The sequence below is a fragment of the Ranitomeya variabilis genome, chromosome 6, assembly GCF_051348905.1.
Source record: "Ranitomeya variabilis isolate aRanVar5 chromosome 6, aRanVar5.hap1, whole genome shotgun sequence".
NCBI lineage: Eukaryota > Metazoa > Chordata > Amphibia > Anura > Dendrobatidae > Ranitomeya > Ranitomeya variabilis.
The window spans coordinates 261,638,396-261,782,574 of NC_135237.1; positions in this window are offsets into that span (position 1 = coordinate 261,638,396).

Sequence of the window (144,179 nt, forward strand, 5' to 3'; positions counted from 1 at the left end):
CTGAACTCTAACCTGAACTCCATTCAGATGAACCATGCGCTGAATGACAGCACGGCAAACACTGGCTCTGACCGCCAATCAGAGCATTGCGGCTCTCGTGCAGTCAGATGACAGAGTAAGTGAGCAGCTGTGACTGGAGGTAAAAAATTTACAGTACCTCCCATCACAGGCGTAGGATGATGGGAGTATGAATCAGCCTGCACCTGCACTGTAAATAAATACATAAAAAAGCTTGCATGGGTTATTATTATTATTATTATTTATTGTTATAGCGCCATTTATTCCATGGCGCTTTACATGTAAGGAGGGGTATACAGGTCCTTCTCAAAAAATTAGCATATAGTGTTAAATTTCATTATTTACCATAATGTAATGATTACAATTAAACTTTCATATATTATAGATTCATTATCCACCAACTGAAATTTGTCAGGTCTTTTATTGTTTTAATACTGATGATTTTGGCCTACAACTCCTGATAACCCAAAAAACCTGTCTCAATAAATTAGCATATTTCACCCGTCCAATCAAATAAAAGTGTTTTTTAATAACAAACAAAAAAACCATCAAATAATAATGTTCAGTTATGCACTCAATACTTTGTCGGGAATCCTTTGGCAGAAATGACTGCTTCAATGTGGCATGGCATTAAGGCAATCAGCCTGTGACACTGCTGAGATGTTATGGAGGCCCAGGATGCTTCAATAGCGGCCTTAAGCTCATCCAGAGTGTTGGGTCTTGCGTCTCTCAACTTTCTCTTCACAATATCCCACAGATTCTCTATGGGGTTCAGGTCAGGAGAGTTGGCAGGCCAATTGAGCACAGTAATACCATGGTCAGTAAACCATTTACCAGTGGTTTTGGCACTGTGAGCAGGTGCCAGGTCGTGCTGAAAAATGAAATCTTCATCTCCATAAAGCATTTCAGCTGATGGAAGCATGAAGTGCTCCAAAATCTCCTGATAGCTAGCTGCATTGACCCTGCCCTTGATGAAACACAGTGGACCAACACCAGCAGCTGACATGGCACCCCACACCATCACTGACTGTGGGTACTTGACACTGGACTTCAGGCATTTTGGCATTTCCTTCTCCCCAGTCTTCCTCCAGACTCTGGCACCTTGATTTCCGAATGACATGCAAAATTTGCTTTCATCAGAAAAAAGTACTTGGGACCACTTAGCAACAGTCCAGTGTGCTTCTCTGTAGCCCAGGTCAGGCGCTTCTGCCGCTGTTTATGGTTCAAAAGTGGCTTTACCTGGGGAATGCGGCACCTGTAGCCCATTTCCTGCACACGCCTGTGCACGGTGGCTCTGGATGTTTCCACACCAGACTCAGTCCACTGCTTCCTCAGGTTCCCCAAGGTCTGGAATCGGACCTTCTCCACAATCTTCCTCAGGGTCCGGTCACCTCTTCTCGTTGTACAGCGTTTTCTGCCACATTTTTTCCTTTCAACAGACTTACCATTGAGGTGCCTTGATACAGCACTCTGGGAACAGCCTATTTGTTGAGAAATTTCTTTCTGGGTCTTACCCTCTTGCTTGAGGGTGTCAATGATGGCCTTCTTGACATCTGTCAGGTCGCTAGTCTTACCCATGATGGGGGTTTTGAGTAATGAACCAGGCAGGGAGTTTTTAAAAGCCTCAGGTATCTTTTGCATGTGTTTAGAGTTAATTAGTTGATTCAGAAGATTAGGGTAATAGGTCATTTAGAGAACCTTTTCTTGATATGCTAATTTATTGAGACAGGTTTTTTGGGTTATCAGGAGTTGTATGCCAAAATCATCAGTATTAAAACAATAAAAGACCTGACAAATTTCAGTTGGTGGATAATGAATCTATAATATATGAAAGTTTAATTGTAATCATTACATTATGGTAAATAATGAAATTTAACACTATATGCTAATTTTTTGAGAAGGACCTGTACATAATAAAAACAGGTACAATAATCTTAAACAATACAAGTCATAACTATATCATAATAGAGGGTTCCCTCTGTTTTTAATAACCAGCATTGCGAACCTGAGAGCTGCAGGGTGAAACCCAGCTTCAATGGAATGGGCAAAGGATGAGTATAACTTTTTTTTAATTTTTAAATAAAAAAATAAAATGATGTGTATTCTTATTCCAAATAAAGGACTTAATTCTGGCTGTGTTTATTAACAATATGACTATGGGGTTAGTAATGGCGGTGTCTTACCTACAGATGTCTCCTGTTTTGAATGATTCCCAAGCTATGTACCTGGCTTTCTGCCTCTTACAATGGCTTGTGAAAGTGTTCACCCCCTTGGCATATTTTGTGTTTTCTACCTCACAACTGGGCATTTCATTGTTTTTCTAAGTGTTTGCATAAGTTCATGTAAAAAAACATGCTTACAACATTGAACATTTGTTTCTTCTTTTTATACAACAAATAAGACAAAATAACTGAAAACTTTAGTGTGCATAATAGGGCTGAGCGAAACGGGTCGGCCATTTTCAGAAGTCGACGACTTTTGGCAAAGTCGGGTTTCATGAAACCCGACCCGACCCCAGTGTGGGGTCGGCCATGAGGTCGGCGATCTTCTGAATCTGGTATCGGAATTCCGATACCGAGTTCCGATATGTTTGCGATATCGGGAATTGGTATCGGAATCCATATTTAAGTGTAAAATAAAGAATCAAAATAAAAAATAAGAATGAGCGCATGAATGACCTGCAGTGACGTCGCGGCTTGTGATTGGTCGCGTGAGTGGTCACATGGGCGGTCACGCGACCAATCACAAGCCGCGACGTCATCTAAGGTCCTTCACGCGCTCATTCTTAGGAAGGAAGGAAGGCTGCCGGTTAGTACCAGGGCGCGTCCGAGGGTGAGTATATCAATATTTTTTATTTTGATTCTTTATTTTACACATTAATATGGATCCCAGGGCCTGAAGGAGAGTTTCCTCTCCTTCAGACCCTGGGAACCATAGTATCCCATTGCACTGCATTGGGTTTCGTGTTTCGGCCGACCCCGACTTTTTTATAGGATCGGCCGACTTCACTCGACCCGACTTTTGAGAAAATTGGGTTTCGTGAAACCCGGCCCGATCCTATAAAAATAAAAGTCGCTCATCCCTAGTGCATAACTCTTCATCCTCCCAAATTCAGTACTATGCAGAGCCTCCTTTTGCAGCAATTACAGCTGCAAGTCGCTTTGGAAAAATTTCTATTAGTTGTTTCTTTCTTGCCACTGGGATTTTTTAGGTTAATCGAGTTAGATGGTTTTCTCTGAACAGCAATCTTCAAGTCTGAACACAGAATCTCAAATGGATTAAAGTCTGAGCTTTGACTAGGCCGCTCCAAAACATTTACACATTTCTCCTCAAACAACTTTAGTTTTGCTTTAACAGTATTCTTTGGTGATTGTCTTGTCAGAATGTGAACCTCCATTTCAGTCTAAAATCACTGACAGACTGAAACAGGATTTGATCAAGAATATCCCTGTATTTTGCACAATGCATCTTCCCCTCAACTCAGACTATTTTCACTGTCTTTGCAGCAGATAAGCATCCCCACAACATGATGCTGCCACTACAATGTTTCACTGTGAGGATAGTGTTCTTGGGGTGATGAACTGTGTTGGTTTGTTTCCAGACATAACGTTTATCTTAGTGGATAAAAAGTTACATTTTGGTCTCATCTGACCACATCAAAGCATTTTCAAGTTGTCCTTTCCTCAGTTCGAAGTTTAGTTAAGAACTGACAGCTAACAGAAACCGTGGAGGTCTAGATAAAGTCTGGGAGAACAAGAAAACTTGCTGCTTGCAGGATTGCTAGAGAGGCAAATCAGAACCCCCACTTGACTGTAAAAGACCATCAGAAAGATTTAGCAGACTCTGGAGTTGAGGTACATTGTTCTACTGTTCAAAGACACTTGCACAAATATGGCCTTCATGAAAGTGTCATCAGAAGAAAAGGTCTCCTGCAGCTTCACCATAAAATTCAGCATCAGAAGTATGCAAAAGAACATCTAAATAAGCCTATTGCATTTTGGAAACATGGACTGTGGACCAATTAGTTTTGGCCATAATGATCAAAGGTATGTGTAAAGAAAAAAGGGCAGAGAATTTCAGGAAAAAAATATCTCACCAAAAGTGATGAGCGAGCAAAGAATGCTTGGATATTCATTACTCGAGTTGAGCGAATCACAATGCCCAGGTGCTTGACCCGAGTAACAAGTATTATGGAAGCTAATGGGAAACTCAAGCATTTTTCCGGTGGCCCCACCGAAGGTCTAGAGGGAGTCTAAAAATTGCTGAAAATGATGTAAACAACACTAAAATGGCATGGGAACAGCATGAGGAAAACCCCTGGAAACATCTCTGAATCCCAGGTCAGTGCTGAGAACAATGTTGTCAGAGTAAAACGGCACTTTTACGGACTAACAATAAAACATGCAAAACTGAAGATAAAATGGATTTGAATGGAAAAGATGTTAAGAAACATTCCTTCCAGGACAATGACTTTTTATATAAGGCAAAATAAGTAAGAGAAAAAATGCTCCTCCACACCTTGGGCTATGTTCACAAGCAATGTTTTTTCTGCATTTTTGCACATTTGCATTGTGTTCAATTGTGAAAAAACATTCAACAGGAAATTTAATTTTATAATTTTAATACATTTTCTGTCTATGTGAGGTATGAGACATGATCAGACACATTGTGGACAGATGAGACCAATGTTGAGTTTTTTGATGAAGCACATAATTCTACTGTCTAATGTAAATGGAATGATGCCTACAAATAAAAGAACACAGTAGTTACAATCAAATGGTAAAGGGCGGTGGTTTAAAGATATTTTGTGGATCATTTACTTCCTTTGCCCTGGGTGCTTTGACTGTGTGCAAGGCATTATAAATTGTGAGAATTCCCAAAGGATTTTTGGTTGCAATATAGTGCCTGGGGTCAGAAAGCAGGGTTTGCATTGCAATAGTTCATGGTTCTTCCAACAGGACAATGACCCCAAACATATTTCAAGAAGCACCCAGAAATAAATGGAAACAAAGCACTAGAGAGTTCATAAGTGGTAATTCCAGCATCAGTAGTGTACAGTCTGCCACTACTACCTCTTGCATAAAGATGCTAGAGAGAAACTGTGAATGGAGACATTAAATCATTTAATTTTGCCCGCTTTGATGAATTTTTGAGTACCAATCACTGAAAAAACATGAATCGGTCAATAAGTGCATGGAAAAAAGCAACAGCAAAGCTTAGAAATTATAAGGTAATAATCATTGACTAGATGCTTGTCATACGCTATACCTGCTGCAACATCTAACTGTAGATGAATTGTAGTTAAGAGAGGTATTATTGTAGAATATATAAGAGATTTGAACCAATCCTGAAAATATTTTTTATTATATGTGGCAGCAACAAAGTCTGGAGGAGCCCAAGTAACACTGGCAGCTTTGATGAATTTTAGAGTACAGATTACTGTAAAAAACATGAATCGGTAAATGAGTGCATGGAAAAAAGCAACAGCAAAGTTTAGAATTTATAAGGCAATAATCCCTGACAAGATGTCTGTCATACTTAATACCTACTGCACCATAGATAAATTGTAGATATGAGAGGAATTATTGTAGAACAAAAAATGGATTTGAACCGGCCCTGAAAAGATTTTTTCTGAAACGTGACAGACACAAAGTCTGGAGGAACACAAGTAAGACTGGCAGTTTTGATTAATTTCATTGTACAGATCTATCTTCCCAGTGGATGGACATGAAACTAAGAGATTGAACAGGATTCTACAGGTGAAAATTTGGCTATGTCAATGGTGCTGTCAGCTACGTTTTGGGTCTCTTGACCATGGACTGAATTACTTGTATGATGGACACCTTGCAAAAGATGGGTTGCATCTTGTGAAAACAGGAAAACACATATTTGGTAGACACCCTGCTACACTCAATAGGAGAGCTTTAACCGAGAGCAATATGGGATGGGAAATATAAGGCTAGGGAAAAGTATGCAGTTAATGAATTGTTAGAGCTGATGGAAAGCACCAAATAAAATAAAGGGAGATATGAGGTGTGTTCGCAGCCCGGGGTCCACCGTGCAGAGATGGAACCTGCTGCTAAGTAATGGCAGAACAAGATGGCGGATGAACGCTTGCTCACACATATGTTAGACTTCACCCAGTATGAATGGAAGTGAACTCTGTTGCTTCACAGAGTTGCAAAAGGAACATTTTGCCCTGTTAGCAGTCACAGGGTGCAGCTGGTAGATGCTAGTGGAATCCCTATGATTCACCCCCACTACACTGGTGATTAGACTCGCTCTGACCCTCGGTGGCTTTTGAGCCCATGCCTGAGGACGCCCTGAGTCAGATGCTGAGTCCAAATGGGAACTCCCACTGTACACTGACTGGTGGTATAAACACGTCTGTGCAGCTTAGATATGGCACTGATGGTTTGCTCCACTCCCCCTAATACCCAAACAACAACCAGAGGGATGGAGATCATTAAGTAACTTTCACCAGTCTCAAACACACAGCACTCACACACCTAGTCAGGTTTATACTGGCGCATGGCTGAGCGGTCATGCAAACCTTTTATAGCTGTAGCCTTCCGGGCCCGCTGTAGCCTTCCGGGACCTTCCTGGTGGTCCAATCGTAGCTGCTACAGGACCCGAGCATGTGACCTCTGACCTCCAATGAGAGATCATCCCACAGGCATGCTCAGTAGATGAAAAGCAGGACTTAGTCCCTGGAACGTCTGCTCGCCGCTGATCAATGCTGGTTACAAAGGCTGAATCTGGGATTGCAGCTGTAACCAGACGCACAGTATCAGCTTGAGCCAGATGCTGGGACCGATGCCTCTGCTGAGCAGACTCCACTGCGGCCGGAGAAAAATGAGAGACCGCAGATGACATGGTTTGAGATTCCCCTTGTGCAGTGGCGGGAACTCGACACCTAACATGAATTCTTTTGAATTCTTTCCTTACTATCAGAAGTGGAAATAAAGAACAAAGACAACAAATTCAGAATGAAAAGAGAAGAACAAGAGAAACCAACTTCAAACTAAAATGTTACAGAAACAAAAATGTGCAGCAACCATAACCTACAGAAATAAGGTAAAACATAAAGTTTATTTGAAATAAGTGTTAAAAAAGTCACATCACAATACAAAAGAGGTATTTTATATCACCAAACACTATGAATAAATACATGTGTAATAGGTGACATTTAGTAGATGGCTACAATTTTCATCTACCAAAGCATACAGATATTGCAATTCACAGCAAAAATTAAAAAAGTGAAAAAAGGACATCAAGGACAGTAGCCAAAATAATGCCCATGTAGATAGAGACTACAAGCTACTTAGGTTTTGTGAATTAACAGTAAAGGACAAGCAGTGAAGAAGTACAAGTGGCATCCCCAGAAAAGATATTATAAATAAACTAAGGTAACTAATAGATTCAATTTAATAACATAATCTTCTACTTACACATTGTGTATGGAGATGGAATGCCCCACATTGCCCCGACACACGTTTCCCTTTCACTTTCTCAAGGGAATGTGCTTGAAGATGGAAATAAAGAACAAAGACAACAAATTCTGAATGAAAATAGAAGAGTTTATTGGAATTGGAGCTGCAGCACTGAAACTTGGTGGAATGATGCACATTATTTAAATACAAACCTTGAGAACTACAACTTATTTATAAGAAGCAAGACTGGACCAGGTGTTCCATTGCATGTTAGGAAAGCGTATATCTCCACAGAGATCCAAGCTCCATAGAATGGTAAATCTGTAGAAACTGTTTGGGTAAGAATAAGGAAAGAAGAAAAGAAAGGACATTATTGTAGGTGTTTACTATAAGCCACCTAGACAAACTGAAGATGTGAATGAACTCTTTTTACATCAGATATTTTTTGTTCTCTAAAATGTACAACATAGTGATCATGGGAGATTTTCACTATCCAGATATTTGATGGTAATCTCTCTCAAGCAAAAGTAATTGTCCAGAAAATCCTTATTTTCTCTGGCTGACTATGTTGAATTTCAAAAAGTAGAAGAGAGAACAAGAAAAACTGTCATGTTGGTCCTAATTCTTAGCAACAGGGAGGAAATGGATGAGGAAGCAAAGGTAGCTGAGAATTTAGGAGGCAGCTATCATGCTATCTTCGGATTTCGGAATACAAGAGGAGGAAGCCCTGCAATGACTCAAATTTTAAATTTGTACTTCAGAAACACAGATTTCAATGGACTCAGAGAGAGTGTAGGAGAGGTTCAATGGTTGGATATTCTAAAGAACAGAAATGTCGAAAGAGGAAGGGAGATTTTGCTAAATGAAATTCTCACTGCACAATCAGTAACAATCCTGAAAAGAAGGAATAATTGGAAGTATTTAGTGAGACCAGGATGGATGAACACAAAACTTAAACACTTGCTAAAAAGAAAACAAAAAATGCATATTAAATGGTAAGATGGAACATATCTAAAGAAGAATTTAGTGTTGTTGGCAGGAAATACATGGCAAATGTTAGAAAAGCTAAAGCCAGTAATGAATTGAGTCTTGCAATTGAAACCAAAAGCAATAAAAAAAAGCATTTGCAGGTATGAAAAAAGCAAAAGAAGAGTTAATGATGCTATAGGATTTTTACAGGATGAAAAGGTTGAAGTGGTCAAAAATAATGTTGAGAAACTTCTAAATCCCTATTTTGCATCTGCATTCTCTATAATATCAAGTGTAACTTCAACTTATAGCCAATGCTATCGAAGGAATAAAATAATCCACACTATCTATAAACAGAAAGATGGTAATGAAAAACTTAGCTAATTTAAATTAATTTCCATCTCCTGGTTCATAAAAATTACATTTTAGGCTGCTGAAAGAGATAGCAGAATAAAATGCAGAACCACTAGCCAGAATCCTTGAAAATTTCTGTAGCACAGAAGTCCCAGAAGATTGGAGAAGGGTAAAAGTTGTCCCAACCTTCAAAAAAGGAAAGAAGATGAAGCCAAAAAAATCACAGGACAGTGAGCCATGCTTCTATACCAGGAAAGATCTTTGAACAAATTATTAAACAGGATGCATATAAGTAATTGGATAAGAACACAGTAATTAACCAGAGCCAACATGGGCTTGTAGCAAATAAGTCATGCCAGACTAATCTAATTTCCTTTTATGATGGAATCACTGCTTGGGTGGAACAGGGAAATGCAGTAGATGTAGCATATCTCGACTTCAGCAAAGCATTTGATAAAGTATCTCGTACTATACATACTGAAAAAATGACCATGTATGGGATTGACAAAGCTACGGTTAGATGGATTCATAACTGGCTGGGTGATTGTACTAAAAAATGGTAATAAATGATTGCACATCCAATTGGAAGAGTGTTTCACATGGGGTACCACAAGGCTCTGACCTGGCCCCAGTGTTGTTCCACATTTTTATAAATGATCTAGATAAGGGAACTGAAGGTAAACAAATCAAATTGGCAGATGATGCAAAGCTAGGAGGGATAACTAAAGGCTGAGTCACACATAACGATATCACGCTTTTGGTGACGTAAGCAACGATCCCGCTAACGATCTCCTTATGTGTGACAGCGACCAACGATCAGGCCCCTGCTGGGAGATCGTTGGTCGATGGGAATGATCAGGACCTTTTTTTAGTCGCTGATCACCCACTGTCATCGCTGGATCGGTGTGTGTGACGCCGATCCAGCGATGTGTTCACTTGTAACCAGGGTAAATATCGGGTTACTAAGTGCAGGGCCGCGCTTAGTAACCCGATATTTACCCTGGTTACCATTGTAAAAGTAAAAAAAAAAACAGTACATACTCACATTCTGATGTCTGTCATGTCCCCCGGCGTCCACAGGGTTGACTGTGTCAGCGCCGGCCGTAAAGCAGAGCATAGCGGTGACGTCACCGCTGTGCTCTGCTTTATGGCCGGTGCTGACACATTCAGTGCAGGGAAGCACTCGGCAGCAGCACGTGCATTACCAGCGCTCCTGCCGAAAGCAGTTTTAACCCTGTGGATGCCGGGGGACGTGACAGACATCAGAATGTGAGTATGTACTGTTTTTTTTAACTTTTACAATGGTAACCAAGGTAAATATCGGGTTACTAAGCGCGGCCCTGCACTTAGTAACCCGATGTTTACCCTGGTTACCCGGGTGCTGCAGGGGGACTTTGGCATCGTTGAAGACAGTTTCAACGATGCCGAAGTCGTTCCCCTGATCGTTGGTCGCTGGAGAGAGCTGTCTGTGTGACAGCTCCCTAACACTAGAGAAGACAGAGAAAGGATTGTGAAGAATCTAGATAAGCTTGAACAATGGGCAGTGACTTTTAGAATGATATTTAACCGGGAGAAATGGAGAATTCCACAATGAGGTAAGAAAAACTAAAATTGCATCTACAGAATGGGAGGAGTAGAATTAGGCAACAACATGTGTGGAAAAAAAGACTTGGGTGTACTAATAGATCACAGACTGCACATGAGTCAACAGTGTGATGCAGCAGCAAAAAAGGCAAGCACCATTCTGGGATGTATTAAGAGAAGCATGTGGTCTAGATCACATAAAGTAATTATCCCCCTCTACTCAGACCTCTTCTGGAATACTGTGTGCAAATCTGGGAATCACATTTTAAATTACACATTGAAAACCTGAAGCAAGTTCTGAGAAGAGCTACCAAGATTGTGAATGGACTGCAAACAATGTCCTATGAGGAAGGGTTAAAGAATCTGGGAATGTTTAGCTTGCAAAAATGAAGCCTAGGAGGAGACTTAATAGCTGTCTACAATTATCAGAAGGGTTGTCACTGTGTAATGGGATCATCTTTATTCTCATTTGCACATGGAAACGCGAGAAGCAATAAGATGAAACTGACCATGTATGGGATTGACAAGGCTATGGTTAGCTGGATTCATAACTGGCTCAGTGATTGTACTAAAAAAATGGTAATAAATGATGGCACATCCAATTGGAAGTGTTTCACATGGGGTACCACAAGGCTCTGACCTGGCCCCAGTGTTGTTCCACATTTTTATAAATGATCTAGATAAGGGAACTGAAGGTAAACAAAATCAAATTGGCAGACGATGCAAAGCTAGGAGGGATAACTAAAGGTACCGTTACACTAAACGACTTACCAATAGGGTTGAGCGACTTTTATTTTTATAGGATCGGGTCGGGTTTCACGAAACCCGACTTTCTCAAAAGTCGGGTCGAGTAAAATCGGCCAATCCTATAAAAAAGTCGGGGTCGGGGTCGGCCGAAACACGAAACCCAATGCAGTGCAATGGGATACTATGGTTCCCAGGGTCTGAAGGAGAGGAAACTCTCCTTCAGGCCCTGGGAACCATATTAATGTGTAAAATAAAGAATTAAAATAAAAAATATTGATATACTCACCTCTCCGACGCAGCCTGGACCTTACCGCTGGTAACCGGCAGCCTTCTTTGCTTAAAATGAGCGCGTTCAGGGCCTTCCATGACGTCGCGGCTTCTGATTGGTTGCGGCCGCCCATGTGACTGCCACGCGACCAATCACAAGCCGTGACGTAATTCTCAGGTCCTAAATTCCTAATTCTAGGAATTTAGGACCTGAGAATTACGTCACGGCTTGTGATTGGTCGCGTGGCGGTCACATGGGCAGCCGCGACCAATCACAAGCCGTGACGTCATCTAAGGCCCTGAACGCGCTCATTCTTAGGAAGGAAGGCTGCCAGAAAGAAGCCGAGGGTGAGTATATTCCTATTAGGTATATACTCACCCTCGGACGCGCCCTGCTTCTTTCCGGCAGCCTTCCTTCTTAAGAATGAGCGCGTTCAGGGCCTTAGATGACGTCATGGCTTGAGATTGGTCGCGGCCGCCCATGTGACCGCCACGCGACCAATCACAAGCCGTGACGTAATTCTCAGGTCCTAAATTCCTAGAATTAGGAATTTAGGACCTGAGAATTACGTCACGGCTTGTGATTGGTCGCGTGGCGGTCACATGGGCGGCCGCGACCAATCAGAAGCCGTGACGTCATGGAAGGCCCTGAACGCGCTCATTTTAAGCAAAGAAGGCTGCCGGTTACCAGCGGCGATGTCCAGGGGCCTCCGGAGAGGTGAGTATATCAATATTTTTTATTTTAATTCTTTATTTTACACTTAAATGTGGATTCCGATACCGATTTCCGATATCGCAAACATATCGGAACTCGTTATCGGAATTCCGATACCAGATTCAGAAGATCGCCGACCTCATGGCCGACCCCACACAGGGGTCGGGTTTCATGAAACCCGACTTTGCAAAAAGTTGGCGACTTCTGAAAATGGCCGACCCGTTTTGCTCAACCCTACTTACCAACGATCACGACCAGCGGTACGACCTGGCCGTGATCGTTGGTAAGTCGTTGTGTGGTCGCTGGGGAGCTGTCACACAGACAGCTCTCTCCAGTGACCAACAATCAGGGGAACGACTTTGGCATCGTTGAAACTGTCTTCAACGATGCCGAAGTCCCCCTGCAGCACCCGGGTAACCAGGGTAAACATTGGGTTACTAAGTGCAGGGCCGCGCTTAGTAACCCGATATTTACCCTGGTTACCATTGTAAAAGTAAAAAAAAAAAAACCACTACATACTCACATTCCGATGTCTGTCACGTCCCCCGCCGTCAGCTTCCCGCACTGACTGTCATTGCCGGCCTTAAAGCAGAGCACAGCGGTGACGTCACCACTGTGCTCTTCTTTACGGCCAGCACTGACAGTCAGTGCGGGAAGCTGACGGCGGGGGACGTGACAGACATCGGAATGTGAGTATGTAGTGGGTTTTTTTTTTAACTCTTACAATGGTAACCAGGGTAAATATTGGGTTACTAAGTGCGGCCCTGCACTTAGTAACCCAATGTTTACCCTGGTTACAAGTGAACACATCGCTGGATCGGCGTCACACACGCCGATCCAGCGATGACAGCAGGTGATCAGCAACTAAATAAAGGTCCTGATCATTCCCTACGACCAACGATCTCCCAGCAGGGGCCTGATCGTTGGTCGCTGTCACACATAACGAGATCGTTAGCGGGATCGTTGCTACGTTACAAAAAAGCGTGACGTTGCAACTATGTTGTTAATGAAATCGTTATGTGTGAAGGTACTTTAACACTAGAGAAGACAGAGAAAGGATTGTAAAGAATCTAGATAAGCTTGAACAATGGGCAGTGACTTTTAGAATGGTGTTTAATCGGGAGAAATGGAGAATTCCACAATGAGGTAAGAAAAACTAAAATTGCATCTACAGAATGGGAGGAATAGAATTAGGCAACAGCATGTGTGGAAAAAAAGACTTGGGTGTACTAATAGATCACAGACTGCACATGAGTCAACAGTGTGATGCAGCAGCAAAAAAAAGGCAAGCATCGTTCTGGGATGTATTAAGAGAAGCATGTGGTCTAGATCACATGAAGTAATTATCCCCCTCTACTAAGACCTCTTCTGGAATACTGTGTGCAAATCTGGGAATCACATTTTAAATTACACATTGAAAACCTGAAGCAAGTTCTGAGAAGAGCTACCAAGATTGTGAATGGACTGCAAACAATGTCCTATGAGGAAGGGTTAAAGAATCTAGGAATGTTTAGCTTGCAAAAATGAAGCCTAGGAGGAGACTTAATAGCTGTCTACAATTATCAGAAGGGTTGTCACTGTGTAATGGGATCATCTTTATTCTCATTTGCACATGGAAACTCGAGAAGCAATAAGATGAAACTGAAAAAGGGAAGATACAGATTAGATATGAGAAAAACCTTTTTGAAGTGAGGTTGATCAATGGGTGGAACAGGCTGCTACGAGAGGAGGTGAGTTCTCATTAAATGGAAGTCTCCAACATCGGCAGGACAGGCATCTCTCTGAGATGTTTTAGTGAATCCTGCATTGAGCAGGGGGTTGGAAATGATGACCATGGAGGTTTCTTTCACCCCTTTCATCTAACATTTTATGATTCTATGATCATTAGCAGGACTGCAATTCTGAAATCAGTTTCGTCCACAGTGATGATATTCGACTCCTTTCTCTTCTTGGATCATAATAATAATAATAATATTAATAATAATAAAAATAATTTTATTTCTAAAGCGCCAACATATTCTGCAGCACCTTAGATTTTTAGAGGGGACTTGTGCTGACAAAAGACATTACAACATAACAATAATCACATAAATCAACAGATACCAAGAGGAATGAGGGCCCTGCTCGCAAGCTTATAATCTATGAGAAAATAGGTGAGACGTGAAAGGTGGATGGTAACAATTGCTTTCATTGTTCTGACCAGCCACAGTGTAAGAAATTGGGTGTTTGTGTAATGCTGCATGAATCGATAATCAACCAGAATATGCAAAAGTACAGATACAGAGGGCTATTAAATGCATAAAGCATGTGAGAACATGATACGAGGAACCTGGTTATGGTAAAAATTTTGACTGGGCAACACAGGGATAGTTAGATTAATGTGTTGAGGAGGTAGGCCAGTCTGAAGAAATGTGTTCTTAGAGCACGCTTAAAACTGTGGGTATTGAGGATTAATCAAATTATCCTGGGTAGTGAATTTCAAAAAATTGGCGCAGCACATGAGAAGTCTTGGAGACGGGATTAAAAGCTTCTAATTATTGAGGATGTTAACCTCAGATCATTAGCAGAACGGAGGGCACGGGTAGGGTGGTAGACTGAGATGAGGGAGGAGATGTAGCTTGGTGCTGAACTATGGAGTGCTTTGTGGATGAGGGTAATAGTTTGGTACTGGATTCTGGAGTGGATGGGTAACCAGTGTAATGACTGGCACAAAGTAGAGGCATCGGTGTAATGGTCAGTGAGGAATATGATCCTGGCTGCAGCATTCAAACAGATTGAAGTGGGGAGAGTTTGGTAAGAGGGAGACCGATTAGTAGAGAGTTACAATAGTCCAGATGAGAATAAAGAAGAGCAACAGCAAGAGTTTTTGCAGAGTTGAAAGTAAAATAAGGTCGAATTCTAGAAATGTTTTTGAGGTGCAGATAACAAGATAGAGCCAGTGATCGAATGAGGGGGGTGAATGAAAGCTCTGAATCAAGTATAACCTCAAGACAGCGACATGTTTCTGGGAAGTAATGGTGGAGCCACACACAGAAATGGCAATGTCAGGCATAAATAGGCTAGTAGAGGGAGAAAACACAATGAGTTCTGTTTTTTACAGGTTCAGTTTCAGATAGAGGGAGGACATGATGTTGGAGACAGCAGTAAGGCAATCACTGGTGTTTTGTAATAATGCAAGCGTGATGTCAGGAGTAGTGTTGAGCATTCCGATACCGCAAGTATCGGGTATTGGCCGATACTTGCGGTATCTGAATTCTGATACCGAGTTCCGATACTTTTGTGATATCGGAAATCGGAATCGGATCCATATTCATGTAAAAAATAAAGAATTAAAATAAAAAAATATGGATATACTCACCTCTCCGGCGGCCCCTGGACCTTACCGCTGTAACCGGCAGCCTCCGTTCCTAAGAATGAGCGCGTGAAGGGCCTGCGATGATGTCGCGGCCTGTGATTGGTCACGTGAGCGGTCACATGAGCGGCACGCGACCAATCACAAGCCGCGACGTCATTGAAGGTCTTAAACTGCTCATTCTTTGGAATGGAGGCTGCCAGTTACAATCGTTAAGGTCCAGGGGCCCCCGGACGGGTGAGTATATCCATATTTTTTATTTTAATTCTTTATTTTTTACATGAATATGGATCCCAGGGCCTGAAGGAGAGTTTCCTCTCCTTCAGACCCTGGTAACCATCCAGGATACCTTCCGATACTTGAGTCCCATTGACTTGTATTGGTATCGGGTATCGGTATCGGCGATATCCGATATTTTTCGGGTATCGGCCGATACTATCCGATACCAATACTTTCAAGTATCGGAAGGTATCGCTCAACACTAGTCAGGAGTAGAGGTGTTTAATTTTGTGTCATCAGCATAGAGATGGTACTGAAAAACAAATATACTGATTTTCCAATAGGGGCTGTATACATGGAGAAGAGGAGGTGGCCTAGGACTGATCCTTGATCATCTTAAAGCACAAGAAGGCTCATTTGATGGCTCTGGTGGTGCTGTGGATTTGATAGTGGCAGCAAAGACCTCTTCTGTTTCCTCCAGGTCCACAACCTAAAAAAGGGACAATTTTTTCAAGACTATATAAAAAGCCTGTTGTAATTATATTATTATTATGTGAACAGCAAACCTATTGCAAATTCCAAAAAAGGGGTGATTTTTTTCACAGCTAGTGGAGAAGCCATTATTTCTTTGCTTTCAAAAGTTCTGCGCATATCTGTTTTTGCACTCTAATTAAATGGGGAAATTTTATATGCCTTTTGAAAAAGCTTATGCTTTTTCATTTAGCAAAGAATAGAACTCTTCTTCCTCTTGCACTGCCTACATATAAACACCAGCAAGACAGTCAACTGCCCACAAAAAGGGAGAATGTTTGGACTATTTCTATGATATAAGTTGTCTAAAAAGTCACTGAAATGTGTTGTTAAATTGGCTGTTTGTTACTACTCATTCTTCATTTTCCACTGCTCAGATGGGTTAAGGTCCCTTGGACATTGGTAAGGCTGTATTTGTATTAAAGGTCTCAAAATTGATTCAATACAGTCCTAAAAGACCTATGAGTAGTGTTGAGCGATACTGTCCGATACTTGAAAGTATCGGTATCGGATAGTATTGGCCGATACCCGAAAAGTATCGGATATATCGTCGATACCGATACCCGATACCAATACAAGTCAATGGGACACCAAGTATCGGAAGGTATCCTGTATGGTTCCCAGGGTCTGAAGGAGAGGAAACTCTCCTTCAGGCCCTGGGATCCATATTAATGTGTAAAATAAAGAATAAAAAAAATATATATTGATATACTCACCTCTCCGACGCAGCCTGGACCTTACCGATGTAACCGGCAGCTTCCGTTCCTAAGAATGAGCGCTTGAAAGACCTTAGATGACGTCACGGCTTGAGATTGGTTGCGTGGCGGTCACGTGACCACTCACGCGACCAATCACAGGCCGCGACGTCATTTAAGGTCTTTCAAGCGCTCATTCTTAGGAACGGAATCTGCCGGTTACATCGGTAAGGTCCAGGCTGCGTCGGAGAGGTGAGTATATCAATATTTATTATTTTTATTCTTTATTTTACACATTAATATTGATCCCGATACCGATTCCCGATATCACAAAAGTATCGGATCTCGGTATCAGAATTCCGATACAGCAAATATCGGCCGATACCCGATACTTGCAGTATCGGAATGCTCAACACTACCTATGAGTGTTTTACACATCTTTGTGATTCACAGCAAATGAATTCACTGCAAATGGAATTTTCAGGGAAAATTTGGCAAAGCCAACAACTTCAAATTTTTTAGGGTGTAAGATTGCCATTGTACTGCATAATATTATAAGGCTTGAGACATTGCATCTTGTTTTCATGTCTGTTTTTAACAGTTAAACTGCTGAAGGCATAAATTAAAGTACTGTAATAAATGAGCTAGGAATTTGAAAACAAATGTAATTTCTTATTAGATATGTACAATTGTTTTATGTTTAAAAAACACAAGGTCCAACTATGTTATAATTATAAATTATGTAATATTTGCCCTTTGTCTATCTGTATTTGTGGTTTGAAAACCTGAAATAGCACCAGGAATATTGAAACCTACTCCCTGACCTCTCCATATGTCCCTGTACTATTCTTGGATCACAGGAAACACGATAAACCCCTCTTAGAAAAAGCTGTTTTAAATCAACTATATAAAGAAGAGATCCATATACTTAAATTATATGTCAACTGAATGAACTTGGCAATACATTCTACAAGGAAATACAATTTAAAGTAAATTCAAAAGAGTAGAGAATAGTGATGAGCGAACATGCTTGGATAGCATCTTATCTGAGCATGCTCAGGTGTTATCTAAGCATCTGGGCTAGCTCATATATTATGTTCGGGTCTCTGCGGCTGCATGGTTTGTGGCTTTTAGACAGCCTGAACACATGTGGGGATTGTGTAACAAACATGTGTTGAGGCTATGTAACAGCTGCAAATCATGCAGCCGCAGAGACTCCAACATAATATACGAACACCCTGGATAACACCCTAGTGTGCTCGGATAAGACGTTCGCTCATGACTAGTGGAGAACAATGTACATATTGTATAAACATTATCTCCTGCATTAATGAGAAAGGTAAAATAAAAAAAATATTCATCATTTTTACAGCAATCAATCAGATCAGATTACTTCTTTTGTTTTAAAACTTGCACAAGGCTAGCTCCAATTACTGCTGGGTGACAATATAAATACCACTGTCAATTAATGACACTGGTATTTAAAGGATATTTGTTACTTTCAGAAACACAGTTTGCCTTGATGTATAGTGGTAATCTGCAGGAAAATAGTATTTGAATAGTGTAATTACTGCTTGGCTTATTGGATCAGTGGCTACAAGGAGAAAACATGTTTTCTTCTCCCTGCTGCTGTTTTTTTTAGTTATTGAGGAGGTACACTTAGCTGTTATTGTCATTGGTCACTGCAAAATGAGAACACAGTAATTGTGGCCTTACATTTGATTAGCAGCCAGCTCTGCAGTGTGTGTGTACAGTGTGCAATTAAAGTACAGGCAGTGATTACAGCATGCTAATTGTGTACTAAGTGATGACTGTATTTAGCTACAGATTACCTGCAGGTGACAATTTGCCTTTTAGAGCATTGATTGTTGGTGCATGCATGTATACATGCACCAGCTCCCATCACCCTCACCAGTGTATGCACTACATCCCAGAATGCTGTTACTAATGCAGTTGGGGGAATGCTGAAAACCTTATGTTGTTACCATCTTTTTCCTCCTGTGAAGCCCAGCTACAGCTTCATGCTTCATAAAAGAATATTAATTTATAATATGCAAATTGCCTCTTCTGAGAAAAAGAGAACTTAAACTCTATAGCGCCACCTGTTGGAAGTAGCGATCCTACAAGTCACAATCAACCCTTTAAGAGTCGTGCAATATGACTTAGGATAAAAGCCAAATCAGTATCTCAATTCGCAGACACGGTGCTTTGGGCTGTTGGCCCTCGTCAGTGCGAAGCATGAGAACTGATTTGGCTTGGTGAGAGGCTCTGGATTGGGGTCTAAGGGGTATCGTTTCTCCTTATGGAGAGTGACATACCATCTCTGGCTTGTCAAGGTAAGAAAGCTTACTCGCCGTGCAATGCTCCTCTGGGAAATATAATATGCAAATTGCCTCTTCTGAGAAAAAGAGGACTTAACTCTATAGCGCCACCTGTTGGAAGTAGCGATCCTACAAGTCACAATCAATACTTTCCAGCTAGTTTTGTCACCTTTACATGGTGTTGAGTGCTAAGAGTCTCTTAATAAATGAAAGTTACCGGTAGGTTTACCTGATGTATCCTTGAAATCCTAAAAGGCTTACTTCGACCTGAGGATGAAGTCTGCAAAGGTGTTTGGCTAGCTCACACATGAAATTCTGGCTTGACTGGGTGTTACTTTATCCATTAGAGATGATAACAGTTTCCAAGATTTAAATTCAGCAAATGTCGCAGATTTTATTGGGTAATTGGATTACTAGCAAAGCTATTCAATGGAAATAGAATGTTTGTTATTATGTTATGGCACCTCTCCAGATAGAATAAAAAATGTAGGATAAAAAATTAAAATTGTAGCCACTTCATTGCTCATCTGTCCCACCTCCACTGCAGCACTCCTCTTCTTTAACCCATTTCGAGTATCCTTTCTAATCATTTCAATCCAGGCTTTTGACTCAACTAGGCCTGTAACATCACTGCATACTTTGCTGTAACTCAGATAACAAGTATCGGATTTCTGTGATGTAATTGTTTGTGCCTTTACAGCATGGTGTGCAATGACATTAGTGGCCTAGTATAGCCGGAAGCCAGGGTTTAAGAAGATGTGCCAGACAGGAAAAGGGTCAAGGAAAAGGCACAGAAGACCAGCATAAGGGTACCGTCACACAGTGCAATTTTGATCGCTACGACAGCACGATTCGTGACGTCGCAGCGTCGTATGATTATCGCTCCAGCGTCGTAGACTGCGGTCACACTGTGCAATCACGGCGCTGGAGCGATGCCGAAGTCCCCGGGTAACCAGGGTAAACATCGGGTTACTAAGCGCAGAGCCGCGCTTAGTAACCCGATGTTTACCCTGGTTACCAGCGTAAACGTAAAAAAAACAAACAGTACATACTCACATTCCGGTGTCTGTCCCCCGGCGTTCTGCTTCTCTCCACTGTGTAAGCACCATAGCCGGAAAGCAGAGCGGTGACGTCACCGCGTCACCGCTGTGCTCGCTTTCCGGCCGGCAGGCGCTCACAGTGCAGAGAAGCTGAGACGCCGGAGGACAGACACCGGAATGTGAGTATGTACTGTTTGTTTTTTTTTTACGTTTACGCTGGTAACCAGGGTAAACATCGGGTTACTAAGCGCGGCCCTGCGCTTAGTTACCCGATGTTTACCCTGGTTACAAGCGAACACATTGCTGGATCGGTGTCACACACAACGATCCAGCGATGTCAGCGGGTGATCAAGCGACGAAAGAAAGTTCCAAACGATCTGCTACGACGTACGATTCTCAGCAGGGTCCCTGATCGCTGCTGCGTGTCAGACACTGCGATATCGTAACGATATCGCTAGAACGTCACGAATCATACCGTCGTAGCGATGAAAATGGCACTGTGTGACGGTACCATTAGGGAAGCGGCAGGACAGGTAAGCAATAAGTTATGTTTTTTTTTTAACCATTGGTTGGCTGACTTGGAGACCGTAGCTAGACAGCAATTTGCTGTATTTACAAAAAGAAAAATATAAAAATAATCCATATTCTGCTGAATATGATTCTCTGTAAAATTCAAGAAAATGTAATTCTATACAACTGGTACCAGAGTAACCTCTTAATTTTCCTTTGGTGTTCTGAACTGGGAACTCAGAAGAAACCATCTTTGAGATAAGTTTATCTAACTTGCAATTTCTAAGGGTAACCATGCAAATAACCTCCTTAGAGAAGAAGAGGACAGGAATTTTAGTGCCACTTATTGTAAGTAACAATCCTAAAAGTCAATATTAACCAATAAAAACCATTTAAAAGGGACTTGGTAACCATGGTATAGAACAGTTGAAAGATCCAAATCTAGTGTATGCCTCGAAGAGTGTCAAAGTAATAAATGAAGTATTCCAGTAACCATGATCTGATTTGGCTTATTATCACTATTCAGTAATTAATAATTTACAGGGTAAAGGAAACATAAATAGAGGTTATAGACAGCTTGCTGTTCTCAAGTCACATGTATTAGCACTGGCTCATTCATATGTTCTAGGGCCATTTAAGAGTAAAAATATCAAAAGAGTGTTTGTAGCAGAGTATTTTTTCCCTTGTATTTATGAAGCTGTCTGTGAGGACACATGACAAAAAACAAAAAAGGTGAACCCTCTGGACCGTGACGATGAACCCCTCATGGACGAGCTGACCAGATGGACCGCCCCCTATACAGGGAGTGTTAGGGGCAAGCCCGAGAGGGATTATCGCCACGGAAGCTGGAGGATCAAGACGGAAAATGACGAACTGGCGATGACGGCAGGAATACAGGATAGATGGGAACAGAAGAGACTAAGAACGGAAGGATATGATGGAGATAGAGGCCTGGCAGGAACAACACGGAGACACTGAGACTGATGGGAGCAAGGCAGAGGCACAGGAGCATAGAGGAGAACCGCAGAGAAACAGGAACTGATGGTAACAAGGCAGGTACACAGGAAACAGTCACGGCACTGTAAAGAATAGCAGAGACCCACGGTCAGAGGACAAGGAACGCACAGAGACCACGGGCGGCCAGAAGCACTTGAAAACCCAAATGATCATCAGGCACAGAGGGGCAGGCGGAAGCAGTTACATACCAGCGCGGCACAGCACTTCCGGGTGAAGGTCCTCCAAGATGATAGAGAGGATGGGAAGAAGCGCAGACAAGAAGATTAGAAGTGCGCACGCACAGTGCTGAACCTGGCATGCGCACACGCCCGACGACCAGCAGAGGGCGGAAGCGTGCGCTGAGAAGAAGACACTGCAGGAGGAGAGACACGCTGGGACGCCGAGAACAGGTAAGTATGACAGGGCGCATAAGTCAAGAACTTATGCAAATCTTTTCCAAAGTGCGGAATCCAAACTCCCTAATGATATCCATGTTAAATCAGTGAGGTTTGCTTGTCGCTTTTGTGAATTGTCGTGCCTGATCAGAGTACTTACTAAGTTTGTAAAGCGTCGTTATCAGTACATCTTGGTTGTTCTATACTGTCACACCAGTATAGAAAGAGAAAGGCTTGCACTTTAGAGGGCAAATGGGTCATAAAGGTAATATATTGTCTGATAAGACAATTCAGTCTGGTTATAAATCACTCTTCATTAATTGGATGGCACAAAATAAAGGAAAGAATTCCAGATCAAATAATTCTTGGCCTTGCTGAAACCTTAGTTTGCTTGCAATTTGTGTGCAGCCAGAATTGTCAATTCTTTACAAACTGTTTTGTTTGTAAGATAGACTGGGATGTCTTACTGTGTAATATGACTGTCACGATCCATGTTTGGATCTGTGGCAAATCTAGACTCTTAAATTAAAACTTTTTTTCCTTTCAGGCTATCGGGGGTTAATGCAGTTTTTCCCCGGCGGCCGCTGATGTAATTACATTGCTGCTGAGTTGGCTGATGCAGGTGGTGACCACTCCCACCATCCTTCAAAAGGTCACCTGATGCATCAGCTGACTGTTGGTTATACAGGCCCTTTTGGAGACCAACCTAGCTGGAGTCAGGAGCTTGCTGAGTGCTGTCGTTCTTCAGCTGAATACTAACATCTGGTGCCTTACTCTTATGGTGCATTGCAGCAGAGAAAGCTAAGTATGGAGTTTATTGCTGCTTTGTCCCTTTGTTGTCTGTAACTTCCCCTGTGTTGTACTAGTGCAGCAGTGGGACCAGTGCACTCAGCTGCCAGTTCCCTACTTAGGGATAAGAGCAGGGCAATAGAGAGACTAGGTATCCTGCTTGGCGACAGGGTGAAAGAACCCATATAGGGACACTAGTGAGAGCAGGGCACATCCTCAAGTGAGTGCATGAGGTGTCCATTCCCCATTCAATACCGACAGGGCCCACCATTGTGAAAGTGTCCCCAATGTACCCTTGTGTGTTTCACAGTTTTGTGACCGTCCCATCGTCGGTTCGGGTTACGCTAGGACAGTCACTTTGTGACAATGACTTGCCTATACAATGATTGGAGGACTTCCCTATAAAGGCAGGCAGTTGAATATCTTTTTATTTTTGATTTTACATTTATATTTTTGCTTGTATTGTGTAGTTGTCATTATTAAAAGCTGGGAAGGAGAAGAGCATTGGATATTTGAAGCATGTATCTAATCAGTAAGCTAAATTCTGACACTATGTGCTGTAATGTTATAGTGTTGTAATGTAAGGAGCAAAAAAGCAAATAATCACTGGTTCAAAAACCTTATTTATTTTCCAATTATAAAAAAAATCTAAAATTTAACCCTTTCACCATCAAGCCTATTTTCACCTTCATAACATGGCTAAATTTTACTATTCTGACCACTGTCGTTTTAAGTGGTAATTACTCTGGAACTCAATGGATCCCACTGATTCTGAGATTTTTTTTGTGACATATTTTGGGTTTGCATTTTAGTGGTAACATTTATTTGACATTACTTGTGTTTAATTGTGAAAAAAAGGAAATTTGGTGAAAATTTAGAAAATTTTGCAATTTTCAAACTTTGAATTTGTTGAACTTTGTATGACACAGAAATAAGTTAATAAACAATATTTCACACATATCTACTTTACATCAGCACAATTTTTGAAACTTTTTTTGTTAGCAAGTTAGACACGTTAGAAGTTGACAAGTAATTTTGCGTTTTACAACAAAATTTACAAAACCATTTTTTTAGGGACCACATCACATTTGAAATGACTTTGAAAGGTCTATCTAACAGAAAATACCCAAAAGTAACACCATTCTAAAAAGTGTACCCCTCAAGTTTCTCAAAACCACATTCAAGAAGTGTATTCATCCTTCAGGTGCTTCACAGTAACTGAAGCAATGTGGAAGGAAAAAATTAACATTTAACTTTTTTTAACAAAAAAAAAGAAAAAAATGTACCCAACAATTTCTTTATTTTCACAAGAATAACAGGAGAAAATGGAAACCAGTTTGTTTTGCAATTTATCCTGAGCATGCTGATACCCCATATGGCGGGCAAAACTGTATAGATGCATGACACAGCTCGGTAGGGAAGGAGTGTCATTTGACTTTTTGAATGCAAAATTTGCTGAAATCTTTTGTGGAAAGGACAATTCTTTTGCATTTGGATGTCCCTAAACAGTGGAAACCCCTCACACAATCCATTTTAGAAACTAGACCGCTCAAGAGGCTTATCTAGATGTGTGGTGAGTACCTTGAACCCTCAAGTGCTTCACAGAAATTTATGGTGATAAGCCATGAAAATTAAAAATTCAAAATTTTCACACAAAAATACTATTTTAGTCCCAATTTTTTTTATTTTCACAAGGGTTATTTTCAACACATTTTCCTTTCATAAATGCAATAAAATGTATTAAAATTTAACACACACCCCAAACCCTAAATCAATAAGACATCAGCTTGGCATGCAAAAGCAAGCTGGAATGTTTGAATTTATTTTGTGCTTTAACTGAAAATCTTGAAATTAAAGAAATTAAGTTGCCTGTTATGATCCTTAGTGGTTGAGGATCACAAATTACTCCAGCTAAGTAACAAACGTAGGACAAGCTCTAGGGAGGTGGCAAACTGGACTGACCGCAAATCTGAACCTATCCAAACACACTAGAATAGCCGGTGAACGTGCCTAAAAAATCCTAGACGTCTCGAGCCAGCCTGAGGAACTAACTACCCCTAGAGAGAAAGAAAGACCTCTCTTGCCTCCAGAGAAATAATCCCCAAAGATATAGAAGCCCCCAACAGATAATAACGGTGAGGTAAGAGGAAGGCACATACACAGGGGTGAAAGCAGATTCAGCAAATGAGGCCCACTGTTGTGAACTGTGTTTCTGGGCTCCCTCTGGTGGTCACTAACAGTATTGTGTTAGGCATGTCTTGTTGCAGGCCTGAGCTCCAGCTATGTCGTTAAGCAGCGGGTGTTCCCTATTTAAGTCTCTTCTGGACTCAGTCTCTTGCCTGGCATCGTTGTATCCAGACCTATATGGTCTCCTCCGGATTCCTTTCAGTCTGTCTAATGCAAGAAAAGCTAAGTCCGTTTTGTATAATTTGGATCGTTTGCATTTTTCAGTGTTTTAGTCCAGCTTGCTTAATATTAGATTTTCTGGCTCGCTGGAAGCTCTAGGGGGCTGATATTCTCCCTCCGCACCATCAGTCGGTGTGGGGGTTCTTGAATGTTCAGCGTGGATGTTTTTGTAGGGTTTTCTGCTGACCGCATAGTCCACTATCTATTTTCTGCCTATCTAGACTAGTGGGCCTCACTTTGCTGAATCTAGTTCATCTCTACGTTTGTGTTTTCCTCTTGCCTCACCGTTATTATTTGTTGGGGGCTTTCTATATCTTTGGGGTTCAATTTCTCTGGAGGCAAGTGAGGTCTTATTTTCCCTCTAGGGGTAGTCAGTTCTCCGGCTGGCTCGAAACGTCTAGAACCAATGTAGGCACGTTCACCGGCTGCTTCTAGTTGTGTGTGTTAGGATCAGGTATGCGGTTAGCCCAGTTTCCACCTCCCTAGAGCAGTATTTATGTTTTTGCTATCTTGCCGGAATATCAGAGATCCTCTACCACTGGGATCATAACAGCCCACTAATACTAGATAGCAGAAAATAGAAAAGGGAATCTATGCGGTCAGTAAAAAACCCTTACAAAATATCCACACTGAGATTTCAAGAACCCCCACACCAACTCATGGTGTGGGGGGAGAAACTCAGTCCCCTAGAGCAACCAGCAAGCGAGGAAATCACATTTTAGCGAGCTGGACTAAAAACATAATGAACACTGATAATCAAAAAATGATCAAACAAAAACTTAGCTTGTCTTGGAGAGACTGGGAGCAAGGTAGACACAAGGCATCTGAAGAGCACTGAATACATTGATAGCAGGCAAGGAACTGAGTATCCAGGTGAGCTAAATAAGAAACCAACCAAGGATAATGAACCAGCTGATGCTGCAACCTGCAGAAAGACAACACTACACAGTACCGCTTGTGACCACTAGAGGGAGCCCAAAAATAGAGTTCACAACAGTACCCCCCCCTTGAGGAGGGGTCACTGAACCCTCATCAAGACCCCCAGGGCGATCAGGATGAGCCGCGTGGAAGGCACGAACCAAATCGGCCGCATGAACATCAGAGGCGACAACCCAGGAATTATCCTCCTGACCATAGCCCTTCCACTTAACCAAATACTGAATCCTCCGTCTAGAGATACGAGAATCCAAAATCTTCTCCACGAACTCCAATTCGCCCTCGACCAGCACCGGAGCAGGAGGCTCAACAGAAGGAACCACAGGTACCACATACCTCCGCAACAAAGACCTATGGAACACATTATGAATGGCAAACGATGTTGGGAGATCCAAACGAAAAGACACCGGGTTAAGGATTTCCAAGATCTTATAAGGACCGGTGAAGTGAGGCTTGAATTTAGGAGAGGAGACCTTCATAGGAACATACCGAGAAGACAGCCACACCAAATCCCCAACACGAAGTCGGGGACCCACACCGCGGCGGTGGTTGGCAAAGCGCTGAGCCTTCTCCTGTGACAACCTCAAATTGTCCACCACATGGTTCCAAATCTGCTGCAACCTATCCACCACAGAATCCACCCCAGGACAGTCAGAAGACTCAACCTGACCCGAGGAAAAACGAGGATGGAAACCAGAATTGCAGAAAAAAGGTGAAACCAAAGTAGCAGAACTAGCCCGATTATTAAGGGCAAACTCGGCCAAAGGCAAAAAAGTCACCCAATCATCCTGATCAGCAGAAACAAAACATCTCAAATAAGTTTCCAAGGTCTGATTAGTTCGCTAGGTTTGGCCATTAGTCTGAGGATGGAAGGCCGACGAAAAAGACAAATTAATGCCCATCTTAGCACAAAAAGTCTGCCAAAACCTGGACACAAACTGGGATCCTCTATCAGACACAATATTTTCAGGAATGCCGTGCAAGCGAACCACATTCTGAAAAAATAGAGGAACCAAATCGGAGGAAGAAGGCAACTTAGGCAAGGGCACCAAATGGACCATCTTGGAAAAACGATCACACACCACCCAGATGACAGACATTTTCTGAGATACTGGAAGATCCGAAATAAAATCCATGGAAATGTGCGTCCAAGGCCTTTTCGGAACAGGCAAAGGCAAAAGCAAACCGCTGGCACGAGAACAGCAAGGCTTAGCCCGAGCACAAATCCCACAAGACTGCACAAAGGAACGCACATCCCGCAACAAGGAAGGCCACCAGAAGGACCTAGCCACCAAATCTCTGGTACCAAAAATCCCAGGATGACCCGCCAACACCGAAGAATGAACCTCGGAAATAACTCTGCTGGTCCATCTATCCGGGACAAACAGTCTCTCTGGTGGACAACGGTCAGGTCTATCCACCTGAAATTTCTGCAGTACTCGTCGCAAATCTGGGGAAATGGCAGACAAAATCACTCCTTCTCTGAGAATACCAGCCGGCTCAGAAACTCCCGGAGAGTCAGGCACAAAACTCCTAGAAAGTGCATCAGCTTTCACGTTCTTCGGACCAGGCAGGTATGAGACCACGAAGTTGAAACGGGAGAAAAACAACGACCAACGAGCCTCTCTAGGATTCATGCGCTTGGCAGATTCAAGGTAAATCAGATTTTTGTGATCAGTCAAGACCACCACACGATGCTTAGCTCCTTCGAGCCAATGTCGCCACTCCTCAAATGCCCACTTCATAGCCAACAACTCCTGATTACCAACATCATAATTCCGCTCGGCAGGCGAAAACTTTCTTGAAAAGAAAGCACATGGCTTCATCACAGAGCCATCAGAGCTTCTCTGCGACAAGACAGCCCCTGCTCCAATCTCAGAAGCATCAACCTCGACCTGGAAGGGAAGAGAGACATCTGGCTGACATAAGACTGGAGCTGAAGAAAACCGGTGCTTCAGCTCCCGAAAGGCCTCCACGGCCGCAGGAGACCAATTAGTCACATCAGAACCCTTCTTGGTCAACTCCGTCAAAGGTTTAACCACGCTAGAAAAATTAGCGATGAAACGACGGTAAAAATTAGCAAAACCCAAGAACTTCTGAAGACTCTTAACAGACATGGGCTGAGTCCAGTCATGAATAGCCTGGACCTTGATTGGGTCCATCTCCACAGTAGAAGGAGAAAAAATAAAACCCAAAAAGGAGACCTTCTGTACTCCGAAGAGGCATTTTGAGCCCTTCACAAATAAAGCATTAGCATGCAGGACCTGAAACACCATCCTGACCTGCTTCACATGGGACTCCCAATCATCAGAAAAGACCAAGATGTCATCCAAATAAACAATCATAAATTTATCCAGATATTCTCGGAAGATGTCATGCATGAAGGACTGAAACACAGAAGGAGCATTAGAGAGTCCAAAAGGCATCACCAAGTACTCAAAATGGCCTTCGGGCGTATTAAATGCTGTTTTCCATTCATCTCCCTGCTTAATGCGCACAAGGTTATACGCACCACGGAGATCTATCTTGGTGAACCAACTGGCACCCTTAATCCGAGCAAACAAATCAGACAATAGTGGCAAAGGATACTGAAATTTGACTGTAATTTTACTCAGAAGACGATAATCTATACAAGGTCTCAAAGAACCGTCTTTCTTGGCCACAAAAAAAAATCCTGCACCAAGAGGGGAAGAGGATGGGCGAATATGTCCCTTCTCCAAAGACTCCTTTATATAACTCCGCATCGCGGCATGCTCTGGTATAGACAAATTAAAAAGTCGTCCCTTAGGGAATTTACTACCAGGAATTAAATTTATTGCACAGTCACAATCCCTATGAGGGGGCAGAGCACTGGACCTGGGCTCATCAAATACATCCTGGTAGTCAGACAAAAACTCAGGGACCTCAGAAGGAGTGGAAGAAGCAATAGACACCAACGGAGTATCGCCATGAATTCCCTGACAACCCCAACTTGACACAGACATAGCTTTCCAATCTAAAACTGGATTAAGAGCTTGCAGCCATGGCAGACCCAAAACGACAACATCATGCAAATTATGCAGAACGAGAAAGCAAATCACCTCCTGATGTACGGGAGTCATGCACATGGTCATTTGCGTCCAATACTGAGGCTTATTCTCAGCCAATGGCGTAGCATCAATTCCCCTCAGAGGAATAGGAAATTCCAAAGGCTCCAGGACAAAACCACAGCGCCTGGCAAACGACAAATCCATCAGATTCAGGGCAGCACCCGAATCCACAAAAGCCATAACCGGGTAGGACGACAAAGAACAAATCAAAGTAACAGACAAAATAAATTTAGGCTGTATAGTACCAATGGTGACAGGTTTAGCGATTTTTTTTAAGCGTTTAGAGCATGCTGAGATAACATGAGTAGAATCACCACAGTAAAAGCACAACCCATTTTGACGTCTATGACTTTGTCGCTCAATTCTGGTCAGAGTTCGGTCACATTGCATAGACTCAGGTCTCTGTCCAGAAAATACCGCCAAAGGATGAGCAGATTTGCGCTCCCGCAAACGCCGATCAACCTGAATGGCTAAAGCCATAGAATCACTCAGACTTGTAGGGGTGGGAAACCCCACCATAACATTCTTAACGGCCTCAGAAAGACCTTCTCTGAAATTTGCAGCCAGGGCACACTCATTCCATTGAGTAAGCACCGACCATTTCCGAAATTTTTGACAATATACCTCTGCTTCATCCTGACCTTGAGAGATAGCCAGCAACGCTTTTTATGCCTGATTCTCAAGATTAGGCTCCCCATAAAGCAGTCCAAGAGCCAGAAAAAATGCATCTACATTAAGCAATGCAGGATCTCCTGGCGCCAGAGAGAAAGCCCAATCTTGAGGGTTGCCACGCAACAAGGAGATAACAATTTTAACTTGCTGAGCAGAATCACCAGAGGAATGAGGTCTCAGAGATAGAAATAACTTACAATTATTCTTAAAATTTTGAAACCTAGATCTATCTCCAGAAAACAACTCAGGAATGGGTATCTTTGGTTCTGACATAGGACTACGAATAACAAAATCCTGAATACTTTGCACCCGTGCAGTAAGATGATCCACACTAGAAGTTAGAGTCTGAACATTCATGTCTGAAGCTGAGCTCAAAACCACCCAGAGTTCAAGGGGATGAAAGAAGCTAAACAGGCTGCAGCAAAGGAAAAGCGGGAGGAAGGGAAAAAAAAAAAATGTACTCAGGTCTTCTTTTTATCCCACTTCTGCGATGCATTAAACACTTTTTGGCCTGCTATACTGTTATGATCCTTAGTGGTTGAGGATCACAAATTACTCCAGCTAAGTAACAAACGTAGGACAAGCTCTAGGGAGGTGGCAAACTGGACTGACCGCAAATCTGAACCTATCCAAACACACTAGAAGTAGCCGGTGAACGTGCCTAAAAAATCCTAGACGTCTCGAGCCAGCCTGAGGAACTAACTACCCCTAGAGAGAAAGAAAGACCTCTCTTGCCTCCAGAGAAATAATCCCCAAAGATATAGAAGCCCCCAACAGATAATAACGGTGAGGTAAGAGGAAGGCACATACACAGGGGTGAAAGCAGATTCAGCAAATGAGGCCCACTAATACTAGATAGCAGAAAATAGAAAAGGGAATCTATGCGGTCAGTAAAAAACCCTTACAAAATATCCACACTGAGATTTCAAGAACCCCCACACCAACTCACGGTGTGGGGGGAGAAACTCAGTCCCCTAGAGCAACCAGCAAGCGAGGAAATCACATTTTAGCGAGCTGGACTAAAAACATAATGAACACTGATAATCAAAAAATGATCAAACAAAAACTTAGCTTGTCTTGGAGAGACTGGGAGCAAGGTAGACACAAGGCATCTGAAGAGCACTGAATACATTGATAGCAGGCAAGGAACTGAGTATCCAGGTGAGCTAAATAAGAAACCAACCAAGGATAATGAACCAGCTGATGCTGCAACCTGCAGAAAGACAACACTACACAGTACCGCTTGTGACCACTAGAGGGAGCCCAAAAATAGAGTTCACAACAGTTGCCCAGTAGTAGAACAATCCCTTCTTAATATGAATGTTTACTCCGTTAAAATAAAAACATCTATTCTCACCTCTGGTGCCAACACTTGCATTCTTGAGGCTCACTTCAAGTTGTTATGTCACATGAAACCAAAATCCATTCAGTGCTGGCATCACTGTCCCGCCTATTGTTGTATAATTAATCAACAGGAAGTGAGAGCTGCTGCTGGCTGCTCATTTTCTCTTGACTACTTATACCTCTGAAGGTGGGGACAGTGACATCAGCGCTGTTTGGGCACAGGGCTCATGTGACATAATAACCACATGTGATCCCTTGCAATGCGAGAGCCGACTGTGATGTGGCTGCAGTGCAGTTAGCACAACCTTCACCAGGGGGTGCTGGTGAGGGAAGAGAGGTTGCACTCTAACAGCGTAGCAACACTGAGCAGCCGCACAGGTGTCACAGGTAACGAAAGAGTGGTCAGACAAGCAGAGTCAGAAACAGTCAGGAGCAGAGGTACCAGAGGTTACAGCATGAACGAAGTCAGAGACAAGCCTGAAGTCAGAGCCAAATGGGAGAGTGGTATCCAAAACATGAGACACAAGATGAAGTCGGGGTACAAGCCAGAAGTCCATGCCAGTTGGGTAACCAGGTATCAGAGATGGAAAGCAAGAGGCAGGATTAAGAGGTCAGGCCGAGTCATACACTGTAAGGAAAACCACCAGATGAACACTACGTCAGGGATAGGGAACTGGTCTCACTCAAATACGAGAAGTCACAGGCAGAAAGATCACCAGAGTATACAGGTCAGCTGCTCTAGCCTGGAAGCGTGAACTATCATTGACACTGTCCAGCAGACTGCAGAGGACTGAAAAAGCACAGCCAGCTCCAAAATGAGGCAGAGGGTGTTAACCCCCGCATGACCAGTCCAGAGAGGGAATAACAGAAAACAAGCTCCAGACTGGATCATGACAGTACCCCTCTCTCAATGGGGGGCCACAGGACCCCCAGGCTTCCCTGGACAGCGAGCATGAAAGGCCTGCACCAAGCGATCCACAAGACTGAACGCGCCGGCACCCATGACCGGACCTCAGGACCGTAACCTTTCCAATGGACCAAGTACTAAAGTGAACAGTGGAACATACGAGAATCCACCACCCGTTCCACCTCATACTCGGTCTGGCCATCCACCACAACAGGCGGCCGGTGCAAGGGAGAGTCACCTGAGGAAGGCAACGACGGCTTCAGAAGCGCCTTATGGAACATATTGGGGATCCGCAATGATGGAGGCAAGCGCAGGCGAAAGGCCACAGGATTAACCACCTCTAAAATTTCATAAAGGCCAGTAAACTTGGGACCCAACTTAGCAGAGGGAATCCTCAATCTTATATTCTTGGAGGATAACCATACCTTATCCCACACCTGGTAAGCCGGTCCAACGAAACATTGTTTATCCACAAAAAATTTATATTTGCTCTGAGGCCAATGTTTCTCTGAACCTCCCTCCAGACCTCTCCCAGTCGCATGAAAGCTGAATCAGCCCTTGGACACCCAAATCCATCTGAGAAAACTCACCAAAGTGGGGGTGAAACCCATAGTTGTAGAAGAACGGGAAAGTACCAGTGGACTGATTGACACGATTATTGAAAGTAAATTCTGCCATGGATACCGAAGAGCACCAATCATCCTGTCTAGATGTGGCAAGACAACATAATATCTGCTCCAAAGACTGATTGGTCCTTTCAGTCTGACCGTTGGTCTCAGAATGGTAAGCCGATGAAAAGGTCAGACTGATACCCAGCCTTTTACAAAAAACCTTCCAGAATTTTGCCACAAATTGCACCCTTCTGTCAGACACCACACTGACAGGCACACCATGCAATCGGACCACATGCTCAACGAATAGTTTAGATAGAGTCTCAGCATTAGGGAGGCCTGACAATGGTACAAAATGTGCCAGTTTACTGAACCTATAAACAACTAGATTGCAGGCTTGCGAGCAGGGCCCTCACTCCTCTTGGTGTCTATTTGAATTGTGATTTCTGTTATGCTGTAATGTCTATTGTCTGTACAAGTCCCCTCTATAATTTGTAAAGTGCTGCGGAATATGTTGGCGCTATATAAAATTATTATTATTATTATTATTATTATTATTATTAGAGGGAGGAAGATCGGTGATAAAATCCATGACAGATGAGTCCACAATCTATCTGGAATTGGCAGTGGCACAATTCCCAAGCCGGACGGTTAAGGGTTTTTTTTGCATGGGCTCAAGTTTCACAGGAGGACACAAACCCAGTAACGTCAGAAGCCAAAGAGGGCCACGAAAACAGCCTAGAGATGGCTTTACGTGTGGCTGAAATTCCGGGAAGTCCACCCAGAGCTGACTCAAGGAACTCCCGAAGCACCCTTAATCGGCACAAAAATCTTTATCAGGTGTGGATGAAGGAGCAAGAGAATGGGCCTCACAAATCTCTCGTTCCAATGCCGAGGACACCTCAGCCACCACCACTCTGAGCTAAAGAATGGAGGTACAATTTCCAGGAGGTGATATTGGATCTAGGCTACGAGATGAAGCATCAGCCTTAACATTCTTGGAACCTGATCTGAAAGTAATAGAAAACTGAAATCTGGAAAAAACGTGACCACCTTGCCTGTCTCGGAGTTAAACGTTTTTTTGGACACGATGTAGGAATGGTTCTTGTGATCCGTAATGACAGTGATACGATGGACAGCCCCCTCCAAAAAATGCCTCCATTCTTCGAACGCTAATTTAATTTCCAACAGTTCCCGGGTACCCACATCATAATTCATCTCAGCCAAGGAAATTTTTTTTGAAAAGGTACAGGGTCTTAAGTTAGTCTATGTGGTGGGCCCCTGAGACAACACATCCCCCACTCCCACCTCCGAGATGTCCTCCTCTACAATAAATGGTTTAGACAAATCAGGTTGAACTAATACAGAGGCAGTAATGAAACAGTTCTTCAAGGAAGAAAACGCCACCACAGCTGGAGCTTATCTGGTCTTAAGATCAGCCCCCTTATGAGTTAAATCCATGAGGGGATGACCACCTGAGAAAAACCCTTATTGAATTTTCTATAATGATTAGCGAAACCCAAAAAACGCTGAAGACCCTTGTGGTCTCTGGGTTGCACCCAATCCACAATAGCTTGTACCTTCCTAGGGTTCATGCGAAACCACTTAGCAGACAAAATGACCCCAAGAAAGGACAATTCTTGAGTAAAAAATGCACACTTCTCTGGTTTAGTAAATAGTGAGTTCTCCTTTAGCCTCTGAAGAACAGCCCAAAGGTCGCCCATGTCACTCTGTTTGTTAGAAGAATATATGAGGATGTCATTCAAATAAACTATCATAAATTGCCCAATAAAATCTGAGAAAACATGATTCATGAAATTCTGGAACACTGCTGGCGCGTTATTCAGGCCAAAGGGCATAACCAAATTTTCAAACAAACCCTCAGAGGTGAGAAATTCAGTTTTCCACTCATCCCTCTCACACATACAGATGAGATTGTTTGCTCCCCTGAGGTCCAACTTAGAGAACCACCTGGCCCCCGACAATTGAATGTACAAATCGGGTATGTGGGAGGGGATAAGTGTTTCTTATAGTGATTTTATTCAGCTCTCAAAAATCGAGGCATGGGCGTAAACCACCATCCTTTTTCTTCACAAAAAAGCCAAAGCCACAGGAGAGACAGATGGCTGAATGTGCCCTTTTACGGAGGCTATCAGAGATATACTCCTTCATAGCGGCCAGCTCAGGGACGGAAATGTACAAATGGGCTTTGGGCACTTTGGCCCTGGGAGCAAGATCAACAGCACAATTGAATGGGCGGTGTGGTGGTAGAACCTCAGCCTCCTTTTCGGATAACACATCCTCAAAGTCCTTCAGGTACTCCGGAATACCCTCCAGACTGACGGAAGACACAAGTACAGTAGTGAGGCAATTCTTACTACAATTAGGACCCCATTTACCAATGTCCCGAGATTCCCAGTTTATCACAGGATTATGTAATTGTAGCCAGGGGAACCCCAACACCAGTCCCGCAGGCAGATTGTCCATAACAAAACATAAAATATGTTCCTGGTGTAGGGAACTCACTTTAAGAAGAAACTCCTCAGAAACACATTTGATTACATTCTTAGCCAGTGGCGTTTTGTCAATGGCAACAACATGAATAGGATTTTCCAGCCAAACTGTCCCTAACTTACACTTGGACACCAAGTCAAAGTCAGTAAAGTTCAAGGACGACCTGCAATCCACGAAGGCAGAAGTAGGCATGGAGCCACTTACACAACAAAGTTCCACTTCCAACAACATTTTTGATAATGCAGAAAAAGGTACCTGAGAGTCTGGGAGACTTCCATGACAATCACCCAGACTCAGCAACATGGTAGTCCATGAACAGAAGGAGCAGTCCTTTTTGCAATGTCTGGGATCTCCGCAGAAAAAACACAGCTTTCCTACACATCTCGGTCTCCTCTCCTTCTCCTCAAAGTTGGCGGCCTCCACCTCCATAGGTTCAGATGGAGGCAAAATAACAAAACCAGCAGGGAGCAATGGAACCTCACGCTGTGTAACACCTCTCTCCTGCAGCCTCTGATCCATATGAATAGTCTGAGTCATAGCTTCCTCCAATGAGCTGGGAGGTGGATGGAGAGCCAGAGTATCCTTCTGGTAATCCAACAGTCCACTTATGAACTGACATCTCAGCATGGAGTCATCCTAGGATGCCTCAGTGGACCATCGACGGAACTCAGAGCTGTACCACTCGGCTGAGTGCTTTCCCTGAATCAGACCCATAATAGTGTCCTCTGTCAACACAGTCTGGTTTGTCATAGATAAGTCCTAGGGCCTCAAAGAACCTATCTACCTACGTCCATTCAGGAGCTGTAGGGGGCAGATTGGGGACCCTCCCTAAGAAAGGAGATAATATTCCCTACCCACTGAGTCTCATTTCCAGATGATCGAGGTCTAAGAGAAAACAATAATTTACAATTCTCCCTGAACGTACAAAATGTATCTTTTTCACCAGAAAAGGTGTCAGGAAGCCTAACTGAGAGTTCAGGAGAGTGCAAAACAACATCTACTGAATCACCAGGTCGACTAAAAGCATGAGAGGTGGTTCCCTGCACGGTCTTAACAGTCTCCGTCAGCTTTTTTCTTAAGTGAATATGAGATGTGGCAAGTGTCCGATGTTCCACTGAAAAATCCAGCATCAACTGTGTCAAACTGGACACTTGATCTGCCAAGTTACCAAGCGGATCCATGACCAGAGGAAAAAAATGCAAAATCCCCTTTTAAATGTGTGGTCAGTGATAATGTGTTGCTGCTGCAGTGCAGTTAGCGCAACCTCCACCAGGGGGTGCTGGTGAGGGAAGAGAGGTTGCACTCTAACAGCGTAGCAACACTGAGCAGCTGCACAGGTGTCACAGGTAACGAAAGAGTGGTCAGACGAGTAGAGCCAGAAAATCTCAGGAGCAGAGGTATTAGAGGTCACAGCATGCACAAAGTCAGAGACAAGCCAGAAGTCAGAGCCAAACGGGAGAGCGGTATCCAAAACGTGAGATGTAAGGCGAAGTCGGGGTAGAAACCAAAAGTCAAAGCCAGTTGGGGAACGAGGTATCAGAGACGTAAAGCAAGAGGCAGGGTTCAGAGGTCAGGCCGAGTCATACACTGTAAGGAAAACCACCAGACGAACACTACGTCAGGGATAGGGAATGGGTCTTATACAAATATAAGAGGCAGAAGGATCACAAGGGTATACGGGTCATCTGCTCTAGCCTGGAAGCATGAACTATCACTGATGCTGGCCAGCAGACTGCAGAGGACTCAAAAAGGCCCAGCCAGCTCAAAAACGAGGCAGACTAGTCCAGAGAGGGAATAACAGAAAACAAACTCCGGACTGGATCATGACACTGACACTGCTGGAATGACATTGGCAACGGAGGTGAGTATAGATATTTTTATATGGGGGCAAACATCCAGATTGACCCAGTAGTTGACAATCATTTCAATTTTTTTTTCTATTTCATCCCATTTCAATTTTTTTCATTTTTAGTGCATTATATGTAAAATGTAATGTTGTCATGTAAAATTTCAACTCATCCATCAAAAAAATCAAGGCTTTATATGATTTTGTTGAAGGAAAAATAAAACAAAGTTTTTGCTCTTGGAAGAAGGGGAGGCAAAAATGGAAGCACAAAAATGAACATTGTCAATGTTGAGGTTAAACTGTATATAAAGAAAAAGGTGAAGAAAATAAATATTCACACAATCCAGGATGTAACTGCTGCAAAAGGTAGTTTTACTAAATACAGTTTTTACACACTTCACTACATGGTCCATCAGAATATACTGTACGTGTATAGAAGTCTATTCTGTTAAGGCAAAAACATCTAAAGAAGATTGCAATACCTTTCAAATATGTCTTTAACAAGTTATGATTTTAGTAGTTTAGGATTAATTTGGATTCTAAAAAAATAATTAAAGGGAACCTTTTAGGTCTCCCGTGCACTCTAATCCATCAGCATTCTGCTATTTGTGATTAAACTCCCTCCCTAACGAGCTCTGTATAACCTAATTCACTTAAATAAATGCTTTGGAAAAGAATTTATAACCTTCACTTTCCCTATGCTAATGAGGGCTTTGACTAGTCGATGGAGTATTAGTTGCTCCAGACTAGTCAGTCCTCTTTCCATGTTATCACACTCCTGTGGGTGTGATAACATAATTTTCCCAAACTGTGTCATTGCCACCCATGTAAATCTGCGCAGGCGTGCCGCTCATTCCAGCAGCGTCACTGCATTTCTGAAGCCAGGTGTAAACTGACCGGCTTCAGAGGCGCGCACTGCACATGACTAAAAGCCATCTTCTGAACTTCCAGACATGAGCAGTGCACGCCTCTGAAGCCAGAAAGTGTACACCTGACTTCAGAGATGCAGTGAAGCTGTCAGAATAAACAGCGTGCCTGCGCAGATTTGCATGATTAGCGATGACGCCTCATGTTCAAATTATGTTATCACACCCACAGAGGCGTGGAAAGAGTGCTGACTAGCCAGGGAAAACTAACGGCCCATCAACTAGTCAAACCCCTATTTAGCATAGGGAAAGCGGAGGTTATAAATGCTTTTATAAAGCATTTATTTAACTGAATTATGTTATACAGGGATAGTTAGGGAGGAATTTTAATCACAAATAGCGGAATGCTGATAGATTGGAGGACAAGGCTGACCTGACAGATTCCCTTTAAATTGTATGATTCTGAAATCTTAGCTATAAGGAGTTACAATATGCATCTCCTTGAAGGCCGTATGCAGGGCCATATTTAGAGTTTCTGCTGCCCTAGGCACTTTTAGTGCTGCCTCCCCCTTTGGTGAGTATGACACTATCGGCAGTAACTTTGGCAAGAATCGCTGATGTGAAAGTAGCCTTTTGCAGCAGATCGGGCAGTTTTTCTGCATCTGCCGCGTAACAGATCACTTACAGCAACACTGCATTCGGCCTCATTCATTCCCTATGGGATTTGCGGCACTTGCCGTGATCTGGCAAATGCGATATCATACCCCCCAACATTTGATGAATGGAAGGAGGTATAAAATTTGCGGCGCATGTAGTGCGCCGTGGCAAATTTTAGGCCACGCCTCTGACCACACCCATTTCACAACTAGTCACACCCATATCCACGTCCCAACCACAGCTGTTTAGCACTGCTGATCATGCTGTTTCATATACAATAATTATAAACAAAAAAAAATATGGCCACACAGTGCTCCATACAGTATAATGGCCCCACATGATGCTCCATACTGTATAATGGCCCACATGATGCTCCATACCGTATAATGGCCACACATGATGCTCCATACTGTATAATGACCCCCCTCCTGTATGCATGGCTCATATCCCCCCTCCTGTATGCATGGCTCATATTCCTCCCCGTGTATGCGTGGCTCATATTCCCCCCTCTGTATGCATGGCTCATATCCCCCCCTGTATGCATGGCTCATATCCCCCCCGTATGCATGGCCCATATTCCCCCCCTGTATGCATGGCTCATATCCCCCTCTGTATGCATGGCTCAAATTCCCCCCTGTATGCATGGCTCATATTCCTCCCCGTGTATGCGTGGCTCATATTCCCCCCTCTGTATGCATGGCTCATATCCCCCCCTGTATGCATGGCTCATATCCCCCCCGTATGCATGGCCCATATTCCCCCCCTGTATGCATGGCTCATATCCCCCTCTGTATGCATGGCTCAAATTCCCCCCTGTATGCATGGCTCATATTCCCCCCTATATGCATGGCTCATATTCCCCCCTGTATCCATGGCTCATATTCCCCCCTCTGTATGCATGGCTCATATTCCCCCTTTATGCATGGCTCATATTTCCCCCCTGTATGCATGGCTCATACTCCCCCCCTGTATGCATGGCTCATATTCCCCCCTGTATGCATGGCTCATATTCCCCCTCCTGTATGCATGGCTCATATTCCCCCTCCTGTATGCATGGTCCATTTCCCCCCCTGTATGCATGGCTCATATTCCCCCCTGTATGCACGGCTCATATTCCCCCCTGTTTGCATGGCTCATATTCCCCCTGTATGCATGGCTCATATTCCCCCCTGTATGCATAGCTCATATTCCCCCCTCTGTATGCATGGCTCATATTCCCCCTGTATGCATGGCTCATATTCACAACTAGTCACACCCATATCCACGTCCCAACCACAGCTGTTTAGCACTGCTGATCATGCTGTTACATATACAATAATTATAAACAAAAAAAAATATGGCCACACAGTGCTCCATACAGTATAATGGCCCCACATGATGCTCCATACTGTATAATGGCCCACATGATGCTCCATACCGTATAATGGCCACACATGATGCTCCATACTGTATAATGGCCACACATGATGCTACATACTGTATAACAGCCACACATGATGCTCAATACTGTATAATAGCCACACAGTTCTCCATACTGTATAATGATCCCACATGATGCTCCATACTGTAAAATGGCCACACATGATGCTCCATACTGTATAATGACCCCCCTCCTGTATGCATGGCTCATATCCCCCCTCCTGTATGCATGGCTCATATTCCTCCCCGTGTATGCGTGGCTCATATTCCCCCCTCTGTATGCATGGCTCATATCCCCCCCTGTATGCATGGCTCATATCCCCCCCGTATGCATGGCCCATATTCCCCCCCTGTATGCATGGCTCATATCCCCCTCTGTATGCATGGCTCAAATTCCCCCCTGTATGCATGGCTCATATTCCCCCCCTATATGCATGGCTCATATTCCCCCCTGTATGCATGGCTCATATTCCCCCCTCTGTATGCATGGCTCATATTCCTCCTTTATGCATGGCTCATATTTCCCCCCTGTATGCATGGCTCATACTCCCCCTCCTGTATGCATGGCTCATATTCCCCCTCCTGTATGCATGGTCCATTTCCCCCCCTGTATGCATGGCTCATATTCCCCCCTGTATGCACGGCTCATATCCCCCCCTGTTTGCATGGCTCATATTCCCCCTGTATGCATGGCTCATATTCCCCCCTGTATGCATAGCTCATATTCCCCCCTCTGTATGCATGGCTCATATTCCCCCTGTATGCATGGCTCATATTCCCCCCTGTATGCATGGCTCATATTCCCCCCTGTATGCATGGCTCATATTCCCCCCTGTATGCATGGCTCATCTCTCAACCTACCCCCCAACCCCCCTCTCCCGCTCCCATCTTGCATGGTGCCACTTACCGTCCTCCTTCATCCGCCCCATCCCTCATACTCACCTTTCTTTCCCACACCGCGTGGCCGCGTCGACATCCCTCTGGTTCTGTCCCGACTCCCGTCGCAGCACCTTCTTCCTGCTTGAGCAATCATGTGATGCCGCTCATTAAGGTCATGTATATGCACATATTCATGACCTTAATGAGCGATACCACGTGACCGCTCACTCAGGATGAGCTGCAGACACTGAGACCAGGCATCGCTGGAGCAGGGTGAGTATTACATCTTCAAGGAGGGTGGCCGAGGGGGCTGGGGGGCGGTCGATCAGGAGGTGACTCACGACTTAAATAAAAAAAAAAACCTTGCTCAGGTGCCACCCCCGCATTGTCCCACCCTAGGCACGTGCCCTCAAGTGCCTAGTGGCAAATACGGCCCTGGCCGTATGACAGGGTCATTTAAAACAGAGTAATACTATAGCTATGTGGCAGTGTGGCTTACCTTGCTGTGGCTCTAACGGCAATTTATTACTGCTCACAAGGTAGTATAAGGACAATGGCTGCATGATATTTATATGGACTGGTGGTGAATTTCTTGTCCATTATATGGTTCTTAGCTCTAGTGAGAAATACCAAAAAAGTATACTGTATATGAAAAATATAAGCATTTTACCTTAGATTATTGTTTCTTATTAGAAATGCTAGAAGTAATAGAGATGACCAAATGTTTAAAAATCCACTTCTAATGTCCTGAAAAATGTTAACACATAATTCCATAGCATGATATAACAATATTATTGTGAAGCTTGATTGCACTTTGTATATTGTACAACAGAGGGCAATAATGGTTCAAATACTTTACTTCTTAGATGTCCATTTAAACTGCACATTCAACCGGCATTGTTAGCAGTAATCATTTGGGACATAGTGGGAGGTAGTATTGTTGACAAAATAAATGTTTTAAACTATAGAAATAAATATATTTTGCTTATGGCATAAGTAGTTTATGTAGTAGTAGTTTAGTAGGCTAAAAAGGATCTAATATTTTAGGCCGGTTTCACACGTCAGTGGCTCCGGTACGTGAGGTGAGAGTTTCCTCACGTACCGGAGACACTGACACACGTAGACCCATTAAAATCAATGCATCTGTGCAGATGTCATTGATTTTTTGCGGACCGTGTCTACGTGTGCCAAACATGGAGACATGTCAGTGTTCGTGGGAGCGCACGTATTACACGGACCCATTAAAGTCAATGGGTCCGTGTAAAACACGGACCACACACGGACCTTCTCCATGTGCAGTCCGTGTGGCGTGCAGGAGACAGCGCTACAGTAAGCGCTGTCCCCCCCACATGGTGCTGAAGCCGCCATTCATATCTTCTCTGCAGCAGCGTTTGCTGCATAGAAGATATGAATAATAGTGTTTAAAAGAAAGATCTATCTGTCCGCCACCCTCCCACCCCCTGTGCGCCCCCCCGCTGTTCTGAAAATACTCACCCGCCTTCCTTGCAGTGTTCTGTGCTGGCCGCCCCTTCTACTGTATGCGGTCACGTGGGGCCACCGATTAGAGTCATGAATAGGTGGCTCCACCTCCCATAGGGGTGGAGCCGCCTATTCATGACTGTAAATGAGCGGCCCCACGTGACCGCATACAATAGAAGGCACGGTCAGACCAGGAAGCATCTACAGCCAACGAGGGAAGCGGGTGAGTATTTTCAGAACAGCGGGGGGGCGCACAGGTGGTGGGGGGGCGGCGGACACATAGATCTTTCTTTTAAACACTATTATTCATATCTTCTATGCAGCAAATGCTGCTGCACAGAAGATATGAATCGCGGCTTCAGCATGATGCAGTGTACCACACGCGTGGGTACCACACGCTCCGTGTGGTACCCACTCGGCACACGGGCAGCACACATGTGCCGCACGTATGGCCTACGTGAGCTCACGGGCACACGGACACGGATAACTCCGGTACCGATTTTTTCCGGTACCGGAATTATCTGGACGTGTGGGACAGCCCTTATGGCTGTAAAATCCTCTGTTAGAAAGAAAATAATTGATGAGCGGCTCACTTAAACACTTCCTTTCTGGTCAGGTAGAGCACAGGAGAAGCTCTTTGCCTGATCATGGAAAGAGCATGCATTTGTTCTACTACATTCGCAGCCCTATATACTCATGACCACCCCTGATCTGTAGGAACAGTGTATGGCAGGAAGATGAAACTGGAATCAACGACTGTACTGTCTACCAGTTCTTGCCAGAGAGTAAAGTGTGATTACTGAAAACCAGGCTATAGGACAGGCTTAGAAAGCTGTGAAGAAGAATTGGGAGCTCAAGACTCTTGTAAGAGAAGGTGCAGAGGGCTGCATCTTCTCCATTGGAGAAAAGCGATTTGATTATGTTAATCACACTTGTGGAGAATTATAAAAAAAAATTCTCCATCTTCTCCATTCCATCTCTCCGTGAAAAACGTTGTTCGAGTACAGTCTGATGTTTTCCAAGGACCCATGACGTGAATGGGCGAGTGGCATCTGAGGAAAATTGTGCATGCTACTATTTTTTTTTTAAGCTGCACTGCCTCGTTCAATAACATTGGACCAAGCTCAATCTGATGTTTTGACAGATCGCCCTCAGTCCAAAACTGCGGTCTTCTGCACAAGCCCAATTGATGAGGATTCCAGACATGTGAATGAATGTCCATCCTGGGAAAATCTGTTTAATAACAGTAACAGAAATTGTAATTCTGTATATTTCTGCAAAGGAACATTGGAAAAATGCAATGAGTTAATAACTTCAAAATCCCTATATGGTTACCCTGTGCTTTTATTTAGTATAGTATAATAATATAATAATAATAAAAATACGTGCTGTGTTCACTTGACCTAAATTACATGAAATGTTTGCATTAACACTTGTACGCACATTGAAATTCTACTCGCCATAGACATTGTAATGGTGTACTGCTGATGTACATTGTCTAAGCATTGAAGTATTGTAGTTTAACTAAACTAGGAGGCCACACATACAATGTAAATGACTTGTAACTAATAGAGCTTAGGTGAAAGGGGTCTTCCTTACTGTGCCTCCAAATGCCTCTCTCAACTTATATAAAGAAAAAGAACATTTGTATCTCAAATGGTGAATTTGAATTACTACACTACATCCATCCATCTATCCATCTATCTATCTATCTATCTATCTATCTATCTATCTATCTATCTATCTATGGCACTCCTGGAGTCCAGTCGCCACACAGGTACTGCACCTCATCCAGAGGTGTGGTATCCCACTCTCAGGTAAGGAAGGGGCACTACCCAGGATTCCAACACTCACATCCAACACACACCAGTTCATTTGGGGCACGTGGGTGTACCCTTAGGGAGGAAGACCTCATCTCAGACTGGATAGGAATGGGTGGTGGGAGTGGGTAGGTAGAAAAAAGGGGGAGGAGCTTAGACGGCGGGAAGAACAGTGCAGAGAGGAGTCTATGAGAAGAAGTGGAGCTGAGCAGTCGTGAGGGTCTGCAGCTCCTGACAGCCTGAAGAGAGAAGTGTGAGGGAGAGACAGAGAGAAGCTCCCAGGAGGACAGAAGGGGTCCTAGGGGCACGGGAAGTGCAGAAGCCACCCGTAAGACCCGCATCCACACTGACCAGTGCCAGGTGGAGGGACCAGGCCACAGTCAGGGGACCGGCCCCAACTTAGTGAAAAGCTTCAAGTTCAGCTAACAAACCGGAGGCTGTAAGGTCTGTAGGAGTCATAGCCACATCCGCCCCTAACTTGCCAAAAAGGCAGCCAGATAGAATCCAGGGGACTCAGAGGATGTCGCCCGACCAGGTTCGTGGCTGCTGGCTTAAGAAACTGTGGGTGAGATGCTGGGCAGGAGAAGTGGAAGCCAGTGTAGTGAGACAGCCAGAGAAAGGCATAAGAATGGAGCCCTGGAAAGGTGCACCCCAATTTACCTGGGAAGTTGCTAGACCACTGACCCGGGGAACACAGCATCCGGCTGGTGTTTGTGGACTGGAAACTGTAAGTAAAAGTGGAAACTGCACCTTGCTGTGTAATTGCTGCGTCAACTGCCCGGCATAACCACCACCGTCATCTTATCATTTAACACTACATCTGCCCTGGGGTTAGCTCTACCCATGGGGAGCTGCATCAACTCTGCTGCATCACATCTGTCCCAGAGGATCTGAATTGCAGCATCAGCCACCATCTCATTTCCGAATACCACAGGTGGCGTCACAAACATTTCCCCTTTTCCTCTATAAACTTTTATTTTCCCCTTTTGTTCACAGAGTCTTTTATTGTATGCCCAGGGCCATGGACCAGGTCACTGCTGCCATGACCTTCCCCTTTAAGAACTGTGTCAGACCCGGTACTGAGTGCCCCACAGCCCTAGCAGGAGCTACATATCTATCTAGCTATCCCTTATCTATCTATCTATCTATCTATCTATCTATCTATCTATCTATCTATCTATCTATCTTAATATCCCATATCTATCTATCTATCTATCTATCCCATATATATCTATCTGTCTATTTTTTTATCCCATATATATCTATCTATTATCTATCTATCTATCTATCTATCTATCTATCTATCTATCTATCTATCTATCTATCTATTTATCTATTTATCTTCTAGCTCTTATCTATCTATCTATCTATCTATCTATCTATCTATCTATCTATCTATCCGTCTATCTATCTACCCACCCCATATCTATCTAACATAGTTGTTAAGGTTGAAGGAAGACTTTAAGTCCATCTAGTTCAACCTATAGCCTAAAATAACATGCCCTAACATGTTGATCCAGAGGAAGGCAGAAAAACACCATGTGGCAAAGAGTAAGCTCCACATTGGGGAAAACAAATTCCTTCCCGACTCCACATACGGCAATCAGACTAGTTCCCTGGATCAACACCCTATCAAGGAATCTAGTACATATAACCTGTAACATTGTACTTTTCAAGAAAGGCATCCAGTCCCCTCTTAAATTTAAGTAAAGAATCACTCATTACAACATCATACGGCAGAGAGTTCCATAGTCTCACTGCTCTTACAGTAAAGAATCTGCGTCTGTTATTATGCTTAAACCTTCTTTCCTCCAGACGTAGAGGATGCCCCCTTGTCCCTGTCTCAGGTCTATGATTAAAAAGATCATCAGAAAGGTCTTTGTACTTTCCCTTCATATATTTATACATTAAAATAAGATCACCCCTTAGCCTTTGTTTTTCCAAACTAAATAGCCCCAAGTGTAATAACCTATCTTGGTATTGCAGACCCCCCAGTCCTCTAATAACCTTGGTCGCTCTTCTCTGCACCCGCTCTAGTTCAGCTATGTCTTTCTTATACACCGGAGACCAGAACTGTACACAGTATTCTAAGTGTGGTCGAACTAGTGACTTCTATGGAGGTAAAATTATGTTCTCATCATGAGCATCTATGCCTCTTTTAATGCATCCCATTATTTTATTTGCCTTTGTAGCAGCTGCCTGACACTGGCCACTAAATGTGAGTTTGTCATCCACCCGTACACCCAGGTCTTTTTCATTGACGGTTTTGTCCAGAGTTTTAGAATTAAGCACATAGTTATACATCTTATTACTTATACCCAAGTGCATGACCTTACATTTATCCCCATTAAAGCTCATTTGCCGTTTGTCACCCCAAGCTTCTAGTTTACATAAATCATCCTGTAATTAGTGTTGAGCGATACCTTCCGATATCGGAAAGTATCGGTATCGGAAAGTATCGGCCGATACCGTCAAAGTATCGGATCTAATCCGATACCGATACCCGATCCCAATGCAAGTCAATGGGACGAAAATATCGGAATTAAAATAAACCCTTTCTTTCCTTGTAGGTTAATTCTACATGAAGGAAAACAACTAAGAATAATGTAGGATGTATTGGGGGACGTGGCGGAGACATTAAAGGCACAGAGGTTTAGCCCAATCTAATAGAATAGCAGGATTTTGTTTTGTTTTTTATGACGTTCGGCGTTAGAAAGATTTTGACTATGTTAATTTTTTTTTATTTTGTCAGATATTGATGTTTCACTACTTCCACGCCCTTCACCTTCTTTTTTACTTCTCCCACACTTTTTTCTTCATTATCCTCATCATCAGCTTCTTTGACATCAACTTCTTCACCTTATTCATCTTCTTCTTCATCTTCTACCTATTATTTTTTTGGTTACATTGTTCATATTCTTTTTATTTTACTATTATCTTCATCATATTCTACTTCTTCATCATATTCTTATTTGTGACAGGCATTCCCGTAGTTGTTATCTATAAAAGTTTGAAGATTACACCTTCCGTTCTGCCTGTCACAAAACAGTTACATTTGTCCGCGTTCAGTTTGGCCTGCAGCATCAGGCTTTATCCAGGGGCACCACGAGGAGGAACGGACTCACCCCCATACACTGCTTAGTCTTCTTCTGCTTATAATTTAGATAATATATTTTGCTCTAATATTTAGTCTTATGCTTAATGTTCTTCTGCTCTTTGTTCTGCAGCCTCTTGTTCTTCTGCTTCTCGGTCTTCCAGGTCGTCGTCGTCTCCAGGGTCGTCGTCTCCGGGGTTGTCGTCATCGGGGTGGTCTTCAGGGTCGTCGTCTCCGGGGTCGTCGTCATCGGGGTGGTCTTCAGGGTCATCGTCTCCAGGGTCGTCGTCATCACGGTGGTTGTCGTCTCTGGTGTCGTCGTCATCTTAGGGGTGGTCTTCTGGGTCATCGTGTTTAGTCTCTTGAACTTGGAAATGTAGCAGAAGGTACAAGAAGGCTGAGAAAATGCCGAGAACCAGCTGATGGAACTGGAACTCGGATGGCTACCCGAAGGTCCAAGAGCCAATGGAACTACCGAGGACCAGCTGACGTTACTGGAACCCGGTTACTAAGCAGGAGGTACCCGTGCCTGAAAGCACTACCAAGGACCACCTGACGTTGGTGGAACTCGGATACCCAGAGGGAGGCACCTAAGCCAAAGGCTCTGCCCGGAACCAGCTGACGGTACTGGAACCAGGATGGGGAGCAGAAGGTACAAGAGCAAAAGACACTGCCGAGAACCAGCTGACGGTGCTGGAACCCGGATGGGTAGCCGAAGGTCCAAGAGCCAATGGAACTACCGAGGACCAGCTGACGTTACTGGAACCCGGTTACTAAGCAGGAGGTACCCGTGCCTGAAAGCACTACCAAGGACCACCTGACGTTGGTGGAACTTGGATACCCAGAGGGAGGCACCTAAGCCAAAGGCTCTGCCCGGAACCAGCTGACGGTACTGGAACCAGGATGGGGAGCAGAAGGTACAAGAGCAAAAGACACTGCCGAGAACCAGCTGACGGTACTGGAACCCGGATGGGTAGCCGAAGGTCCAAGAGCCAATGGAACGACCGAGGACCAGCTGACGTTACTGGAACCCAGTTACTAAGCAGGAGGTACCCGTGCCTGAAAGCACTACAAAGGACCACCTGACGTTGGTGGAACTCGGATACCCAGAGGGAGGCACCTAAGCCAAAGGCTCTGCCCGGAACCAGCTGACGGTGCTGGAACCAGGATGGGGACCTATTCAAGCTTGTCTTCCTAGAGCCCCAAATAGCAGTGTTGGAGCAAAGGGTCAGCAGGAGGAGGAGAGGGAGCAGAGTGTAGGCCGAAGCCTGCACTGGCGGCAGCTTTGGGTCTGTTGTGTCTGCGTGGCAGTTGCAGGACACGTTGCTGGCTGCACAGCAGGGGAACAGCTGGCGGTGCTGAACCCCACTGACACATTGGCTGGTGTTTTTCTCTGTGCAGCTAGCAGTACCGGGCCCAAACTGGCGGTGTTAGAGCCCAGGGTCAGCAGGAGGAGGAGAGGGAGCAGAGTGTAGGCCGAAGCCTGCACTGGCGGCAGCTTTGGGTCTATTGTGTCTGCGTGGCAGTTGCAGGACACGTTGCCGGCTGCAAAGCAGGGGAACAGCTGGCGGTGCTGAACCCCACTGACACATTGGCTGGTGTTTTTCTCTGTGCAGCTAGCAGTACCGGGCCCCAACTGGCGGTGTTGGAGCCCGGGCTCTGCAGGGGGAGCAGAGTGTAGGCCGAAGCCTAATTGAACCAATTTCAAAGGTAACCTTTAACCCCCCCTCAGGGGTTACAAAGTAGAAGAGCCACAGCTTATGCAGCAGTAGTGCTGCACAAGTCAAAGATTGCTCTTTTAATTTTTCTCCTTGCACACGCTGAATGAAACACGTATAACATTTAGCCCTTTATACAGTCAAACTGTGTTGGAGGCGCGAGTTCCCTTCGTAATGAGACGCAGCACAGATGTCAAGAATCCCACCTTGGTGCTGGGTGCAGCCTCCTGAGCGTTGTTATTTGCTGTACAGGAGTCTGCGCTGTCGTGTTATCCCCTGGCCTAGCGCTGTTAGCGTTGCCCATCTTCTGACATCATTTAACGTCGGCCGGTGCGGTTCGCGATGACCATGAATCCCAGCCCCGCAGTGTCTTAACATTGTTAAAACACTGCGGGGCTGGGATTCATGGCCTGGCGCAGCACATATGTTCGCCTCTCACACTCGGGTCCTTACACCCACTTCAGACTGTGCGGCGTCAGCTGATCCCTTATCGCATGCCACGGCCATGAAGCCGCACAGTCTGAAGAAGGCGGAAGGAGATGAGGGACAGGCGAACTGATGCACTGCTCATGCCCATCAATCACACCCTCGCAGTCCCAATAAATAAGACACCGAGGGGCGTTGTGTGGGTCAGGGCGGCCGCAGAGGCGCAGGCAGCCAAACAATGATGCCAGAAGACGGGCAGCGCTACCAAGGGGGTTGCAGCGTGTCATTACAAAGGAAAGTCACACCTCCGGGACGGTTAAATGGTCACACAGAGGACACATTTTAGACGTGTTTTCAGTTCCACATGTGCGAGGAGAATACGTTTATGAGCCACCTTGCACACATGCAGCATTACCGCTGTACAAGGTGGCTGTAAAACATACAAACGCCTGGGGGAGGGGGGACAGGTTCCCTTCAATTTCAGTTCTTGTGTCTGCGTGGCTTTTGCAGGACACGATGCCGGCTGCACAGCAGGGGAACAGCTGGCGGTGCTGAACCCCACTGACACATTGGCTGGTGTTTTTCTCTGTGCAGCTAGCAGTACCGGGCCCCAACTGGCGGTGTTAGAGCCCAGGGTCAGCAGGAGGAGGAGAGGGAGCAGAGTGTAGGCTGAAGCCTGCACTGGCGGCAGCTTTGGGTCTGTTGTGTCTGCGTGGCAGTTGCAGGACACGTTGCCGGCTGCACAGCAGGGGAACAGCTGGCGGTGCTGAACCCCACTGACACATTGGCTGGTGTTTTTCTCTGTGCAGCTAGCAGTACCGGGCCCCAACTGGCGGTGTTAGAGCCCAGGGTCAGCAGGAGGAGGAGAGGGAGCAGAGTGTAGGCCGAAGCCTGCACTGGCGGCAGCTTTGGGTCTGTTGTGTCTGCGTGGCAGTTGCAGGACACGTTGCCGGCTGCACAGCAGGGGAACAGCTGGCGGTGCTGAACCCCACTGACACATTGGCTGGTGTTTTTCTCTGTGCAGCTAGCAGTACCAGGCCCCAACTGGCGGTGTTGGAGCCCGGGCTCTGCAGGGGGAGCAGAGTGTAGGCCGAAGCCTAATTGAACCAATTTCAAAGGTAACCTTTAACCCCCCCTCAGGGGTTACAAAGTAGAAGAGCCACAGCTTATGCAGCAGTAGTGCTGCACAAGTCAAAGGTTGCTCTTTTAATTTTTCTGCTTGCACACGCTGAAAGGAACACGTATAACATTTGGGCCCTTACACAGTCAAACTGATTTTGAGGCGTGAGTTCCCTTCGTAAAGAGACGCAGTACAGCTGGCAAAAATGCCACCTTGGTGCTTTGCGCGGCCTCCTGAGCATCGTTATTTGTTGCACAGGAGTCTGCGCTTTTGTGTTATCCCTTGGCCTTGCGCTGTTAGCGCTGCCCATCCTCTGACATCATGTAATGTCGGCCGTTGCGGTTTGCGATGACCATGAATCTAAGCCCCGCAGTGTCTTAACATTGTTAAAACACTGCGGGGATGGGATTCATGGCCTGGCGCAGTACATATGTTCGCCTCTCACTTGGGTTCTTACACCCGCTTCAGACTATGCGGCGTCAGCTGATCCCTTATCGCATGCCACGGCCATGAAGCCGCACACTCTGAAGAAGGCGGAAGGAGACGAGTGACAGGCGAACATATGCACTGCTCATGCCCATCAATCACACCCTCGCAGTCAAAATAAATAAGACACCGAGGGGCGTTGTGTGGGTCAGGCCAGCCGCAGAGGCGCAGGCAGCCAAACAATGATGACAGAAGACGGGCAGCGCTACCAAGGAGCTTGTTGCGTGTCAATACAAAGGAAAATCACACCTGAGGGACGTTTTAATGGTCGCAGAGGACTCATTTTAGACGTGTTCAGTTCAACCTGGGCAAGGAGAATAAGTTTCGGAGCCACCTTGCACACATGCAGCATTACTGTCGTACAAGGTGGCTGTAAAACATACAAACGCCTGGGGGAGGGGGGACAGGTTTCCTTCAATTTCAGTTCTTGCGCCTGCGAGGCTTTTGCAGGACACGTTGCCGGCTACACAGCAGGGGAACAGCTAGCGGTGCTGAACCCCACTGACACATTGGCTGGTGTTTGGCTCTGTGCAGCCAGCACATCTGGGCCCCAACTGGCGGTGTTAGAGCCCAGGGTCAGCAGGAGGAGGAGAGGGATTACAGTGTAGGCCGAAGCCTGCACTGGAGCAAGTTGAAAGGGAAACTTTAACCCCCCCCCCCAAGCGTTTGTAGCTGAAAGAGCCATCGTGTACAGCACTAATGCTGGAAAAGGTAAACTTAGCTCTTTTAATTATGGTCCTTGCACATGCTGAACCTAACACTTATGAAAAGTGTCCCCTCCTACCGTGATACCGTCCGGTTGGTGTAACTGTCCTTTGTGATGTGACGCAGCACAGCCGTCATTCTTACCCCCTTGGCGCCGTGCGCCGCCTCCTCAGCGTTGTTTGAATCAGTCCCGGAGCCTGCGCTGTTAGGTTAGCCCTTGGCCATGCACACATTTTGTGCTGCCCGTCTTCTGACATCATTTGGTGTCAGGCTGGCTGCGCCTGTGCGGCCGTGCTGGCCGAGAGCCCGCATCGCAGTGTCGTCTAATGTAATCCCACCGCGGGCCTGGGATCCGTGGCCATGCGCAGTGCATATCCTCACCTCTCACTCCCCTCCCTACGGCTTCTTCACACTGTGCGGTGTCACGGCCGTGGCATGCTATTAGGGACCAGCTGACACCGCACAGTCTGAAAAAGCCGTAGGGAGATGAGTGAGAGGTGGAGGTTCAGATATGCACTGCGCATGTCCATGGATCTCAGGCCCCCAGTGGGATTAAATCAGAAGACAGTACGAGGCGGGCTCTCGGCCAGCGCGGCCGCACAGGCGCAGCCAGCCTGACACCAAATGATGTCAGAAGACGGGCAGCGCAAAATGTGTGCATGGCCAAGGGCTAACCTAACAGCACAGGCTCCGGGACTGATTCAAACAACGCTGAGGAGGCGGCGCACGGCGCCAAGGGGGTAAGAATGACGGCTGTGCTGCGTCACATCACAAAGGACAGTTACACCAACCGGACGGTATCACGGTAGGAGGGGACACTTTTCATAAGTGTTAGGTTCAGCATGTGCAAGGAGCACCACGAAAAGAGGCACTTTTTCCCTTTGCATCATTACTGCTGCACAAGGTGGCTCCTTCAGTAACAAACGCCTGGGGGGGGGGACAGGTTCCCTTAAATTTAACTTGTTGTGCCTGCGTGGCGGTCGCAGTACACGTTGCCGTATACACAGCAGGGGAACAGCTGGCGGTGCTGAACCCCACTAACACATTGGCGAGGTGTTTGGCTCTGTGCGGACAGCACTTCTGGACGGCAACTAGCGGTGTTGGAGCCCAGGAACAGGTGGAGGAGGAAGAGGTGGAGGAGGTAGGAGGGATTGCCACACACACAGCAGGGGAACAGCTGACGTTACTGAACCCCAATAACAGAGGAGGGACTGTTGGGACTGTGCGGACAGCACTTCTGGACGGCAACTAGCGGTGTTGGAGCCCAGGGACAGGTGGAGGAGGAGGAGGTGGAGGAGATAGGAGGGATTGCCACACACACAGCAGGGGAACAGCTGACGTTACTGAACCCCAATAACAGAGGAGGGACTGTTGGGACTGTGCGGACAGCACTTCTGGACGGAAAATAGCGGTGTTGGAGCCCAGGGACAGGTGGAGGAGGAGGAGGAGGTAGGAGGAGGTAGGAGGGATTGCCACACACACAGCAGGGGAACAGCTGACGTTACTGAACCCCAATAACAGAGGAGTGACTGTTGGGACTGTGCGGACAGCACTTCTGGACGGCAACTAGCGGTGTTGGAGCCCAGGGACAGGTGGAGGAGGAGGAGGTGGAGGAGGTAGGAGGGATTGCCACACACACAGCAGGGGAACAGCTGACGTTACTGAACCCCAATAACAGAGGAGGGACTGTTGGGACTGTGCGGACAGCACTTCTGGACAGCAACTAGCGGTGTTGGAGCCCAGGGACAGGTGGAGGAGGAGGAGGTGGAGGAGGTAGGAGGGATTGCCACACACACAGCAGGGGAACAGCTGACGTTACTGAACCCCAATAACAGAGGAGGGACTGTTGGGACTGTGCGGACAGCACTTCTGGACGGCAACTAGCGGTGTTGGAGCCCAGGGACAGGTGGAGGAGGTGGAGGAGGTAGGAGGGATTGCCACACACACAGCAGGGGAACAGCTGACGTTACTGAACCCCAATAACAGAGGAGGGACTGTTGGGACTGTGCGGACAGCACTTCTGGACGGCAACTAGCGGTGTTGGAGCCCAGGGACAGGTGGAGGAGGAGGAGGTGGAGGAGATAGGAGGGATTGCCACACACACAGCAGGGGAACAGCTGACGTTACTGAACCCCAATAACAGAGGAGGGACTGTTGGGACTGTGCGGACAGCACTTCTGGACGGCAAATAGCGGTGTTGGAGCCCAGGGACAGGTGGAGGAGGAGGAGGTGGAGGAGGTAGGAGGGATTGCCACACACACAGCAGGGGAACAGCTGACGTTACTGAACCCCAATAACAGAGGAGGGACTGTTGGGACTGTGCGGACAGCACTTCTGGACGGCAACTAGCGGTGTTGGAGCCCAGGGACAGGTGGAGGAGGAAGAGGTGGAGGAGATAGGAGGGATTGCCACACACACAGCAGGGGAACAGCTGACGTTACTGAACCCCAATAACAGAGGAGGGACTGTTGGGACTGTGCGGACAGCACTTCTGGATGGCAACTAGCGGTGTTGGAGCCCAGGTACAGGTGGAGGAGGAGGAGGAGGTAGGAGGAGGTAGGAGGGATTGCCACACACACAGCAGGGGAACAGCTGATGTTACTGAACCCCAATAACAGAGGAGGGACTGTTGGGACTGTGCGGACAGCACTTCTGGATGGCAACTAGCGGTGTTGGAGCCCAGGGACAGGTGGAGGAGGAGGAGGAGGTAGGAGGAGGTAGGAGGGATTGCCACACACACAGCAGGGGAACAGCTGACGTTACTGAACCCCAATAACAGAGGAGCGACTGTTGGGACTGTGCGGACAGCACTTCTGGATGGCAACTAGCGGTGTTGGAGCCCAGGTACAGGTGGAGGAGGAGGAGGAGGTAGGAGGAGGTAGGAGGGATTGCCACACACACAGCAGGGGAACAGCTGATGTTACTGAACCCCAATAACAGAGGAGCGACTGTTGGGACTGTGCGGACGGACAGCACTTCTGGACGGCAACTAGCGGTGTTGGAGCCCAGGGACAGGTGGAAAAGCAGAGGAACACAATGTAGGCCGAAGCCTGATTGGAGAAAGTCGAAAGGGAACCTTTAACCCCCCCCAAGGCGTTTGTAGCTGAAAGAGCCAGCTTGTGCAGCACAAAAGATGCAAAAGGAAAACGTGGCTCTTTTCATTATGCTCCTTGCAAACACAGAACTAAACACTTATAAAATGTGTCCCCTGAAACCGTGAGACCGTCCCGGAGGTGGGACTTTCCTTCATAATATGATGCAGCACAGCCGTCATTCTTACCCCCCCGGCGCCGTGCCATGGCTCCTCAGCATTGTTTGATTCCGTCCCGGAGCCTGCGCTGTTATGTTATCCCCTGGCCAGGCACACTTAGCGCTGCCCATCTTCTGACATTATTTGGTGTCAGTCTGGCTGCGCCTGTGCGGCCGCGCTGGCCGAGAGCCCGCCTCGCAGTGTCGTCTAATGTAATCCCACCGCGGGCCTGGGATCCATGGCCATGCGCAGTGCATATCCTCGCCTCTCACTCCCCTCCCTACGGCTTCTTAAGACTGTGCGGTGTCACGGCCGTGGCATGCTATTAGGGACCAGCTGACACCGCACAGTCTGAAGAAGCCGTAGGGAGATGAGTGAGAGGTGGAGGTTCAGATATGCACTGCGCATGTCCATGGATCTCAGGCCCCCAGTGGGATTAAATCAGAAGACACTGCGAGGCGGGCTCTCGGCCAGCGCGGCCGCACAGGCGCAGCCATCCTGACACCAAATGATGTCAGAAGACGGGCAGCGCTAAGTGTGCCTGGCAACGGGATAACATAACAGCGCAGGCTCCGGGACGGAATCAAACAACGCTGAGGAGCCGGGGCACGGCGCCAAGGGGGTTTGAATGACGGCTGTGCTGCGTCATATTACGAAGGAAAGTCCCACCTCCGGGACGGTTTTACGGTATCAGTGGACACATTTTATAAGTGTTAAGTTCTGCGTGTGCAAGGAGCTAAACAAAAATAGCTACCTTTTCCTTGTGCAGCATTACTGCTGCACAAGGTGGCTCTTTCAGTAACAAACGCCTTGGGGGGGGGGACAGATTCCCTTACATTTCAGTTGTTGTGTCAGCGTGGCGGTCGCAGGACACATTGCCGGCTACACAGCTGGGGATCATGTTGTGTATCCGCTTTTTGGGCTCCCCTGGTGGTTGCTGGTGGTACTTGTGACTTGTTTGCACTTTGCTTCTTCTGTTCACCTGCTTCCATCAGTGTTTGGGAGTTTCCTATTTAGCCTTGCTCTCCAGTCATTTCCTTGCCGGTCATCATTGTAACCAGAGCCATCGGTTGCATGTTCCTGCTACTAGTCTGCTGATCAGCTAAGTGGACTTTGTCCTTTTGTTTTGTACCTTTTGTCCAGTTTGCAGTTTTTATAATTCTCTGTAGCTGGAAGCTCTTGCGGGCTGAAATTGCCACTCCTGTGTCATGAGTTGACACAGGAGTCTTAAAGTAATTTCAGGATGGTTTTTGAAAGGGTTTTCAGTTGACCGTGAAGTCCTCTTTTGTATCCTTCTGCTATCTAGTAAGTGGACCTCTCTTTGCTAAATCTACTTTCATACTGTGTATGTCTTTTCCTCTTAATTCACCGTTATTACATGTGGGGGGCTGCTATCATCTTTTGGGGTATTTCCCTAGAGGTAAGCCAGGTCTGTTTCTTCCTCTACCAGGCGTAGTTAGTCCTCCGGCTGGCGCGTGGCATATAGGAAGCCGTAGGTATGCTCCCTGGCTACTGTTAGTTGTGTGGTAGATTTAGCTCACGGTCAACTCGAGTTTCCATCACCCAAGAGCTCGTTCGTTACTTATGTGTTTTTTACGTTCCCTTGCCATTGGGAACCATGACAGTATGACCGGCCTACAAAGTGTTAATTGTTTGGGCTGAAGCAGGAGAAAAATAAGTGTTGAAGGGAAATTTTTTTTTTTTCTTTCCCTCAGAGTTTGGCTGCCTAGCCCTTAATTGCTGTCTAGCTGCTTCTTACCTCCTCTTAACCCTTGAATGGCTCTGACCTTAGCTGTTTAACATGGATGTCCAGAGTTTGGCTGCAGGTTTAAATAATCTTGCTACGAAGGTTCAAAATTTACAAGATTTTGTTATACATGCTCCTATTTCTGAACCTAAAATCCCTACACCAGAGGTGTTTTCCGGAGATAGATCTCGGTTTTTGAATTTCAAATATAATTGTAAATTATTCCTTTCTCTCAGACCTCACTCCTCAGGAGATCCTGTCCAGCAGGTTAAGATTGTAATCTCTTTGCTGCGAGGTGACCCTCAAAATTGGGCATTTTCATTGGCACCAGGGGATCCTGCGTTGCTCAATGTGGATGCGTTTTTCCTGGCTTTAGGGTTGCTTTATGAGGAACCTAATTTGGAGATTCAAGCTGAAAAAGCTTTGATAGCCCTATCTCAAGGGCAAGATGAAGCGGAGATATACTGCCAAGAATTTCGTAGGTGGTCTGTGCTTACTCAGTGGAATGAGTGCGCCTTAGCGGCAAATTTCAGAGAGGGCCTTTCTGATGCCGTTAAAGATGTTATGGTCGGGTTCCCTGCGCCTACAGGTCTGAATGAGTCCATGACAATGGCAATTCAGATTGATCGGCGTTTGCGGGAGCGCAAACCCGTGCACCATTTGGCGGTATCTTCTGAAGAGACGCCAGAGAAAATGCAATGTGACAGAGTTATGTCCAGAAGCGAGCGGCAGAATTATAGGCGTAAAAATGGGTTATGCTTCTATTGTGGTGATTCTGCTCATGTTATATCGGCATGCTCTAAGCGTACTAGGAAGGTTGACAAGTCCATTTCAATTGGCACTTTACAGTCCAAATTTATTTTGTCTGTAACCTTGATTTGTTCATTATCAGTTATTACCGTGGATGCCTATGTGGACTCGGGCGCCGCTCTGAGTCTTATGGACTGGTCCTTTGCCAGGCACTGTGGGTTTGATTTAGAGCCTCTGGAAGTCCCTATACCTCTGAAGAATATTGATTCTACACCTTTGGCTTGTAATAAACCACAGTTCTGGACGCAAGTGACTATGCGTATGACTCCAGACCATCAGGAGGTGATTCGCTTCCTTGTGTTGTACAATTTACATGATGTTTTGGTGCTTGGATTACCATGGTTACAGTCTCATAACCCAGTCCTTGACTGGAAGGCTATGTCTGTGTTAAGCTGGGGATGTCGGGGGGCTCATGGGGACACTCCTGTGGTGTCCATTTCGTCATCTATTCCATCTGAGATTCCGGCATTTTTGTCTGATTATCGTGATATTTTTGAAGAGCCTAAGATTGGTTCACTCCCTCCTCACAGGGATTGTGATTGCGCCATAGATCTGATTCCTGGCAGTAAATTTCCAAAGGGTCGTTTGTTTAACCTATCTGTACCTGAACATGCTGCTATGCGCGAGTATATTAAGGAGTCCCTGGAAAAGGGACATATTCATCCTTCTTCATCACCTTTAGGAGCCGGTTTTTTCTTTGTCTCTAAAAAGGATGGCTCTCTGAGGCCTTGTATTGATTATCGTCTCCTGAATAAAATTACAGTCAAATATCAGTATCCGTTGCCTTTGCTGACTGATTTGTTTGCTCGCATAAGGGGGGCTAAGTGGTTCTCTAAGATTGATCTTCGTGGGGCGTATTATTTGGTGCGAATTAAGCAGGGGGATGAGTGGAAGACCGCATTTAATACGCCTGAGGGCCATTTTGAGTATTTGGTAATGCCTTTCGGCCTTTCAAATGCACCTTCTGTCTTTCAGTCCTTAATGCATGATATTTTCCGGGAATATTTGGATAAATTTATGATTGTGTACTTGGATGATATTTTGATTTTTTCTGATGACTGGGAGTCTCATGTTCAGCAGGTCAGGAGGGTTTTTCAGGTTTTGCGGGAGAATTCTTTGTGTGTAAAGGGTTCAAAGTGTGTTTTTGGGGTTCAAAAAATTTCATTTTTGGGGTATATTTTTTCCCCTTCTTCTATTGAGATGGACCCTGCCAAGGTTCGGGCTATTTACGACTGGACGCAGCCTACTTCTCTGAAGAGTCTCCAGAAATTCTTGGGCTTTGCTAATTTTTATCGTCGATTTATAGCTGGTTTTTCTGGCGTTGCTAAACCTCTGACGGATTTGACTAAAAAGGGTGCTGATGTTGCCAATTGGTCCCCTGCTGCCGTGGAGGCCTTTCGGGAGCTTAAGCGCCGCTTTTTGTCTGCCCCTGTGTTGCGCCAGCCTGATGTTTCTCTTCCCTTTCAGGTTGAGGTCGATGCTTCCGAGATCGGAGCGGGGGCGGTTTTGTCGCAGAAAAGTTCCGACTGCTCAGTGATGAGATCTTGTGCGTTCTTTTCGCGAAAATTTTCGGCCGCCGAGCGAAACTATGATGTTGGTAATCGGGAGCTTTTGGCCATGAAGTGGGCATTTGAGGAGTGGCGTCATTGGCTTGAGGGTGCCAGACATCAGGTGGTAGTTTTGACTGATCACAAGAATTTAATTTATTTGGAGTCTGCCAGGCGCATGAATCCTAGACAGGCACGTTGGTCGTTGTTCTTTTCCCGGTTTAATTTTGTGGTCTCGTACTTACCGGGTTCTAGGAATGTGAAAGCAGATGCTCTTTCTAGGAGTTTTGAGCCTGACTCTCCTGGGAATTCTGAACCTGCTGGTGTCCTTAAGGATGGAGTGGTTTTGTCTGCTGTCTCTCCAGATTTGCGACGTGCTTTGCAAGAATTTCAGGCGGATAGACCTGATCGTTGTCCGTCTGGTAGACTGTTTGTTCCTGACGAGTGGACCACTAGAGTCATCTCGGAAGTTCATTCTTCTACTCTGGCAGGTCATCTGGGAATTTTTTGGCACCAGAGATTTGGTGGCTAGATCCTTCTGGTGGCCTTCCCTGTCTCGTGATGTGCGTGTTTTTGTGCAGTCTTGCGATGTGTGTGCTTGGGCCAAGCCTTGTTGTTCTAGGGCTAGTGGGTTGTTGTTGCCCTTGCCTATTCCGAAGAGGCCTTGGACGCACATCTCTATGGACTTTATCTCGGATCTCCCTGTTTCTCAGAAGATGTCTGTCATCTGGGTGGTGTGTGACCGTTTTTCTAAAATGGTTCATTTGGTGCCATTGCCTAAGTTGCCTTCCTCATCTGAGTTGGTCCCTCTGTTTTTTCAAAATGTGGTTCGCTTGCATGGTATTCCGGAAAACATCGTTTCTGACAGAGGTACCCAGTTCGTGTCTAGATTTTGGCGGGCAGTCTGTGCCAGGTTGGGCATTGATTTGTCCTTTTCGTCTGCATTCCATCCTCAGACCAATGGCCAGACGGAGCGAACTAATCAAACTTTGGAGACTTATTTGAGGTGTTTTGTGTCTGCGGATCAGGATGATTGGGTTGCCTTTCTGCCGTTGGCGGAGTTTGCTCTTAATAATCGGGCTAGTTCTGCCACTTTGGTTTCTCCTTTCTTTTGCAATTCAGGGTTTCATCCGCGTTTTTCATCTGGTCAGGTTGAATCTTCGGATTGTCCTGGAGTGGATGCGGTGGTGGATCGGTTGCATCGGATTTGGGGACAAGTGGTGGATAATTTGGAATTGCCCCAGGAGAGGACTCAGCAGTTTGCTAACCGTCGTCGTCGTGTTGGTCCCCACCTTCGCGTTGGGGACTTGGTGTGGTTGTCTTCCCGTTTTGTCCCTATGAGGGTTTCTTCTCCCAAATTTAAGCCTCGGTTCATCGGTCCTTATAGGATTTTGGAGATTCTTAACCCTGTTTCCTTTCGTTTGGACCTCCCGGCATCTTTCGCTATCCATAATGTGTTCCATCGGTCGTTGTTGCGGAGATTTGAGGTACCGGTGGTTCCTTCTACTGAACCTCCTGCTCCTGTGCTGGTGGAGGGTGAATTGGAGTACGTCGTGGAGAAGATCTTGGACTCCTGTATTTCCAGACGGAGACTTCAATATCTGGTTAAATGGAAAGGCTATGGTCAGGAAGATAATTCTTGGGTAACTGCCTCTGATGTTCATGCCTCCGATTTGGTTCGTGCCTTTCATAGGGCTCATCCAGATCACCCTGGCGGTTCTTGTGAGGGTTCGGTGCCCCCTCCTTAAGGGGAGGGTACTGTTGTGTATCCGCTTTTTGGGCTCCCCTGGTGGTTGCTGGTGGTACTGGTGACTTGTTTGCACTTTGCTTCTTCTGTTCACCTTCTTCCATCAGTGTTTGGGAGTTTCCTATTTAGCCTTGCTCTCCAGTCATTTCCTTGCCGGTCATCATTGTAACCAGAGCCTTCGGTTGCATGTTCCTGCTACTAGTCTGCTGATCAGCTAAGTGGACTTTGTCCTTTTGTTTTGTACCTTTTGTCCAGTTTGCAGTTTTTGTAATTCTCTGTAGCTGGAAGCTCTTGCGGGCTGAAATTGCCACTCCTGTGTCATGAGTTGACACAGGAGTCTTAAAGTAATTTCAGGATGGTTTTTGAAAGGGTTTTCAGTTGACCGTGAAGTCCTCTTTTGTATCCTTCTGCTATCTAGTAAGTGGACCTCTCTTTGCTAAATCTACTTTCATACTGTGTATGTCTTTTCCTCTTAATTCACCGTTATCACATGTGGGGGGCTGCTATCATCTTTTGGGGTATTTCCCTAGAGGTAAGCCAGGTCTGTTTCTTCCTCTACCAGGCGTAGTTAGTCCTCCGGCTGGCGCGTGGCATATAGGAAGCCGTAGGTATGCTCCCTGGCTACTGTTAGTTGTGTGGTAGATTTAGCTCACGGTCAACTCGAGTTTCCATCACCCGAGAGCTCGTTCGTTACTTATGTGTTTTTTACGTTCCCTTGCCATTGGGAACCATGACAGGATCAGCTGACGTTACTGAAACCCAATAACGCTGGGTCGTATGTTTTGACTGTGCAGATGGCACTTCTGAGCCTCAACTGGCGGTGTTGGAGCCCAGGAATTTAAGTTCAGGTGGTAGAAAGATGAACACAACAGGAGACCTGGATAACGTAGACAGAGACCTAATTATTTAATCAGGAAGAGGAGTGGCAAATTCCTGTGAAGAGACAGGCCTTGTTCATTTTCAGGAAAGTAAGCCGGTCAACGTTATCGGAGGATAGTCGCATGCGACGGTCAGTTAGTACACCACCTGCAGCACTAAAGACACGTTCCGATAATACACTGGCCGCAGGGCAAGACAGCACCTCCAATGCATACTGGCTTAGCTCTGGCCATGTATCCAGCTTTGAGACCCAAAACTTGAAAGGTGAAGAGCCGTCTGGGAGTACAGCAAGAGGGCAAGACATGTAGTCTGTCACCATCTGACGGAACCGTTGCCTCCTGCTGACTGGAGCCGTCTGTGATGGTGTAGACTTTTGTGGCGGGCACAGAAAACTGTGCCACAGTTGGGCCATACTGGTCTTGCCTTGGGCAGAGGCACTGCTTCTGCTCCCTCTTTGTGCAGAGCCTCCACCACTGCCTGGACGCACTGAGCTGCTTTGGAATGCACTAGCAGCACTTCTCTCAGTTGGAATGGAGAAGATGATGGAATTCACCAGTGTGTCTTGGTACTCCCGCATTTTTCGCTCCCGGTTCAACGGTGTGATGAGGCTTTCTACGTTGTCCCGGTAGCGAGGATCGAGGAGGGTGAACACCCAATAATCAGACATGTTGAGAATGTGGGCGATGCGGCGGTCGTTTCTCAGGCACTGCAGCATGTAATCCACCATGTGCTGTAGACTGCCAACTGCCCAAGAAACGCTGTCCCCTGCTGGAGGCGTGATCTCTGCCCGCTCGTCATCACCCCACCCTCGCTGTACACACTGAGTACTGGACAATTGTGTAACTCCCTCCTCTGGACGGATGTCTTCCTCCTCCATTGACTCCTCCTCATCCTCCTCACAAACTGTCCCCTGCCTACGCGTTTGTGAGGAACCACGTGGCGCTGACTGTCCAGAAGATGATGGAAATGCTGAATCCTCATCCTCCACCTCTTCCACAACATCATCCCTTAGCGCTTGCAGTGATTTTTCAAGCAGGCAGATAAGGGGGACAGTCATGCTGACTAGTGCATCATCTGCACTCGCCATCCGCGTGGAATAATCAAAGGGACGCAAAACCTGGCAGACGTCATTCATAGTGGCCCACTCTGTGGTTGTGAAGTCTGTACGGCGCTGAGTGCGACTTCTTTGCGCCTGAAGCAGCTGGTACTCCATTACAGCTTGCTGCTGCTCACACAACCGCTCCAACATATGTAACGTGGAATTCCACCTGGTAGGTAGGTCACATATGATGCGATGTTCCGGCAGGCGGTGTCGGCGCTGCAGAGCCGCAATGCGCGCTTTTGCCGTGCTGGAACGCCGCAAGTGAGCACACTCTAGGCGGACCTTGTGCAGCAGTGCATCAAGATCCGGATAGTCCCTCAAAAAACTCTGCACGACCAAATTGAGCACATGTGCCAGACATGGGATGTGAGTGAGGTTGCCGAGGCCCAGAGCTGCCACCAGATTTCGGCCATTATCACACACTACCATGCCTGGCTGGAGATTCGCTGGCACAAACCACACATCGCTCTCCTGCTTGATGGCATTCCAGAGCTCCTGCGCTGTGTGGCTTCGATTCCCCAAATAAATTAATTTCAAGATGGCCTGTTGATGTTTGGCCACGGCTGTGCTCATGTCGGTCGTAACAGGTAAACGTTCATCACGGGTCCATGTGGAGGTGGACTGTGACGGCTCCTGCAGCGATGATTCTGAGGAACTGGTGTAAGAGGAGGAGTCAATGCGTACAGAATGAATTCCTGCAATCCTTGGAGTGGGCAGGACACGTCCTGCGCCACTCGCACGATCTGTACCCAGCTCAACGATATTAACCCAATGGGCAGTGAGGGAAAGGTATCGCCCCTGTCCATGTTGACTGGTCCACGCATCGGTGGTGAGGTGGACCTTGCTACTGACGGCGTTCAGTAGCGCGTGTTTTAAGTGTCCCTCCACATGCTTGTGCAGGGCAGGGACGGCTTGCCTGCTGAAGTAAAAGCGGCTGGGCACATTGTACTGTGGGACTGCCAATGACATCAAGTCACGGAAGCTGTCAGTCTCCACCAGCCTGAATGACAGCATTTCCAGTGACAGAAGTTTGGCAATGCCTGCAGTCAGAGCCTGTGCTCGTGGGTGGTTTGACGAGAAAGGCCGCCTTTTCTCCCATGCCTGTACTACCGATGGCTGTAGACTGGGCTGGGAGTGTGTGGATGACTGGGAAAGTGGTGCTGCGGGTGGAATTACAGCGGGTCTCTGGACAACAGGGCCAGAGGTTCTTCCACGGCGATCCTGGGAGGAAGCCGAACCAGCTGCGTGTGAGCTGGAGGAAGAGGCAACACGAGCTGAAGAGGTGGTAGCTGCCGCTGTTGGTTGGCCTAGCTCTTCAGTGTGTTTTTCTAACTCCGCCACGTGCCTGGTGCGCACATGTTTCCACATGTTGGAGGTATTGAGGTTGCTGACATTTTTCCCTCTTTTGACTTTTTGATGACACACCTTGCATTTGACATAGCAAATGTCATCTGCAACTGTGTCAAAAAAGGACCAGGCACTGCAAGTCTTGGGAGCGCCCTTTTTGGCTTTTGGAAGAGACATGCTCCTAACGGGTGCCAAAGCGGAGGCTGCAGGATCCGCAGTCTTCCCCCTCCCTCTCCCTCTTTGGGCCGTACGGGGAATCTCTTCCTCAGAGCTGCTCCCACCACCTTCCTGTCCCTCACGCCAAGATGGGTCAAGGACCTCATCATCTACACTACCCTCTGCCCCCAACTGCTCCTCCTGGGTAGTCTCAGCAGCAGAGCACGCACCAGTAAGTGGCACCTGAGTGTCATCATCAGCTGATGCGGCCTGCGATGTGGTGAACGGAGCCACTGGCCCACCCGCCTCTTCAGAGGAAGAGAGAAAAAGCTGTTGGGCATCACTGCACCCTGCCTCTTCTTCCATTTCTCCAATGCTGCTTGGCTGGCCCCCTGTTTCCAAGCCAAGAGATTCAGAGAACAGAAGTAGAGACGGCTCCTGTCCTGGGCTCTCTGTCTGCCTGGGCAATTTGGCAGGTGGTGAAGAGACAGATGGCTGCTCTCCAGTGCTCTGTGTCTGAGAGGATGTGGCACTAATTGAAGTTGATGCATTAGCTGCCATCCATCCGACAACGGCTTCAATTTGTTCTTCACGCAGCAGCGGTGTACGGCGCTCTGCGACAAAGCTGCGCATGAATGACTGTTCCCTGGTGAAAGTGGGTGCTGATGAGTCACCGGTGCCCGCAGCAGGCACAGAATCCCCACGTCCCCTCCCTGCTCCGCGCCCACGCCCACGCCCACGTGCCTTACTCACTGCCTTCTTCATCTTGGTTGACTGATAAAGATAAGCAGAAAAGTACTAACGGCTTTGTGTGCTTATTCCTGAACAACTCCTCCTAACAGGTATAAGAAACACTAATTTTCTAAAGTGTGGACTAGACTTTAATATGAGCTAATGTGGCCTACACAAATGTAAAGTGGTGTCACTGGTGTGTTTGGTGAACTTTATTATTTATTTATTTTTTTGGGGCTGAACTGACAACAGATAGAGCTGCAGTCACACGGAGACCGTGCAGACAGCCGTAAACGGCGCTGCAAGGCCCAAAAACCCTCCTCTACGTTATCCTGTGTAGTGTTTTTCCACAAGTTAGCTGGAGATGGGTGGAAAGACACTAATAGGAATTTTTGGAAAAAATGTGCAGCAGCCTGCACTACTTAAAACAAAATGAAAATTGATTTTGCGGTATGACGCAGTGAAGAACCCTGAGCTGGAGACAACCAGGCTATGGCTGCTCACAGACTACAGGGGGAGCTGCAGTCACACGGAGACCGTGCAGACAGCCGTAAACGGCGCTGCAAGGCCCAAAAACCCTCCTCTATGTTATCCTATGTAGTGTTTTTCCACAAATTAGCTGGAGACGGGTGGAAAGACACTAATAGGAATTTTTTGAAAAAATGTGCAGCAGCCTGCACTACTTAAAACAAAATGAAAATTGATTTTGCGGTATGACGCAGTGAAGAACCCTGAGCTGGAGACAACCAGGCTATGGCTGCTCACAGACTACAGGGCGAGCTGCAGTCACACGGAGACCGTGCAGACAGCCGTAAACGGCGCTGCAAGGCCCAAAAACCCTCCTCTACGTTATCCTATGTAGTGTTTTTCCACAAATTAGCTGGAGACGGGTGGAAAGACACTAATAGGATTTTTTAAAAAAAATTAGCAGCAGACTACACTACTTGGGAAAAAAAAAAAAAGAACAGTATGAGGCAATGAACCACCCTCCCTGAACTGAATACAACCAGCTATGGATGGCCTATGTGGCTGCACTCAGACTAGAGAGTGGGCTGCACTCACACACACACACACACACACAGACCTTGCAGATCGCTGTGAAAACAGCGCTACAAGGCAAAAGCAAGGTGAATAGTAGGTGAACACAGCGGTTGCTAAATTAGCCTTTGGAAAGCACAAAGAAGCAAATCGCTATCTCTAAACTGGCCCTCAGTCAGCAAACAGCGTCCGGTCACTAACTGAATTCACAGCAGAGTGACCGCAAAATGGCGCCAGCGACTTTTAAACTGCATCATGACATCATTTCAGCAGCCAATCACAGCCATGCCAGTAGTTTCATGCCCTCCATGCTGAACAGGATGTGCCCACACTTGGAATCATTCTCATTGGATGAATTTGTGCAGTTTGAATCTGTGAACTTCCGATTCCGGTATCCGATACGCGGCAAGTATCGGAATCCCGGTATAGGAATTCCGATACCGCAAGTATCGGCCGATACCCGATACTTCCAGTATCGGAATGCTCAACACTACCTGTAATATAAAATTGTCCTCCTCTGTATCGATTACCCTGCAGAGTTTAGTGTCATCTGCAAATATTGAAATTCTGCTCTGTATGCCCCCCTACAAGTTCATTAATAAATATGTTAAAAAGAAGAGGGCCCAATACTGACTCCTGTGGTACCCCACTGCTAACCGCGACCCAGTCCGAGTGTGCTCCATTAATAACCACCCTTTGTTTCCTATCCCTGAGCTAGCTCTTAACCCACTTACACATATTTTCCCCTATCCCCATTATTCTCATTTTATGTATCAACCTTTTGTGTGGCACAGTATCAAAAGCTTCTAAAAAGTCCATATACACTACGCCCACTGGGTTCCGTTGGTCCAGTCCGGAACTTACCTCTTCATAGAAATTGATCAGATTACAGTAGTCTGACAGGAACGATTCCTAGTATACCCATGTTGATATTGGGTCATGGGGTTATTCCTCCTCAGATACTCCAGCATAGCATCTCTTAGAATGCCCTCCAGGATTTTACCCACAGTAGAGGTTAAGCTTACTGGCCTATAATTTCTGAGTTCAGTTTTTATCCCTTTTTGAATATTGGCGCCACATTTGCTATATGCCAAACCTGTGGTACAGACCTTGTTATTATGGAGTCTTTAACGATTAAAAATAATGGTCTATCAATGACTATACTTAATTCCTGCAAAACTTGGGGGTGTATCCCATCCAGGCCCGGAGATTTGTCAATTTTAGTGATTTTTCACTGATCATATTGTCTGCCATGGAATTTTCTTGTGTAAATACTGATGAAAAAAAGTCATTTAGCAAATTGGCTTTTTCCTAATCCTCATCCACCATTTCACCCAGACTATTTTTAAGGGGGCCAACACTATCATTTTTTAGTTTCTTACGTAGTTAAAGGAAACCTGTCACCCCCCTCAGGCATTTGTATCTAAAAGAGCCAGCTTGTGCAGCACAAATGCTGCATTCTGACAAGGTGTCTCTTTTAGTTATGATGCCTGCACACGCTGAAATAAACGTTTAAACGTCTTTCCTTCTTAATCAGATGCAGCACAGCCGTCACTCCGGGCCTGTGCACACCAGCCGCCGTCTCCTCTTGCTGCATTATCGTCCCCGGCACCTGCGCTGTAAGTACAAAGGGCAGTGCAACTGCGCACGCCCGAAAAAAAAAACTTCATGCGCAGGCGCCGGGGACGATAATGCTGGAAGAGGAGGTGGCGCCCGGCGTGCTCAGGCCCGTAGTGATGGCTGTGCTGCGTCTGATTAAGAAGGAAAGACCCGCCTCCCTGGCGATATCAGGGTATGAGGGGGCACATTTTATAAATGTTTATTTCAGCGTGTGCAGGCATCATAACTAGGGTTGAGCGACTTTTACTTTTTTGGGGTCGAGTCGGGTTTTGCGAAACCCGACTATCTCAAAAGTCGAGTTGAGTGCAATCGGCAGATTATCGTGAAAAGTCGGGGATCGACCGAAACAAGAAACTCAATGCAAGTCAATGGGAAAGCATAGTCGGCAGTGAGTGGGGGCCAGGAAATCACCTACAGTGCCCATTTTAATGGCAAAAACATCCATTCTTGTTTCTGAAGCTTGTCAATCTTAATTAACTTTATAATAATAGTTGGGCATTGGAAATTGGGGGTCATTTGGCTAAAGTTGTGGGGGGTAGGGCTGGTTCAAGTTTTTAGTGGGCCCAGGAAATGTGGACTACGTCACGGCGATGGAGCAGTGAGAGGTTAATATTTCCACTTTGCAAGTGCTGTGATCCTGAGCAAGCAGGGGGGGCCCACTCGTTCGCATTGGCACTGGCACAGGGCCCCTCAAAGTACAGCGGTGTGTTTGCATGGCGGGGGCGCCTCCCACCGGCAGCGACACTTCTGCGTACTCTGAGGGGCCCTGTGCCTGTGACGTCGCCAATGAGTATGCACCCCACCTGATGAAGGAACCTGCACTTTCATCTGAACCTTCCTCTTTATCCCTGTGTAAGGTGGTATAGTATGCGGGAAGGGGAACCTGACTTTCAGCAGGGTCAGATTGTGGCTCTGTAGCGTGCAAGGGGAATGTAGTGGTCTGGGTAAATGTACCACAAGACTCATCTAGCACTGGCTGGGCAATGGGCAGGATGAGGAGGAAACACAGATATAGACCCAAATAATAAAGTGGGCTAAGTGCAGTTTAAAATTGGTAACAGGACTAACCAGGCGGCATTGGTTTGTTCAGTGGAGTAGAAAACCCAGGAGCGGCAGACATGGTTTTAAGGGCCCAACCACAGTAGTATTCCCAATGCAGTTTAATATTACAAATCTAGCCCGAAAGCCTGAAGATTGAAGCTCTGGAAAATAACACAGGACAACACCAAGGTGTGGCAGACACCGTTTCTAGGCCCAAGCAAAATAGTAGGCCAACTGCAGTGTTATATAAACAACAACTTAATGAGAGCCTGAAGATTGAAGCTCAGCTCTGTTCAGCGGAGAACAGAAAGCAGCGGCAGACACCGTTAGTAGGCCCCAAACAAAATAGTAGGCCAACTGCACTGTTATCTTAACAACAACTACTTAATGAGAGCCTGAAGATTGAAGCTCAGCTTTGTACAGAGGAGAACAACACCAGAGAGCAGCAGACACCGTTAGTAGGCCCCAACCACACATATTGACAACAACTACTTAATGAGAGCCTGAAGATTGAAGCTCAGCTTTGTACAGTGGAGGACAACACCAGGGAGCGGCAGACAACGTTAGTAGGCCCCTACCACACATATTAACAACTACTTAATGAGAGCCTGAAGATTGAAGCTCAGCTTTGTACAGTGGAGAACAACACCAGGGAGTGGCAGACACCATTAGTAGGCCCCAACCACACATATTAACAACAACTACTTAATGAGAGCCTGAATATTGAAGCTCAGCTTTGTACAGTGAAACACAACACAAGGGAGTGGCAGACACCGTTAGTAGGCCCCAAACAAAATAGTAGGCCAACTGCACTGTTATCTTAACAACAACTACTTAATGAGAGCCTGAAGATTGAAGCTCAGCTTTGTACAGTGGAGGACAACTGTAATGGGAGACAGACACAATAAGTAGGCCTAAATAAGTAATTAGGGAAAATGCAATTCAAAATTGGTAAGTGGAGTACACTTGCAGCATAGCATGGTTCAGCGGAGGAGGGCATGTGTAATTAATGGCTCTGACACAGGAAGTAGGCCTAAAATAAAAATGAAGGCTATATTAAGTTCAAAATTGGTAAAAGGAGAACACAAGTGGCATAGCTGGGTTCTGTGGTGGAGGACAACTGTTATGACAGGCTTACACAGTTACTAGGCACAAAAAAGTAAGTATACATGCAGTTCACAATTGGTCACAGGAGTACACAGGCGGCATAGCTTTGTTCAGTGGAGGACAACTGCAATGAGTGGACTGGCCGAGACAGACACAGGTAGTAGGCCTACAATAGAAAGTAGGCTCTATGCAGTTTAAAGTAGGCTACAGGGGTACACAGGCAGCATTGTTGAGGTCAGCGGAGGAAGATTTCAAGGAGGGACCGCAGACAGACTTCCTAGGCATAAAATAATAAAGCAGGCTCAATGTGGTTTAAATTAGGCTACAGGGGGACACAGGCAGCATTGGTTAACTCAGAGGAGGACAATTGGAAGGAGACACCGCAGACAGACTTAGAAGGCCTAAAATAACAAAATAGGCTCTATGCAGCTTCCATTATGTGGCAGGGGTACACAGGCAGCATTGGTGTGCTCAGTGGAGGACAATTGGAAGGAGGGACCGCAGACAGACTTAGTAGGCCTAAAAAAACAAAATAGGCTCTATGCAGCTTCCATTATGTGGCAGGGGTACACAGGCAGCATTGGTGTGCTCAGTGGAGGACAATTGGAAGGAGGGACCTCAGACAGTAAGTACTCCAAAAAACTAAATAGATGTTAATGTCTCGCAAAAAAAATGCCATACTTAGGTACAGGGGTGGGCTCCTATGTTGACTTTCAGACATTGTAATTTGGTGCAAAGTATTTACTGGTGTAAATGTAGGACAGGGCCCCTGCCTATTTTAAATAGCATCATACATGTAAAAAAAATGGTTATTGTCAGTGCCAGGCATTGAAGGATTTCAGCGCATAGACTAAACAGTGGTGGAGCAGCGAGAGATAATTTTGCAAGTGGTAGAGCACTGTTTGACCTGGGGGGGGACACTCTCTCGTGGCCGGCGGTATAGGCCCAGGGCCCCTCATGTTACAAAGGTGTGTCTGACGTTGGGTGCGCACCACCACCGCCAGAGACACTTCATTGTACAATGAGGGACCCAGTGGCAGTGCCGTCGACCAAAAGTGGGCACACCCACCTCTTCAGACAAACGGTACTCTGACGTGTGCTTGCGCCAAGTGGCAAGACCACGGCCCCGTGGGGGGAGTTAGGCCATTTAGGGAGGTGTAAACATGTCGTATGCTGTACAAACAGCAGCTGCAAATTAAGAGATTGGAACAGTCAGTAACACCAGTCCCAAAGCAAGACCTTTTTTCAGGAAAGGTAGGTGTCAGCCGGGAAAGGTGGGGCTAAATAATTAGAAATCCATGAGTGGTTCATTTTAATGAAGGTGAGATCCTCAACATTTTGGGTCGCCAGACGAGTCCTTTTTTCGGTCAGTATTGAACCAGCAGCACTGAATACTCTTTCTGATAGCACACTAGCTGCTGGGCAAGCAAGCTCCTGCAATGCATATTCGGCCAATTCAGGCCAGGTGTCCATTTTGGATGCCCAGTAATCAAAGGGGAATGATGGATGAGGGAGAACATCGATAATGGAGGAAAAATAGTTAGTAACCATACTGGACAAATGTTGTCTCCTGTCACTTTGAATTGATGCTGCAGTACCTGTCGTGTCTGCGGTCATCGCAAAATCACTCCACAACCTGGTCAGAAAACCCCTCTGTCCAACGCCACTTCTGATTTGTGCACCTCTAACACCTCTGCCCTGTTGCCACCTGCAGCTCGTGTGAGAACCATCACCGGCGCTGTGTGCTGGGAATGCCTGAATCAAACGGTCTACAAGAGTAGCTTGTTTGGTTGCCAATATTTGTTTGAGGTTCTCATGTGGCATGATATTTTGCAATTTGCCTTTATAGCGAGGATCAAGGAGGCAGCCCAATCAGTAATTGTCATCGGTAATCATTTTTATAATGCGTGGGTCCCTTTTGAGGATACGCAAGGCATAATCCGCCATGTGGGCCAATGTTCCAGTTGTCAAATCAGTGCATGTGCTGGGTTGAGGAGCACTTTTGGGCAAATCAACGTCACTTGTCTCCCTCAAAAAACCTGAACCCGGCCTTGCAACGACAGCAGTTTCTATTGCCCCCTGAGAAGCTTCCTCATCCAAAAAATACTCATCCCCATCATCCTTCTCGTCCTCCTCCTCTTCACCCCCCACCTCGTCCTGTAGACTTCCCTGAGCTGACAATGGCTGACTGTCATCTAGGCTTCCCTCGTCCTCGGCTGCAGACGCCTGCTCCTTTATGTGCATCAAACTTTGCATCAGCAGGCGCATTAGGGGGATGCTCATGCTTACTATGGCATTGTCTGCACTAACCAGCCATGTGCATTCCTCAAAACACTGAAGGACTTGACACAGGTCTTGTAGCTTCGACCACTGCACACCTGACAACTCCATGTCTGCCATCCAACTGCCTACCCGTGTATGTGTATCCTCCCACAAATACATAACAGCACGCCTCTGTTCACACAGTCTCTGAAGCATGTGCAGTGTGGAGTTCCACCTTGTTGCAACGTCAATGATTAGGCAATGCTGGGGAAGTTTCAAAGACCGCTGATGGTTCTGCATACGGCTGGAGTGTACGGCGAACGGCGGATGTGCGAGCAAAGTCTGCGCATTTTCAGGAGCAGGTTGTGTAACCCCGGATAACTTATCAGAAAGCACTGCACCACCAGATTTAAGGTGTGAGCCAGGCAAGGAATGTGTTTCAGTTGTGAAAGGGCTATGGCAGCCATAAAATTCCTTCCGTTATCACTCACTACCTTGCCTGCCTCAAGATGTACAGTGCCCAGCCATGACTGAGTTTCTTGCTGCAAGAACTCGGACAGAACTTCCGCGATGTGTCTGTTGTCGCCCACTTCATTGCCAATACAGCCTGCTGACGCTTGCCACTAGCTGTTCCATAATGGGAAACCTCGTGTGCAACAGTGCCAGCTGCGGATGGAGTGGTCATGCGACTGCGGTCTGTGGACTAGCTCTCGCTTCTGCTGGAGGAGGAGAAGGGGGAATGAACGCCTACAGCCAACTGTTTCCTAGACCGTGGGCTAGGAAGAACTGTCCCAATATTGCTGTCCTTTGTGGACCCTGCATCCACCACATTAACCCAGTGTGCTGTGATGGAGACGTAACGCCCCTGGCCATGCCTACTGGTCCATGCATCTGTTGTCAGGTGCACCTTTCTACTCACAGATTGCCTGAGTGCATGGACAATGCGGTCTTTTACATGCTGGTGGAGGGCTGGGATGGCTTTTCTTGAAAAGAAGTGTCGATTGGGTAGCTCGTAGCGTGGTACAGTGTAGTCCATCAGGGCTTTGAAAGCTTTGGTTTCAACTAACCGGTAGGGCATCATCTCTAACGAGATTAGTCTAGCAATGTGGGCGTTCAAACCCTGTGTACGCGGATGCGAGGATGAGTACTTCCTTTTCCTAATGAGTGTCTCATGTAGGGAGAGCTGGACTGGAGAGCTGCATAGGGTGGAACTAGCGGGGGTGCCGGTGGACATGGCAGACTGAGAGAGTGTTGTTGATGGTATTCTTGCTGTTGCCCTACATACAGTGTTTCCTACCATGAACCTGGTGATTCCCTGACTGTTTTGGCCTTGCGACGAAACCGCCACATTTACTGCAGGTGGTGTGTTAAACGGTGGGCTTACAGTGAGGGAAGGGATGTAGCGTAGCTGACTAGCTTCATTGTGAGTGGGTGCTACAACGTTAAGGGACGTTTGGTAGTTAGTCCAGGCTTGCAAGTGCATGGTGGTTAAATGACTACGCATGCACTTGTATTTAGATTTTTAACATTCTGACCTCTGCTGAAGGTCCTTGAGCATTTCTTACAGATGACTTTGCACTGATCATTTGGATCTTGGTTAAAAAAATTCCAGACTGCACTCTTCCTACTATCGAATACCTTTTCAGGCATTGCACACTGAGCTACTTTAACCGGATGGCCACGCTGTCCTACAACTGGTTTTGTTTTTGCCACACGTTTTTGACCAGATACGGGTCTGCCAGATGGATGGGCATGGTCTGTTAACAATTTCCCTTTCTAACCCAGGAACGGTATGTGTAAAGAGCTCCATGGAGTAACCTGTTGTGTCGCCTGAGGCATCCTTCTCTGTTGCTCTGGGTGAAGAACACAAGGAAGAGACTTGTCCCTGACCGGGAACATCCACTGATGATGCGCTGCTTTTACATTTTGCACTTTCCGAGGAGGAGGCGAAAGAGCTAGAGGCAGAGTCAGCAAGGAAAGACAAAACTTGTTCCTGCTGCTCCGGCTTTAAAAGCGGTTTTCCTACTCCCAGAAAAGGGAGCGTTCAAGGCCTTGTGTAGCCAGACGATGACGCGGGCTCAACAACTCGAGACTTAGGGTCTATATTGCTTTTCCCATGACCACCTGATTCTCCACGACCACCACCACTCCCATCATTACCAGCTGGCAATGACCGCCCACGGCCACGACCTCTTCCACCAGACTTCGTCATTCTTGGAAAAATGAAACCAAACTAACAACCGTTATGTGGTCCTGTACAACCAGGTAGAAGGTGTACGTAAACATGTTGTGAATTTAAATCTCCCTTATTTATGTGTGGGAGAATGCAGGAAAAAATCGGGCCCACTGTATCACACTACACAGTTTGATTGGCAGAAAGAGGCTGGCAGATATGCCACTAACAGGAGTGACGCAGATGCACACACTGGCAATAGAAATCTCCCTCTTTATGTGTGGGAGAATGCAGGGAAAAATCAGGCCCACTGGACTACACTACACAGTTTGATTGGCAGAAAGAGGCTGGCAGATATGCCACTAACAGAAGTGATGCAGATGCACACACTGGCAATAGAAATCTCCCTCTTTATGTGTGGGAGAAGGCAGGGAAAAATCAGGCCCACTGGATTACACTACACAGTTTGATTGGCAGAAAGAGGCTGGCAGATATGCCACTAACAGGAGTGACGCAGATGCACACACTGGCAATATAAATCTCCCTCTTTATGTGTGGGAGAATACAGGGAAAAATCAGGCACACTGGATTACACTACACAGTTTGATTGGCAGAAAGAGGCTGGCAGATATGCCACTAACAGGAGTGACGCAGATGCACACACTGGCAATAGAAATCTCCCTCTTTATGTGTGGGAGAATGCAGGGAAAAATCAGGCCCACTGGATTACACTACACAGTTTGATTGGCAGAAAGAGGCTGGCAGATATGCCACTAACAGGAGTGACGCAGATGCACACACTGGCAATATAAATCTCCCTCTTTATGTGTGGGAGAATGCAGGGAAAAATCAAGCCCAATGGATTACACTACACAGTTTGATTGGCAGAAAGAGGCTTGCATATATGCCACTATGCCACTAACAGGAGTGACGCAGATGCACACACTGGCAACAGAAATCTCCCTCTTTATGTGTGGGAGAATGTAGGGAAAAATCAGGCCCACTGGATTACACTACACAGTTTGTTTGGCAGAAAGAGGCTGGCAGATATGCCACTAACAGGAGTGACGCAGATGCACGCACTGGCAATAGAAATCTCCCTCTTTATGTGTGGGAGAATGCAGGGAAAATCAGGCACACTGTATTACACTACACAGTTTGATTGGCAGAAAGAGGCTGGCAGATATGCCACTAACAGGAGTGATGCAGATGCACACACTGGCAACAGAAATCTCCCTCTTTATGTGTGGGAGAATGCAGGGAAAAATCAGGCCCACTGGATTACACTACACAGTTTGATTGGCAGAAAGAGGCTGGCAGATATGCCACTAACAGGAGTGACGCAGATGCACACACTGGCAATAGAAATCTCCCTCTTTATGTGTGGGAGAATGCATAGAAAAATCAGGCCCACTGGATTACACTACACAGTTTGATTGGCAGAAAGAGGCTGGCAGATATGCCACGAACAGGACTGAAGCACGCAGATGCACAAACTGGCAATAGAAATCTCCCTCTTTATGTGTGGGAGAATGCAGGGAAAAATCAGGCCCACTATATCACAGTATAGTTTCTGTGGCACAAAATGACTGCCAGATACCACAGACAGCAATGGCACAGATGCACAGATTTGCCAAGATTATTCTCCCTTTATTTTTTATTTTTTTCTGATATGGGAGACAAGTGATTTAATCAGGCCCACTATATCACAGTATAGTTTCTGTGGCACAAAATGAATGACAGATACCACAGACAGCACTGGCACAGATGCACAGATTTGGCAATATTATTCTCCCTTTATTTTAATTTTTTTCATTTATATGGGAGACAAGTGATTTAATCAGGCCCACTATATCACAGTATATTTTCTGTGGCACAAAATGAATGACAGATACCACAGACAGCACTGGCACAGATGTACAGATTTGCCAAGATTATTCTCCCTTTATTTTTTATTTTTTTCTGATATGGGAGACAAGTGATTTAATCAGGCCCACTATATCACAGTATAGTTTCTGTGGCACAAAATGAATGACAGATACCACAGACAGCACTGGCACAGATCTGGAAATATTATTCTCCCTTTAATTTATTTTTTTTGTGATATGGGAGACAAGTGATTGTTGTCCTACATACAGTGTTTCCTACCATGAACCTGGTGATTCCCTGACTGTTTTGGCCTTGCGACGAAACCTCCACATTTACTGCAGGTGGTGTGGTAAACGGTGGGCTTACAGTGAGGGAAGGGATGTAGTGTTGCTGACTAGCTTCATTGTGAGTGGGTGCTACAACGTTAAGGGACGTTTGGTAGTTAGTCCAGGCTTGCAAGTGCATGGTGGTTAAATGTCTACGCATGCACTTGTATTTAGATTTTTAACATTCTGACCTCTGCTGAAGGTCCTTGAGCATTTCTTACAGATGACTTTGCACTGATCATTTGGATCTTGGTTAAAAAAATTCCAGACTGCACTCTTCCTACTATCGAATACCTTTTCAGGCATTGCACACTGAGCTACTTTAACCGGATGGCCACGCTGTCCTACAACTGGTTTTGTTTTTGCCACAAATTTTTGACCAGATACGGGCCTGCCAGATGGATGGGCATGGCCTGTTAACAATTTCCCTTTCTAACCCAGGAATGGTATGTGTAAAGAGCTCCATGGAGTAACCTGTTATGTCGCCTGAGGCATCCTTCTCTGTTGCTCTGGGTGAAGAACACAAGGAAGAGACTTGTCCCTGACCGGGAACATCCACTAACGATGCGCTGCTTTTACATTTTGCACTTTCCAAGGAGGAGGCGAAAGAGCTAGAGGCCGAGTCAGCAAGGAAAGACAAAACTTGTTCCTGCTGCTCCGGCTTTAAAAGCGGTTTTCCTACTCCCAGAAAAGGGAGCGTTCAAGGCCTTGTGTAGCCAGACGATGACGCGGGCTCAACAACTCGAGACTTAGGGTCTATATTGCTTTTCCCATGACCACCTGATGCTCCACGACCACCACCACTCCCATCATTACCAGCTGGCAATGACCGCCCACGGCCACGACCTCTTCCACCAGACTTCGTCATTCTTGGAAAAATGAAACCAAACTAACAACCGTTACGTGGTCCTGTACAAACAGGTAGAAGGTGTGTGTAAACATGTTGTGAATTTAAATCTCCCTTTTTTATGTGTGGGAGAATGCAGGAAAAAATCGGGCCCACTGTATTACACTACACAGTTTGATTGGCAGAAAGGGGCTGGCAGATATGCCACTAACAGGAGTGACGCAGATGGACACACTGGCAATAGAAATCTCCCTCTTTATGTGTGGGTGAATGCAGGGAAAAATCAGGCCCACCGGACTACACTACACAGTTTGATTGGCAGAAAAAGGCTGGCAGATATGCCACTAACAGAAGTGATGCAAATGCACACACTGGCAATAGAAATCTCCCTCTTTATGTGTGGGAGAAGGCAGGGAAAAATCAAGCCCACTGGATTACACTACACAGTTTGATTGGTAGAAAGAGGCTGGCAGATATGCCACTAACAGGAGTGACGCAGATGCACACACTGGCAATAGAAATCTCCCTCTTTATGTGTGGGAGAATGCAAGGAAAAATCAGGCACACTGTATTACACTACACAGTTTGATTGGCAGAAAGAGGCTGGCAGATATGCCACTAACAGGAGTGACGCAGATGCACACACTGGCAATAGAAATCTCCCTCTTTATGTGTGGGAGAATGCAGGGAAAAATCAGGCCCACTGGATTACACTACACAGTTTGATTGGCAGAAAGAGGCTGGCAGATATGCCACTAACAGGAGTGACGCAGATGCACACACTGGCAATAGAAATCTCCCTCTTTATGTTTGGGAGAATGCAGGGAAAAATCAGGCCCACTGGATTACACTACACAGTTTGATTGGCAGAAAGAGGCTGGAAGATATGCCACAAACAGGACTGACGCACGCAGATGCACACACTGGCAATAGAAATCTCCCTCTTTATGTGTGAAAGAATGCAGGGAAAAATCAGGCCCACTGGATTACACTACACAGTTTGATTGGCAGAAAGAGGCTTGCAGATATGCCACTATGCCACTAACAGGAGTGACGCAGGTGCACACACTGGCAATAGAAATCTCCCTCTTTATGTGTGGGAGAATGCAGGGAAAAATCAGGCCCACTGGATTACACTACACAGTTTGATTGGCAGAAAGAGGCTGGCAGATATGCCACTAACAGGAGTGACACAGATGCACACACTGGCAAAGAAATCTCCCTCTTTATGTGTGGGAGAATGCAGGAAAAAATCAAGCCCACTGGATTACACTACACAGTTTGATTGGCAGAAAGAGGCTGGCAGATGTGCCACTAACAGGGGTGACGCAGATGCACACACTGGCAATAGAAATCTCCCTCTTTATGTGTGGGAGAATGCAGGGAAAAAACAGGCCCACTGGATTACACTACACAGTTTGATTGGCAGAAAGAGGCTGACAGATATGCCACGAACAGGACTGACGCACGCAGATGCACACACTGGCAATAGAAATCTCCCTCGTTATGTGTGGGAGAATGCAGGGAAAAATCAGGCCCACTAGATTACACTACACAGTTTGATTGGCAGAAAGAGGCTGGCAGATATGCCACGAACAGGACTGAAGCACGCAGATGCACACACTGGCAATAGAAATCTCCCTCTTTATGTGTGGGAGAATGCAGGGAAAAATCAGGCCCACTGGATTACACTATACAGTTTGATTGGCAGAAAGAGGCTGGCAGATATGCCACTAACAGGACTGACGCACGCAGATGCACAAACTGGCAATAGAAATCTCCCACTTTATGTGTGGGAGAATGCAGGGAAAAATCAGGCCCACTGGATTACACTACACAGTTTGATTGGCAGAAAGAGGCTGGCAGATATGCCACGAACAGGACTGATGCACGCAGATGCACACACTGGCAATAGAAATCTCCCTCTTTATGTGTGGGAGAATGCAGGGAAAAATCAGGCCCACTATATCACAGTATAGTTTCTGTGGCACAAAATGACTGCCAGATACCACAGACAGCAATGGCACAGATGCACAGATTTGCCAAGATTATTCTCCGTTTATTTTATTTTTTTTTCTGATATGGGAGACAAGTGATTTAATCAGGCCCACTATATCACAGTATAGTTTCTGTGGCACAAAATGAATGACAGATACCACAGACAGCACTGGCACAGATGCACAGATTTGGCAATATTATTCTCCCTTTATTTTAATTTTTTTCATTTATATGGGAGACAAGTGATTTAATCAGGCCCACTATATCACAGTATATTTTCTGTGGCACAAAATGAATGACAGATACCACAGACAGCACTGGCACAGATGCACAGATTTGCCAAGATTATTCTCCGTTTATTTTATTTTTTTTCTGATATGGGAGACAAGTGATTTAATCAGGCCCACTATATCACAGTATAGTTTCTGTGGCACAAAATGAATGACAGATACCACAGACAGCACTGGCACAGATGCACAGATTTGGCAATATTATTCTCCCTTTATTTTAATTTTTTTCATTTATATGGGAGACAAGTGATTTAATCAGGCCCACTATATCACAGTATATTTTCTGTGGTACAAAATGAATGACAGATACCACAGACAGCAATGGCACAGATGCACAGATTTGCCAAGATTATTCTCCGTTTATTTTATTTTTTTTTCTGATATGGGAGACAAGTGATTTAATCAGGCCCACTATATCACAGTATAGTTTCTGTGGCACAAAATGAATGACAGATACCACAGACAGCACTGGCACAGATGCACAGATTTGGCAATATTATTCTCCCTTTATTTTAATTTTTTTCATTTATATGGGAGACAAGTGATTTAATCAGGCCCACTATATCACAGTATATTTTCTGTGGCACAAAATGAATGACAGATACCACAGACAGCACTGGCACAGATGCACAGATTTGCCAAGATTATTCTCCGTTTATTTTATTTTTTTTTCTGATATGGGAGACAAGTGATTTAATCAGGCCCACTATATCACAGTATAGTTTCTGTGGCACAAAATGAATGACAGATACCACAGACAGCACTGGCACAGATGCACAGATTTGGCAATATTATTCTCCCTTTATTTTAATTTTTTTCATTTATATGGGAGACAAGTGATTTAATCAGGCCCACTATATCACAGTATATTTTCTGTGGTACAAAATGAATGACAGATACCACAGACAGCACTGGCACAGATGCACAGATTTGGAAATATTATTCTCCCTTTAATTATTTTTTTTTTTTGTGATATGGGAGACAAGTGATTTAATCAGGCCCACTATTTCACAGTATAGTTTCTGTTGCACAAAATGAATGACAGATACCACAGACAGCACTGGCACAGATGCACTGATTGGCAATATACAGTCATATGAAAAAGTTTGGGCACCCCTATGAATCTTAAGCTTAATGTTTTATAAAAATTGTTTTTTTTGCAACAGCTATTTCAGTTTCATATATCTAATAACTGTTGGACACAGTAATGTTTCTGCCTTGAAATGAGGTTTATTGTACTAACAGAAAATGTGCAATCTGCATTCAAACAAAATTTGACAGGTGCATAAGTATGGGCACCCTTATCATTTTCTTGTTTTAAATACTCCTACCTACTTTTTACTGAATTACTAAAGCACTTTTTTTTGGTTTTGTAACCTCATTGAGCTTTGAACTTCATAGCCAGGTGTATGCAATCATGAGAAAAGCTACTTAAAGTGGCCACTTGCAAGTTGTTCTCCTGTTTGAATCTCCACTGAAGAGTGGCATCATGGGCTCCTCAAAACAACTGTCAAATGATCTGAAAAGAAAGATTATTCAACATAGTTATTCAGGGGAAGGATACAAAAAGCTGTCTCAGAGGTTTAACCTGTCAATTTCCACTGTGAGGAACATAGTAAGGAAATGCAAGAACACAGGTACAGTTCTTGTTAAGGCCAGAAGTGGGAGGCCAAGAAAAACATCAGAAAGGCAGAGAAGAAGAATGGTGAGATCAGCAAAGGACAATCCTCAGACCTCCTCCAGAGATCTGCAGCATCAACTTGCTGCAGATGGTGTCACTGTGCATCGGTCAACTATACAACGCACTTTGCACAAGGAGAAGCGGTATGGGAGAGTGATGCGAAAGAAGCCGTTTCTGCAAGCACGCCACAAACAGAGTCGGCTGAGGTATGCAAAAGCACATTTGGAGAATCCAATTTCTTTTTGGAAGAAGGTCCTGTGGACTCATGAAACCAAGATTGAGTTGTTTGGTAATACAAAAAGGCGTTATGCATTGCGGCAAAAAAACACAGTGCGTTGTATGATAGTTGACCGATGCACAGTGACACCATCTGCAGCAAGTTGATGCTGTAGATCTCTGGAGATGGTCTGAGGATTGTCCTTGACTGATCTCACCATTCTTCTTCTCTGCCTTTCTGATTTCTTGGCCTGCCACTTCTGGCCTTAACAAGAACTGTACCTGTGTTCTTCCATTTCCTTACTATGTTCCTCACAGTGGAAATTGACAGGTTAAATCTCTGAGACAGCTTTTTGTATCCTTCCCCTGAACAACTATGTTGAATAATCTTTCTTTTCAGATCATTTGACAGTTGTTTTGAGGAGCCCATGATGCCACTCTTCAGAGGAGATTCAAACAGGAGAACAACTTGCAAGTGGCCACTTTAAGTAGCTTTTCTCATGATTGCATACACCTGGATATGAAGTTCAAAGCTCAATGAGGTTACAAAACCAAAAAAGTGCTTTAGTAAGTCAGTAAAAAGTAGGTAGGAGTATTTAAAACAAGAAAATGATAAGGGTGCCCATACTTATGCACCTGTCAAATTTTGTTTGAATGCAGATTGCACATTTTCTGTTAGTACAATAAACCTCATTTCAAGGCAGAAACATTACTGTGTCCAACAGTTATTAGATATATGAAACTGAAATAGCTGTTGCAAAAAAAAACAATTTTTATAAAACATTAAGCTTAAGATTAATAGGGGTGCCCAAACTTTTTCATATGACTGTAAATCTACCTTCTCAGGTGTGGGACAGTGCAGAAAAATACAGGCCTACTGTTTTACACTACACAGTTTCAGGGGCTGAAAGTGGCTGGAAGATATTAAAAAAAAGGGACTGTACTACAATTACTATCTCCCTACAATAGTCTCTGAAAAGTATGGCAGGCAGCAATAAAAAGGACTGCTGCACACAAAAAATGAGGACAAACAAACAAGATAGCTGTGCAGAAAGGAAGGAGCAACAGGATTTTTGCTTTTAAAAAAGCAGTTGGTTTGCACAGTGGCATACACACAGCAACGCAGCGATCAGGGAGCCTTATAAGCTACAGAGCTGTTGCACAGAAATCTTGCCTCCACTGTCCCTGCAAAGAAAAGGTGGTGTTGGACAGGGGAAATCGCTACAGCACAAGCGGTTTGGGGGTTAATTTACCCTGCCTAACGCTATCCCTGCTTCTGACGAAGCGGCAGCAACCTCTCCCTATGCTCAGATCAGCAGCAGTAAGATGGCGGTCGGCGGGAACGCCCCTTTATAGCCTCTGTGATGCCGCAGAAAGCAAGCCAATCACTGCCATGCCCTTCTCTAAGATAGTGGGGACCAGGACCTATGTCATCACGCTGCTTACACTCTGCGTGCACCTTCCTTGGCTGAGAAATGGCGCTTTAAGCGTCATATGAAACGCGACTGTGGCGCGCATATCGTGTACCGCATGGCCGATCCCACGCTGGGATCGGGTCGGGTTTCATGAAACCCGACTTTGCCAAAAGTCAGCGACTTATGAAAATGACCGATCCGTTTTGCTCAACCCTAATCATAACTAAAAGAGCCACCTTGTCAGAATGCAGCATTTGTGCTGCACAAGGTGGCTCTTTTAGTTACAAACGCCTGAGGGGGGTGACAGGTTCCCTTTAAAGAATATTTTGGGATTATTTTTACTCTCTCTGGCAATGAGTCTCTCTGTCTCAATCTTTGCTGTCTTGATTTGCTTTTTACAGAATTTATTTAATTTTCTGTATTTATTTAATGCCTCATCACTACCTACTTCATTTAATTCTCTACAGTAAATGCTTTCTTTTTGTCCCTTATTGCGTCCCTTACAGCTCTATTTAGCCATATTTGTTTCCTCCTATTAATTGCACCAAGATCATCTCTCATCCGTTGGAAATTTGCCCTCCTGAAGTTTACTGTCCTTGTAACCCCTCTACTACACATCTTATTAAAGGATACAAGAAAACTTATTATTTTGTGATCACTATTCCCCAAAGTGACCCCCAACCCTTATATTTGCTATGCGGTCTGGCCTGTTGGTTAATATTAGGTCTTAGAGTGCCCCCCTTCTTGTTGGGTCCTGAACCAGTTGTGAAAGGTAATTGTTTCTCATAGTTGTCAAAAAACGATTAACTTTGCTGGAACTGCAGATTTCTGTTCCCCAATCTATTTCAGGATAGTTGAAGTCCCCCATAATAATGACTTCTCCTTGAGTCGCAGCTTCATCTATTTGCTTTATGAGGATATTCTCTGTTGCTTCCATTATTTTTGGAGACTTATAACAAACCCCTATCAGTAATTTATTATTTTTTCCCCCTCCCCTTATCTCCACCCACAGGGACTCTACATTTTCATTAGATTCTCCTATATTATCACGCAGGATGGGTTTTAAGGATGATTTTACATATAGACACACACCTCCCCCTCGCTTATCCGTTCGGTCATTTCTGAACAGACTATATCCCTGCAAGTTAACAGCCCAGTCATGGCTCTCATCCAGCCATGTTTCAGATATCCCCGCCATGTCATAATTATGCCCCAACAACATTAATTCTAATTTGTCCATTTTGTTGACGAGGCTTCTGGCATTAGCATACATGCACTTTATGTATCTCTCTGTACCTCAATTCTTTCTTAAATTATTAATTGTTCTAACCCCACCCCCATGCCACCACTACCCCCAACTTCCTTATTTGTGCAAAGGTCTCTATCTGCACTATCTTCCCCTCCTATAAAATTAATACCCTCCCCCCATTCCCTAGTTTAAACACTCCTCCAACCATCTAGCCATTCTCCCCCCAGCACAGCTGCACCATCCCCATTGAGATGCAGCCCGTCACTAGCGTAGAACCTGTAGCCTTCTGAGAAGTTGGCCCAGTTCTGCAGGAACCCAAACCCCTCCTTTCTACACCAATTCTTGAGCCACTTAGTAACCTCCCTAATCTCCCGTTGCCTCTCTGGCGTGGCACATGGTACAGGCAGTATTTCGGAAAATACCACGTTGGAGGTCCTTGCTTTCAGCTTGCAGCCTAATTCCTTGAAATCGTTTTTAAGGACCTTCCACCTATGTCTAACTTTGTCATTTGTGCCAATGTGCACCATGACCGCTGGGTCCTCACAAGCCCCTCCCAGTAATCTGTCAACCCAATCAGCGATGTGTCGGACTCGAGCGCCAGGTAGGCAGCACACCGTTCGATGATCCCTGTCTTTGTGACAGATTGCCCTATCTGTTCCCCTAATAATTGAGTCCCCCACTACCAGCACCTCTCTGGCCTGCCCTGCTCTCCTATTTCCCTCCTTACTGTAGCAGTCACTCATCCGGCTTTCAGAGGACATGCCTGGCTGCAGCAGTGCTACCCCTGTACTGGCACCCCCTCATCTGCCAACTTAGCAAACTTATTAGGGTGTGCCAGATCAGGACTAGCCTCCCTGGCACTCTTCCCTCTACCCCACTTTCTGAATGTCACCCAGCTAGCTACTTCACTGTCCTGCAGCTCCATCCTACCATCCCCCCTCATCTATCCCATTGAGTGTCTGCTCAGTGAGCAGAAGACTCCTCTCCATATTGTCTATGGATCTCAGTGTTGCCAGCTGCACATTTAGATCCAGAATCTGGGCTTCCAAATGCTCAACGTGCTCACATCTCACACAGCAGTATGCACCCTCGACCGGCTGATCAAGGACTGCATACATGTGGCAAGATGTGCACTGGATGGCATTAACAATAGTGGAGCACATTTCCTAATGAGGATTGCACCAGACAGAAAAGTTAAATAGAAGTAAATACAAAGTATTAATAAAATACAGTCAGCAATTCAGTAATTCCTCCCTTGGAAACTCCCTGAATCCAAAGTCATTGAATCACAAGTCACACTTACCGCCATTCACACTTGCGCTCAGGTCACACTCAGCTCGTTCACACTCGCTAAGCTGAAGATTTATTAAAGAGGGTTTTTTTTCTTTTTCCCCTCAGCAGCAATGCACCTTGCTGTTCAATGCACTTCCAAAATGTCTGTCTATCTATCTATCTAGCTCTTATCTATCCATATATCTATCTATCTATCTATCTATCTATCTATCTATCTATCTATCTATCTATCTCTTTTTTATCTATCTATCCCATATCTATCTATCTATCTATCTATCTATCCCATATATATTTATCTATCCCATATCTATCTATATATCTACAATCTATCTACACCATAGGGTAATTAAAAACCATTTCCGCATCATCTGACTTTGGAGAAAAAAACCCATTTTTAGAAATTGGTTACAAGAGATTTTGATGATGGCATTGGAGTTTTTTGCATTTTTACATAACAAGTGCTATTTTTATTTTTCTATCACTATCTACCTATTTATCCATGGCTGTGTGTATTAATGACTAATGTTTGATTTTAATTTACTTGAAACGTATTAAAAGTTTAATTAATGCAAATCTTAACCAAACAATGCTGTACTCTTGAATTTGCACACATACTGGATGTTAAAAAAATGTATTATTATTTATTTTTTCCTGTAATTATAGTTAATTCTGTGTACTGTGGAGAGCCGTGAGGAAAGACACACTGAATGAATTAAATCTTCTATAATTCATGGTGTTAACTGGGGAAGAAAATGGTATGACTGGCATTCTTTTTTATTTAGTGCTGTTTAGTGACTAGCATAATGATAAGTGATGGTAATTTCCCTTAAAAACCTTAATGAGTGGATCATTACTATAGTGAAATAGCTCGAAAACTTTAATCCCGTAGAGGCACAGCGCCATGCTTGGCTGTGCAATAACCAGACAGAACTCTCAATGAGATTCCCAAGCTTCTGTTCCCTAGATAAAATTTTCTCTCACTCCACTTTTGCAAAGGTAATGAGGAGGTAATGAGGCTTGACTTGAATTTTTTCTGCACTTGATTCTCTTCATTCCCCAGCAGGTTCCCATAGGATAGAATAAGATGTAGGATTTATATAAAGACAGTGGTGATAGATAGATGGAGGAGCTGAGCCATGCTATTTGGTGTTGGATTTTCCTTGTATGAGAAAGGGGTTCGGATAAATTCACAGTTCTTTCAGCGCTGTCAATTCAGTCTGATAGTTTCCACAGAATTAGACAATTTGACAATATGCAGCCCTTGTCAGACTTGCTGAATGTTTATTTTGTCACTTTGCTGATTCTAAACACTGACCTTTCTGTGCCACCTTCCCTTCCTATATTCTCCTGTTTAGCAGCCCGGTGATGCCTTCTTAAAGTAAATAATAAAGCCAGAGACGAGAAAAAGTACACAGGAGCGCTGCATTAGATCATTAGCTTAATTTAAACTGAAAGGTCTTTGTTGTAAATTGGGGCGGGAAGGGACCTGGGGACCTTTGCAAAGTATTTTGCTGGCAAGCTTGTTGAGATTTGATTGCCTTTGTTGTGATAATCTGAAATTAATTTGCACTTGAACCCATCTTTCTTCTGGGCTCAATTTAAACACTGTTATAATTATGCACCCTGCATGAAATTGAGAACAGACATTGATATGACAAGGCAGAATATTTTAATTCCCCAGGTAGTGAAGGCTTTTTTCCCCACTTATCTCACAAGGTAATAAAACAAAATGTTCCAGTGCACAGGCTTAAGAGAGAGGTATTTGCCTGAGGGTAAACCGTAATAATCAGTGTATTGCTACACATTTACTCATGTACTTTCTCAGTAGGTCAATTTCTTTCTTTTAAAGTGATGTTAAACTTCTGCTAATATTGGTTGATTTGAACTTGCTACACTTTACAGAAAAAAAAAATCATATATATTTTTATTCAAACCCAGTATCCGGAATTTCTAAAGAACGAAAGCCCTTGTATCTAGAATCCATTTTGATGTGTGTTTTAATTGCTAATAAAGTCTACCTCCTAATGTCCACCATTGATCTTTCTAGCGAACTCTCCTTGTTCTCTGTATGAGCGGTAATATCCTTATCATGATTCTTTTAGTTTTAGTACAGATTAGTGTTTTTTGGTGGGAATCTCATTAACTACAGTAAGCCTATCTCCTTTTGTCTTCTCCTTTGGAATTATAATGTACCAAAGGCCACCGAGTTCATTGCCCTGGGCAGGAATTCTTTGAAATCATCATTGTGCTTAAAGAAACAACAGTCTTTTCAGAATTAAATGTTTTAAAGATTTAGAACAAATGATACAGTTATCCATACAGTCAGAGGATAGTGTTTGAAGATGGCAGGTACTTGTTTTCACACAGAGAGAAAGATTTCAGCAGTGGTCAGTAATCTGATTAGTGCTCTCTTCTCATGCAGCTTCATAAGATCTTCTGTCTTAATTAGCAAGAAAAAAGGCGAGAATGAAAAGGAGTTGAGCTTTTTATATGCTTAGTTACTCTACAGCGGAGACAAGCCACTAAAAATGCCAAGCCCATTCACAATTCATTATAATTATTTGTCCGCTTGTTATTGCTAATTATATTAGCCCACAAAGAATAATAGGGGTATAAAACGAGCTGACAAAATATGTGACCACTCATTAATTTGTGGACATTTTGTGGATATACTGTATAGTAGCTCAGTTCTTATTAGTGCTTTTTCATAGAACAGCGATGCAGAATATATACAGCATGTAATCCATACACCATATCACTGGTAGGCAAACAGCACTGACTACTAGTAACCATTAATCAAAGTGATCTCCACTAAACAGAGTGAGTAGTTTTTTTCCACTTAAGATACTATTATCTGCTCTCACTATTGATTGGACGCTTCTTGGGTTAGTTTCCTGAAACTTTGAGACAGAGTATCATGCAACGATAGCTGCGAGGCCATGGAAATTAAATTGCCAACTATCAGTTCCCTGTCAGCTAAGGTGAAGCTAAAGTGTTTGGCGAGATCTTTGGATGTTGTCTTGACTTAATCTCTTCCTCGAGTATCTGGAATCTGTTTTGAATCCTCCTAGGCAATTTACTGTTCTTTCTTGTCATTGATCTTTATCATCCAAATGGGTCTGAATGAGCTTCTATGAAAAATGACTTCCAATGTGATAAATTCCACTCTGTTTTGTCTCCATTTCCCTTAATTGGATAGACCTAAGTCATTAAATGGAGCTTTTAACTTCTTGTCTCCGCCGTATAACTACAGATTTTTATCTTCAACCAGTCAAAAACTTATAACTGGAATGTTAAATTGAGAGTATTTCCCTCAAAATAAACATTACATTTGGCAAACATTATTTAAGCAAATCCAGAATGCTAAATATCTTTACAGCTTTTTTATCTCTTCCATTTAGAGATAGTTTAATGAGCCTAATATAGCTAAGCAAACATGCTATAATTTCATGGAGAGCATCTTTCAGTGAGCTTATCATATTGTTATTCAGGGATTGTGGGTGTTGACATAGGCATGCAAACCATAAAAAAACCACATTGTAGTCTTTGCTTGGGATGTAAAGACTTTAGAACATAAATGCTTTGAACTGTAGACATCTTACTAATGCACATAATAAAACAATTCCTTTCCATGTATGAATTATGTAACTAATACTGAGGTATACCTTCAGAACATTAATACCCTGTGACAATGTTGTCAAGAGCAATCATCTACTAGTTTGCATATATAACTTGTTTAACATTGTCTTCAAAGACGTGACTAGTAAAACTTCTAGTTCTACATGGACAGATAGTTGGAAAGATACGACTGGAAAAGATGATCTGACTCCTTCAATATTTTTGTTATGCATGTTGTTTAAATGATAAGGTTTAAAAGATTTAGATTTACATTTTCTTCAGATATTCCTTTGATTCTGTTATCATAAAAAAAGACAATAGGGGTTATATACTAAAGTGAAAGTGTTAGAAATCTGGTGTAATTTGTGCTTACAAATATGTTATTTACCACATTTACTGTTTTACTAATTTTTTTGTCACCTCATTGAACAAGGGGGCAGGGGTAACTGGAAAATGGGTGTTAGTGGCTTAAATTTTGACTCTGCATGACCCCATTTGGCACAAGTTATTGGAAGCAAAGAAAGCCAATCAATACATTCTGTAAAGTTAGACCAATATCTGGTCAATAGATGGAGAGCAGGATATGACCCAGCACCAGGCAGGAAGTCCGGTCCCGAAGCACCTGAGCGAGGCAGTTCCTGAAGCAACCAATATAGAGAAACCCATTGTACAGGGTACCAGCCAGAAAAAAAGTACAGCAAAAAAGCAAAGGAAACAGCTCTCACCGTTCTGGGCATTGATTCTTTATTCATAAGCAGGTAAAGACATTGTAGTGTGGGAGAAGATGTGGAGACAACGTAGGACTATGGCTGTTTTGCTGAAAGGCTTGCAGCGTGAAACGGCCTTAGACCTACATTGTCTTCACCTCTTCTCCCACACTGCAATGTTTTTACCTGCTTGCAAATAAAGAATCAACACCTGGAATGGTGAGTGCTGCCTGAAGTTTATACTATATAAAAATTAGAGAAGATTAGTAAATCTTCAACAATGTTTCAATGCATCTAAAAATAAAAATATTAGATTTTTTTACATTTCCAATACATATTCATACAAAGGTGATGAAAGGAAAGTGTTGACTGCAGTAAATTGAAAGAGCAATAAGAAAATCGCAGGTTTAAGTTCCCTGAGTGTACTAAAAAAACAGCAAAACTATAAATAATATGAAAAAAATATATAAAAGTTTAAATCACCCCTCTTTACCCCAATAAACAACAAAAAAATAATAAAATAATAAAAAAGCAGTGCCTAGAAATGTTCAATCTATCAAAATATAAAACTAATTACCCTGATTGGTAAATGCTGTAAAGAGAGATGCCAGAAGCACGTCTTATGGTCACTGTAAGTTGACAAAGAAAGACATAAGAAACTATAACAACATTGTATCTACCTCCAAATTCTTTTAATAAAATGTCAGCTCACCATGCAAAAAACAAGCAATCGACAGAGAAATTACAATGTTACAGGTCTCGAAAAATTGAAATTTCTTTTTTGCAAATATACAATTTTTTAAAAAAGCAAAACTATGCAAGTTTGGTATATCTATACTCATACTGAGATACAGAAATTTATAAGCACATTGTATGGTTAATATTGTCACTCTACGTTACAACTCATCCCCCCCAGAAATAATGCCTCATATGGCAATGTTGACAGAAATAGAAATGTTATATTGACACAAATAGAAAAAAGTTATGACTCTTGGAACAAAGGGATGAAAGAAATGAAACTACAGTAATGGAAAATTACTCAGTCCGGAAGGGATTAATTACTTTACACAATAATTAAACTTGATTTACCAGTAAACTCCTTCCAGATGTCGAATATGTATGTTCTTCTTCATGTATGGCAGGTATATAGATGTGGCACAGGAACTGAACTCGCTTGATTCATGGTGTGTGCTACCTTTTTATCTTTAATAATATAGATACTACCATAATGATTTAACATTATGTTATCATCTATGAACATTTACCTGAACCACTATTGTTAAAGGAGTTTTCCATGCCAATCTAATTTTCATCCGGCACTATAACTTGTCGAACCCTAAAAGAGTGTGAAATACACTATTATGATTTCTGTTCAGCTTGCCATTTCATGCGGTTTTCACACAACTTTAAATACAATTTGTATACTTGCAGTAATATACTAACTTATTTTCCTTCTTCTCTTATTGCTTATTGAAAAAAAACGGGTAAAGAAGTTAGTTGGCATGAAACCACAGGTATGCAAATTGCCTATGAACAGTAAGGTGACAACTGCTTGAGCCATCAATCAGAGTCAGATTCCATCAGTGTGTACTTTACACTGTTAGGACTCAGCATGTTACAATGCTAGATGAAGAAAAAATCATGGTTAGAAAATTTTCTCTAACTTTTTGTATTTTTCTTTTTGAGATTTCATATACACTTTATGATTGAAAGGCAAAAAATTGGAAATTTAACCCCTCTCCAACATGTACCGTAATAATTAGTGTTGAGCGATACTTTCCGATATCGGAAAGTATCGGTATCGGAAAGTATCGGCCGATACCGTCACAGTATCGGAATCCAATCCGATACCGATACCCGATCCCAATGCAAGTCAATGGGACGAAAATATCGGAATTAAAATAAACCCTTTCTTTCCTTGTAGGTTAATTCTACATGAAGGAAAACAACTAAGAATAATGTAGGATGTATTGGGGGAGGTGGCGGAGACATTAAAGGCACAGGGGTTTATCCCAATCAAATAGAATAGCAGTATTTTTAATTTTTTTATGACGTTCGGCGTTAGAAAGAATTTGACTATGTTAATTTTTTATTTATTTTGTCAGATATTGATGTTTCACTACTTCCACGCCCTTCACCCTATTTTTTACTTCTCCCACACTTTCTTCTTCATTATCCTCATCATCAGCTTCTGTGACATCAACTTCTTCACCTTATTCATCTTCTTCTTTTCTACGTATATATATTTTTTCTTTTTTACATTGTTCATATTCTTTTTATTTAACTATTATCTTTTTTATATTCAACTTCTTCATCATATTCTTATTTGTGACAGGCATTCCCGTAGTTGTTATCTATAAAAGTTTGAAGATTACACCTTCCGTTCTGCCTGTCACAAAACAGTTACATTTGTCCGCGTTCAGTTTGGCCTGCAGCATCAGGCTTTATCCAGGGGCACCACGAGGAGGAACGGACTCACCCCCATACACTGCTTAGTCTTCTTCTGCTTATAATTTAGATAATATCTTTTGCTCTGATATTTAGTCTTATGCTTAATGTTCTTCTGCTCTTTGTTCTGCAGCCTCTTGTTCTTCTGCTTCTCGGTCTTCCAGGTTGTCGTCGTCATCTCCAGGGTCGTCATCTCCAGGGTCGTCGTCATCGGGGTCGTCGTCATCGGGGTCGTCGTCATCGGGGTCGTCTTCAGGGTCATCGTCTCCAGGGTCGTCGTCATCTCGGTGGTTGTCGTCTCTGGTGTCGTCATCATCTTAGGGGTGGTCTTCCGGGTCATCGTCTTTCGGGTCTTGAACTTGGAAATGTAGCAGAAGGTACAAGAAGGCTGAGAAAATGCCGAGAAACAGCTGATGGAACTGGAACTCGGATGGCTACCCGAAGGTCCAAGAGCCAATGGAACTACCGAGGACCAGCTGACGTTACTGGAACCCGGTTACTAAGCAGGAGGTACCCGTGCCTGAAAGCACTACCAAGGACCACCTGACGTTGGTGGAACTCGGATACCCAGAGGGAGGCACCTAAGCCAAAGGCTCTGCCCGGAACCAGCTGACGGTACTGGAACCAGGATGGGGAGCAGAAGGTACAAGAGCAAAAGACACTGCCGAGAACCAGCTGACGGTACTGGAACCCGGATGGGTAGCCGAAGGTCCAAGAGCCAATGGAACTACCGAGGACCAGCTGACGTTACTGGAACCCGGTTACTAAGCAGGAGGTACCCGTGCCTGAAAGCACTACCAAGGACCACCTGACGTTGGTGGAACTCGGATACCCAGAGGGAGGCACCTAAGCCAAAGGCTCTGCCCGGAACCAGCTGACGGTACTGGAACCAGGATGGGGAGCAGAAGGTACAAGAGCAAAAGACACTGCCGAGAACCAGCTGACGGTACTGGAACCCGGATGGGGACCTATTCAAGCTTGTCTTCCTAGGGCCCCAACTGGCGGTGTGTTAGAGCCCAGGGACAGCAGGAGGAGGAGCAGGGGGAGGGGAGTGTAGGCCGAAGCCTGCACAGGCGGCAGCTTTGGGTGTGTTGTGTCTGCGTGGCTTTTGCAGGACACGTTGCCGGCTACACAGCAGGGGAACAGCTGGCGGTGCTGGACCCCACTGACACATTGGCGAGGTGTTTGGCTCTGTGCAGCCAGCACTTCCGGACAGCAACTAGCGTTGTTGGAGCCCGGGCTCTGCAGGTGGAGCAGAGTGTAGGCCGAAGCCTAATTGAACCGATTTCAAAAGTCACCTTTAACCCCCCCTCAGGGGTTACAAAGTAGAAGAGCCACAGCTTATGCAGCAGCAGTGCTGCGCAAGTCAAAGGTTGCTCTTGTAATTTTTCTCCTTGCACACGCTGAATGGAACACGTATAACATTTAGCCCTTTATACAGTCAAACTGTGTAATGGAGGCGAGAGTTCCCTTTGTAATGAGACGCAGCACAGGTGTCAAGAATCCCACCTTGGTGCTGGGTGCAGCCTCCCGAGCGTTGTTATTTGCTGTACAGGAGTCTGCGCTGTCGTGTTATCCCCTGGCCTAGCGCCGTTAGCGCTGCCCATCTTCTGGCATCATGTAATGTCGGCCGGTGCGGTTCGCGATGCCCCTGAATCCCAGCCCCGCAGTGTCTTAACATTGTTAAAACACTGCGGGGCTGGGATTCAGGGCCTAGCGCAGCACATATGTTCGCCTCTCACACTCGGGTCCTTACACCCGCTTCAGACTGTGCGGCGTCATCTGATCCCTTATCGCATGCCACGGCCATGAAGCCGCACAGTCCGAAGAAGGCGGAAGGAGAGGAGGGACAGGCGAACTGATGCACTGATCCTGCCCATGAATCGCACCCTCGCAGTCCCAATAAATAAGACACCGAGGGGCGTTGTGTGGGTCAGGGCGGCTGCAGAGGCGCAGCCAGCCAAACAATGATGCCAGAAGACGGGCAGCGCTACCAAGGGGGTTGCAGCATGTCATTACAAAGGAAAGTCACACCACCGGGACGGTTAAATGGTCACACAGAGGACACATTTCAGACGTGTTTTCAGTTCCACATGTGCGAGGAGAATACGTTTCTGAGCCACCTTGCACACATGCAGCATTACCGCTGTACAAGGTGGCTGGATAACGTAAAAACGCCTGGGGGAGGGGGGACAGGTTCCCTTCAATTTCAGTTCTTGTGTCTGCGTGGCTTTTGCAGGACACGTTGCCGGCTGCACAGCAGGGGAACAGCTGGCGGTGCTGGACCCCACTGACACATTGGCTGGTGTTTTTCTCTGTGCAGCTAGCACATCTGGGCCCCAACTGGCGGTGTGTTAGAGCCCAGGGACAGCAGGAGGAGGAGCAGGAGGAGGAGGAGCAGGGGGAGGGGAGTGTAGGCCGAAGCCTGCACAGGCGGCAGCTTTGGGTGTGTTGTGTCTGCGTGGCTTTTGCAGGACACGTTGCCGGCTACACAGCAGGGGAACAGCTGGCGGTGCTGGACCCCACTGACACATTGGCGAGGTGTTTGGCTCTGTGCAGCCAGCACTTCCGGACAGCAACTAGCGTTGTTGGAGCCCGGGCTCTGCAGGTGGAGCAGAGTGTAGGCCGAAGCCTAATTGAACCGATTTCAAAAGTCACCTTTAACCCCCCCTCAGGGGTTACAAAGTAGAAGAGCCACAGCTTATGCAGCAGCAGTGCTGCGCAAGTCAAAGGTTGCTCTTGTAATTTTTCTCCTTGCACACGCTGAATGGAACACGTATAACATTTAGCCCTTTATACAGTCAAACTGTGTAATGGAGGCGAGAGTTCCCTTTGTAATGAGACGCAGCACAGGTGTCAAGAATCCCACCTTGGTGCTGGGTGCAGCCTCCCGAGCGTTGTTATTTGCTGTACAGGAGTCTGCGCTGTCGTGTTATCCCCTGGCCTAGCGCCGTTAGCGCTGCCCATCTTCTGGCATCATGTAATGTCGGCCGGTGCGGTTCGCGATGCCCCTGAATCCCAGCCCCGCAGTGTCTTAACATTGTTAAAACACTGCGGGGCTGGGATTCAGGGCCTGGCGCAGCACATATGTTCGCCTCTCACACTCGGGTCCTTACACCCGCTTCAGACTGTGCGGCGTCATCTGATCCCTTATCGCATGCCACGGCCATGAAGCCGCACAGTCCGAAGAAGGCGGAAGGAGAGGAGGGACAGGCGAACTGATGCACTGATCCTGCCCATGAATCGCACCCTCGCAGTCCCAATAAATAAGACACCGAGGGGCGTTGTGTGGGTCAGGGCGGCTGCAGAGGCGCAGCCAGCCAAACAATGATGCCAGAAGACGGGCAGCGCTACCAAGGGGGTTGCAGCGTGTCATTACAAAGGAAAGTCACACCACCGGGACGGTTAAATGGTCACACAGAGGACACATTTCAGACGTGTTTTCAGTTCCACATGTGCGAGGAGAATACGTTTCTGAGCCACCTTGCACACATGCAGCATTACCGCTGTACAAGGTGGCTGGATAACGTAAAAACGCCTGGGGGAGGGGGGACAGGTTCCCTTCAATTTCAGTTCTTGTGTCTGCGTGGCTTTTGCAGGACACGTTGCCGGCTGCACAGCAGGGGAACAGCTGGCGGTGCTGGACCCCACTGACACATTGGCTGGTGTTTTTCTCTGTGCAGCTAGCACATCTGGGCCCCAACTGGCGGTGTGTTAGAGCCCAGGGACAGCAGGAGGAGGAGCAGGAGGAGGAGGAGCAGGGGGAGGGGAGTGTAGGCCGAAGCCTGCACAGGCGGCAGCTTTGGGTGTGTTGTGTCTGCGTGGCTTTTGCAGGACACGTTGCCGGCTACACAGCAGGGGAACAGCTGGCGGTGCTGGACCCCACTGACACATTGGCGAGGTGTTTGGCTCTGTGCAGCCAGCACTTCTGGACAGCAACTAGCGTTGTTGGAGCCCGGGCTCTGCAGGTGGAGCAGAGTGTAGGCCGAAGCCTAATTGAACCGATTTCAAAAGTCACCTTTAACCCCCCCTCAGGGGTTACAAAGTAGAAGAGCCACAGCTTATGCAGCAGCAGTGCTGCGCAAGTCAAAGGTTGCTCTTGTAATTTTTCTCCTTGCACACGCTGAATGGAACACGTATAACATTTAGCCCTTTATACAGTCAAACTGTGTAATGGAGGCGAGAGTTCCCTTTGTAATGAGACGCAGCACAGGTGTCAAGAATCCCACCTTGGTGCTGGGTGCAGCCTCCCGAGCGTTGTTATTTGCTGTACAGGAGTCTGCGCTGTCGTGTTATCCCCTGGCCTAGCGCCGTTAGCGCTGCCCATCTTCTGGCATCATGTAATGTCGGCCGGTGCGGTTCGCGATGCCCCTGAATCCCAGCCCCGCAGTGTCTTAACATTGTTAAAACACTGCGGGGCTGGGATTCAGGGCCTGGCGCAGCACATATGTTCGCCTCTCACACTCGGGTCCTTACACCCGCTTCAGACTGTGCGGCGTCATCTGATCCCTTATCGCATGCCACGGCCATGAAGCCGCACAGTCCGAAGAAGGCAGAAGGAGAGGAGGGACAGGCGAACTGATGCACTGATCCTGCCCATGAATCGCACCCTCGCAGTCCCAATAAATAAGACACCGAGGGGCGTTGTGTGGGTCAGGGCGGCCGCAGAGGCGCAGCCAGCCAAACAATGATGCCAGAAGACGGGCAGCGCTACCAAGGGGGTTGCAGCGTGTCATTACAAAGGAAAGTCACACCACCGGGACGGTTAAATGGTCACACAGAGGACACATTTCAGACGTGTTTTCAGTTCCACATGTGCGAGGAGAATACGTTTCTGAGCCACCTTGCACACATGCAGCATTACCGCTGTACAAGGTGGCTGGATAACGTAAAAACGCCTGGGGGAGGGGGGACAGGTTCCCTTCAATTTCAGTTCTTGTGTCTGCGTGGCTTTTGCAGGACACGTTGCCGGCTGCACAGCAGGGGAACAGCTGGCGGTGCTGGACCCCACTGACACATTGGCTGGTGTTTTTCTCTGTGCAGCTAGCACATCTGGGCCCCAACTGGCGGTGTGTTAGAGCCCAGGGACAGCAGGAGGAGGAGCAGGAGGAGGAGGAGCAGGGGGAGGGGAGTGTAGGCCGAAGCCTGCACAGGCGGCAGCTTTGGGTGTGTTGTGTCTGCGTGGCTTTTGCAGGACACGTTGCCGGCTACACAGCAGGGGAACAGCTGGCGGTGCTGGACCCCACTGACACATTGGCGAGGTGTTTGGCTCTGTGCAGCCAGCACTTCCGGACAGCAACTAGCGTTGTTGGAGCCCGGGCTCTGCAGGTGGAGCAGAGTGTAGGCCGAAGCCTAATTGAACCGATTTCAAAAGTCACCTTTAACCCCCCCTCAGGGGTTACAAAGTAGAAGAGCCACAGCTTATGCAGCAGCAGTGCTGCGCAAGTCAAAGGTTGCTCTTGTAATTTTTCTCCTTGCACACGCTGAATGGAACACGTATAACATTTAGCCCTTTATACAGTCAAACTGTGTAATGGAGGCGAGAGTTCCCTTTGTAATGAGACGCAGCACAGGTGTCAAGAATCCCACCTTGGTGCTGGGTGCAGCCTCCCGAGCGTTGTTATTTGCTGTACAGGAGTCTGCGCTGTCGTGTTATCCCCTGGCCTAGCGCCGTTAGCGCTGCCCATCTTCTGGCATCATGTAATGTCGGCCGGTGCGGTTCGCGATGCCCCTGAATCCCAGCCCCGCAGTGTCTTAACATTGTTAAAACACTGTGGGGCTGGGATTCAGGGCCTGGCGCAGCACATATGTTCGCCTCTCACACTCGGGTCCTTACACCCGCTTCAGACTGTGCGGCGTCATCTGATCCCTTATCGCATGCCACGGCCATGAAGCCGCACAGTCCGAAGAAGGCGGAAGGAGAGGAGGGACAGGCGAACTGATGCACTGATCCTGCCCATGAATCGCACCCTCGCAGTCCCAATAAATAAGACACCGAGGGGCGTTGTGTGGGTCAGGGCGGCCGCAGAGGCGCAGCCAGCCAAACAATGATGCCAGAAGACGGGCAGCGCTACCAAGGGGGTTGCAGCGTGTCATTACAAAGGAAAGTCACACCACCGGGACGGTTAAATGGTCACACAGAGGACACATTTCAGACGTGTTTTCAGTTCCACATGTGCGAGGAGAATACGTTTCTGAGCCACCTTGAACACATGCAGCATTACTGCTGTTCAAGGTAGCTGTAAAACATAGAAACACCTGGGGGAGGGGGGACAGGTTCCCTTAAATTTCAGTTCTTGTGTCTGCGTGGCGGTCGCAGGACACGTTGCCGGCTACACAGCAGGGGAACAGCTGGCGGTGCTGAACCCCACTGACACATTGGCTGGTGTTTTTCTCTGTGCAGCTAGCACATCTGGGCAAAAACTGGCGGTGTTAGAGCCCAGGGTCAGCAGGAGGAGCAGGGGGAGTGGAGTGTAGGCCGAAGCCTGCACTCGAGCAAGTTGAAAGGAAACCTTTAACCCCCCCCCCCCCCAGGCGTTTGTAGCTGAAAGAGCCATTGTGTACAGCACTAATGCTGGAAAAGGTAAACTTAGCTCTTTTAATTATGGTCCTTGTACATGCGGAACCTAACATTTATGAAATGTGTCTCCTCACAGCGTTAAACCGTCCGGTAGGTGGAACTTTCCTTTGTCGTGTGACGCAGCACAGCCATCATTTTTACCCCCTTGGCGCCGTGCGCCGCCTCCTCAGCGTTGTTTGAATCTGTCCCGGAGCCTGCGCTGTTAGGTTAGCCCTTGGCCATGCACACATGTTGCGCTGCCCGTCTTCTGACCTCATTTGGTGTCAGGCTGGCTGCGCCTGTGCGGGTGCGCTGGCCGAGATCCCGCCTCGCAGTGTCGTCTAATGTAATCCCACCGCGGGCCTGTGATCCGTGCCCGTGCGCAGTGCATATCCTCTCCTCTCACTCCCCTCCCTACGGCTTTTTCAGACTGTGCGGTGTCACGGCCGTGGCATGCTATTAGGGACCAGCTGACATCGCACAGTCTGAAGAAGCCGTAGGGAGGGGAGTGAGAGGAGAGGATATGCACTGCGCACGGGCACGGATCACAGGCCCGCGGTGGGATTACATTAGACGACACTGCGAGGCGGGATCTCGGCCAGCGCACCCGCACAGGCGCAGCCAGCCTGACACCAAATGAGGTCAGAAGACGGGCAGCGCAACATGTGTGCATGGCCAAGGGCTAACCTAACAGCGCAGGCTCCGGGACAGATTCAAACAACGCTGAGGAGGGGGCGCACGGCGCCAAGGGGGTAAAAATGATGGCTGTGCTGCGTCACACGACAAAGGAAAGTTCCACCTACCGGACGGTTTAACGCTGTGTGGGGACACATTTCATAAGTGTTTGGTTCAGCATGTGCAAGGAGCATCACGAAAAGAGGCACTTTTTCCCTTTGCATCATTACTGCTGCACAAGGTGGCTCCTTCAGTAACAAACGCCTGGGGGGGGGGGGTCAGGTTCCCTTACATTTAACTTGTTGTGTCTGCGTGGCGGTCGCAGTACACGTTGCCGTATACACAGCAGGGGAACAGCTGGCGGTGCTGAACCCCACTAACACATTGGCGAGGTGTTTGGCTCTGTGCGTACAGCACTTCTGGACGGCAACTAGCGGTGTTGGAGCCCAGGGACAGGTGGAGGAGGAGGAGGTTGGAGGAGGTTGGAGGAGGTAGGAGGGATTGCCACACACACAGCAGGGGAACAGCTGACGTTACTGAACCCCAATAACAGAGGAGGGACTGTTGACTGTGCGTACAGCACTTCTGGACGGCAACTGGCGGTGTTGGAGCCCAGGGACAGGTGGAGGAGGAGGAGGTTGGAGGAGGTAGGAGGAGGTAGGAGGGATTGCCACACACACAGCAGGGGAACAGCTGACGTTACTGAACCCCAATAACAGAGGAGGGACTGTTGACTGTGCGTACAGCACTTCTGGACGGCAACTGGCGGTGTTGGAGCCCAGGGACAGGTGGAGGAGGAGGAGGTTGGAGGAGGTTGGAGGAGGTAGGAGGGATTGCCACACACACAGCAGGGGAACAGCTGACGTTACTGAACCCCAATAACAGAGGAGCGACTGTTGACTGTGCGTACAGCACTTCTGGACGGCAACTAGCGGTGTTGGAGCCCAGGGGCAGGTGGAAAAGCAGAGGAACACAATGTAGGCCGAAGCCTGAGAAAGTCGAAAGGGAACCTTTAACCCCCCCCCCCAAGGCGTTTGTAGCTGAAAGAGCCAGCTTGTGCAGCACAAAAGATGCAAAAGGAAAAGGTGGCTCTTTTCATCATGCTCCTTGCAAACACAGAACTAAACACTTTTAAAATGTGTCCCCTGAAGCCGTGAAACCGTCCCGGAGGTGGGACTTTCCTTCGTAATATGACGCAGCACAGCCATCATTACTACCCCCCCGCCGCCGTGCCCCGGCTCCTCAGCGTTGTTTGATTCCGTCCCGGAGCCTGCGCTGTTATGTTATCCCGTGGCCAGGCACACTTAGCGCTGCCCATCTTCTGACATCATTTGGTGTCAGGCTGGCTGCGCCTGTGCGGCCGCGCTGGCCGAGAGCCCGACTCGCAGTGTCTTCTGATGTAATCCCACTGGGGGCCTGGGATCCATGGCCATGCGCAGTGCATATCCTCGCCTCTCACTCCCCTCTGTTGTGAATTTGGATTCTGGGTTCCCCCGGTGGCCGCTTGTGGAATTGGACTTGTCATCCTCTTTCCTGTTTCACCTGATTCCATCAGTAGTGGGTGTCGCTATTTAAGCTCATTTCTCTGGTGGTTTCTTGCCGGTCAACAATGTTATCTGATGCCTCTCAGTGCTTGTTCCTGCTTCTGACAACTACTAGATAAGTTGGACTTTTGTCCATGTTTTGTTTTGCCTATTTGTTCCAGTTCACAGCTGAAGTTTTGTTACTGTGTCTGGAAAGCTCTCGTGGATCAGGGATTGCTACTCTGGCGTTATGAGTTAATGCCAGAGTTTAAGGTAATCTCTGGATGGTGTTTTGTTAGTGTTTTTCTGCTGACCATGAAAGTATACTATCTGTCTTCTGCTATCTAGTAAGCGGACCTCAAATTTGCTAAGACTATTTTCCTGCTGCGTTTGTTGTTTCATCTGAACTCACCGTCATTATATGTGGGGGGCTACTGTCTTCTTGGGAATATTTCTCTAGAGGTGAGCCAGGTCTTATATTTCCCTCTGCTAGCTATTTAGGTCTTAGGCCAGAGCTGGGCATCTAGCGATAAATAGGAAATGCTACCTGGCTATTTCTAGTTGCGCGGCAGGCTTAGTTCATGGTCAGTATAGTTCCATCTTCCGAGAGCTTGTCCCTCTATAGGCTTGCTATGATTTCTGCCTGCAGAGATCATGACAGTTTGACCGGCCAATAAAGTGTTAAAGACCCAGGTTGAGAAAGGAGAGTGATAAGAAGTCTGCTGGAATTTTTTTTTTTTTTTTTTTTTTTTTTCCTCCAGTCTGCCTTGCTGCAGTCTTTTTTCTCTCCCTCCTCCTAATCTCTGTATGCTCTGTGTGCACCTGACAATAATGGATCTCCAGAGTGTAACTGCGGGTTTGAATAATCTCATCACGAAAGTACAAAATTTACAAGATTTTGTGGTACATGCTCCGGTATCTGAGCCGAGAATTCCTTTGCCGGAGTTCTTCACAGGGAATAGAGCTAGCTTCCAGAATTTCCGAAATAATTGTAAGCTTTATTTGTCCCTGAAGTCTCGTTTAGCTGGAGACCCTGCTCAGCAGGTTAGGATTGTGATTTCCTTGCTCAGGGGTGACCCTCAAGATTGGGCCTTCTCATTGCCAGCAGGGGATCCTGCGTTACGCGATGTGGATGCGTTTTTTCTGGCCTTGGGCTTGCTTTATGAGGAACCTCATTTGGAACTTCAGGCAGAAAAAACTTTGATGGCACTATCTCAGGGGCAAGACGAAGCTGAAGTTTTCTGCCAAAAATTCCGTAAATGGTCTGTGCTTACTCAGTGGAATGAGTGCGCCTTGGCGGCAACTTTCAGAGAAGGTCTCTCTGATGCCGTTAAGGATGTTATGGTGGGGTTCCCTTTGCCTGCAGGTCTGAATGAGTCCATGACAATGGCTATTCAGATTGATAGGCGTCTGCGGGAGCGCAAACCGGTGCACCATCTGGCGGTGTCTATGGAAAAGACGCCAGAAAGTATGCAGTGTGATAGAATTCTGTCCAGGAGCGAGCGACAGAATTTTAGACGGAAGAATGGATTGTGTTTCTATTGTGGGGATTCTACTCATGTTATATCGGCATGCTCTAGGCGTACAAAGAAGCTTGATAAGTCTGTTTCCATTGGCACCATTCAGTCTAAGTTTATTTTGTCTGTAACCCTGATTTGCTCTTTGTCATCCATTGCCACGGACGCCTATGTTGACTCTGGCGCCGCTCTGAGTCTTATGGATTGGTCCTTTGCCAATCGTTGTGGTTTTGATTTAGAGCCTTTGGAGACTCTTATTCCTCTGAAGGGGATTGACTCCACCCCATTGGCTAATAATAAACCACAATACTGGACACAAGTAACCATGCGTATCAATCCGGATCACCAGGAGATTATTCGTTTCCTGGTACTGTATAATTTACATGACGATGTGGTACTGGGATTGCCATGGTTGCAGTCTCACAACCCAGTCTTGGACTGGAGAGCAATGTCTGTGTTGAGCTGGGGATGTAAGGGTATTCATGGGGACGTACCTTTGGTTTCTATTTCGTCGTCCATTCCCTCTGAAGTCCCTGAGTTCCTTTCTGATTATCAAGACGTCTTTGACGAACCCAAGCTTGGGTCGTTACCTCCGCACCGTGAGTGCGATTGTGCCATAGATTTGATACCGGGTTGTAAATATCCAAAGGGTCGTTTGTTTAATTTGTCTGTGCCGGAACATGCTGCTATGCGGGAATATATAAAGGAGTCTTTGGAAAAGGGACATATTCGTCCATCTTCTTCTCCCTTGGGAGCTGGGTTTTTCTTTGTCTCAAAAAAAGACGGCTCTTTGAGACCATGTATTGATTATCGGCTTCTGAATAAGATCACTGTTAAGTATCAATACCCATTGCCATTGCTTACTGATTTGTTTGCTCGTATAGAGGGTGCTAAGTGGTTCTCTAAAATTGATCTTCGTGGGGCGTATAATTTGGTGCGGATCAGGCAGGGGGATGAGTGGAAGACCGCATTTAATACGCCCGAGGGCCACTTTGAGTATTTGGTCATGCCTTTTGGTCTTTCTAATGCCCCTTCAGTTTTCCAGTCTTTTATGCATGATATTTTCCGCGATTTTCTGGATAAATTTATGATAATATATCTGGATGATATTCTGATTTTTTCTGATGACTGGGACTCTCATGTCCAGCAGGTCAGGAGAGTTTTTCAGGTTCTGCGGTCTAATTCTTTATGTGTGAAGGGGTCTAAGTGCGTTTTTGGAGTCCAGAAAATTTCCTTTTTGGGGTATATTTTTTCTCCCTCTTCCATTGAGATGGATCCCGTCAAGGTGCAAGCTATTTGTGACTGGACTCAGCCCTCCTCTCTTAAGGGTCTTCAGAGATTTTTGGGCTTTGCCAACTTTTACCGCCGATTTATTGCTGGTTTTTCGGATGTCGTTAAACCACTGACTGATTTGACCAGACAAGGCGCTGATGTTGCTGGTTGGTCCCCTCATGCTGTGGAGGCCTTTCGGGAGCTTAAGCGCCGTTTTGCCTCTGCCCCTGTGTTGCGTCAGCCTGATGTTGCTCTACCTTTTCAGGTTGAGGTTGACGCTTCGGAGATCGGAGCTGGGGCAGTGTTGTCGCAGAAAGGTTCCGACTGCTCCGTCATTAGGCCTTGTGCTTTCTTTTCTCGCAAATTTTCGCCCGCAGAGCGAAATTATGATGTTGGGAATCGGGAGCTTTTGGCCATGAAGTGGGCGTTTGAGGAGTGGCGCCATTGGCTCGAGGGGGCTAGGCATCAGGTGGTGGTATTGACTGACCACAAAAATTTGATTTATCTTGAGACTGCCAGACGCCTGAATCCTAGACAGGCGCGCTGGTCTTTATTTTTTTCTCGCTTTAATTTTGTGGTGTCATACCTACCGGGTTCTAAGAATGTTAAGGCAGATGCCCTTTCTAGGAGTTTTGACCCGGACTCTCCTGGTAATTCTGAACCCACAGGTATCCTTAGGGAGGGAGTAATTTTGTCGGCCGTTTCTCCTGATCTGCGGCGGTCCTTGCAAGAGTTTCAGGCGGATAGACCGGATCGTTGTCCGCCTGATAGACTGTTTGTTCCGGATGATTGGACCAGCAGAGTCATCTCTGAGGTACATTCTTCTGCATTGGCAGGTCATCCCGGAATTTTTGGTACCAGGGATTTGGTGGCAAGATCCTTCTGGTGGCCTTCTCTGTCACGAGATGTGCGAGTCTTTGTGCAGTCATGTGACGTTTGTGCTCGGGCCAAGTCTTGTAGTTCTCGGGCTAGCGGACTGCTGTTGCCCTTGCCTATTCCTAAGAGGCCTTGGACACACATCTCGATGGATTTTATTTCAGATCTGCCTGTTTCCCAGAAGATGTCTGTCATCTGGGTGGTCTGTGACCGTTTCTCTAAAATGGTCCATTTGGTTCCTCTGCCCAAGTTGCCTTCTTCTTCTGAGTTGGTTCCTCTGTTTTTTCAGAATGTTGTCCGATTGCACGGTATTCCTGAGAATATTGTTTCTGACAGAGGTACCCAATTTGTGTCTAGATTTTGGCGGGCATTCTGTGCTAGGATGGGCATAGATTTGTCTTTTTCATCTGCTTTTCACCCTCAGACTAATGGCCAGACCGAGCGGACTAATCAGACCCTTGAGACATATCTGAGGTGTTTTGTCTCTGCTGACCAGGATGATTGGGTTGCTTTTTTGCCATTGGCAGAGTTCGCCCTTAATAATCGGGCCAGTTCTTCCACCTTGGTGTCCCCGTTTTTCTGTAATTCGGGGTTTCATCCTCGATTTTCCTCCGGTCAGGTGGAATCCTCGGATTGTCCTGGAGTGGATGCGGTGGTGGAGAGATTGCATCACATCTGGGGGCAGGTTATGGACAATTTGAAGTTGTCCCAGGAGAAGACTCAGTGTTTTGCCAACCGTCATCGTCGTGTTGGTTCTCGGCTTTGTGTTGGAGATTTAGTGTGGTTGTCTTCTCGTTTTGTCCCTATGAGGGTCTCTTCTCCTAAGTTTAAACCTCGGTTCATCGGCCCTTATAGAATATTGGAGATCCTTAATCCTGTTTCTTTCCGTTTGGACCTCCCTGCGTCCTTTTCCATTCATAACGTTTTTCATCGGTCGTTATTGCGCAGGTATGAGGTACCTGTTGTACCTTCAGTTGAGCCTCCTGCTCCGGTGTTGGTTGAGGGTGAGTTGGAGTACGTTGTGGAGAAAATTTTGGACTCTCGTGTTTCCAGACGGAAACTCCAGTATCTGGTCAACTGGAAGGGTTACGGCCAGGAGGATAATTCTTGGGTCAATGCATCTGATGTTCATGCTTCTGATCTTGTTCGTGCCTTCCATAGGGCTCATCCTGGTCGCCCTGGTGGATCTGGTGAGGGTTCGGTGCCCCCTCCTTGAGGGGGGGGTACTGTTGTGAATTTGGATTCTGGGTTCCCCCGGTGGCCGCTTGTGGAATTGGACTTGTCATCCTCTTTCCTGTTTCACCTGATTCCATCAGTAGTGGGTGTCGCTATTTAAGCTCATTTCTCTGGTGGTTTCTTGCCGGTCAACAATGTTATCTGATGCCTCTCAGTGCTTGTTCCTGCTTCTGACAACTACTAGATAAGTTGGACTTTTGTCCATGTTTTGTTTTGCCTATTTGTTCCAGTTCACAGCTGAAGTTTTGTTACTGTGTCTGGAAAGCTCTCGTGGATCAGGGATTGCTACTCTGGCGTTATGAGTTAATGCCAGAGTTTAAGGTAATCTCTGGATGGTGTTTTGTTAGTGTTTTTCTGCTGACCATGAAAGTATACTATCTGTCTTCTGCTATCTAGTAAGCGGACCTCAAATTTGCTAAGACTATTTTCCTGCTGCGTTTGTTGTTTCATCTGAACTCACCGTCATTATATGTGGGGGGCTACTGTCTTCTTGGGAATATTTCTCTAGAGGTGAGCCAGGTCTTATATTTCCCTCTGCTAGCTATTTAGGTCTTAGGCCAGAGCTGGGCATCTAGCGATAAATAGGAAATGCTACCTGGCTATTTCTAGTTGCGCGGCAGGCTTAGTTCATGGTCAGTATAGTTCCATCTTCCGAGAGCTTGTCCCTCTATAGGCTTGCTATGATTTCTGCCTGCAGAGATCATGACAGCCCTCCCTACGGCTTCTTTTTCAGACTGTGCGGTGTCACGGCCGTGGCATGCTATTAGGGACCAGCTGACACCGAACAGTCTGAAGAAGCCATAGGGAGATGAGTGAGAGGTGGAGGTTCAGATATGCACTGCGCATGTCCATAGATCCCAGGCCCCCAGTGGGATTAAATCAGAAGACACTGCGAGGCGGGCTCTCGGCCAGCGTGGCCGCACAGGCGCAGCCAGCCTGACACCAAATGATGCCAGAAGACGGGCAGCGCTAAGTGTGCCTGGCCACGGGATAACATAACAGCGCAGGCTCCGGGACGGAATCAAACAACGCTGAGGAGCCGGGGCGCGGCGCCGGGGGGGTAGGAATGACGGCTGTGCTGCGTCATATTACGAAGGAAAGTCCCACCTCCGGGACGGTTTTACGGTATCAGTGGACACATTTTATAAGTGTTAAGTTTTGCGTGTGCAAGGAGCAAAACCAAAATAGCTACCTTTTTCCTTGTGCAGCATTACTGCTGCACAAGGTGGCTCTTTCAGTAACAAACGCCTTGGGGGGGGGGGGACAGATTCCCTTACATTTCAGTTGTTGTGTCAGCGTGGCGGTCGCATGACACATTGCCGGCTACACAGCTGGGGATCAGCTGACGTTACTGAAACCCAATAACACTGGGTCGTATGTTTTGACTGTGCAGACGGCACATCTGAGCCTCAACTGGCGGTGTTGGAGCCCAGGAATTTAAGTTCAGGTGGTAGAAAGATGAACACAACAGGAGACCTGGATAACGTATACAGTGACCTAATTATTTAATCAGGAGGAGGAGTGGCAAATTCCTGCGAGATCCAGGCCTTGTTCATTTTCAGGAAAGTAAGCCGGTCAACGTTATCGGAGGATAGTCGCATGCGACGGTCAGTTAGTACACCACCTGCAGCACTAAAGACACGTTCCGATAATACACTGGCCGCAGGGCAAGACAGCACCTCCAGTGCATACTGGCTTAGCTCTGGCCATGTATCCAGCTTTGAGACCCAAAACTTGAAAGGGGAAGAGCCGTCTGGGAGTACAGCAAGAGGGCAAGACATGTAGTCTGTCACCATCTGACGGAACCGTTGCCTCCTGCTGACTGGAGCCGTCTGTGATGGTGTAGACTTTTGTGGCGGGCACAGAAAACTGTGCCACAGTTCGGCCATACTGGTCTTGCCTTGGGCAGAGGCACTGCTTCTGCTCCCTCTTTGTGCAGAGCCTCCACCACTGCCTGGACGCACTGAGCTGCTTTGGAATGCACTAGCAGCACTTCTCTCAGTTGGAATGGAGAAGATGATGGAACTGACCAGTGTGTCTTGGTACTCCCGCATTTTTCGCTCCCGGTTCAACGGTGTGATGAGGCTTTCTACGTTGTCCCGGTAGCGAGGATCGAGGAGGGTGAACACCCAATAATCAGACATGTTGAGAATGTGGTCGATGCGGCGGTCGTTTCTCAGGCACTGCAGCATGTAATCCACCATGTGCTGCAGACTGCCAACTGCCCAAGAAACGCTGTCCCCAGCTGGAGGCGTGATCTCTGCCCGCTCGTCATCACCCCACCCTCGCTGTACACACTGAGTACTGGACAATTCGGGAACTCCCTCCTCTGGACGGATGTCTTCCTCCTCCATTGACTCCTCCTCATCCTCCTCACAAACTGTCCCCTGCCTACGCGTTTGTGAGGAACCACGTGGCGCTGACTGTCCAGAAGATGATGGAAGTGGTGAATCCTCATCCTCCACCTCTTCCACAACATCATCCCTTAGCGCTTGCAGTGATTTTTCAAGCAGGCAGATAAGGGGGACAGTCATGCTGACTAGTGCATCATCTGCACTCGCCATCCGCGTGGAATAATCAAAGGGACGCAAAACCTGGCAGACATCCTTCATAGTGGCCCACTCTGTGGTTGTGAAGTCTGTACGGCGCTGACTGCGACTTTTTTGCGCCTGATACAGCTGGTACTCCATTACAGCTTGCTGCTGCTCACACAACCGCTCCAACATATGTAACGTGGAATTCCACCTGGTAGGTAGGTCACATATGATGCGATGTTCCGGCAGGCGGTGTCGGCGCTGCAGAGCCGCAATGCGCGCTTTTGCCGTGCTGGAACGCCGCAAGTGAGCACACTCTAGGCGGACCTTGTGCAGCAGTGCATCAAGATCCGGATAGTCCCTCAAAAAACTCTGCACGACCAAATTGAGCACATGTGCCAGACTTGGGATGTGAGTGAGGTTGCCGAGGCCCAGGGCTGCCACCAGATTTCGGCCATTATCACACACTACCATGCCTGGCTGGAGATTCGCTGGCTCAAACCACACATCGCTCTCCTGCTTGATGGCATTCCAGAGCTCCTGCGCTGTGTGGCTACGATTCCCCAAAAAAATTAATTTCAAGACGGCCTGTTGACGTTTGGCCACGGCTGTGCTCATGTCAGTCGTAACAGGTACACGTTCATCACGGGTCCATGTGGAGGTGGACTGTGACGGCTCCTGCAGCGATGATTCTGAGGAACTGGTGTAAGAGGAGAAGTCAATGCGTACAGAATGGATTCCTGCAATCCTTGGAGTGGGCAGGACACGTCCTGCGCCACTCACACGGTCTGTACCCGGCTCAACGACATTAACCCAATGGGCAGTGAGGGAAAGGTATCGCCCCTGTCCATGTTGACTGGTCCACGCATCGGTGGTGAGGTGGACCTTGCTACTGACGGCGTTCAGTAGCGCGTGTTTTATGTGTCCCTCCACATGCTTGTGCAGGGCAGGGACGGCTTGCCTGCTGAAGTAAAAGCGGCTGGGCACACTGTACTGTGGGACTGCCAATGACATCAAGTCACGGAAGCTGTCAGTCTCCACCAGCCTGAATGACAGCATTTCCAGTGACAGAAGTTTGGCAATGCCTGCAGTCAGAGCCTGTGCTCGTGGGTGGTTTGACGAGAAAGGCCGCCTTTTCTCCCATGCCTGTACTACCGATGGCTGTAGACTGGGCTGGGAGTGTGTGGTTGACTGGGAAAGTGGTGCTGCGGGTGGAATGACAGCGGGTCTCTGGACAACAGGGCCAGAGGTTCTTCCACGGCGATCCTGGGAGGAAGCCGAACCAGCTGCGTGTGAGCTAGAGGAAGAGGCAACACGAGCTGAAGAGGTGGTAGCTGCCGCTGTTGGTTGGCCTAGCTCTTCAGTGTGTTTGTCTAACTCCGCCGGGTGCCTGTTGCGCACATGTTTCCACATGTTGGAGGTATTGAGGTTGGCGACTTTTTGACCTCTTTTGATTTTTTGATGACACACCTTGCATCTGACATAGCAAATGTCATCTGCAACTGTGTCAAAAAAGGACCAGGCACTGCAAGTCTTGGGAGCCCCCCTTTTGACTTTTGGAAGAGACATGCTCCTTACGGGTGCCAAAGCGGAGGCTGCAGGATCCGCAGTCTTCCCCCTCCCTCTCCCTCTTTGGGCCGTACGGGGAATCTCTTCCTCAGAGCTGCTCCCACCACCTTCCTGTCCCTGACGCCAAGATGGGTCAAGGACCTCATCATCTACACTACCCTCTGCCCCCAACTGCTCCTCCTGGGTAGTCTCAGCAGCAGAGCACGCACCAGTAAGTGGCACCTGAGTGTCATCATCAGCTGATGCGGCCTGCGAGGTGGTGACCGGAGCCACTGGCCCACCCGCCTCTTCAGAGGAAGACAGAAAAAGCTGTTGGGCATCACTGCACCCTGCCTCTTCTTCCATTTCTCCAATGCTGCTTGGCTGGCCCCCTGTTTCCAAGCCAAGAGATGATTCAGAGAACAGAAGTAGAGACTGCTCCTGTCCTGGGATCTCTGTCTGCCTGGGCAATTTTGCAGGTGGTGAAGAGACAGATGGCTGCTCTCCAGTGCTCTGTGTCTGAGAGGATGTGGCACTAATGGAAGTTGATGCATTAGCTGCCATCCATCCCACAACGGCTTCAATTTGGTCTTCACGCAGCAGCGGTGTACGGCGCTCGGCGACAAAGCTGCGCATGAACGACTGTTCCCTTGTGAAAGTGGGTGCTGATGACTCACCGGTGCCCGCAGCAGGCACAGAATCCCCACGTCCCCTCCCTGCTCCGCGCCCACGCCCACGCCCACGTGCCTTACTCACTGCCTTCTTCATCTTGGTTGACTGATAAAGATAAGCAGAAAAGTACTAACGGCTTTGTGTGCTTATTCCTGAGCAACTCCTCCTAACAGGTATAAGACACACTAATTTTCTAAAGTGTGGACTAGACTTGAATATGAGCTAATGTGGCCTACACAAATGTAAAGTGGTGTGTAACTGGTGTGTTTGGTGAACTTTATTATTTATTTATTTTTTGGGGGCTGAACTGACAACGGATAGAGCTGCAATCACACGGAGACCGTGCAGACAGCCGTAAACGGCGCTGCAAGGCCCAAAAACCCTCCTCTACTTTATCCTATGTAGTGTTTTTCCACAAATTAGCTGGAGACGGGTGGAAAGACACTAATAGGATTTTTTAAAATAAATTAGCAGCAGACTACACTACTTTGAAAAAAAAGAAAATTGATTTGGCGGTATGACGCAGTGAAAAACCCTGAGCTGCAGACAACCAGGCTACGGCTGCTCACAGACTACAGGGCGAGCTGCAGTCACACGGAGACCGTGCAGACAGCCGTAAACGGCGCTGCAAGGCCCAAAAACCCTCCTCTACTTTATCCTATGTAGTGTTTTTCCACAAATTAGCTGGAGACGGGTGGAAAGACACTAATAGGATTTTTTAAAATAAATTAGCAGCAGACTACACTACTTTGAAAAAAAAGAAAATTGATTTGGCGGTATGACGCAGTGAAAAACCCTGAGCTGCAGACAACCAGGCTACGGCTGCTCACAGACTACAGGGCGAGCTGCAGTCACACGGAGACCGTGCAGACAGCCGTAAACGGCGCTGCAAGGCCCAAAAACCCTCCTCTACTTTATCCTATGTAGTGTTTTTCCACAAATTAGCTGGAGACGGGTGGAAAGACACTAATAGGATTTTTTAAAATAAATTAGCAGCAGACTACACTACTTTGAAAAAAAAGAAAATTGATTTGGCGGTATGACGCAGTGAAAAACCCTGAGCTGGAGACAACCAGGCTATAGCTGCTCACAGATTACAGGGCGAGCTGCAGTCACACGGAGACCGTGCAGACAGCCGTAAACGGCGCTGCAAGGCCCAAAAACCCTCCTCTACTTTATCCTATGTAGTGTTTTTCCACAAATTAGCTGGAGACGGGTGGAAAGACACTAATAGGAATTTTTGGAAAAAATGTGCAGCAGCCTGCACTACTTCAAAAAAAAAAAAAAAAAGGACAGTATGAGGCAATGAACCATCCTCCCTGAACTGAATACAACCAGCTATGGATGGCCTATGTGGCTGCACTCAGACTAGAGAGTGGGCTGCACTCACACACACACACACACACAGAGAGACCTTGCAGATCGCTGTGAAAACAGCGCTACAAGGCAAAAGGAAGGTGAATAGTAGGTGAACACAGCGGTTGCTAAATTAGCCTTTGGAAAGCACAAAGAAGCAAATCGCTATCTCTAAACTGTCCCTCAGTCAGCAAACAGCGTCCTGTCACTAACTGAATTCACAGCAGAGTGATCGCAAAATGGCGCCAGCGACTTTTAAACTGCATCATGACATCATTTCAGCAGCCAATCACAGCCTTGCCAGTAGTTTCATGCCATCCATGCTAAACAGGGTGTGCCCACACTTGGAATCATTCTCATTGGCTGAATTTCTGAATTTTGAATCATTGAACTTCCGATTCCGGTATCCGATACGCGCCAAGTATCGGAATCCCGGTATCGGAATTCCGATACCGCTAGTATCGGCCGATACCCGATACTTGCGGTATCGGAATGCTCAACACTAGTAATAATACACACATGTCGGATCTATACAGTTGAAATATCACCTATTTTTCCCTTTACAATCTTTAATTAATTCAAACACCTAGTGAACTTGGTAATATATATTTTATTATAGACTATTCCTCTTCCAGCCAAGGGGGAACACATGTCTTTGCTAATGTGGTACAGTGGAATGGAAAACTCTCTGTTAGGGACTTGGTGGAACGCACATGATGCACTTCCGGTCGACGGAGCACAGACCGCGACACATCCATTCACGTCACTTCTGCTGCACAAATCCCAATGATTCCCGCTCAGTACACAGACCGGCAGCATAAAAACAGCAGCCTGGGTATGGATCACTTATGGCGGGCGCTTCACCTCACGGAGGACCTAACCCTCACAGTCACCACTGGTAAGCATTAATTGGTTCTTCCCCGGAGTATGTTATTTCATGTCCATCTAATCACATCGGTCTCTACAAAAGACGAACTTGTACGGATAACCGGTGGACACCAGATCCACCTGCCCCATTTACGAGATTCCAAAATCATGAGTGATAGGTAATTAATTTATTCATTAACTCTTTATGTATATTTATGGGGCATACATATTTTTCTTATATATGATACCATGCTAGTTAGACTTCCCACCTGTTACTGGGGGATACATTGACTTTAAATTTTTATATATAGTATATCCTATAATATATATTTGTTGTTAAAATACTAGATTAAAAGGATCCACTGAATTCTGAAACAAAAACAGAGTGAAATAGTCGGGTAGGCTTTTCTTCTTTTTTCTTTTTCTTTTGCACTACATGATACTTTTATCCATTATGTGATATCCTCATTGTTTTTTTGACAGTATGTTATATGATATGGAGAATTGGGGTTCTATTTAATACAATGATGTTTAATTGTATATGTATGTTTATAGAACACTGAGGAAGGTCAAGATGTGACCGAAACGTCTGGGATTGTACCACTTTTTGGATCTCATTAAAATACAGTTTAATTCAAGAACCTTAACCCCTTTCTGACATTAGACATACTATCCCATTGAGGTGGGGTGGGCCCGTATGACCACCAACGGGATAGTACGTCATATGCGATCGGCTGTGCTCATGGGGGGAGCGTGGCCAATCGCGGCCGGGTGTCAGCTGACTATCGCAGCTGACATCCGGCACTATGTGCCAGGAGAGGTCACGGACCGCCCAAGCACATTAACCCCCAGCACACTGCGATCAAACATGATCGCAGTATTCTGGCGGTATAGGGAAGCATCGCGCAGGGAGGGGGCTCCCTGTCTGTTTCCCTGAGACACCTGGAGCAACGCGATGTAATTGCGCTGCTCTGAGGGTCTCTTACCTCCTCCTCCCTGCAGCAGACCTGGATCCAAAATGGCCACGACATCTGGGTCCTGCAGGGAGGTGGCTTCACAGTGCCTGCTCAGAGCAGGCGCCGGGAAGCCTGGAGCTGTGCACGTCAGATCGCTGATCTGACACAGTGCACAGCAAAGTGTCAGATCAGCGATCTTACACTATAACATGATGCCCCCCCTGGGGCAATGTTATAGTGTAAAAAAAAAATATTCACATGTGTAAAAAAAATAAAAAAATATCCCCCCCCCAAAAAAAAAAAAAATTATATATATATATATATATATATATATATATATATATTGTTCCTATAAATACATTCCTTTATCTAAATAAAAAAATAAAAATAAAAGTACACATATTTAGTATCGCTGCGTCCATAACGACCCGACCTATAAAACTGTCCCACTAGTTAACCCCTTCAGTGAACACCGTAAAAAAAAACGAGGCAAAAAACGCTTTATTATCATACAGCCAAATAAAAAGTGGAATAACATGCGATCAAAAAGACGGATATAAATAACCATGGTACCGCTGAAAACCTCACCTTGTCCCGCAAAAAAAGAGCCATAATACAGCATCATCAAAAAAAAAAAAAAAAAAGTTATAGTCCTCAGAATAAAGCGATGCAAAAATAATTATTTTTTCTATAAAATAGTTTTTATCGTATAAAAGCGCCAAAACATAAAAAAATATAAATGAGGTATCGCTATAATCGTACTGACCCGAAGAATAAAACTGCTTTATCCATTTTACCAAACGCAGAATGGTATAAATGCCTCCCCAAAAGAAATTCATGAATAGCTGGTTTTTGGTCACTCTGCCCCACAAAAATCGGAATAAAAAGCGATAAAAAAAGTTACGTGCCTGAAAATGTAACCAATAAAAATGTCAACTCGTCCCGCAAAAAACAAGACCTAACATGACTCTGTGGACCAAAATATGGAAAAATTATAGCTTTCAAAATGTGGTAACACAAAAAATATTTTTTGCAATAAAAAGCGTCTTTCAGTGTGTGACAGCTGCCAATCATAAAAATCCGCTAAAAAACCCGCTATAAAAGTAAATCAAACCCCCCTTCATCACCCCTTAGTTAGCGAAAAATAAAAAAATTAAAAAAATGTATTTATTTCCATTTTCCCATTAGGGTTAGGGTTAGGGCTAGGGTTAGGGTTAGGGCTAGGGTTAGGGCTACGGTTAGGGCTAGGGTTAGGGCTAGGGTTAGGGCTAGGGTTAGGATTAGGGCAAGGGTTAGGGTTAGGGCTAGAGTTAGGGCTAGGGTTAGGGTTAGGGCAAGGGTTAGGGCTAGGGTTAGGGTTAGGGCTAGAGTTAGGGTTGGGGTTTGGGTTAGGGTTGGGGTTTGGATTAGGGCTACAGTTAGGGTTGGGGCTAAAGTTAGGGTTGGGTCTAAAGTTAGGGTTAGGGTTTGGATTACATTTACGGTTGGGAATAGGGTTGGGATTAGGGTTAGGGGTGTGTCAGGGTTAGGGGTGTGGTTAGGGTTACCGTTGTGATTAGGGTTAGGGATGTGTTTGGATTAGGGTTTCAGTTCTAATTAAGGGGTTTCCACTGTTTAGGCACATCAGGGGCTCTCCAAACATGATATGGCGTCCGATCTCAATTCCAGCCAATTCTACATTGAAAAAGTAAAACAGTGCTCCTTCCCTTCCGAGCTCTCTCATGTGCCCAAACAGGGGTTTACCCCAACATATGGGGTATCAGCTTACTCAGGACAAATTGGACAACAACGTTTGGGGTCCAATTTCTCCTGTTACCCTTGGGAAAATACAAAACTGGGGGCTAAAAAATAATTTTTGTGGAAAAAAAGGATTTTTTATTTTCACGGCTCTGCGTTATAAACTGTAGTGAAACACTTGGGGTTCAAAGTTCTCACAACACATCTAGATAAGTTCCTTGGGGGTCTAATTTCCAATATGGGGTCACTTGTGGGGGGTTTCTACTTTTTAGGTACATTAGGGGCTCTGCAAATGCAATGTGATGCCTGCAGACCAATCCATCTAAGTCTGCATTCCAAATGACGCTCCTTCCCTTCCGAGCTCTGCCATGCGCTCAAAAGGTGGTTCCCCCCACATATGGGGTATCAGCGTACTCAGGACAAATGGGACAATAAATTTTGGGGTCCAATTTCAACTGTTACCCTTGGAAAAATACAAAACTAGGGGATAAAAAATAATTTTTGTGGAAAAAAAAAGAATTTTTATTTTCACGGTTCTGCGTTATAAACTGTAGTGAAACACTTGGGGGTTCAAAGCTCTCACAACACATCTAGATGAGTTCCTTAGGGGGTCTACTTTCTAAAATGGTGTCACTTGTGGGGGGTTTCAATGTTTAGGTACATCAGTGGCTCTCCAAACCCAACACGGCATCCCATCTCAATTCCTGTCAATTTTGCATTGAAAAGTCTAACGGCTCTCCTTCCCTTCCGAGCTCTGCCATGCGCCCAAACAGTCGTTTACCCCCACATATGGGGTATCAGCGTACTCAGAACAAATTGCACAACAACTTTTGGGGTCCAATTTCTTCTTACCCTTGGGAAAATAAAAAATTGGGGGCAAAAATATCATTTTTGTGAAAAAATATGATTTTTTATTTTTAGGGCTCAGCATTATAAACTTCTGTGAAGCACTTGTTGGGTCAAAGTGCTCACCACACATCTAGATAAGTTCCATAAGGGGTCTACTTTCCAAAATGGTGTCACTTGTGGGGGGTTTCAATGTTTAGGCACATCAGGGGCTCTCCAAACGCAACATGGCGTCCCATCTCAATTCCTGTCAATTTTGCATTGAAAAGTCAAATGGCGCTCCTTCGCTTCCGAGCTCTGCCATGTGCCCAAACAGTGGTTTACCCCCATATATGGGGTATCAGCGTACTCAGGACAAATTGTACAACAACTTTTGGGGTCCGTTTTCTCCTGTTACCCTTGGTAAAATAAAACAAATTGGAGCTGAAGTAAATTTTTTGCGAAAAAAGTTAAATGTTCATTTTTATTTAAACATTCCAAAAATTCCTGTGAATAACCTGAAGGGTTAATAAACTTCTTGAATGTGGTTTTGAGCACCTTCTCTGGTGCAGTTTTTAGAATGGTTTCAAACTTGGTTATTTTATATCATATAGACCCCTCAAAATGACTTTAAATCAGATGTGGTCCCTAAAAAAATATGGTGTTGTAAAAATGAGAAATTGCTGGTCAACGTTTAACACTTATAACTCCTTAACAAAAAAAAATTTGGTTCCAAAATTGTGCTGATGTAAAGTAGACATGTGGGAAATGTTACTTATTAAGTATTTTGTGTGACATACAATGGTGTTCAAAAGTCCTGCATAGGCGTGAAGAAAACTATATGTTTCATACTTCTGCATCTCTACAGTGAAACTGGTGGAACATATATGTTTTTGTAATCCTTCATTGTATGCCATACTCATTTTTGAATGTCCCAAGTGTATAAATTGTTATGGTATGAGCATTTTTGATATTTTTTTTTACAGCATAACCATACCTACACCAGTACAGTGTGTAGAATGGTTTCTAAGTTCATTAACTTCCAATGCAAGTTCACACAGACTTAAATTTTACTTTTTAAGATTTATTATATTTTTATTTAATTCAGAGTCCTGAAAAGGGCCTTTTGAGTGCATCTTTAGCTTCTAATACTTTATTGGCCAGCCTTTGCTCTTGAGCACCAGCTTGCATCTCTGTGGCTTTGAGTGAACAAGCTTCTGCAGATGTTCACGAGTGATGATGTGGTTTCAGGCATGTATCAGAGCCTCAATCAACCCACTCTTGGTCCTTGGCTGTTTTCTAGATATCTCTAATGATACCTTGTGCCACAAATTTTCAATTGTATTGAGGTCCGGGGACTGAGCTGGCCAGTCAATAGTAGCCACCTTGTTCTTTTTTTTCCATTCCGTTACTGTCTTAGCTATGTGACAAGAAGCATTATCATCCTGGAAGATATAATCCCCTGAAAACAGGTGTTGAGCAGAAGGCAGCATTTTCTTATTAAGGATGTCTATGTATTTTTTGCATTAACCATACCCTCCACAATATGAAGCCTTCCAACACCATTGGCTGCCATACAGCCCCATCCTCCCTTTTAGTTGACTTTCTGGGCCGACCAGATCTGGGCCTGTCCTGGGTAATTCCAAGCTGCTTATGTTTCTGCAAAATTCTTACGACAGTACTCTGACTACAGCCGACCTTCCTTGTGATCTAGGGGCCAATATAACCCTCTTCATGTAGCACCACAACTCACACACGATCCTCCGCTGACAAAAATTTGAAGGCTCCCATCATAAAACTCTACAGTATGATTCACTAGATAGACCAACAGATAAAACAAACAAACAAAGCAGCAGATGTGATGCAATGTAATGCAATGTGATTGGCTGCCATATCCAGGTTATGATTGGTCACAAGACCCTCATCTGTGATTGGCTAATTTTGGATCTGAAGCTGTGCAATATTTAGTTGTGCTTTCAATTCCCATATTGTTGCAATAATTTCAGGTAAAACTGCTTCAAAAGCTACAAATATTACAGGGAGAGAATGCAAAATTGTATTCTGAACAAAACCATATATAATATGTCATATTAGTATCGCAGATATTCGACAGAAAACGTTTAAAACTGGAAAAATCAATTTATCCTATGCCTATGCAGGACTTTTGAACACCACTGTATCTCTGTGATTTAATTGCATAAAAATTAAAAGTTGGAAAATTGCAAAATTTTCAAAATTTTTGCCAAATTTCCATTTTTTTCACAAATAAATGCAGGTAATATAAAAGAAATTTTACCACTGTCATGAAGTACAATATGTCACGAGAAAACAGTGTCCGAATTACCAGGATCCGTTGAAGCGTTCCAGAGTTATAACCTCATAAAGGGACAGTGGTCAGAATTGTAAAAATTGGCCTGGTCATTAACGTGCAAACCCCCCTTGGGGGTAAAGGGGTTAAGCTGAGTGCCAAATTTTTGTCTACTATATACACTGGTTTGGGACCCTACCGTAGTGCCACGGTTTTTCACTAGGATCTGTATAGTCGACATGTGTCTCCAACAGCTGTGCGTGTTCAAATGATCATGGATCACAGATAATAATCTTTATTTTTTACAATAACCTTTATTTTTATATAGCGCTAACATATTCCGCAGCGCTTTACAGGTTGCACACACATTATCGTCACTGTCCCCATTGGGGCTCACAATCTAAATTCCCTATCAGTATGTCTTTGGAATGTGGGAGGAAACCAGAGTCCCCGGAGGAAACCCACACAAACACAGAGAGAACATACAAACTCTTTGCAGATGTTGTCCTTAGTGGGGCTTGAACCCAGGACTCCAGCGCTGCAAGGCTGCTGTGCTATCCACTGCACCACTGTACTGCCCATCTGCACAGATGGGTTGGCATTACAACCTGATGTCTGCAGCAGATCTGTGTCATTGCCAGATTGCTGCAAATGCCGCCTTGTGGTCGGCGCTGATAGCAAGTGAACATTTCTGCTACACCCAGGCAAATGTGATCATCGCCCGGGTGTAGCAGAGGCAATCAAAGTACTACAGCTTCTAGTCTCCCATGGAGACTATTGAAGCATGCAAAAATAAAAAATAAAACAATTTTTTTAAAGATATAAATAATAAAAAAGATAAAAGTTCAAATCCACCCCTTTTGGCTCATTCAAAATAAACGATAAATAAACCAAATATGCAATTATTCAGAATCTATCACTATAAATAAATAATTAACCAAATCACTATTCGGCATAACAAGAGAAAAATTAAAAATGTCAGAATTACGTTTTTTTGGTCACCACTATATTGCAATAAAATGCAATAACAGGCGATCAAAACATTGTATCTACACCAAAATCATATAAATAAAAACGTCAGCTCAGCAAACAAAAAATTAAGCCCTCACCCAGTCCCAGATCACAAATAATGGAGACGCTAAAGGTCTTGGAAAATAGCTCCATTTTTTTTTTACAAATTTGGGATTTTTTTTCACCACGTAAATAAAAAATAACGTATATGTGTTTGGTGTCTGTGCGCTCGTAACGAACTGGAGAATCATAATGGCAGGCCAGTTTTAGCATTTAATGAACATGGTAAAAAAAAACCTGTAGAATTGCACTTTTTTGCAATTTCAATGCAATTGACATTTTTTCCTGGTTTCCTGTACATGATACGTTAAAACCAATGGTGTCATTCAAAAGTACAACTTGTTCTGTGAAAACAATTTCCTCAAATGGCCATATTGACCAAAAAATAAAAAAAGCTATGGCTCTGGGAAGAAGAAGAGCAATAAACACAAATGCAAAAACGTAAAATGGCCTTCGGTAAAGGGGTTAAACTTTCAAATAATTTAATTTTTTAAAACATTTTTATTTTTCATCCTTATTTTGAACCTGATCATTCTACCGTTTATACTATAAACTGCAATATTGTAGTGCTAAACTACTGGTGCTTCTCACAAAATTAGAATATCATCAAAAAGTTAATTTATTTCAGTTCTTGAGTATAAAAAGTGAAACCCACATATCATTTATAGTCATTATCTCAGTAAATTAGAATACTTTATAACACCAGCTTGAAAAATTACTTTAAAATCTGAAATGTTGGCCTACTGAAATGTATGCTCAGTAATTGCACTCAATACTTGGTCGACGCTCCTTTTGCATCAATCACTGCATTAATGTTGCGTGGCATGTAGGCGATCAGTCTGTGGCTCTGTTGAGGTGTTATTGAAGCTCAGGTTGCTTTGATAGTAGTCTTCAGATCATCTGCATTGTTGGGTCTGGTGTCTCTCATCTTCCTCTTGACAATACCCCATAGATTTTCTACCGGGCTAAGATCAGGTGAGTTTTCTTGCCAATGAAGCACAGTGATACTGTTGCTTTTAAACCAGGTATTGGTGCTTTTGGCAGTGTGGACAGGTGCCAAGTCCTGCTGGAGAATGAAATTTCCATCTCCAAAAACCTTGTCGGCAGAGGGAAGCATGAAGTGCTCTAAATTTTCTTGGTAGACAGCTGCGCAGACTTTGGTCTTGATAAAACATGGCTGCCCAAACCATCACTGATTGTGGAAACTTCACACTAGACCTCAAGCAGCTTTGATTGTGTGCCTATCCTCTCTTCCTCCAGACCCTGGGACCTTGATTTCCAAATAAAATGCAAAATTTACTTTTATCTGAAAACAACACATTGGACCACTGAGCAACAGTCCAGTTCTTCTTCTCCATGGCCCAGGAACAAAGCTTCTGGCATTGTTTATTAGTCATGAGTGGCTTGAAACAAGGAATGCAACACTTGTAGCCCATGTCCTGGATACATCTGTGGGTGGTGGCTCTTAAAGCAATGACTCCAGCAGCAGTCCACTACTTGTGAATCTCCACCAAATTTTTGAATGGCCTTTTATTAACAATCCTTTCAAGGCTGCGGTTATCCCAGTTGCTTGTTCACCTTTTTCTACCACACTTTTTCCTTCCACTCAACTTTCCATTAATATGCTTTGATACAGCACTCTTAGAACAGCCAGCTTCTTTAGCAATGACCTTTTGTGGCTTACCCTCCTTGTAGAGTGTGTCAGTGACTGCCTTCTGGACATCTGTCAAGTCAGCAGTATTCCCCATGATTGTGAAGCCTACTAAAACAGACTAAGGGTACCGTCACACTGAGCAACTTTTGAATGAGAACGACAGCGATCCGTGACATTGCAGCGTCCTGGATAGCGATCTTGTTGTGTTTGACATGCAGCAGCGATCAGGATCCTGCTGTGACATCGCTGGTCGGAGCTAGAAGTCCAGAACTTTATTTCGTCACTGGATCACCCGCTGTCATCGCTGGATCGGCGTGTGTGATGCCGATCCAGCGATGTGTTCGCTTGTAACCAGGGTAAACCTCGGGTTACTAAGCGCAGGGCCGCGCTTAGTAACCCGATGTTTACCCTGGTTACCATTGTAAATGTAGAAAAAAAACCCACTACATACTTACATTCCAGTGTCTGTCACGTCCCCCGCCGGCGGCTTCCCGCACTGACTGTGAGCGCCGGCCGTAAAGTAAAAGCAGAGCACAGCGGTGACGTCACCACTGTGCTGTGCTTTACGGCCGGCACTGACACAGTCAGTGCGGGAAGCCGCCAGCGATGTTTACCCTGGTTACCCGGGGACTTCGGCATCGTTGGTCGCTGGAGAGCTGTCTGTGTGACAGCTCTCCAGCAACCACACAACGACTTACCAACGATCACGGCCAGGTCGTATCGCTGGTCGTGATCGTTGGTAAATCATTTAGTGTAACGGTACCTTAAGGGGCCTTTTTAAATGCTTAGAAAGCCTTTGCAGTAGTGTTGAGCGATACCATCCGATACTTGAAAGTATCGGTATCGGAAAGTATCGGCCGATACCGGCAAAGTATCGGATCTAATCCGATACCGATACCCGATACCAATACAAGTCAATGGGACTCATGTATCGGACGGTATTCCTGATGGTTCCCAGGGTCTGAAGGAGAGGAAACTCTCCTTCAGGCCCTGGGAACCATATTAATGTGTAAAATAAAGAATTAAAATAAAAAATATTCCTATACTCACCTCTCCGACGCAGCCTGCACCTTACCGAGGGAACCGGCAGCGTTGTTTGCTTAAAATTCGCGCTTTAACTTCCTTACGTGAAGTCCCGGCTTGTGATTGGTCGCGCGCCGCCCATGTGGCCGCGACGCGACCAATCACAGCAAGCCGTGACGTAATTTTAGGTCCTTCAGTATTTTAAAATTACGTTCCGGCGTTGTGATTGGTCGCGTCGCGGTCACATGGGCGACGCGACCAATCACAAGCCGTGACGTCAGGGGAGGCAGGAAAAGCGCGCATTTTAAGCAAAGAACGCTGCCGGTTCCCTTGGTAAGGTGCAGGCTGCGTCGGAGAGGTGAGTATAGCAATATTTTTTATTTTAATTCTTTCTTTTACACATTAATGTTGTTTCGATACCGATACCCGATACCACAAAAGTATTGGATCTTGGTATCGGAATTCCGATACCCGCAAGTATCGGCCGATACCCGATACTTGCGGTATCGGAATGCTCAACACTACTTTGCAGGTGTCTTTTGTTAATTATTCTAATTTACTGAGATAATGACTTTTGGGTTTTCATTGACTGAAAGCCAAAAAAATGTGAAAAAACATTATAAAAGTTCACATCACCCCCCTTTGCCCCATTTAAAATGAAGCAATAAAATAAATATCCATATTTGGTTATGCTGCATTTGTATAAGTCTGATCTATTAAAAAATAAAATTAATATACTGTATTTTGCAGACTATGGAACGCACCAGACCATAAGATGTACCCCAAATTATGGGGAGGAAAATAGGAAAAAATGTTTTCATAAAATGGTGGTGAGTAGTGTTGAGCATTCCGATACCGCAAGTATCGGGTATCGGCCGATACTTGTGGGTATCGGAATTCCGATACCGAGATCCGATACTTTTGTGGTATCGGGTATCGGTATCGAAATAACATTAATGTGTAAAAGAAAGAATTAAAATAAAAAATATTGCTATACTCACCTCTCCGACGCAGCCTGGACCTCACCGAGGGAACCGGCAGCGTTCTTTGCTTAAAATGCGTGCGTTTACTTCCTTCCGTGACGTCACGGCTTGTGACTGGTCGCGTGCCGCCCATGTGGCCGCGACGCGACCAATCACAGCAAGCCGTGACGTAATTTTCAGGTCCTCAATGCCTAATTCTAGGCATTCAGGATTTTAAAATTACGATCCGGCTTGTGATTGGTCGCGTCGCGGTCACATGGGCGACGCGACCAATCACAAGCCGTGACGTCACGGGAGGCAGGGAACGCGCGCATTTTAAAATTACGTCACGGCTTGTGATTGGTTGCGTGCCGCCCATGTGACCACGACGCGACCAATCACAGCAAGCCGTGATGTAATTTCAGGTCCTGAATGCAGAATTAGGCATACAGGACCTGAAATTACGTCACGGCTTGCTGTGATTGGTCGCGGTCACATGGGCGGCACGCAACCAATCACAAGCCGTGACCTAATTTTAAAATGCGCGCGTTCCCTGCCTCCCGTGACGTCACGGCTTGTGATTGGTCGCGTCGCGGTCACATGGGAGTAAACGCGCGCATTTTAAGCAAAGAACGCTGCCGGTTCCCTCGGTGAGGTCCAGGCTGCGTCGGAGAGGTGAGTATAGCAATATTTTTTATTTTAATTCTTTCTTTTACACATTAATATGGATCCCAGGGCCTGAAGGAGAGTTTCCTATCCTTCAGACCCTGGGAACCATCAGGGATACCGTCCGATACTTGAGTCCCATTGACTTGTATTGGTATCGGGTATCGGTATCGGATTAGATCCAATACTTTGCCGGTATCGGCCGATACTTTCCGATACCGATACTTTCAAGTATCGGACGGTATCGCTCAACACTAGTGGTGAGTTTTATAGTCCAATGTTATGGTACCTTACCAGTGGGATGGCAGTGGTGGTGGAGTAGGGTCACAGGATTCAGTATTGCTGCTTTAGGCAGCTGGCTGGTGGCGACAGGAGTGGGGCAATGCAGTGGGCTCTGGGCCGGGAGCAGAGGGTGTTGACGCAGTGCAAGTCTGCAAACTCTGGGCTTTCAGAAAATGTCGGCCATGAGTGGTGTGTTCACATTTTCCATTGATTTTCCTGCAGCGGGCTTCAGGAAAATATGGAGGCAGTGCATGCGCAGATTGAGATTTTTTGCTTTCCAGTGCATCACATGAGAAAATGAATGATTTATTCAAAAGTGCAATTCATTCCTCAAACCACAGGCCCTCATTTGGCTATGTGGACAAATAATATAAAACTTATGGCTCTTTCAGAAAACTAAAATGAAACAGGGAGGAAAAGACAAAAATGAAAAAAAAAATGGAAATTGGCTTCGAAGTGAAGAGATTATGGAATAAATAATTTCATTGTAGTTAATTCATTTTTTATCTCTGAACCCTTCCTAGATAAGTAGTGCAGAAAGCCACTGAAAATTATTTACTCTTTGTGTTACAGGCTTACAATGCTGTGGGGCCCCGAAAATATATGATTAAGATGACCTGCATAAACAATATGTTGCAGTAGATTTTTGTCATGGTGGTTTATATAATGGCAAACATATGAAAACTAGTGATGATCAAGCACTAAAATGCTTGAGTGCTCGTTACTCAAAACAAGCAAGTTGGACGCTCAGACGTAACGAGCATAGCGCAAGTCAATGAAAAGGATGAGAATTATCACTGAAGATATAAGATACAGCACTAACTAACAGGAGGGCTGGGTAGTCAGCAAAATTGCAGAAATGAATGAACAGCACTCATATGGAATGGGAACAGCATGTGGAAGGTGACTGGATGCATCTATGACTAGCAGGTCGCTGCTGGGAACTTTAAAAAATAAATAATTTTAAAAAATGACTTGGGGCCCCATTATTTTTGATAACCAGCCAGGGTAATGCAGATAGATAGGAGTTGATAATATCAGGCTGGAAAGAGAGGTTCATGGGTATTTTGCACTTCCCAGCTGAAAGATACCAGCCCGCAGCCACCCCAAAATTGGCACATCACATTAGATACACGTTTTCTGATGCTTTGTCTGGCTCTTCTTGATTGCCCTGACATTGTGGCAATCGGGGTAATATTTTTTGGCATTGATGTCAGGAGTGTAATGTCAGCTGACATTAAGTCCATGGTTTAGTAATGGAGAGGTGTCTACCAGACACCTCCATTACTAACTTGGTAATGTGAAAAAAAAAAACGCAGACACAGAAAAAAATGCTTTATTTGAATAATGACTCTCCCACACTCTCCCTCATTCACCATTTTATTATCAAAACTGTTCCCATGAAGCAGCTCCATTGCAGTCCACATTCCCCGGTGTCTCTGGCACCTGTGAATAGCAGTAAAGCACTGCAACTCACAGGCGCTGGGTAGTGATGACAAATTTCATCATCGTTGCTGGATCAATGCTGTACCCAGAAAGAGACAGGGGCTCTGATGAGAGTTGTCGTCACTAGCTAGCGCCTGTGAATAGCTGTACTTTTGCTGCATTCACAGACGACAGATCTGCATCTAACGTGACGTGACAATTTTAGTACTTTGCCTGGCTCTTCCCGATTGCCCTGATGCATTGTCAATAAGAGTGATATTTCTTAGGGTTAATGTCAGGTCTGTAGTGTCAGCTGGCATCAAATCCAAAGGATAGTAATGGAGAGACGTCTATCAGACACAATCATTACCTAACCCAGTAAGTTAAAAGGAGAAAAAACACACAGAGGTATATTTTATTTTAGAAAACACTCCACACTCCCTGATTCACCAATTTATTAATTAAAAAAATACATGCTTTTCTGAAGTAGTTCAAAGATTCCAATGTAGTCCACAAATGGCAACCTGAAAGACATAAAAAGACAAGATACTATCCCTCATTCACCAATTTATTATCCCCCCAGCTCCAACGTAATTCATGGCATTACCATGAAGTCCACCAATTCTGTACTGCAACCTATGGAGCTTTGTTCGGAGTACTTAACTTTATAGCTTACAAGTCACTCCCAGTTAGTCAGCAGTCTACCTTCTGGGGCTGCTGCAGGTTGGTATTTTTAAGCTGCCAAGGGTCCAATATCCATGGGCCTTCCCAGTCTTATAATATCAACCCCCAGCTGTAATCTTTTCCTTGGCAGGTTAGCAAAAATGAGGGAGAGCCTGCATAATTTTTTTAATTAATTATTTATTTAATAGGTTTAAAAAAGGTTAAAAACACGCTTCAGTGCCACATGGGTGCAACATTATAATTCTAAGTTCTCTCTTGTATAACAACTCTACCTGAACTGTTTCCTGAACACATTGTACCATGCATTGCTTTACCAGGTCTTCTGTAAACCTCATGGCGCGTTGTGGCCGGTCAATTACTACGGCGTTGCTGCGTATGGTGGGAAATCACGGCATGTTTATTGGCTGTGAAACATCCATGAAATATGCTGGTCAGGGACTCAAGCGTTGCGCTTGAGCATCCATGATACTCGATTGAGTAACAAGCTTGTTTGAGTACCCCGAAGCTCAAACTAGTTTTGAACAGTGGAGAGCAATCTCTCCAATCATTAATGAAAACATATTTATATTTTATATAGAAAATGTTCAGTTTCAAGCAATACATATCATAAATAGTATACTTTTTCCTCTTTTGTGCATTACATTTACAGGGCTAGTACATGTAGTATACACTACCGTTCAAAAGTTTAGAGTCACTTAGGAATTTCCTTATTTTTGAAAGAAAAGCACAGTTTTTTCCAATGAAGCTAACAATTAAATGATTCAGAAATATACTCTATGCATTGTTAATGTGGTAAATGACTATTTTAGCTGCAAACATCTGGCATGTAATGCAATATCTTCATAGGTGTATAGAGGCCCATTTCCAACAACCATCACTCCAGTGTTCTTATGGTACTCTGTGTTTGCTAACTGTGTAAGAAGGCTAATGGATGGTTAGAATACCCTTGAAAACCCTTGTGAAAGTATGTTAGCACAGCTGAAAACAGTTTGGATGATTAGAGAACCTTTAAACCTCACCTTCCTTTGAGCTAGTTGAGAATCTGGAGCATTACATTTGTTGGTTCCATTAATCTCTCAAAATGGCCAGAAAATAAGAACTTTCATGTGAAACTTGACAGTCTTTTCTTGTTCTTAGAAATGAAGGCTATTCCATGCGAGAAATTGCCAAGAAACTGAAGATTTCCTACAACGGTGTGTACTACTCCCTTCAGAGGAGAGCGCAAACAGGCTCTAACTAGAGTAGAAAGAGAAAAAGAGAAGTGGGAGTCCCCGCTGCACAACTGAGCAACAAGACAAGTACATTAGAGTCTGTAGTTTGAGAAATCGACGCCTCAAAGGTCCTCAACTGGCAGCTTCATTAAATAGCACACGCAAAATGCCAGTGTTTAACGTCTACAGTGCAGAGGCGACTCTGGGATGCTGGCCTTCAGGGCAGAGTGGCAAAGAAAAAGCCATATCTGACACTGGCTAATAAAAGGAAAATATTAATATTGGCAAAAGAAAGCAGACATTGGACAGAGGAAGATTGGAAAAAAGTGTTATGGACATATGAATCCAAGTTTGAGGTGTTTGGATCACACAGAAGAACCTTTGTGAGATGCAGAACAACTGAAAAGATGCTGGAAGAGTGCCTGACACCATCTGTCAAGCATGGTGGAGGTAATGTGATGGTCTGGGGTTGCTTTGTTGCTGGTTAAGTGGGAGATTTGTACAAGGTAAAAGGGATTTTGAATAAGGAAGGCTATCACTCCATTTTGCAATGCCATACAACAGGATAATGACCCAAAGCACACCTCCAAATTATGCAAGAACTATTTAGGGAAGAAGCAGGCAGCTTGTATTCTATCTGTAATGGAGTGGCCAGTGCAGTCACCAGATCTCAACCCCACTGACCTGTTGTGGGAGCAGCTTGACTGTATGGTACGCAAAAAAGTGCCCATGAAGCCAAACCAACTTGTGGGAGGGGCTTCTGGAAGCATGGGGTGAAACTTCTCCAGATTACCTCAGAAAATTAACTGCTAGAATGCCAAAGGTCTGCAATGCTGTAATTGCTGCAAAGGTAGCATTCTTTGACGAAAGCAAAGTTTTAAAGAGAAAATTATTATTTCATATAAAAACCTTTTTTTAACCTTGTCAATGTCTGGACTAGATTTTCAATTCATTTGGCAACTCATTTTATTAATAAAAGTATGAGTTTTCATGGAAAACACAAAATTGTCTGGGTGACCCTAATCTTTTGAACTGTAGTGTATATTTGAAATATACCAATTGAGATATGTAGCGGTGGGTGCAAAGAATGGCAATAGTTGGGAAAAAGAACGCAGCTGCAAAACAAGACAAAAACCACAAATTTTGTCAAGAAATAAATATTAAAAATACTGTGTTGTTTGCGCTATGCATATAGTCTCCACTTTTAGATTCCACTTTTAGATTCCAATAAAAATTACCCATATTTAATAAAAATATCATAAAACAAATATCATAAAACAAAACAAATAACAAAAAATCACCCTAAAACCCCAATCAGCACACAAGTATAATAACTATACATATACAGCAGTCCACCAAATTTTGAGAATGTAAGCCAAGTAGTCCAAGTACCGCAAGATTGTCAGCAGTTCAATTGAATAAAGTGCATAGTGCAAGCGGTTACCTTAGTGGTAGGCGATAACATCAGTCTCAAAGATTGAAATAACAATTCCGAATGGTGTCCAGATGGAATCCGAGGTAAAAGAGAAAGGAAATTTCTTCAGGAGTGTAGTCCCGGCCGGTGACATACACCCCCTAAACGTCCTTACTAATGGTGCACAACAAGAGCCGGTACACGCTCCAGACCTGTGGTGCTGCAGACGCCGAACAGGACCTTGCGTGACGTAGAAAGTCACGTGACCATCCAATGTAAGGAACGCTGTGAGGACCAGTTCCTACGAGTTTCGAATATCGTGGTCTTCTTCGTCAGGGATGGTCCACTACAGACAAAAGCTCTCTTATATACAGTTCCTTTATCCACTCCAATCAAGCAACCAAACCGCAAAGTCAATTAGGTAAATGCAAAAAGTTCAACTTCGGTGTTCAGACCAATCGACCTCAGTGTATCCAGGTTGAAGATCCACCTACTCTCAGCTCTGGACATTTTTTTAATAAAGTCAATTTTCCCTTCTCTTTTACCTCGGATTCCATCTGGACACCATTCGGAATCGTTATTTCAATCTTTGAGACTGATGTTATCGCCTACCACTAAGGTAACCGCTAGCACTATGCACTTTATTTAATTGAACTGCTGACAATATTGCGGTACTTGGACTACTTGGCTTACATTCTCAAAATTTGGTGTACTGCTGTATATGTATAGTTATTATACTTGTGTGCTGATTGGGGTTTTAGGGTGATTTTTTGTTATTTGTTTTGTTTTATGATATTTGTTTTATGATATTTTTATTAAATACGGGTAATTTTTATTGGAATCTAAAAGTGGAGACTATATGCATAGCGCAAACAACACAGTATATTTGAAATATACAGTTATTTTATAACGCTTAAAGTTTTTGAACTTTTTCCAATATTTTAAGCTCCAGAAAAGCAAATGAAGTATCAGAATAATTTGATGAAGCTTTATATCAGTATTTTATTTTTTCGGAATCTGGATAGTAAAAAGCAATACAGCATTTTATGTCATAAACAAACAATATTTCGGAATGTAGATTGTTCATGTTCCACAGTTTAAATCTTAAATGTCCATCATGGTCAAAATGCATTTTACCTATGTAGTGTTGTAAGGGATGTAGTCCCTATAAAAGCCGTAAAAAGCACTGCATCTTTTATTGGTACAGAGCCTGGTACCTAGTCAAATAGTACCACCAATCAGTTCAAAAGTGCATGTAGCAAGGTGAGACTGTAGTTAACAAGTACAGAGCCTGGTAAAATAACTTTAGAGACCATGAGTTTGGTGCACTGTTAAACCTCCTCGTTTATTTTCCTCACTTCTGACCGACAGTGCTCGTTTCCCAGAGTGAGCACTGTCCAAATTCTGAAATGTGTACTGACATTGCCTTTCCCTGGCGCACAATTCTCCGAAGTCTCTCTCTACACCTCCTAGTGTATTAATGTAGGTAGCAGCATCAGCAGAAGACAGGGAGGAGAACAGAAATGTGCACTGTGTGCATGTGTGGCAATGCACAGACAGTACACATATGCACACACTAATTGCAAAATTAGTCCCAAACGCATTATATATCAGAAAAGGTAAATATATTACCCAGCAAAAGTTTGCTTTCACATGCTACGTTGCATGCCATGAAGACAGAAAAAGCGACTCAATAGCATAAGAAACCATGGAGAACAAAAAGAGTCAAATCTGGTATATAACAAAAGTGAAAAGCTTTATTATTATTAATAAATCACACATAAAAATATTAAAACCAAGGAACACAGAGAACAATGTAGCACATATACAAGTGTATTTAACGCAAGGTAATTCACAGATGAATCCAAGCTAAGTGCCGATGCAAAAAATACCAGCACAACAAAAGGGTACCTTATAGCACGTGCGTAATGTATCAAATATCTATTGCCAACCAAACGTATGGAGCTACAACAAGTACCTAAATGTAGTCCTAGGTTAATATACGTCCTAGTGGACATCAGACATCAACAGCAATAGCTGCCCCCCAGTATAATGGACTACAACCGTGGAACACGCCCACTCTATTTGGGTCATTAAACACACATGGTAGCGTAAGTACAAATAAAAAGACAGCACATGCTATAAAGGTGTTAGTTACCCATCATTGCCACTGATAATTGCGCCAGCACTCGCTCCCCAACGCACGTTTCGGTATATAAATTCCTTCCTCAGGGGGTGCTCCATACGTTTGGTTGGCAGTAGATATTTGATACATTACGCAAGTGCTATATAGTACCCTTTTGTTGTGCTGGTATTTTTTGCATCGGCACTTAGCTTGGATTCATCTGTGAATTACCTTGCGTTAAATACACTTGTATATGCGCTACATTGTTCTCTGTGTTCCTTGGTTTTAATATTTTTATGTGTGATTTATCTATATATATATAATTGTCTTAGGGTTTTTCTGTCTGTCTGTCTGTCTGTCTGTCCTGGAAATCCCGCGTCTCTGACTGGTCGAGGACGCCAGGCCTCGACCAATCAGGGATGGGCACAGCATGGCGACGATGATGTCATAATGAAAATCCCGCGTCTCTGATTGGTCGAGGCCGCCAGGCCTCGACCAATCAGCGACGGGCACAGTATTGACGTAGATGTCATAATGGTTGCCATGGCGATGATGATGTCATAAAGGTTGCCTCGACCAATCAGCGACGGGCACAGTCTGCCGCGAATCACATACTACGGGGACATGCGTATTCTAGAATACCCGATGCTTTAGAATCGGGCCACAGTCTAGTTAATAATAATAAAGCTTTTCACTTTTGTTATATACCAGAATTGACTCTTTTTGTTCTCCATGGTTACATATGCACACAAACAGGCATCATTCAGACTATGATTACTCTGGAAAGCGAGTGTTAGGTGTCGAGTTCCCGCTGCTGCACAGGGGGAATCTCAAACCATCTCCGCTGCGGTCTCCCCTTCTCCTCCAGCTGCAGTGGAGCCTGCTCAGCAGAGACATCGGTACCAGCATCTGGCTCAAGCTGATACTGTGCGGGTGGTTACTGCTGTCCTTTCAGGCTCAGCCATCGTAACCAGTTCTGATCAGCGGTGAGTGGGCGCTCCTGGGACTAAGTCCTGCTTTTCTTCTTCTGAGCATGCAAAAGGAATGACCTCCTAATTTTAGGTCAGGGGTCACATGCTCAGGTCCTGTAGCAGCTCCTATTGGACCACTAGGAAGGTCCCGGAGAACTTCCACTATAAGGGCTTGTTCACACTTTCCTTTTTTTGCTGCGGATTTTTCAGCCGCGGATTTGGAAAAACTGCAGTGCAAAACCGCGGTGGTTTTCACTGCGGTTTTTTGTGCGGTTTCTACTGCGGATTCCACTGCGGGTTTCCAACTGCACTTTCCTATTGGTGCAGGTGGAAAACCGCTGCGGAATCCGCAGAAAGAATTGACATGCTACTTCTTTTTTTCCGCAGAAAATCCGCACGGATTTTCAAGCGGAAAAACGCAAAGTGGGCACAGCGGTTTTTGTTTTCCATAGGGTAACATTGTACTGTACCCTGCATGGAAAACGGCTGCGGATCCGCAGCTGCAAATCCGCTGCGGATCCGCAGCAAAAACCGCAAAGTGTGAACATAGCCTCAAAGGCTGCCTAGCGCCTGACAGTCCTTTCCTAAACACAAGAGTATGATCCATACTGTGTCAAACCAGCAGTGACCGCCAGTGTGGTGCTGTGCGCAATCACTGCGCTTTCCTAGCCCTAGTTAGGGTGGTTAGTGGCATCCACCAGAGCGGCACTGTAAGCACCCTGTGCGGTAATCTTTAGTTAGTCCTGGCAACCGGTCAGTGTAGAGTGGGAACTCCCACTTGATCTCAGCATCTGACTCAGGGCATCCTCAGGCATGGGCTCAAATGCCACCGGGGGTCAGAGCGAGATCAATCACCAGCATAGTGGGGGTGAAATTCAGGGATCCCACTAGCATCCATCTGCTGCACCCTGTGACTGCTAACAGGGCACAGCATTTCCTTTGTTTCCTGTGACTCTGTGAAGCAACAGAGTTCACATCAGTTCATACCGGTACCGTAGTACCGCCATATAGTGCCGCCATTACCTAGCAGCAGGTTCCATCTCTGCACGGTGGCCCCCGGGCTGCGAAAGCACCTTTTACTATCTTTAGATTTATTCGGTGCATTCCACCAGCCCTAATAGCGAGTACTGTCAATCATAAATGGGGGAAATCCCCTAATATGCAAATGAGTAGGCTTAATGGTGCACCAAACTCTTGCCACGTCAAAGGTGCATCAAAGTCCCCTTATTTACATACCAGTAAAAAGTTATTTTCTCAGGCACTGTACCAGTAATAGATACATTGTTAGTGTAGTTTCTATGGGGGCTAAGTCTTTTACAACACCTCATAGCCTATTTCAAATCCATTTTAGGGGTAGGTGTGATGGACTACCTTTAAAGAGCAACTGTCCATTTTTCATGAAACAATAGTAGAAGTAAAATATAAGAAAATTCTTTGTCTTTCTGGATTCATTTTTTACTTTCAAATAATTCTGCAGAAAATGTTGATGATATAAAAATATAATAATAATAAAAACAATTATTATTATTATTATTAAGGTATATGTAGCAATTGCTGCTCATAAAATGCTATGGAAAGAGGTGTGGCAGGAGAAGGGAGGATCTACAGGCAAACAGACAATCTGAGATAAATTCTTCTGTAATGAGAGTTATATTTTAAATAGTAAAAATGTTGTGGTAATAATGTATCTTGTGGTCTGACAAGAGGAAGCTGTACAGCTTGAGATATTATTACTAATTGTTATTATAGCGCCATTTATTCCATGGCACTTTACATGTAAGGAGGGGTATACATAATAACAACAAGTACAATAATCTTAAACAATACAAGTCACAACTAGTACAGGAGGAGAGAGGACCCTGCCCGCGAGGGCTAACAATCTACAAGGGATGGGTGAGGATACAGTAGGCGAAGGTAGAGCTGGTAATGCAGCGGTTTGGTTGATCGGTGGTTACTGCAGGTTGTAGGCGTGTCGGAAGAGGTGGGTCTTCAGGGTCTTTTTGAAGGTTTTGATGGTAGGCGAGAGTCTGATATGTTGTGGTAGAGGGTTCCAGAGTAGGGGTGATACGCGAGAGAAATCTTGAATACCATTATGGGAAGAAGAGATAAGGGGAGTAAAGGAGGAGATCTTGTGAGGATCAGAGGTTGCGTGCAGGTAAGTACCAGGAGACGAGGTCACAGATGTATAGAGGAGACAGGTTGTGGATGGCTTTGTATGTCATGGTTAGGGTTTTGTACTGGAGTCTCTAGGCAATGGGGAGCCAGTGAAGGTATTGACAGAGGGGAGAGGCCGGGGAATAGTAGGGGCACTTGTGGATTAGTCAGGCAACAGAGTTTAGAATAGATTGGAGGGGTGCGAGAGTGTTCGAGGGGAGGCCACAGAGCAGGAGGTTGCAATAGTCAAGGCGAGGGATGATGAGGGCATGGACTAGGGTTTTTGCAGATTCTTAGTTGAAGTCGGCAGGAAGTAGAAAGGGCTTGGATATGCGGTTTGAAGGAGGGATCAGTGTCAAGGATTACCCCGTGGCAGCGAGCTTGTGGGACTGGGGAGAGTGGGCAGCCGTTTACTGTAATGGGGGGGTTTCATGAGATGGGGAAAGATGATGAATTCTGTTTTGTCCATGTTAAGTTTTAGAAATCTAGCGGAGAAGAAGGATGAAATAGCGGACAAACATTGTGGGATTCTGGCTAGTAGGGTGGTGATATCTGGTCCAGAGATGTAGATCTGTGTGTCATCAGCATAGAGGTGATACTGAAAGCCATGAAATGTTATGAGCTGTCCCAGGCAAAAGGTGTAAATGGAGAAAAGCAGGGACCCTAGGACTGAACCTTGTGGGACTTTGATAGATAGTGGGCGAGGTGAGGAGGTGGTGTGTGAGTGGGAGACGCTAAATGTCCAGTCTATTAGGTATGACAAGATCCAGGATAGGGCAAAGTCTGTGATGCCAAGGGATGAGAGGGTCTGTAATAATAGAGAATGGTCCACTGTGTCAAAGGCAGAGGACAGGTCCAGGAGGAGGACAGAATGGTGTCGCTTGCTCTTGGCGGTTAAGAGGTCATTGGTGACCTTAGTAAGGGCAGTTTCAGTGGTGTGGTGTGACTGGAAGCCAGATTCTAAGCGGTTGAAGAGGGAGCAAGAAAGAGATGGGAGGACAGTTCAAGGTAGACGTGTTGTTCCAGTAGCTTGGAGGCATAGGGGAGAAGTGACATAGGGCAATAGCTAGATGCAGAGGATGGGTCAAGAGAGGGCTTTTTGAGGATAGGTGTGATTGAGGCATGTTTAAAGCTTGAGGGAAAAACACCAGTTGTTAGTGATAGGTTGAAGAGATGGGTTAGGGTTGGGATGAAGACTGTGGCGAGGTTTGGGATGAAGTGGGATGGGATCAGGTCAAGTGCACAGGTGGTGAGATGCGATCTTGAGAGTAGAGAGGAGAGTCGATCTTCTGTAATGGTGGAGAAGTTGGTTTTGGAGGAGGAGGGCTGGGAAGTCGGGAGGAAGGGCTCTGGGTGTTGTTGACCAAAACTGTCTCTGATGTTATCAATTTTCTGCTAGAAAAATGAGGCAAAGTCTTCAGCTGAGATGAGTGGGGAGGTAGTAGGTGCTGGGGGACGGAGGAGAGAGTTGAAGATGTTGAATAACTCTTTTTGTGAGACAGGGAGGATATGAGAGATGAGAAGTAGGTTTGTTTTGCTGTGGCGAGTGTGGTCTTGAAAGTAGTGAGGGACTGTTTGAATGCGATGAAGTGCTCGTTGGAGTGGGATTTTTTCCATCTCCGCTCAGCAGCCCTGGAAGCTCGCCTCAGTTCTTTGGTCAGGTTGGTGTGCCAGGGCTGTCTGTTGATTTTGCGAGCTTTCGTATGTGTGAGAGGGGCAAGAGATTCCAAAGCTACAGCTATTGTGGTGTTATATAGAGTGGCAGCATCATCCGCATTGTGTAGGGAGACAACTTATGTCTGTGAGAGGGAGGAGGGATTCAGAGAGTGAGTGTAGATCAAGGTGTTTAAGATTTCTGCAAGGGTGTGAAAGTTTGTGGGGTGGGGACAGTAGACAAGGAGTGGAGAGGGAAGAGAATGTGAGTAGATTGTGGTCAGAAAGAGGAAGAGGTGAGTTAGAGAGGTTAGACAGGGAGCTGAGGCGGGTGAAGATGAGGTCCAGTGTGTGACCGTCTTTGTGGGTGGCTGTAGAAGACCATTGAGTGAGGCCGAAGAAGCAAGTGAGAGATAGAAGTTTAGTGGCAGCTGAGAGGGAAGTGTCAATGGGGATGTTAAAGTCGCCCAAGATGATAGTGGGGATGTCAGCGGAGAAGAAATGAAGTAGCCAGGTGGTGAAGTGGTCAAAGAAAGTGGTGGCTGGCCCTGGGGGGCAGTAAATGACAGCCAGTTGGAGGTTGGAGGGGGAGTAGATGCGCACATAGTGCACCTCAAAGGAAGTGAGGGTAATAGAGGGTGGCAGTGGAATTGGGGTGAATCAGCAGTTATCTGACAGGAGAAAACCAACTCCTCTGCCATGCTTGCTGCTGGGGTGGGGTGTGTGAGAAAGGTGGTAGCCACCATACAAAATTGCAGTAGGGGAGGCTGTGTCAGAAGGGGTGAGCCAGGTTTCAGTGATGGCGAGGAAGGAAAGTTTGGTAGTAACAAAAAGATCATGGATGTGGGAAAGCTTGTTGCAGACAGAGCAAGCGTTCCACAGAGCTCCTGTTAGTGGGACTGGGGAAGCGGGGGCTGGGTGAATGGGTATATGGTTAGAGAGGTTTCGGAAGTTTGTGATAGAGCGTGGATGGAAGGTAGAAATGACAGTGGGGATTTGGTGAGGCGGACCAAGATTTGGAGAGATATCACCAGCAGTGAGAAGGATCAGAGAAAGTGTTTGCAGGTGGGAGCAGGAGAGGGCATGAGGTGGCTGTCTGTGCTTTGAGTTTGAAGATTGTATGTTGATGAACAGTTCTGAGGAGGAGGTATGATGGATGGGGAGGATTGAGGAAGAGATGAACAGTTCCTTACTTGGTGTAGGGATTAGGGGGGTTAGCAGAAATTGAAGGATTATAGGGGTGAAAGTGAAGACAAACAGAAACATTGTTTACAGTGACTGGCCAGTTACCTTCAGTTCCCTTCTGGTTCAATTCTGGTTTTAATTCTACATAATCTTCACACTTCTAGGACACACTTATAGGAATCACACTGCAGACTAAATTCATTGCAGACTTGAGCTATGCAATATATCTGCTACAAAGTGCATTCAGGTGTGAACCTGAGAGAAGTGGTCTCTATTCATCTTGGTCAGAGAATTAAGAGTGGACCAGATGCATTCAATCAAGCCAATGTAAACAAGCTCATAAATAACACTGGGGTAAGCTGGGGTTAGCTGAAAGGCATACCATGTGAATGCTAGGAGCAGAGGAAAGTCTGTGTGCAAAGTTGGGTGATGTATTAAATGCACTTCATAGACAGACAGAGCAGGAGCAGGAGAGCTGGGTGGATGAACATACCATACCATACCATAGAGATCCAGATGTCAATTGCCATTTGAAAAAAAAAAGAAAAGTAGCTACCGTACATAGTGCAGTAAGGGAAGGATAGGGAATATTCAATTCAAGTATATTAGAGCATCATTAAGTTTATGGCATTAAACAGATAGGTAATAAGTATGAAACTTAAATTGGTTTCTGGACCACCCTTTTACTGCCAGAGGAGGTTTTGAACTTTGTGGTTATTGAGTCAGCAGAATATTTTTTTACTTTTATTCACTATTGTAGTGCCACGGTAGCATGCTGTGCAGTGATGAGGCAGTGATTCACAAAGTTCAAATGCAAAACTCCTTTAATGTGTTTCTTCACAGCATTAAATATCCAAAATTCACACTAGTGCATGTAATCTTAGTGCATAGTATTAATGTCCATTTCACCGCACTACATACTACACGGAATCCTTCCACTTAGAGTCACTACACACGCTTTGACCAGTAGCCATGGGCAATTGCACCGCCGTGTCAATGTCTCTTACTCACAACTTTCACCGTTTGCAGTAACTAAACATGCTGGTCTTCCCTTTGACCAGTAGCCATGAGCGACTGCACTGCTGTGTCAATGTCTTTTACTCACAGCCGTACACAGTCCTTGATATCCTCTGGATTACAACCAGGTACCATATCCACCTGTTTGCAACCATTAAACACGCCAGTCCTCTTTCTGGGCACAGGACAGCCTACCTCCGGCTCACCTCCATGCACAAGACAGTCCACCTCTGAGACCAGTTAACGTGGACGGCCGCCCTGCTGTGTATGCTGCCGGTGCCAGGCCTATTTGCTCCGCTCTATCTTGAGTCTCTACACACAGACAAAGCTCTGCAGAACCTCTGCTTTGAACTCTCACCTACGCCAACTGAAACTGGCCCTAACACACCCAAACCTTTTACTGCAGGGCTTTTAACAAAGAAACCTGTGGCCTTCAGCCACATGGAAAATCCACACCTGGAATAAAACGGACTGCATGACTACCATCCTGCAGCCTATTTCCCAACACAACATCCCAGAGCAGGTTTCCCCTACATCTGCCTTGGACACTAGCATGTCCAAGACGAACACCTACTTTTATTATTTCTAGTCTGCATTGCAGCCACCACTATGCCCATGACTGCCATGCACTCCGATGACCTTCATACGCCTCCGTGCACAACCTGGGGAGAACACACAGTGACCCCTACACCTGCAACTGCAATGCTCCCTCATAACTTCACTATGCCTCTGTGCGCATCCTGGTAAGAACAAACAGCGACCCATACCTGTGGCACCGCTTACTGCCTCGCACTATGTACTGATTAGTTGATAAGTTTCCTAAATGCTTCCAATTTTTAATAATACTGCTCACAAATGATAGTGAAATATCTTCACAAATTGTGTTATTACAACTGTTGCCCCCCTAATACAGTACAGTGCAATTTTGCCTCATTTTTGTTTATAGGTATTTTGCTCAGTGTACCCTTTTTAGGTGTTTCTTTATTGCTTTTTCTTATACTGTTTCCTACAGGAATTATACACACATATGCATAAAAAATGCCACAAAAATGTAAAATAGAATACTATATTTATGCATATTTACACATGATTACACGAATTTCAATACAGTTTGAAATATTAAAATTGAAAATGAAAAACATCAGCTACTGTGATGCAAGCAGACAGTATCGATCATTGAGACTAAAAATGGCTAATTCCCATCTTGAATAATCAATAAATAGTGATTTTGCTTTAATTCTCACTCATCTGTTTGCAGGGAATTCTTTTTTTTTTTGGTTTATGATTCACAGTAGATTGGGATGAACTTCTAGAGAATTTATGGGGATAAGGGTTTATATAGATTCACCCACATCTAATTATGACATAGCTAACATAAGCATATGGATTATTTTTGCAAAGGGAATAGACAAGGCAGAAAAGTAAAATCAATTGGGAAGAATGGCAATAGTCAGATTAAAGCTGCATATCCAAAATAATTCACTAGAGGGCTATTTTATCAAATTATGAGAATGAGAATTTCCTAAATTTCTTAAATATCTGCATCAGATAATGCCACATTGCATTAGTCAGACAATAAAATATAATATCAGGTTGTTCAATTTTTTGATAGCTTGAAACATATTTATCAGAATAAAGAAGTAACATTGTAATAAATATGCAATTTTGTTCTATTTAACCATTTTTTATCTTGATAATAAACATTTAAAAGTGACAATTATATTTATTAAGAAAGTACAGTATACTCCAACTAATGATACACATACCTAAAATTAAAAGTTACTCATATAAGTGTTAGGACTGGCGGAACGCACAAATATTACTTAGAGAGGATATGATGTGCGTTCGCATTCCGGGTTCCACCGTGCAGAAAGAACACTTGCTGCTCGGTAATGGCGGACTAGATGGCAGTATAATGTGAATACACACACGGGTTAGCTTCACCCGGTATGAAGAAAGTGAACCCTGTTGCATCACAGGGCCGTGATACCGCACAAAGAGCGCAAGTAAAGGGTCACAGAACTCTGTCCCAAGACACGGGGAAAGAGTTCCTCTAGACCACTTACGCTTGACACTGTTACTGTGGTGTCAGAGGTAGAACTGAACTAATAGTAATAATTTATCGCACAAGAGTGCGTACAACGCCTCGCTGGTGGACGCCACTAACCACCCTAACCAGGGCCTGGAAAGCGCACTAAGCGCACGGTGCCGCACTGGCGGTCGCTGCTGAGAGACACAGAATTGTATGCTGGATATGCAGAGTAGCACTGTCTGGCGCTAGGTAGCTTCCACCATTCGCAAGCAGGCAACAACACTAGGGATGGGAATGATTCAGAGCTTTCATCCATCGACAGGTATTCATCTACACACACACAAGCGGCCATTCAAACTTTTTATAGCAGTAGCGCTCCAGGACCTTGCTGATGGTCCAATAGGAGCCGCAACAGGACCTGAGCATGTTACCCCCCACCTTCAATGGGAGGTCATCCCGTGGGCATGCTCAGTATGGGAAAAGCAGGACATAGTCCCAGAAAGGCCTGCTTGCTGCTGATCAATGTTGGCTACAAAGGCAGAGCCTGGAAAGACAGCAGTAACCATTCGCACAGTCTCAGCTTGAGTCAGATGCTGAGACTGACGTCTCCACTGAGCAGGTTCCACTGTGGCTGAAGGAGAATGGGAGACCGCAGCGGACATGGTTTGAGATTCCCCCCTGTGCAGCGGCAGGAACTTGACACCTAACAATAAGTTTGACAGTTTGGCTAAATCAATGGTATGAATACTTGCCACTGTTGCAATGCATTATGCAGTAATATGAGCAACATGGAAAAGATTGTACCACACAAAGTGGAAAAACACAGTAGCAAATTAGTCTGTGTTGCAGCCCATTGAGTGTTATGAAAAGGCTGAAATAATAAAATGATTATTTAGTTCTGTATATAGCAAAGGAATTGACCCCAATGCTTTATAAATAATAAAACAAAAGGTCTGAACAGAAATGTCCCCTAAATAAGGGTAATGGTCACTGAAGAATTACTAAATGGGTTCTTCAGTTCTATATGTGCAAAAGAAGAGAGAGTGGCTTGCTGACATCACAGTTTTCTTAATACAGCAACTAATTGTCATGATTCCTCCTAATGTTGTGTCTGGACATAGCGAGTAAGGCCATGTTCACACTTTGCGGGTGACCTCTGCGGGTTCTCCCGCAGCGGATTTGATAAATCTGCAGGGTAAAACCGCTGCGGTTATCCCTGCAGATTTATCGCGGTTTGTTCCGCGGTTTCCGCCTATACTATTGATGCTGCATATGCAGCAATATGCAGCATCAATAGTAATGTTAAAATATAAAAAAAAAAAGTTTATATACTCACCCTCTGACGTCTCGATCTCCTCGGCGCTGCACCCGGCGCTCCGGTTCCAAAGATGATGTGCGAGAAGGACCCTTCGTGACGTCACGGTCATGTGACCGCGACGTCACGGTCATGTGACCGCGACGTCACCGCAGGTCCTGTTCGCACAGCAACTCTGACTGGCTGGCCGCGTGCAGCGCTGAGAGGTGAGTATAACATAATTTTTTATTTTAATTCTTTTTTTTACCCCAAATATGGATGGTTCCAAGGGCCTGGAGGAGAGTCTCCTCTCCTCCACCCCGGGTACCACCCGCACATTATCTGCTTACTTCCCGCAACGTGGGCACAGCCCCATGCGGGAAGTAAGCGGTTCAATGCATTTCTATGGATGCAGAATCGCAGCGATTCTGCACAAAGAAGTGACATGCTGCGGGTTTTAAACCGCTGCGTTTCTGCATGGTTTTTCCCGCAGCATGTGCACAGCAGTTTGCGGTTTCCATAGGGTTTACATGTAAATGTGAACGCAATGGAAACTGCTGCGGACCCGCAGCATCAAAATCGCGGCGGTTCTGCGGTAAAAACCGCAAAGTGTGAACATGTCCTAACAGTTCAGCCATCCAATCTAGGGCTGGGGCATGCTAAGCTGGTTGTATGGAGAACTCAGCCCTCCAGTTGGGGCATGCTGAGCTATCTGTGTACTGAATTGGGGCTGGGGTCTGTGGGGTTTCATCCATGTGTCTCCTATTCAGAGTGATTACCTGGCTATATAGCTGGCACTCTGCTTCCAGTTTTATGCTCGTTGGAGTCTGTGTGCCTTATGTTCCTGTACTCAGTCTCAGATCTATTGTTACCTGACCTTTGACATTGCTTCTGACCAGCCATTTGCTTAAGGTACCGTCTCACAGTGGCACTTTGGTCGCTATGATGGCACGATCCGTGACGCTCCAGCGTCGCTCCATTATCGCTCCAGCGTCGTAGACTGCGGTCACACTTCGCAATGCACGGCGCTGGAGCGATAATTTCATGACGTATTTGCGATGTAGAAGTCGTACGGGACAGTCGTACGGGCATGTCACACAGGAGGTGCTCTCACAATTCAGAGCACATTTTGCATAATCTATGCGTGACGTTGTTCACGAGGGGCGTGTTGTGCTGCTAGCTAACTACACCTGTAATGTGCTGATTGGCCGTTGGTTACTGTGCGCGCATTGGTTGGAGAGAAAAGAATACAGCGCTCGAGAGCCGCGGTTTTATCGGCCGGGAACAATAGTACCACGTCTGTCGAATGAGCGCACAGTATTGTACCGCCCAATCAGCGCACAGGAGGTGGAGAATTTGGCGCTCCTACATATCAAGCTCCTCCACCCATTACATCGTATACAATATCGTGCACACCTTTGTTACACGATGCGATCATGCCGCCACAGCGGGACACTTGACGACGAAAGAAAGTTTCAAACGATCTGCTACGACGTACGATTCTCAGCGGGGTCCCTGATCGCAGTAGCGTGTCAGGCACAGCGAGATCATAAGTATATCGCTGGAACATCACGGATCGTGCCGTCGTAGTGACCAAAGTGCCACTGTGAGACGGTACCCTTAATCCCTCTGTCTTGATATGGACCCTCTTGGAATCCTGACTTTGGACAGTGATCTGACTACAACTTTGTCTTAGGGTACTGTCACACAGTGGCACTTTGATCGCTACGACGGTACGATCCGTGACGTTCCAGCGATATCCATACGATATCGCAGTGTCTGACACGCAGCAGCGAACAGGGACCCTGCTGAGAATCGTACGTCGTAGCAGATCGTTTGGAACTTTATTTTGTCGCTGGATCTCCCGCTGTCATCGCTGGATCGTTGTGTGTGACAGCGATCCAGCGATGCGTTCGCTTGTAACCAGGGTAAACATCGGGTTACTAAGCGCAGGGCCGCGCTTAGTAACCCGATGTTTACCGTGGTTACCAGCGTAAAAGTAAAAAAAAAACGTACATACTCACATTCTGGTGTCCTTCAGGTCCCTTGCCGTCTGCTTCCCGCTCTGACTGACTCCCGGCTGGAAAGTAAGAGCAGATCACAGCGGTGTCCGGCGTGGCCATGGGGGCTAAATGTGCGCCAGCCTACGCTAACATCTTTTTGGGCTGGTGGGAAGAGACTGTGGTCTACCCCTCTGTGACCTTCCAGGAGAAAGTGCGTCACTGGCATCGATATATCGATGACGTGTTCTTTCTATGGCTCGGCACTGAATTAGAATGTGCACAGTTCCTGCAGGATCTTAATACCAACTCCTACAACATCTTCCTCACACATGTTCTATCAACAACCTCGGTTACTTACCTGGATTTAAAGGTTACTGTAGAAGACAACCGTCTGACAACAGATCTGTTCCGCAAGCCGACAGCCACCAATGCCCTACTTGAATACAGT